Source organism: Scyliorhinus canicula, chromosome 12, assembly GCF_902713615.1.
Source record: "Scyliorhinus canicula chromosome 12, sScyCan1.1, whole genome shotgun sequence".
NCBI classification, from domain to species: Eukaryota; Metazoa; Chordata; class Chondrichthyes; order Carcharhiniformes; family Scyliorhinidae; genus Scyliorhinus; species Scyliorhinus canicula.
In genome coordinates, this window is record NC_052157.1 from 48,925,476 (window position 1) to 49,069,654 (window position 144,179).

Here is a 144,179-nt window from a genome sequence, read left to right on the forward strand (position 1 = left end):
ATGGGGTCCAGAGTTGATCTTGAGAACTCCCGCCTAACTGGAAATCACTTTGGTGCCACCTCAGAGGGACAGAACGTCCCCAGGACACTTTGTTGTCAGTGTCTGGGACATTATCTGTGAGGTATAAGAACATAAGAACATAAGAACTAGGAGCAGGAGTAGGCCATCTGGCCCCTCGAGCCTGCTCCGCCATTTAATTAGATCATGGCTGATCTTTTGTGGACTCAGCTCCACTTTCCGGCCCGAACACCATAACCCTTAATCCCTTTATTCTTCAAAAAACTATCTATCTTTACCTTAAAAACATGTAATGAAGGAGCCTCAACTGCTTCACTGGGCAAGGAATTCCATAGATTCACAACCCTTTGGGTGAAGAAGTTCCTCCTAAACTCAGTCCTAAATCTACTTCCCCTTATTTTGAGGCTATGTCCCCTAGTTCTGCTGTCACCCGCCAGTGGAAACAACCTGCCCGCATCTATCCTATCTATTCCCTTCATAATTTTAAATGTTTCTATAAGATCCCCCCTCATCCTTCTAAATTCCAACGAGTACAGTCCAGGTCTACTCAACCTCTCCTCGTAATCCAACCCCTTCAGCTCTGGGTATGACACCATGAGTATGATTATGTCTACTGATGCTTGGCTAGATTGTGAGACAGTAGTCCCAATTTTGGCACAAGACCTCAGATGTTAGTAAGGAGGACTCCAGGGTTGACAGGGCTGAGATTGCTTTTGTCATCGTTGTTTCCGCTGCCTGATAGTCCATCCGATTTCATTCCTTATTGACTTGTTTTTAGCTGTTTGATACAGCTGTGTGGCTTGCTCAGGCATTTAAGAGTGTCCCACATTGCTGCGAGTTTGGAGTCACATGTAGGCCAGGTAAGGAGGGAAGATTTTCTTCTCTGAAGGGCATTAGTGACTAGATTTTAATTCCAGATATATGAATTGAATTTTAAATTCCACCCACAGCTGTGATGGGATTTCAATAATGCAGAGCATTATCCTGGGCCTCTGGATTACTAGTCCAGTGACATTATCACAAAGCCACTCAGCGGGATTCTCTGTTGCTGAGACTAAGGGCGGAATTCTCTGCTCCCGCGCGGCATCGGAAAGGCCGCTGTGAACTCGGCCGAGTTTCACGACGGCCTCGGAGGACGCTCCTCGCACCTTATTCACTCCTCCCCCCCCCCCCCCCCCCCCAGGGGGGCTAGGAGCAGGGCTCCGTAAATCTCGGCCGCCGGGCCTTGACTCTTGCGTCAAGGCGGCGGCCGTGAATGACGCGACGGCGGCGCCTAAGTGACGTCAGCTGCGCATGCGCAGGTTTGACGGCTCAAACACGCGCATGCGCGGTTGCGGTCTTCCCCTCCGCTGCCCCACAAGACGTGGCGGCTTGATCTTGTGGGGTGGCGGAGGGGAAAGAGTGCGTCTCTTGGAGACGCCGGCCCGACGATCTGTGGGCACCGATCGCGGGCCAGTCCCCTCCCGAGCACTGCCGTGGTGCTCACTCCGCTCTCTGCCCCCCCACAAGCCACAAACGAGCCTTTGGCGCCATGTTCACGATGGCAGCGACCAGGTGTGGTTGCCACCGGCGTGAACAGGTCGGGAACTGCAGGCCGCTCGGCCCATCTGGGCCGGAGAATCGCCGGTCGCCGTGAAAAACGGCGAGCGGCGAATCTCCGAGCGGGGGGTGGGAGAATCGCGGGGTTTGCCAGGGCGGCGTGTCGTGAGTCGCCCACCCCTCCCGTGATTCTCCCACCCGGCGTGGGGAGCGGAGAATTCCGCCCTAAATGTTGTCGCCGGGGCAGGATTTGTGGACTTCCACGACAGTAAAACTGACGCCAAATCTGGACTGATTCAGTGGCTGTGGAGGGGTTAGCCCCAGTGCCACGTGGAACGCAATTGATTCCTATGAGAAACGGTGTGGGATTCGCCAAGTCCATGATTGACACTTGGGAGGCTGGCAAGCTGAAACCGCATATACACATTACAATCCACACCAACATTCATCCCAGCCAACAAGATGGCATTGGTAGCTCTGCAGCACACCAACCCCATTGATGGGTTGGCTAGGGCCAGAGTGCACTTAGGGGGGAGCCCTGGGGGGTGAGCTGCATGGTAGCACAGTGGTTATCACTGTAGCTTCACAGCTCTAGGGTTCTAGGTTCGATTCCCTGCCATGATTGAATGGTGGAGCAGACTCGATGGGCTCCTATGTCGTATGCTCTTAACACAGGCTGGTGGATTGGGCAGACCTGTGACAGATGAAATGTGAAGTGATTCATTTTTGTAGGGAGAAAGAGCATGGGCTTTATAAAAAAGATCTTATGTCAAAGAGGCCTGGAAGCTAGAGAGCAATCCAGACAGGGGCTGTGAGAAGATTTACAGCTGTAAACACTTACCTTGCAGCTCCATTTGTTCATTCTTGGAAGAAGAGCAGCTATGATCTACATCTGGTTCCACAGATCCATTAGCTGCAAGCCACTCATAGCTTTCTAGTGGCCTTCTGAGATTGACAGTGAAATCACACTTGAGTGATTGGAATGCACTTAGTGCTTGGAATGCACTTACAGCTCTTTGTTGTGGTCAATGTATACAAACGTTGAGGTTTCACCATTTAGGCCACTGAACCATGAAGGGAGCCGAATGAATCAAAGCTATAGATGGTTTGCAGAGGCTCTCTCGCCTCCAGACCGGGTCTCTTTTCTGTGAGGGGTTTATGGGGGTCCTGTGGGGGTCTCCTTTTTACATGGGTCCCTGTGGGGCGGGTCCCCCTATTACAGGGGTCCCTGTGGGGTCTCCCTATTACAGGGGCCCGGGGTTCTCCCTATTACAAGGGTCTCTAGGGGGTTCCCCCAATTACAGGGGTCTCTGGGGGATCTCCCTATTACAGGTGTCACTGTGGGGGTTCTCCCTAATACAGCGGGCCCTGGAGTGGGTCTCCATTTTACAGGGGTCCCGGGGTAGGGGGCGGGGGGGTGGGTCTCCACCCTAATTTCGGAGTCTCTGGGGTGGGGAGATGGGTCAGGGCACCCAGCCAATCCGGGGTGGGAGGCTGATCTTTGATGCGGGGGGGTGGGGGTGGTGATTTGAAGTGCGGGTGGGGTTGTCTACTGCAGGACTTTGCTCATATTCCTTGCCATGCATAAATTTGCATGGCAAGAGATACGGAATTGCATCCTGCTTTACAACCCCAAGGGGAAGTAGTGTGTGTGTGTGTGTGTGTGTGTGGTGGGGGGGGGGGGGGGGGTTCGTGGGGGTGGAAGGGGTGGGGCGAGGTTTAGGGCTATTATTATTTTGTTAAAAAACAACAAATAGTTTGTATTGGGATGTTTTGTGTGCGATAATCTAAAAATTTTTAGAATGAGAAATATTTATTTAAAAAAAAGGCTTTCAACATGGAACTGGATAATTAACTGAAGCTAAGTGGCTACGAGATCAAGGCAAGGGAGTGGGATTAAATGGGTTATTCTTCCAGTGAGCTGGTATATGATGGGACAAATGGCCTCCTCTTGTGCTATGATCCCATGAAGGTGGCCCCTCTGACAGTGCAGCACTCTCCTTAGTAACAGTGCTGAATAAGCCTCTAAATTTGTACTGGGGTAGGACCTGAACTCCCAACCTCCTAACTTGGAGGTGAGTATATTTCCACTGAGCAATGCCTGACAATTAGAACAACGCTGACACCGTTTCATATACAGCATTAATAAGTAATGCTTTGTCACAGCTGAAAATGAACTAACATCTTATAATGGTCTCAAGTGATTACTCATGAAGATTTGATATTTATTGAGACAGAGTCTGTGGTAGGCTCTCTGAGTAAAATGATTATTTTTCATTATATCATTACACTCTGCAGTTGGGATTTGAAGCAAGAAGATCTGTAAAAGGTTGCACCTACTGAATAGCTTCAACATTTTTGATTCTATTTTTACGCCATCAGTAATTTATCAAAATTAAGACTTAACTAAACCAAGACACCAAAGGAAAGATAATAATATATGATCGAGTAGTAATGTGAAGCATCATCAGAAATAGCTGCTGAACAGGATTGGACAGTTTTATACCTTGATATAATTTGGCTTTAACCAAGACAAGATTAGGAACTAAATATTCCCAACTGTAACATTTTCAGAGGATGGACTAGGAAAGGGGAAGAGGGCTTGCTTTATTAATGAAGGATTAAATTAGAAATCATAGGTTGGGATTTTCCACTCCCGTTCACGTCGGGTGGACTCAGCGATGGGAGTGACAAAATATCACGAGAAGGCCAATGTCGCGTTTTACGCCAGCAGGAAAACCTTCCACAATCGTCCCCCTTCCCCCATCCCAGTGACGGGCTGATTTTCCCACCATTCAGCATTGGGAACATCATTATAAAACATTTGCATCTCATTATTGGGCCCATATGCTGGAGTCAAACACACCGTTGTCAAGTAATCCATCCACGGAGAGGATACTTGAGTACGGGAACAGCTGCATTTTCATGTGCTCTGGCTCTGTTCATCATTGAATCCATCTTTTCATCTTAGTGTACATTTATTTTTCTCTTTTCTCTGTTTATATGACCTGTGCTATGACCCCTCAGAAGTGTTTGGCTGGTGTCTTTGCATGAAAGAGCCGAGATAGAATGTTTAAATCCTCGACTGTTAATGGTGGCTGAACAGGACTGGGCTGGGGCACTTCTTTCAGTGGCACAGTTGCCATTGTGCAGACTCCTGCCCTGATGGCACTGGGTGCATCGAAGGATCTTGGCAGCCAACGAAGATGCTGTTCCAGCTGAGGCCTTGGCTGTGCGGTACAGGACATCAAGACTCCTTTCTAAACTGGGTAAAGGCAAATTATGATAACGTTAGACAGGAATTGAAGAATTTCCATTGGGTAGGGCTCTTGGATGGTAAATCACCATCGGACATGTGGGAGTCTTTCAAGCGACAGTTAATTAGGATTCAGGTAAGTCATGTTCCTGAGAGAACGAAGGATATGTATGGGAAGTTTAAGGAGCCTTGGATAACGAAAAGAACAGCTTCTTCCCTGCTGTTCCCAGACTCCGAAAAGACCATCTTATGGACTGACGTCATTAACACTACACCCTGTATGCTTCGTCCGATGCCGGCGCTTATGTAGTTACATTGTGTACCTTGTGTTGCCCTATTATGTATTTTCTTTTATTCCTTTTGCTTCCCATGTACTTAATGATCTGTTGAGCTGCTTGCAGAAAAATACTTTTCACTGTACCTCGGTACACGTGACAATAAACAAATCCAATCCAATCCAATATTGTGAACCTCGTCAAAAAGAAAAAGGAGGCTTTTGTCTGGTCTAGAAGGATGGAGACAGTCGAAACTCTTGAGGAGTATAAAGAAAGTAGGAAGGTACTTAAGCAGGAAATTAGGAGGGCTAGGAGGGGTCATGAAAAGTCCTTGGCAAGTAAGATTAAGATGAATCCCAAATTTTTTTATTCATATGTAAAAAGCAATAGGGTGGCCAGGGAAAGGATTGGACCACTTAAGGACAGTCTATATGTTGAGCCAGAGGAAATGGGCAAGGTACCAAATGAGTACTTTGCATCAGTGTTCACCAAAGAAAGGGTCGTTGTGGAAGATGATTCTTGGGTAGGGTGTGTGGACAGTCTGGATGAAGTTAACATCGGAAAGGAGGAGGTATCGGGTCTTTTAAAATATATTAAGGTAAATAAGTCTCCTAGGCCGGATGGGATTTACCCCAGAATACTGAGGGAAGGAAGCAAGGGAGGAAATTGCTGGGGCCTTGATTGACATCTTTGCATCCTCTTTGGCTACAGGTGAGATCCCAGAGGACTGGAGAATAGCTAAAGTGGTACCGCTGTTTAAGAAAGGTAACAGGGATAATCCTGGAAACTATAGGCCGGTGAGCCTCACATCGCTAGTAGATAAATTATTGGAGTGAATTCTCAGGGACAGGATTAACACCCATTTGGAAAAAAATGGACTCATAAGCGATAGTCAAAAACTGCACTAATCAAAAACAACTACCTAACTATTCTAATCCCATTTTCCAGTACTTGGCCCATAACCATATATACCTTTGGATCACAAGTGCATATCTTAATACTTCTTCAATGTTACTCTGCCTCCACCACCCTTTCTGGCAGTGAGTTCCAGATACCCACCACCCTCTGTGTGAAAGTACTTTTCCTCACTTCCCCTCTATACCTCCTGCTGCTTATTTTAAATCTATACCCCCCTGGTCATTGATTCCCTCCACAAATGGGAAAGGTTTCTTCCTGTCTACTCTAGACTCCTCAATATTTTATACATCTCAATCACGTCCCCCCTCAGTCTCCTCTGCTCCAAAGAAAACAACCCCAGTGTATCCAATCTCCCTTCATAGCAAATAATTTCCACCTCGGCAACATCCTGGTAAATTTCCTCTGCACCCTTTTCAGTGCTATCACATCCCTCCTAAAATGTGGATTCCAGAATTGCTTACAATACTCTAGCTGTGGCCTAACCAACGTTTTATACAGTTCTAGCATAACCTCCCTGCTCTTAAACTCTATATCAGCTAATAAAGGCAAGTATACCATATGCCTTCTTAACTCCTGTATCCACCTGCTCTGCTACCTTAAGGCATCAGTGAACATACACATCAAGGTCCCTCTGATCTTCGGTGCTTCCCAGGGTCCTTCCATTTATCATGTATTCTCTTGCCTTGTTTGCCTTTCCATGAGCATCACCTCACACTAATCCAGATTGAATTCCATTTGACACTGATCAGCCCACCTGATCAGCTCGTCTATATATTCCTGTAATCTAAGGCTATCCTCACTATTTACCAACCCACCAATTTTCGCATCATCCACAAACTTACTGATCAACCCTCCTACAATCATGTCTAAATCATTTATATGAACCATTAGGGGCCTCACGGTAGCATGGTGGTTAGCATCAATGCTTCACAGCTCCAGGGTCCCAGGTTCGATTCCCGGCTGGGTCACTGTCTGTGTGGAGTCTGCACGTCCTCCCTGTGTGTGCGTGGGTTTCCTCCGGGTGCTCCGGTTTCCTCCCACAGTCCAAAGATGTGCGGGTTAGGTGGATTGGCCATGCTAAATTGCCCGTAGTGTAAGGTTAATGGGGGGATTGTAGGGTTACGGGTATACGGGTTACGTGGGTTTAAGTAGGGTGATCATTGCTCGGCACAACATCGAGGGCCGAAGAGCATGGGCTCCAACACTGATCTCTGCGCGACCCCACTGGACACATGCTCCAGTCAGAAAATATCCCTCGACCATTACCTTCTGCTTTCTGCCACTCAGCCAATTCTGGATCCAATTTGCCAAATTGCCTTGGATCCTATGGGCTCTTACCTTCACTATCAGTCTCCCATGTGGGACCTTATCAAAGTCTTGCTGAAGTCCAAGTAGACCATGTCAAATGCACACCTGGTCACCTCTTTGAAAAATTCTATCAAGTTGGTCAGACATCCTCAGAGCCCCCAACGGGGAAGGCTGGGATGAACTGGTTTCTTGACGGACTGGACATACCAGTTGTGGGAGAGGGCAGAAAACGGGATCTGGAAGCACCACTAGCACTGGGAGAGATCATGGACAGCATTAGCTCCATGCAGGCGGGGAAGGCGCCGGGACCGGACGGATTCCCGGCGGACTTCTACAAAAAATTTGCGACAGCGCTGGCCCCGCACCTGCGGGAGATGTTCACAGACTCGCTAGCTAGGGGCACGTTGCCACCCACGTTAGCACAGGCCTCAATCTCGCTGATACCTAAGAAAGACAAAGACCCAACGGAATGTGGGTCATACAGACCCATATCTCTGCTGAATGCAGACGGCAAAATACTGGCCAAAATCCTAGCCAAGAGGCTAGAAGACTGTGTACCTGAGGTGGTCACAGAGGACCAGACGGGCTTTGTCAAAGGTAGACAGCTTACCGCGAACATCAGGCGCCTGCTGAACGTGATAATGACCCCCTCCGGGGAGAGAACACAAGAGGTGATCGTCTCCCTGGACGCAGAAAAGGCCTTCGACAGAGTCGAGTGGAAACTGGAGCGGTTCGGGCTTGGAACAGGGTTCACCGCTTGGGTAAAGCTCCTGTACAACGCTCCCATGGCGAGTGTACAGACCAACAATACCAACTCCCAATACTTCCAGCTGCACAGGGGCACCAGACAAGGATGCCCACTGTCCCCGCTGCTGTTCGCACTAGCAATTGAACCGCTAGCAATCGCGCTCAGGGCAGCAAAAAATTGGAGGGGGATCCGAAGGGGAGGTAGAGAGCACAGAGTCTCACTCTATGCGGATGATCTGCTCCTCTATATCTCGGACCCACAAAGCAGCATGGACGGAATCATTGCGCTCCTGAAAGAGTTTGGAGCCTTCTCGGGCTACAAACTCAACATGAGCAAAAGTGAGATCTTCCCAGTACACCCGCAAGGGGGGGGGGAGGGGGGGGCAGCACTAAAGGGGCTGCCGTTCAATCAAGCCCGACATAAATTCCGCTACCTGGGGATCCAAATAGCCCATGACTGGAAAGGGATCCACAAATGGAACCTCACCAGCCTGACGGAGGAAGTTAAAAAGGACCTGCAAAGATGGAACACACTCCCGCTCTCCCTCGCGGGGAGAGTTCAGACGATCAAAATGAACGTACTGCCCAGGTTCCTCTTCCTGTTTAGATCCATTCCGATCTACATCCCCAAGGCCTTTTTCAAAGCGCTGGACAAACTCATCATGGCGTTCGTATGGGGGGGGTAAAAATGCTAGGATCCCAAAGAAGGTCTTACAAAAAACAAAAACCAGGGGAGGGCTAGCCCTCCCAAATCTACAATTCTACCACTGGGCAGCAACAGCCGAGCGAGTAAGGGGATGGATCCAGGAGCCAGAAGCTGAGTGGGTGCGTGCGGAGGAGGCCTCCTGCATGGGAACCTCCCTCCGGGCCCTCGCCACGGCAGCACTCCCATCCCCACCCAAAAAACACTCCAGCAGCCCAGTGGTGACAGCCACCCTTCAATCCTGGAACCAACTGCGGCAGCAACTTGGCCTGACCAAAATGTCGAACAGGGCTCCCATCTGCAACAACCATAGGTTCACACCAGCACTGACTGACGCCACCTTCAAAAGGTGGAGGCAGGACGGGGGGACACTGACAGTCAGGGACCTATACACGGACGACAGGATCGCAACACTGGACGAACTGACAGAGAAATTTCAGCTAGCTAGGGGGAACGAGCTACGGTACCTGCAGCTCAAAAACTTCCTACGAAAGGAGACAAGGACGTACCCACAACCGCCACGACAGACACTACTGGAAGACCTACTGGACGCAAGTATCCTAGAGAAAGGGAACTGTAGTGACATGTATGACCGACTGGTAGATAGGGACGACACCGTACTGGACGCAACAAGAAGGAAATGGGAGGACGACCTGGGGATGGAGATAGGGTGGGGACTCTGGAGCGAAGCACTACATAGGGTCAACTCCACCTCCACGTGCGCAAGGCTCAGCCTGACGCAACTAAAAGTGGTACATAGAGCCCACTTAACAAGAACCCGTATGAGTAGGTTCTTCCCGGAGGTGGAAGACAGATGTGAACGGTGCCAAAGAGGCCCGGCCAACCACGCCCACATGTTCTGGTCTTGCCCCAGACTCGTGGAGTACTGGACAGCCTTCTTCGAGGTTGTGTCCAAAGTGGTGGGAGTGAGGGTGGAGCCATGCCCGATAGTGGCGGTCTTCGGGGTTTCAGAACAGCCAGATCTATTCCTGGGGAGGAGGGCGGACGCCCTTGCCTTTGCCTCCCTGATCGCCCGCCGTAGAATCCTGTTTGGCTGGCGGTCAGCAGCACCGCCCAGAGCTGCGGACTGGCTGTCCGACCTCTCGGAATCTCTCCAAATGGAGAAAATCAAATTTGCCATCCGAGGGTCGGACGACGGCTTCCACAGAACGTGGGAGCCATTCATGCAACTGTTCCGGGACCTATTTGTGGCCAATGTACAAGAGGAAGAATAGTCGGGGGAAGGTAGCGGGAGGGGGGGGGGCTACAGGTTCGGTACGGGGGTTCGATGGCTAGCTAAGGCCCAAAACCAAACTAAATAAACATGTTGAGGGGGGGGGGGGGGGGGGGGGGGGGGGGGGGGGGGGGGGGGGGCGGGCGCAGTTACTACTACGAAGATGCTTACCTGTAAATATGTATGTTAATTTTTGCGTGTTTGTTTGTTTTTTTTGTTTTTTTTTTCTCTCCTAACAATTTGTAATTTGTTCAATATAAAATATGAAACCTGAATAAAAACATTTATAAAAAAAAAAGTTGGTCAGACATGATCTCCCCTTAAAACCATGCTGATTGTTCTTGATTAATCCCTGCATCTTCAAATACATGTCTGTCAGAATAGCTTCCAATATTTTCCTCACCACTGAGGTTAGGCTGACTGGCCTGTAGTTTTGTGGTATATCCCTTCCTCCCTTCTTGAATAATGATACCATATTGAAATATCCTCCAGTACCTCTCCTGTGGCCAGAGAGGAATTGAAAATTATTGCCAGTGCAATTTCCTCCCTTGCCTCACTCAACAGTCTGGGATACATATCATCTGTCCCTGGAGATTTGTCTACTTTTAAGCCTGACAGATCATCCCAGAACCCCCTCTCTGTCTATGTTAATCTCTTTAATTTATCATAGTCCTTCTCCGATTTCTATACCCATACTGTCACAAATGAACACTGACACAAAGTATTAATTTAGAATCCTACCTACGTCCTCTGGCTCCAAACACAAATTACCACTTGGTGCTTAATGGGCCCTACTCTTTCCCTATTTATCCTTTAATCCTTGGTATATTTGTAAAATCTTAGGATTTGCCTTGATTTTATCTGCCAGTATTCTTTCATATGCATTTTTTGCTCTCTTAATTTCCTTTTAAGTTCCCTCTTGCACATTCTATACACCTCTAGGGCTTCTGCTGTGTTGAGCCCTTGGAATTTGCCATAAGCCTCTCTTTTACTCCTGATATCATGCTGTATACCCCTCAATACCTAAGGTTCACTGGATTTATTGGTCCCACCCAGTTTCTTGATTGGAACATGTTGGACCTGTATTCCCCTACTTCCTTCTTGAACGAGGCCCATTGTTTTGTCACAGATTTACCTAAATCTGTCTGCTCCAGGTCCAGTCTGGCCAAATCAAATCTGACCTTATTAATGAAATTAAATGAAAATTGCTTATTGTCACAAGTAGGCTTCAAATGAAGTTACTGTGAAAATCCCCTAGCCGCCACATACCGGCGCCTGTTCGGGGAGACTGGTACGGGAAATGAACCGTGCTGCTGGCCTGCCTTGGTCGGCTTTAAAAGCCAGCTATTTAGCCCTGTGCTAAACCAGCCCCTAAATCGGCCTTCCCCCAGTTTTGAACTTGGATTTCAGGCCCATCCTTGTCCTTTTTCACAACAATCAATAAAACATTTTCACTTTGTAGCTGTGGGACATCCAACACAGGTAGAGAAGGTAGTCAAGAAGGCATATGGCATTGAGTTAAAAATTGTTTGTCATGCTGCAGCTGTATAGAACCTGAAGAATATAATGTTAAATTCTGGTCATCATACTACCAGAAGTATGTGGAGGTTTTGGAGAGGATACAGAACAGGGTTTCGAGGATGTTGCCTGGTATGGAGGGCATTAGCTAAGAGGAACGCTTGGATAAATTACTATTTTAAATTTGATTTAAATAACTTTTTAAATTTCAATTAAATAACTTTTAAAATTTGTTGTCAGATCAAGAGGGATAAATACTCAGTTTAAAAAAAAAATCTAATTACATAGTCCATGTTCTATGTTCTATAGTACACTGGGATTGGATTTAATCTGGCACAAAATCATCTTTCTAAAGTTTAATTTTACAAGTTTAATTTAAAGGAATAATTCATGGCAGGACAGCTCCAAGGTGTGGTCTGCTCCTCTTGCTCCATGTGGCAGGCTGGGGACAGTTTCAGTCCCCAGGGCCAGCATGTGTGCAGGAAGTGTCTCCGGTTACAGCTCCTGGAAGCTCAAGTTTCAGAGCTGGAGCGGCGGCTGGAGACACTGTGGAGCATCCACGCATCGGAGAGTATCGTGGATAGCACGTATAGAGAGGTGGTCACAATGCAGGCTCAGACTCCGTAGGCAGGAAGGGAATGGGTGACCACCAGGCAGAGCAATGAGCGAGGCAGGTAGTGCAGGAATCTTCTGTGGCCATTCCCCTGCAGAACAGATAGACCGTTTTGGATACTGTTGAGGGGAATGGTCTCTCAGGGGAAAACAGCAGCAGCCAAACTCGTGGCACCATGGTTGGTTCTGCTGCAGAGGGGAGGGGTGATAAGGGTGACAGTGCAATAGTTATAGGGGATTCAATTGTAAGGGGATTAGACAGGCGTTTCTGTGGCCGCAAACAAGACTCCAGGATGGTATGTTGCCTCTCTGGTGCTAGGGTCAAGGATGACGGAGCGGGTACAGGACATTCTGGAGTGGGAGGGTGAACAGCCAGTGGTCGTGGTACACATCAGTACAAACGACATAGGTAAAAAAAGGGATGAGATCCTAAAAGCAGAATACAGAGAGTTAGGAAGAAAGTTACGAAATCGGACCTTGAAGGTAGTGATTTCAGGATTACTACTGGTGCCACGTGCTAGTCAGAGTAGAAATGACAGGATATATAGGATAAATACGTGGCTGAAGGGATGGTTTCAGGGGGAGGGTTTCAGATTCCTGGGGCATTGGGACCGGTTCTCGGGGAGGTGGGACCTGATAAAATGGACGGGTTACACCTGGGCAGGACTGGAACTCATGTCTTAGAGGTATTTGCTAGAGCGGTTGGGGAGTGTTTAAACTAATGTGGCAGGGGGATGGGAACCAATGCCGGAAGTCGAATGGTAGTAAAATAGGGACAGAAACAAAAGGCAGTAAGGGGGAAAGTGTAAGGCAGAGAGGCCATAGTCAAAAATCAAAAAGGGCGACAGTACAAGGTACAGTGACTGAGGGGAGCTCAGTGAACAGGCCCAATAATACTAAAAGGAATAAAACGGGAAGTAAAAACATAAATGGAAAGCGACACGGCAGGTTGTTACACGAAGATACGGGTTCAACGACTAGGAAAATTAGGAAAAATGTTAAGAGGAAAAATAACTTACAAGAGGTTACTGATCAAGGTGTTAAGATTCAAAACAGAGGTATAAAAGCTAACGTAAGTGTACTTTACATGAATGCTCGTAGTATTCGGAATAAGGTAAATGAGTTGATGGCGCAAATCATCGTGAATGACTATGATTTAGTGGCCATTACTGAAACATGGTTAAAGGATGGTCACGACTGGGAGTTAAATATCCAAGGGAGGGGCAACACGGTGGCCTAGTGGTTAGCACAACCGCCTCATGGCGCTGAGGTCCCAGGTTCGATCCCGGCTCTGGGTCACTGTCTGTGTGGAGTTTGCACATTCTCCCCGTGTCTGCGTGGGTTTCGCCCCCACAACCCAAAAACGTGCAAGCTAGGTGGATTGGCCATGCTAAATTGCCCCTTAATTGGAAAAATGATTGGGTACACTAAATTTATAAAAAAAAAAAATTATCCAAGGGTATCAAATTATACGGAAGGACAGAGTGGATGGTAAGGGAGGTGGTGTAGCTCTGTTATTTATGGATGACATCCGGGCAATAGTAAGCAATGACATCGGGGCTATGGAGGATAAGGTTGAATCAATTTGGGTGGAAATCAGGAATAGTAAGGCAAAAAAGTCACTGATAAGAGTAGTCTATAGGCCACCAAATAGTAACATTATGGTGGAGCAAGCAATAAACAAAGAAATAACGGATGCATGTAGAAATGGTACAGCAGTTATGGGGGATTTTAATCTACATGTTGATTTGTTTAACCAAGTCGGTCAAGGCAGTCTTGAGGAGGAGTTTATAGAATGTATCCGTGATAGTTTCCTCGAACAGTATGTAATGGAACCTACGAGGGAACAAGCGGTCTAGGTCTGGTCCTGTGTAATGAGACAGGATTGATTAATGATCTCATAGTTAGGGATCCTCTAGGAAGGAGTGATCACAATATGGTGGAATTTAAAATATAGATGGAGGGTGAGAAGGTAAAATCAAACACTAGTGTCTTGTGCTTAAACAAAAGAGATTACAATGGGATGAGAGAAGAGCTAGCGAAGGTAGACTGGGAGCAAAGACTTTATGGTGAAACAGTTGAGGAACAGTGGACAACCATCCAAGCAATTTTTCACAGTGCTGAGCAAAGGTTTATACCAACAAAAAGGAAGGATGGTAGAAAGAGGGAAAATTGACCGTGGATATCTAAGGAAATAAGGAAGAGTATCAAATTGAAGGATAAAGCATACAAAGTGGCAAAGATTAGTGGGAGACTAGAGGACTGGGAAATCTTTAGGGGGCAACAGAAAGCTACTAAAAATCTATAAAGAGTAAGATAGATTATGAGTGTAAACTTGCTCAGAATATAAAAACAGATAGTAAACGTTTCTACAAATATATAAAACAAAAAAGAGTGGCTAAGGTAAATATTGGTCCTTTAGAGGATGAGAAGGGAGATTTAATAATGGGAGATGAGGAAATGGCTGAGGAACTGAACAGGTTTTTTGGGTCGGTCTTCACAGTGGAAGACACAAATAACATGCCAGTGACTGATGGAAATGAGGCTGACAGGTGAGGACCTTGAGAGGATTGTTATCACTAAGGAGGTAGTGATGGGCAAGCTAATGGGGCTAAAGGTTGACAAGTCTCCTGGCCCTGATGGAATGCATCACACAGTACTAAAAGAGATGGCTAGGGAAATTGCAAATGCACTAGTGATAATTTACCAAAATTCACTAGATCTGGGGTGGCCCCAGCGGATTGGAAATGAGCAAATGTGACACCACTGTTTAAAAAAGGAGGTAGGCAGAGAGCGGGTAATTATAGGCCAGTGAGCTTAACTTCGGGAGTAGGGAAAATGCTGGAATCTATCATCAAGGAAGAAATAGCGAGGCATCTGGATAGAAATTGTCCCATTGGGCAGACGCAGCATGGGTTCATAAAGGGCAGGTCGTGCCTAACTAATTTAGTGGAATTGTTTGAGGACATTACCAGTGCGGTAGATAACGGGGAGCCAATGGATGTGGTATATCTGGATTTCCAGAAAGCCTTTGACAAGGTGCCACACAAAAGGTTGCTGCATAAGATAGAGATGCATAGCATTAAGGGTAAAGTAGTAGCATGGATAGAGGATTGGTTACTTAATAGAAAGCAAAGAGTGGGGATTAATGGATGTCTCTCTGGTTGGCAATCAGTAGTTAGTGGTGTTCCTCAGGGATCAGTGTTGGGCCCACAATTGTTCACAATTTACATAGATAATTTGGAGTTGGGGACCAAGTACAATGTGTCCAAGTTTGCAGATGACACTAAGATAAGTGGTAAAGCAAATAGTGCAGAGGGTACCGGAAGTCTGCAGAGGGATTTGGATAGGTTAAGTGAATGGGCTAGGGTCTGGCAGATGGAATACAATGTTGACAAATGTGAGATTATCCATTTTGGAAGGAATAACAGCAAAAGAGATTATTATTTAAATGATAAAATATTAAAACATGCTTCTGTGCAGAGAGACCTGGGCATGCAAGTGCATGAGTCGCAAGAAGTTGGTTTACAGGTGCAACAGGTGATTAAAACGGCAAATGGAATTTTGTCCTTCATTGCTAGAGGGATGGAGTTTAAGACTAGGGAGGTTATGCTGCAATTATATAAGGTGTTAGTGAGGCCACACCTGGAATATTGTGTTCCGTTTTGGTCTCCTTATTTGAGAAAGGATGTACTGGCGCTGGAGGGTGTGCAGAGGAGATTCACTAGGTTAATCCCAGAGCTGAGGGAGTTGGATTACGAGGAGAGGTTGAGCAGACTGGAACTGTACTCGTTGGAATTTAGAAGGATGCGGGGGGATCTTATAGAAACATATAAAATTATGAAGGGAATAGATAGGATAGATGTGGGCAGGTTGTTTCCACTGGCGGTTGAAAGCAGAACTAGGGGGCAGCATCAAAATAAGGGGAAGTAGATTTAGGACTGAGCTTTGGAGGAACTTCTTCACCCAAAGGGTTGTGAATCTATGGAATTCCTTGCCCAGTGAAGCAGTTAGGCTCCTTCATTAAATGTTTTTAAGATAAAGATGGATAGATTTTTGAAGAATAAAGGGATTAAGGGTCATGGTGTTCAGGCCGGAAAGTGGAGCTGAGTCCACAAAGGATCAGCCATGATCTCATTGAATGGCGGAGCAGGCTCGAGGGGCCAGATGGCCTACTCCTGCTCCTAGTTCTTAAACTTGGTTTGTTCTCACTGGAACGATGGAGGTTGAGGGGTGAGCTGATAGAAGTCTACAAAATTATGAGGGGCATGGACAGAGTGGATAGTCAAAGCTTTTTCCCAGGGTGGAAGAGTCAATTACTAGGGCACATAGGTTTAAGGTTAAAGGGCAGCACGGTAGCACAAGTGGATAGCACTGTGGCTTCACAGTGCCAGGGTCCCAGGTTCGATTCCCCGCTGTCTCACTGTCTGTGCGGAGTCTGCGCGTTCTCCCCGTGTCTGCGTGGGTTTCCTACAGGTGCTCTGGTTTCCTCCCACAGTCCAACGATGTGCAGGTTAGGTGGATTGGCCATGATAAATTGCCCTTAGTGACCAAAAAGGTTAGGGAAGGTTATTAGGTTACGGGGATAGGGTGGAAGTGAGAGTTTAAGTGGGTCGGTGCAGACTCGTCACAATGGATGTCTCGGCACTCTACACCAGCATCCCCCATGACGACGGCATTGCTGCAACAGCCTCAGTCCTCAACACCGACAACTGCCAATCTCCAGACGCAATTCTGCAACTCATCCGTTTCATTCTAGACCACAACGTCTTCACCTTCGACAACAAATTCTTCATCCAGACGCACGGAACAGCCATGGGGACCAAATTTGCACCTCAATATGCCAACATCTTCATGCACAAGTTTGAACAGGACTTCCTCACCACACAGGACTTTCAACCGATGCTATACACCAGATACATCGATGACATTTTTTTCCTTTGGACCCACGGCGAGACATCACTGAAACGACTACACGATGACATCAATAAGTTCCATCCCACCATCAAACTCACCATGGACTATTCTCCAAATTCAGTTCCATTCTTGGACACACTCGTCTCCATCAAGGACGGTCACCTCAGCACCTCGCTTTAACCGCAAGCCCACAGATAATCTCACGATGCTCCACTTCTCCAGCTTTCACCCGAAACACATTAAAGAAGCCATCCCCTATGGACAAGCCCTCCGTATACACAGGATCTGCTCAGACAAGGAGGAGCGCAACAGACACCTACAGATGCTGAAAGATGCCCTCGTACGAACGGGATATGGCGCTCGACTCATTGATCGACAGTTCCACCGCGCCACAGCAAAAAACCGCACCGACCTCCTCAGAAGACAAACACGGGACACCACTGACAGAGTACCCTTCGTCGTCCAGTACTTTCCTGGGGCGGAGAAACTACGACATCTTCTTCGCAGCCTCCAACACATCATCAGCGAGGATGGACATCTTGCCAAGGTCATCCCCACACCCCCACTACTGACCTTCAAACAACCGCGCAACCTCAAACAAACCATTGTTTGCAGCAAATTACCCAGCCTTCAGAACAGCAACCACAACACCACAAAACCCTGCCAGGGTAATCTCTGCAAGACATGCCAGATCATCGACATGGACACCACCATTACACGTGGAAACACCACCCACCAGGTACGCGGCGCATACTCGTGCGACTCGACCAATGTAGTCTACCTCATACGCTGCAGGAAAGGATGTCCCGAAGCGTGGTACATTGGCGAGACCATGCAGACACTGCGACAACGAATAAACGGGCACCGTGCGACTATCAACAGGCAGGACTGTTCCCTTCCAGTTGGGGAACACTTCAGCAGTCAAGGACATTCAGCCTCTGATATCCGGGTCAGCATTCTACAAGGAGGCCTTCAGGAGACGCGACAACGCAAAATTGCTGAGCAAAAACTTATAGCTAAGTTCCGCACGCATGAATGCGGACTCAACCGGGATCTGGGATTCATGTCGCATTACATTCGGCCCCCACCAACAAGCCTGGACTTGCAGAGGCCTACCGACTGAACTGGCTTGGGACAATTCACACCTCTTTAACCTGGAGTTACCTCTCTCTCTGCATCTTTGATGATTTGATTGCCTGCAGGTGCTCGCATTCCGGGGCATCTCTGACTGTGTCTATATAAACATTTCTGGAACAAGCCTTTCCATTCACCTGAAGAGGGAGCCGTGCTCCGAAAGCTCGTGTTTGAAACAAACCTGTTGGACTTTAACCTGGTGTTGTAAGACTTCTTACTGTGCTCACCCCAGTCCAACGCCGGCATCTCCACATTATGTAAAAGGTGCGAGGGGAAAAGTTTAGAGGTATGTTTTTTTACACAGGGGGTTGTGAGTGCCTGGAACTCGCTGGCGGAGGAGGTGGTGAAAGCAGGCACGATAGTGACGCTAAAGGGGTGTCTTGACAAATACATCAATAGGTTAGGAATAGAGGGGGACGGAGTTTGGAAATGTAGAAGGCTTCATGTTCGACAGGCAGCATGGCCAGTGCAGGCTTGGAAGCCCGATGGGCCTGAAGCTGTGCTGTACTTTGATCAGTGCATTAATTCGGGGTGAGTGTCAGCTTCTGGTGAATAATATGTTGCAGAAGGGTCATGGGAGCGGGGTCTAAGGGGTGCGGACAGGACAAAATGGGGCGGGGTCACGGACGGGGTCCAGGACAAAGGGGCGGGTCCAGGACAAAGGGGCGGGGTTACGGACGGGACCCAGAGAAGGGGCGGTGCCAGAACTATAGGGGCGGGGCGCGGGGGTCAAGGTGCGCTGGGGACATTCGGCGTGTTCCCACTGTTGATGGAAGCTGGGGCTGCGCCGCTCACACCCAGTCCGGAGAACATGGCCGCGCTGAGATCCGCCAAGAAAGTGCTTCGCCTGGAAATGAAGCGGCGGGTGGCAGCTCTGAGTGACGCCGAGAAACGGAGACAGACAGAGATTGTGAGCCGGCGGGTGAGTGACAGCAGAGCGTGGCCGATCGCCAGGATTTCCAGCACCTTCCACCAAAGCGGCCTTGTCAACGCAAGCCATCCAAAAAGCTTCGGCCGAGGGACACCGTCTCTCTTCGGCCCCGCCCCTGACTATTCCAGCCCCTCCTCTTACAGACCCCGACCCCTCACTAACAAGCTCTCTCATAGCCCCGCCCCCTCACAAGGCCCTCCCCTCACAGGCCCCACCCCCTCACTCCCCCCTCGCAGACACGTCCTTCTCCTGCCCAACCCCTCAGGACCCGCCCCTAGCTCTTCTCGCCCCCTCCCAGAGCCCTCCTCCTCACGGGGCCCTCACCTCTCAATCATGTCCCTCACAGGCCCCACCCCTAAGGCCCCTCCCCTCAGACCCATTCAGAGGTGACATCTTAAAGGGCAATCTCATGCTTGTCCCCAGATCTGGCTCCTTCCAGGGACCACGATGCAATTGCCAGGAATGGTTTACTCCTCCATCAGTTGATGAGCACTATATCAAACAGCATCACTGTTTGCATTTCCCAGTTTACTCCCATGTAACCCATGTCTGCCAATAGAAACAAAAGGAAACCCTGCATTTATACAGCGCCTCCTAATACCTCAGGCCATCTCAAATTGTTTTATGGCCAATGTGATACTTTTGAAGTCAGAGTGGTTCGGTAGGTAATGTGTCAGTCAATTTGGAAATAGCAAGCTCCCAAAAACAATATTGAGTTAAATAATCTGACGATCTATTTTAGTAATGTTGGTTAAGGGAAAAACATTGGCCAGGGAGATTAGAGTGAACTCTCCTGCAGTATCTAGAAAGACCCATTGGGTCTTTTATGTCCACCTGACAGTGTAGATTGGACCTTATTTTATTTATTGGTAATGGTGATATTGTTGATGAAAATAAGGAAACGGCTGACATTGAATAATTAATTTGATTCAGTATTTATCATTACTGAAGAAGTTAGCATGCTGGACATCCCAAGGAAGCAAATATTGAATTGGGGAAAGGAGCTCACCAAAACTAATGGAGCAGAACAACAGTAATGAAGAAAACATTGTTTTAAATCCATAGAATCAGATAGTTTCCATCCCAGGGTTTTAATATTGTGGCACGGTGAGGTGAGGATGGCATGGTGGTACAGTGGTTAGCGCAGGTCCAGAGATCTGGGTTCAATTCCGGCTTTGGTTGACGGGTGACTGTGCGGAATTTGCACGTTCTTCCCGTGTCTGTGTGGGTTTCCTCTGGGTGTTCCGGTTTCCTCCGCGCAATCCAAAAGGATGTGCAGGTTAGATGGGGTTATGGAGATAGGGCAGGGGAATGGGCCTGTGTAGGGTGCTCTTTCGGAGGTTAGGTACAGACACGGTGGGCCGAATGCAGATATGCTAAAAAGTGATCCTGCCCACAATGGGCGGGATTTATATTGCAATGTCTCGCAAGATCACGTTCGATCTTGCAAGGCACTGCGAGCTGGGTAGATCCCGGGAGCGAGGTCTCCCGGCTTTTATCAGCCATGCTGCGCTGCGATGAGCTGTTTTTCGGGCGCAGCGTGGCCGTTGGATCACGTCCTTAGCCTCACTCTAATGTGCAGATTTCCGAGGTACCTGATGCTTTGGGATTCATCCCCTTCACCTCAGAGACCTTGTGCGAGCACCGTTCAGTACTGGTCTTCATGAACGAGGACCAGACCGGAACGGCACTTGTGGGGGTCTCCCAGGGGATTGGAGGCCCCCAGGTGCATGTCCTTTGGGCAGGATGGCACTGCCACCTGGGTGCCAGTCTGGCACTTCCAAGGTGCCCAAGGAGCCCAGGATGGCACTGCCAGCTGGCAGGGGGACTTCCAGGGTGGCAGGTTGACACTGCTAAGGTGCTAAGCTGGCATTTTGTGTGTGCTGGCGATTGAGCATTGGTTGCCCAGCGTGGATGTTGGGGGGTGGGAGGGCAGGGATCATCCCGTAGTGCGTTGGGGCTTGGGGTGTCAGGGGTCCTGTCGGGGGCTTCGGAATTCGGGATGCCATTTAAAAATGGCGTTCTGATTTCTTGCTACACTGAGGAGTTCCAGTGAGCGGAGCTCCTCAGTATAGAAAATGGGGCTATGTGTCGCTTTGTACTTAGATCATGATATCATGAACAGGTAATGAAAATAATCAGAAAGGCAAATGGGATTCTGGGCTTTATACCCAAAGAATTAGAATATAAGAGGAGTAGAAGTCATCGTCAGCTGTACAAAGCCCCGGTTAGAACACACCTGTAGCGTTGTGTAGAGTTTTAGGCAGCACATCAAAGGAAGCATATATTAATCTTGGAGGAAGTATCACATAGATTTACCTGGATTTCAAGGTTATGAAGAGAGAATGGGAAAACCTGGATTATATTCTCTGGAATTTAGGAGGCTCGGAAGTGATTTCATTTGGTGTTTTTAAAATACTAAGGGGAACAGATAGGGCAGATGAAGAGAAACAATTCCTGCTTGATGCAGAGTTATAACCCGGGGCATGATCTAAACATTAGACCCAGTTTAAGAAACTTCTACACACAGAAGGGAGTTAAAAGTTTGCAATTCTCATTCTTCAATTGATAGATTTTAAAAATTAATCAAACCTATTCAGGGATTCAGGGATATGGGGGAATGGTGGGTACATGGAGTTAGATCATCGACCAGTTCTGATCTCATTACGTGGCAGAGCAGGCTCAAGGGTCACCTTCATAACTTCTTAATGACTGGGCTACTGACGCATCTGTAATTCTCTTTCAGCTAATAGCTCACCCCAAGTACCAGAATTGCCAAAGAATTGCTGTCTTTTTGAGCATGGCTGATGAAATTCAGACAGAAGACATCATTAAAGATGTATTCCAGCGTGGAAAAGAATGCTTCATTCCCCGTTACAGAACTCGAAGCAATCACATGGACATGATCAAACTCAGCTCAGCTGACGCAATCCAGCAACTTCCACTAACATCTTGGAACATTCGCCAGCCTGCTGAAGATGGTTCACTGGAAGAGGCTTTAACAACAGGTTGGTCGTGAATATTGAATTTATAGGGTTAGGATTTTGAAATGTTCAGTCTTGGGCCTCTTATTTGAGCTGGAGATAAGTTTTCAACACCATATCCCCCACCTTTGTAACATTTCCCTGTCTACCCTTTATTAGCTCACCTCTCCCTGTCACTCATCCCTGTCTGCATTACTGACAAATTTGACTATTTCAGAGCTTTGCTCTAAACTCGCACCGATCCAAAATTCTTCTGCCTGCTTCCTAGGTCATATTGAATCTAGTTCACTCCTCATCCATGTGCTTTGCTAATTTACACGGGCTCATTTCTTATCCTTGTGTTTAAATTGCTCTGTGATCTCCTCCAACCAGGTTGGAAACACTGTGGGCACAATCTAACCAAATGGGAACATAGTCCCATAATGAGTGTGTTTAGCTGGGTGTTTCCCGGCACTCGCAGTGCTGAGAAACACCATGCTATCTACCAGGACTCTGGTTATATTCGGGGCTCAGCGGGAAATCTCGACGAGTCCACACTTAGTCCCGTTTCCTGCACCGAGGAACTCTGCCTGCCAGAACTCCTCCTTGCAGGGGAAGATCAGGCTGCCATTTTTAAACAGTGGCCTGATCTCTCAACACCCCCTCCCCCGGTGCAACCCATGAACCCCCAAAGCCCCAACACACCTATCAGAGGGTCCCTGGGCTCAATCACACCCTTACAGGGCAATCCTTGGCCCAATCGCCGGCGCAGGAAGAATGCCAGCCTGGTACGTTGGTACTGCCAGCCTGGCACCATGACAATGAAATGAAATGAAAAATGAAAATCGCTTATTGTCACGAGTAGGCTTCAATAAAGTTACTGTGAAAAGCCCCTAGTAGCCACATTCCGGCGCCTGTCCGGGGAGGCTAGTATGGGAATCGAACCATGCTGCTGGCCTGCTTGGTCTGCTTTAAAAGCCAGCGATTTAGCCCAGTGAGCTAAACCAGCCCCTTGAGCTAAACCAGCCCCTTGCCAATGCCCTTGCCAACTGACAATGCCACCTGGGCACCTTGGCAGGGTCAGACACCAGCAGTGCCAGGGTGCATCCAGAGGGCAAGCACTGGGGGCCTGCAATCCCTTGGGAGACCCCCACAAGTACCGTTCTGTCTGGTCCCCGTTTGTGGAGACCAACACTGAACGGCCCTCACCCGAAGTCTCCAAGGGGAAGGGGTTAGATCCCACCCATCGGACAGATCACGGGAGAGCATATTAGAGCAAGACAGAGATTTGCAAAATAGTGATACCACCCACAGTGGACGGGATTCAGATTGCAACGTCTCGCAAGACTGCATTAGATCTCGGGAGTTGTGCCGAGCTGGGTAGATCCCAGAAGAGGGATCTCTCGGCTGTGGCACCTTTTAGGCACAAAGCGGCCGGTAGATTGCGCCCTTCCAACTCAGACCATAGCAATGAGTTCTGCTGTTAAAACACAGACTAAAAGTGTGTGACTTCCTCGTAGGACAGGCACATTTACCTCATCAGCTGTGGGAAAATGTCATTTATAAAATTACCATGTAAAGAAATTGAAAGAAAGCAATTAATTTATGGATTTTAACTTTAGTCCCTTTTGAAAGTGTACCTGCTGGAAATCTACAGTGTGTTTCGAGGCAGTAGTTGAACATTTCCTCAGTTATATTTTCACCAAGCTTAAAGTGGGTTTGGCTGTTTGTTGGCTTGCCAAATTGGTGACTGAAAACTTGTGTTCAGCGTTAACACTATCTCATGATCCTAATAAATGTAAATATTAATATGTTAAAGTGTATGAGTTCTAACTGTATGTACAATAGCCGGTTATCTTGCATTCTGATTCCGCTGGGAGGGAAGGGCAGATGGGATTACAAGCTAGGGTTGTTCATGTTTATTTGTGTTTAAATTAGAGGGAAGAGCTTTTATAGTGCATTTTTCCCTTCCCACGTGAGTGCTCCGACTCTATGATATTTACTTTAGTGACCTGAACTTAGGGATTTAGGGGTCCTCAAGCCGAGATCACAAAAAGCTGGCCTGCAAGTTCAGCAGGCAATAGGAAAGGCAAACGGGGGCAGCATGGTGGCGCAATGGGTTAGCCCTGCTGCCTCACGGCGCCGAGGTCCCAGGTTCGATCCCGGCCCTGGGTCACTGTCTGTGTGGAGTTTGCACGTTCTTCTCGTGTCTGCGTGGGTTTCGCCCCACAACCCAAAAAATGTGCAGGGTAGGTGGATTGGCCATGCTAAATTTCCCCTTAATTGGAAAAAATGAAGTGGGTACTCTAAATTTAAAAAAAAGGAAAGGCAAACGGAATGTTGGTCTTTATTTCAAAGCGAATGGAGTATAAAAATAGCAAAGTCTTGCCTAAACTATATAAGGCACTCGTTGGACCACACTTGGAATACTGTGAACAGTTTGGCCCCTTACCGAAGGAAAGATATACTGACATTGGAGACATTCTAGAGAAGGATCACAAGGTTGATCCTAGGTACGGAGGGATCTTACGAGGAGAGGTTGAGTAGGATGAGCCTGTGCTCATTGGAGTTTGGAAAAATGAGGAATGACCTTATTGAGACAGATGGGAATCTCTGGGAACTTGGCAGGGTAGGTGCTGAGATGTTGTTTCCCCTTGTGGGAGAGTTTAGGACCAGAGGGTATAATCTCAGAGTAAGGGGTCGCTCATTTAAGACAGAGGTGAGGAGGAATTTTTTTCTCTCAGAGGGCATTGAATCTGTGGAATTCTTTATCGCAGAGAACCGTAGAGGTTGGGTCATTATGTATATTCAAGGCTGAAATAGACAGATCAGGCAGGAAAGAGGAGTTGAGGATTATCACATCACATCAGATCAGTCATGATCTCATTGAATGGCAGAGCAACTCGATGGGCCGAATAGCCTACTTCTACTCCTATGTCTTATGGTTTCAGTGTCTGCATTCTTCATCCTTAAAAGTACAGGCTGAAAAGAAGTAACTGCAGTTCAAAATTTTAAGTATAAAGCAAGGTGAAATTTACAATTCTGTGGGTCGGGGAGCCACATGTTAGTCTTCAATGTGTCAGCTAAAATAGGAAATGTATGGAATATTAGACTGAGCCTAAATGGTGCCAATGTATTGGTTCATTTCTGGGTCTAGCTTGACAATCACTGCAACTGCCAAAGACAGGGAACCTCAGTGACTGCAACAACTGGAGGGGCATATCACTGCTGTCAACACCTGGCAAGCTCTTCAGCTTTGTGTTACTCAACAGATTGAAAGCAGAAGCAGACAAGAACCTTCATGAAGAACCAACAAGTTTTTGGGGTGGCAGATCATGCTGCGAGCAGGTCATTACACTCAGAAACCTGAGTATCAGAAGCCACTTGTTATAGAAGTCTGAAAACACGCACTAACAGATTCAAAAACAGATTCTTTCCCACGGTTACCAGACTCCTGAATGACCCTTTAATGGACTGAACTGATCGCTCCACGCATCTTCTCTACTGAGTAACACTACACTCCGTATACTTCACCTGATGTCTATGTCTTTACTTTGAGTATTTATCGTATGTCCTATGTTTTTCATGTATGGAATGATCTGTTTGGGTTATACGCAGAACAATACTTTTCACTGTACCTCGGTGCACCCGACAATAAACAAATCCATTGATCTCAGGAAGGCTTGAAATAGCAGCCATCGACAGTCAATCTAGTATCGCAAGACAATAGTGCATCCCGTCACAGTCTGTTAACATCTTCAAACCCTGATACCATGACTCCAGCTGCTGCATCAAAACCAGGACAAGCACCATGGATTCCTTCCAACATCTTCACAGAGGTATTGCAATTCTGTTTACTTTCCCATTCCAATTCCTCTTGGTTATTGATTTCATCAAGAGGAAGGCGATGGTGGGTGCAAACTTTGGCGTCCTGTGACAAAGCCACAAATTAATGGATCTGGATTTTGCAAACCACATCATCTTGTTGCCTGAGGATCTGTATGCACTCCAAGACTTGACCACTGGTTTTCAGGATAGTGGCACCGAGGTTGGTCTACGCATTAAATGCGAGAAGACCAAGGCAATGATGATTGGAAGGCAACAAGGCCCTCCCATCGCTATCAGACAACAGAACATCGAGGTCGCTGACCACCTGCCCTAACTTGGAAGCAACATTTCCAGGTAGGGCCATGTGCAGATTGATGTCGACACAAGATTTGGAAAAGTCACATCAGTTTTCCAATGGCTGCCCAAGGTCTGGAATCCACCACCAACAACACGGTCATGAAGCTGTGACTCTATATGCCCATAGTAATACCAACTGCAAACTGTGACAGTAAGACATGGAAGAGAACAGCAAAGGCGTCTCTTAAATTGGACATAGAACATAACATAGAACAGTACAGCACAGAACAGGCCCTTCGGCCCTCAATGTTGTGCCGAGCAATGATCACCCTACTCAAACCCACATATCTACCTTATACCCGTAACCCAACAACCCCTCCCCCCCCCCCCCCCCCCCCCCCCCCCAACCTTACTTTTTAGGACACTACGGGCAATTTAGCATGGCCAATCCACCTAACCCGCACATCTTTGGACTGTGGGAGGAAACCCTTTTACCAATGTTGCCTACGTAAGATACTGGCAATCATATGGAGAAGCGACATCACCAATGAAAAAGTGTTACAGAGAACTGGTCAGAAACGTCTCGGGACATCGTGACGGAGAGAGATGACTGAGATTGACCGGATACTTATTTTGTATCCTGAATATGCACCCTGCAGTGCTTCAGTAGAATGGACACCGCCAAATGGAAAAAGAGTGGGGCCGAGCAAAGAAGACTTGGTGTAGTACAATTTGAGGAGGACCTTCGAGAGTAGGACACTACCTTGGTTGGATTGAAAGAAGTTGTGATAGACTGGGGCTGGTAACAGAGTCTTGCCGTCCATTGTTCCACACAGAACCAGAGGAACTACATCTAAGTAAATAAGTCAGGGTCTAGTGCCTGATATAACAATGAAAATTTCCAGAGATTGTTCCGTGTTGAAGGAAATTGATTTCTTAAACATATACTGCTGGTAACAGTTTACTTTCAGTTTTATTCACTTTTCATGAGCAGCTGTGATGGGGACAGGCCAGCAGACGACATGGTGTGAACCCGCTGCACAGGATGCAAGATTTTGCAGGCCTGAGCACTGAGCAAGGAAGCTATGTTGGATCCTACAATTTCAAAGCGCAGGGTTGCTTTTGAAGAACGATGGGATACTGCAAGCTGGCATGAGCCACTGGCAGCAATGGCATTGCCATTGTAGTCGGGAAGCTGGCAGGCCGGTGGAAGAACGCTCGGCTTGACGCGGATGGTATCAAGATCAGACTTTGAAATGAGGTTCGCTGAAGTGCCGGTGTCCAGCCTGAAGCGTATGCGAGCCTTGTTGACCGTAAGGGTGGCACACCACTCGTCGTCTGTATCAATGCTCATCACTGGGAATTGTTTCATCTTTTTGGCGGAAAGCATCGTATGCTTGATGATGATGCCCACCCGGAATGGGGATGTGAGGCCCTCGGTGTCGGGATCTGGAACCATGTTGGAGTCGGAGTCTACAACGGGTTGCTGTACTGAACGGACGTTCCTGTGCTGCGGCTGGGATTGCTGTGTGTTGGGCAGTTGAGCAGATCTTCACAGGGCTGCGTAGTGGCCAAGCTTGCCACACTGGAGACAGCGTCGAGATTTTGCAGGACATTGCCGCTTTAAATGGGCGGAGCTACAGTTGTTGCACGTCATGGCGCCGATGTCAGGACGCTCCGTGCACCACCGCACATGCACGGTGTGGTTGAACGATGTGCGCCCCTGCGCAATTCGGTCGTCGGCCTCGCCGTCCCCTTGGTCATTATGCGCATGCGCAGGAGCCCCGGAAAAGTGCGCGAAATGGCCGCCTTCATCCAGACTCAGGCCCTGGAGCTGTTTTACGGCCTGCGCCTGCTCCGCATCGTGGGGGCCTTGCCGTGCCGTCTCTGCCGCCTTGATATGGGAGTACCGGTTATTAGTGTGCTCATGTAAGACGCAGGACTCAATGGTAAGAGTGAGCTGCTTAACTTTAAGGAGCTGCTGGGGAAGGGGATCGGAGTGAAATCCGAAAATGATCTGGTCACGGATCATGGAGTCAGAAGTGGAGCCGTAGTTGCAGGACTGCGCGAGGATACGGAGATGGGTTAAGAAGGACTGAAAATGTTCATCCTTCCCCTGAAGCCGCTGCTGGAACACATAGCGTTCAAAGCTCTCGTTGACTTTGATGTCACAGTGGCTGTCGAACTTCAGCAGGACTGTTTTAAACATTGTCTTGTCCTCGCCTTCAGCAAAGGTGAGGGAGTTAAAGATGTGGATAGCGTGGTCCCCGGCTGTAGAGAGGAAGAGAGCAATTTTCCTGGCATCCGATGCGGCTTTGAGGTCGGTGGCTTCAAGATACAGCTGGAACTTCTGCTTGAAAATCTTCCAGTTTGCCGGCGATGCGGAGTGGCAGGGGAGGGCGGACGCTGTCCATGTTACCGATGGCCGATCGCTGGTCAAAGGCAGACTATCTCAAGGTAGGTCCATCAAACTCGAGCATGACTCACTGGTACCATGATGTGTTGGGTAAGCTGGGTCTGCGAGGACTGTGTTTACTGCAGTAGTGAGAGAGACAGGCTTCCAACACTTGAAGAAATGCAACTCGATTTTATTGAACTCTTAACTATCATACATACTTTAACTGTGGATTGACACTATGCTGAGTTGACTGGAGACCTCAGGCTAACCTGGCCAGACTATCTTATTACCACATGGTTTATGTTCTAGTTGTTGCTCTGACTGTCTCAGAGGCTGGATCCCAAGAGAGTGGGAAAACTAGTGCCCTCTGGCTTTATAGTGGTCGTGTCCTGTCTGGTGATTGGCTGCTATGTTCTGTGTGTTCATTGGTCATCCTGTGTATCAGTCAATGCCTGTCTGTGCACCATCATATACTTGTGTGTATATTATGACAGGAGGCAGGGTCTGAACCACATAGGAGGGAAATGTAAACATAGCAGCATCATTTATATTTAGTGCTGAGGACAAAAATATCTTACTTTGGCTGTTGCAAGAGCCTTAACCCACAGTAAAGGAGTTGCAAATTGATGGAGTGAATGTACATGATCCTGAAGGTCTGTTCAAGTGTCATGATCTGAAGATTTTATATCCCCATTCCTTTTAAAAAAATATATTTTTATTAAGGTATTTGAATTTTTTTATAATAATAACAATGACCTAAACGTGTTATAATAAACATTACCACCCCCATCCCAATCTTCATAAACCCCAACCATAAAACAACAATCCCCCCGCCCCCCCCCCCCCCCACTGACATTTTAATTTTCCCCAGGAAACTACGACGGCTGCCACCTCCGGGTGAACCCAACCATTGACCCTCTTAAGGCAAACTTTATCTTCTCGAGACTGAGAAACCCAGCTATGTCACTAACCCAGGTCTCTACACTCGGAGGTTCGAGTCCCTCTACATTAACAAGATCCATCTCCGGGCTACCGGGGAGGCAAAGGCCAAGACGTCAGCCTCTTTCGCCCCCTGAACTCCCGGCTCTTCCGACACTCCAAAGATCGCTACCTCCGTACTTGGCACCACCCATGTTTTTAGTACCATGTGGACATTGCCTTAGCAAAACCCTGCCAACACCCTCCAAGCTTCGGGCATGCACAAAACATGTCATGATTTGCTGGGCTTCCCGCGCACCTCGTACACCTATCCTCTCCCCCGAATAACTTGCTCTTCCTAGCCACTGTCATGTGTGCCCGGTGGACTACCTTAAATTGTATCAGGCTAAGCCTGGCACATGATGAAGAGGTATTAACCCTGCTTAGAGCATCTGCCCATAGCCCCGCCTCTATCTTTCCTCCTAGCTCGTCCTCCCACTTGCCCTTAAGCTTCTCCACCGGAGTTTCCTCCGCCTCCGAAAGCTTCTGGTAAATATCTGAAACCTTCCCCTCTCCCACCTAGGTACTGGAGACTACTCTATCCTGTACTCCCAGTGGCGGCAGCAGCAGAAAGGCCAGAACCTGCTTTCTCAGGAAGTTTTGCATCTGCAAATACCTAAACCGTTCCCTGCTGGCAATTCAAATTTATCCTCCCAAGGCTTTCAATCTGGGAAAGCTCCCATTTATAAATAGATTCCCCATCCTTCTAATTCCTGCCCTTTGCCATTTTTCGGAACCCACCATCCAGCCTACCCGGTACAAATCGATGATTATTATAAATCGGGGTCCAAACCGATGCTCCCTCCACTCTCTTATATCTCCTCCATTGCCCCCAGGTTCTCACATTCGCCACCACCACCGGACTTGTGGAGTATCGGGCCGGCAAGAATGGAAGAGGTGCAGTTATCAGTGCTCCCAAACTGGTGTGTGCATGACGCCACCTCCATCCGCTCCCACACCGACCCCTCCCCCACTACCCACTTCCTAATCATGGCTACGTTAGCCGCCCCGTAGTAATTGCAGAAGTTCGGCAGCGCCAACCCACCCTCTCCCCGACTGCGCTCCAGCAACACTTTCTTCACTTGTGGGGGTTTTACCCGCCCACACAAAGCCCAAAATAATCTTATTCATCTGCTTGAAAAATTCCTTTGGGATGAAGATGGGGAGACACTGAAAGACAAACAGAAACCTGGGGAGGACCGTCATTTTCACGGTCTGTACACTCCCCGCCAGTGATAGCAGGAGCATGTCCCATCTCTTAAAGTCCCCTTCCATTTGTTCTACCAGCCAGGGTAGGTTTAACTTGTGCAGTGCCTCCCATTCTCGGGCCACCTGGATTCCCAGATACCGAAAACTCTTTCCTACCATTTTAAGCGGCAGCTCTCCCAGTCTCTTCTCCTGTCCTCTTGTCTGGATCGCGAACATCTCGCTTTTCCCCATATTCAATTTATACTCCGAAAAATTGCCAAATTCCTCCAGGATTCGCATTACTTCCCCCATTCCCGCCAACGGGTCTGAAATATACAAGAGCAGGTCATCTGCGTAAAGGGAAACCCGGTGCTCCACCTCCCCTGAACCAGCCCTTTCCTGTTCCTAGAGGCTCTTAATGCCATGGCCAATGGCTCTATGGCCAGAGAAAACAGTAATAGGGAGAGGGGGCACCCTTGCCTCGTCCCTCGTTGTAGTTTAAAATACCCCGACCTCAGCCGGTTCGCACGCACACTCGCTATTGGTGCCTGATAGACCAACCACACCCAGTCAATAAAGCCCTCACCAAACCCAAACCTTCCCAGCGCCTCCCACATGTAATTCCATTCCACCCGATCAAAAGACTTCTCCGCATCCATCGCTACCACCACCTCCACCTCCTCTCCTTCTGAAGGCATCATAATAACATTCAAAAGCCTTTGAACATTGGCCTTGAGTTGTCTGCCTTTTACAAATCCCGTCTGGTATTCCCCTATCACCCCCGGAACACAATCCTCTATCCTTGTGACCAGTATCTTAGCCAGCAATTTGGCATCCACATTCAGTAGAGAAATTGGCTTGTATGACCCGCATTGCTCCGGATCTTTCTCCTGTTTCAAGATCAATGAAATCGAGGCCTGCAACATTGTTGGGGGGAGGCCTCCCTTATCTCTTGCTTTGTTAAATGTCCTCTCCAGCAGCGGGCTCAATATCTCTGAAAACTTCTTCTAGAATTCCACCGGGTAGCTGTCAGGCTCCGGGGCCTTGCCCGACTGCATGCCCTCCAGCCCCTCAATTATTTCCTCAATCTTAATTGGGGCTCCCAGCCCTTCCACACAATCCTCATCTATCCTTGGAAACCTCAACTGATCCAAAAATTGCCTCATCCCCTCCACTCCAGCCTGGGGTTCCGACTCATATAATTTACTATAAAAGTCCTTAAACACCCCATTCACCCCCACTGGGTCCAGGACAGTATTCCTGCCTCTACTCTTTACCTATCTCCCTGGCTGCCTCCCTTTTCCTGAACTGGTGCGCTAACATTCTGCTTGCCTTTTCCCTGTACTCATAAATCGTCCCCCTTGCCTTCCTCAACTGTTCCACCACTTTTCCTGTGGTCAACAGCCCAAACTCCGCCTGTAACCTCCACCGTTCTCTCAGTTGCCCCGCGTCCGGGGCCTCCGAGTATCTCCTGTCCACCTGGAGTATCTCCTCCACTAACCTATCCCTCTCAGCCCGTTCCGCCTTTTCTCTGTGGGCCCGTGTCGAGATTAATTCTCCTCTGACCACTGCCTTCAAAGCTTCCCAAACCGTCACTGCAGAGACCTCCCCCGTATCATTTGTTTCCAGGTAGTTCTGGATGGATTTGTTAACCCGCCCACAGATCGCTTCATTCGCTAGCAACCCCACATCCAGTCTCTACGCTTAACCCGTAGATCCACCCAATGTGGGGTATGATCCGACACTGCGATTGCCGAGTACTCTGTATCCACCACCTCCGTTATTAGCGCCCTGCTCAGATCAAAAAAGTTGATGCAAGAGTATACCTTGTGGACATGTGAGAAAAAAGAAAACTCCTTCGCCCTTGGCCATGCAAACCTCCGTGGGTCTACTCCCCGCATCTGTTCCATAAACCTCTTCAATTTCTTTGCCGCAGCCGGCCTCCTCACTGTCCTGGATTTTGACTGGTCCAATTCCGGATCAGTGACTGTGTTAAAATCTCCTCCCATGATCACATAATGTGACTCTAAGTCTCGGATCTTACCCAACACCCGCATCATAAATTCCACACCGTCCCAATTCGGAGCATATATGTTCATGAGTCCCACCCGCACCCCCTCCAGCTTCCCACTCACCATTATGTACCTACCCCCTTGTCTGACACGATTCTCCCTGCCTCAAATGCCACCTGTTTGTTGATCAAGATCGCTACTCCCCTGGTCTTTGAGTCCAGCCCTGAGTGGAATACTTGGCTAACCCACCCCTTTCTCAATCTAGTCTGGTCTGTAACCTTTAGGTGTGTCTCTTATAGCATTGCCAAGTCCGCCTTCAGCCCCCTCAAATGAGCAAACACGCGAGCCCTCTTGACCGGCCCAGTCAACCCTCTGACGTTCCATGTAATCAGCCTGGTTGGGGGCTTCCTGTTCCCCCCCCCCCTCCCCAACCTGGTTGGGGGGTTTCCTGGTCCCCCCACACCCTGCCGACTAGCCATCGCCCTTTTTCGGCCAGCCTCTAGCTCGCGCCCTCCGCTTCCTCAAGCCCCCCCTCGGGCATTCGCCGTTCCCACCTCCCATTTGTCCCCGAGTAACAGTTCCTCCCCTGTCAGCAAAGCAGCTCCCCCCCCCTTTACCCTCCACCCAGCAACAACACTAGAAACCCAACCCCCCCAAGTCAAATATCCCCATTCCTTAAACATTTTTTTTTTCTTAAAACAAAAATTTAGAGTGTGCAATTCATTTTTTCCAATTAAGGGGCAATTTAACGTGGCCAATCCACCTACCCTGCACATCTTTGGGTTGTGGGGGATAAACCCACGCAAACACAGGGAGAATGTGCAAACTCCACACAGACAGTGACCCAGAGCCGGAATCGAACCTGGGGCCTAAGCGCCGTGAGGCAGCACTGCTAACCACTGCACCACTGTGCTGTCCTCCCATTCCTTAAACATGAGAAAAAATAGACTTTAACTGTTAAAGTTAAACTTAAAAAAGCCTCTGCTCAGCTGCTTTGATTGACAGGGTGTAGGTCGAAAATGATTCCTCTCTGGTCGTGACATTTTGCAAGGGCTCTTCTTACATTGTTATGAATGCTTGTTACGTTTCAAAAGCTACAATTATTTCAGCCGTGAGTTTGGAGTTTGATTGACCTTGTAAGGCGGCTATTCGAGAATTAGCTATCTTTTTGAAGTCTGAATAGACCTTTATTTGCTTTTATAGATTAACCATTTGAGGAGATTTAAAAGCTTTGGTTGGATTTCTTGAATTGGAGTTTTTTCAGTAACAATTGTGCATAAGTGATAGCTGTATTAGATGGTTAGATGTTTATTTTTCTTATCAGCTCCACATAGCTCCGAGGTCAATCCAGGTTGGATACTAGGTGGGTGATTCTGAGATAGCATGCCAGGTATAAGGAGGCATGTGGGTGATGGGCATCAGTTGGCATGGACGTGACATTGGAAGAGTCTGAGTGGCTATGGGAAGGATGGGGATTGAGGAGCTGTTGGGAGGGTGAGGACTAGCGGGCTTGACAGTGTCTAATCAGCCCACCTTGGCACCTGCTTGTTCACACGGCCAGCTAGGATCTACTTCCGGGGTCAGCAGGCCTGACCTCAACCCACCATGTTCCTCTGCACTGGAAATTGGATCTAATGGGTCCTTGTAGTCCGTGGCACATTTGACAAGTTGGGAAATTTCCTGACTTGAGCTTCCCCACTTTTTATCTCTCCATGTTGCTCCCTCTAATTAATTCTCTCTCTCTCGCTCTCTCTCTCTTTCCCTCTCTCTCTCCATTTGTCCACTTTTTTCAGTTTTGTAAGAATTAGAGAATGTTCCAGCGCAAAATGAGGCCATTTGATCTGTTCTATTAATGCAGACATTTTAATGCATGTAAGCCACCCAATGTGATTCAGCTCTCCTGCTCATTCCCCTTGAAGTTTGATCTCCTACCTAATTTGAAACCACTGTCCTGCTCATTCTCCACACTCTTTAATATGTTTTTATTTTGCAATTTCCCTTTAAGAAAGGAAATAGGTCTTCATTTCAACTCTGTGTCATGTGAATGGAATTTGAAAGAGCCTTTGGACTCTGCTTCAGTAGATACTTCTAAGTCCTTTTGGATCTAAACCAACCATTCCAACTAACCAGTCCAAAGATGTGCAGGTTAGGTGGATTGACCATTTAAAATTGCCTTTTAGTGTCTAAAGGTTAGGTGGAGTTACGGGGATAGGGTTGGACCGTGGGCTCAGGTAGGGTGCTCTTCCAGGAGCTGCAGCTGGAGACACTTCCTGCACACATGCTGGTCCTGAGAACTGGAAGCGTTCTTTGTCTCCCACATGGAGCAAGAAGAGCAGACGGCTTGGAGTTCTGCTGCCATGTCTTAGCCCTTTTAAGTTAAATTAATCCTTTTAATATCAATCAATATCAACTAGGGCCCTTCTTCTCTGCTTTTTGTTATTATAGAATATATTTCTTACAAACAATGAATCACAGAATGATATCTTAACAATTATAACCAGTAGTAGTCGTAAGTACCTACCCAACTGTACAGACCAAACAGCTGTTTAGATTTCTTTAGATGTAAACTTGCACTCTGCTCTCTGTCTTTTAACCACCGGATTCTGCCCTTAGATTCACTTTTTCTTTACTGCTTTGCCTTCCCAGCTTCGTTCACTAATTGTTATCTTATTTAGTTATTCAAGTTTTGGGGGCAGCACAGTAGCGCAGTGGTTAGCACTACTGCCTCAAGGCGCCGAGGAACCCTGTTCGAACCTGGCCCCAGGTCACTGTCCCTGTGGAGTTTGCACATTCTCCCCGTGTCTGCATGGGTATCATGCCCAGAACCCAAAAAGATGTGCAGGGTAGGTGGACTGGCCATGCTAAATTGCCCCTAAATTGGATAAAAAAGAATTGGGTACTTAAAATTTATGAAAATAAAAGTTATTTATGTCTCAGCTATTTAAAGATGGTCCCTAGTATCAGTTACTCAGCAACAATCTGCTTATGGCTTTCCTGTGATATCACTCTTGGACTTTTCAAACTCAGCGTACCAACTAAACAGTGGGTGCAGGTCCGGTGCTCTCTGCTGTCTGAAGGTGAGTGAGGGCCCTAAGTCTTGAGCACCCTTTATCTATCTGCTTCTCCCAGAAGAGTGTCCCTCGCAGGTCCCTCACAGGTCCGGTGCTCTCCACTGCCCGAAGATGAGTGTTTACCTATTGTCTACCTTCTGATAAATTTTACAGGGTGCGCGCGGAGCTCCTTGAAATGTGTTATTGTGTTGAAGGTGCTATTGTTATGAACAGGACAGATGCCAGACTCGTCCTTTCTTTCCCACTCCTCGAATGATCATAACATGGTTTTTAAATTTATATGGATGATGGTATCAATTCGGTGTCAGTACTTAACCATTTATGTGCTGATTGCAATTAAGTTCAACAGGATTTCTTGAGTTTAAACTCAAAAGGGTCAGGTTTTATTGACCTAACAGCCTAACTAGGTAAAGAAGTAAAAAATATTTAAACAGGTAAACACAGGTCCCAGGTTTCACACACACATAACTTTTGCACGCAAAATTACAGTTGCACAGTAGAGAAAGTTAACTTTAAGCCAAGATAAGATTCAGTGATAAATGGCAAAATACAGAGTTCACAGCTTATGATTGCTTTGATGATCTTTGGCCGCGATCCACTGGCGACGTTGCGCTGTTGGTCGAGCGCGGTGCGGCCGGTGAGTCCCGGGAGAGGCCTCTCGCGGGCTTCCTGGCAGCCTTCTTGCCTCGGGGGAAACACCCAAGTCACGTGAGGTGTCGAAGTCAGGATCTCGCCCAAACTGACTTTGGCGAGCTTACCCGATATCCACCGGCCTCCCGGGATCTATCAGCCTCCCCAACGAATCCGCAGCCGGGTGCTGTTCAGCACTGATCCATACAAATGTGAACCAGACAGAATAGCACCCGGTGGCTTTCGCGGGCCATAAGAGACCGCTGGGTGGTCAGGCACAGTGCAGGGTGGCTCCCTGGCCTTTCTCCTGGAATGTGGGCACCTTGGCACTGCCCAGCTAGCACCTTGACACTGCTACCCTGGCACTGACAAGGTATCTGGGTGGCGCTGCCTATCTGGCAGGAGCACTGCCCGGGTGCCAGGATGGCAGGGCAAGGGTGCCTGGGTGCCGGGTGGCACTGCCAATGTTCAGGTGCCGAGGGGGGCCATGTCCATGAAAGGGGGGTGGAGGAGGATATGAAGGGTGCGGGGGTGCAAGACTGTTAAGTAGGGGCCTCTAGAGGTTTGGGAGGGGGGTGACGCATGGGAGTCCTGGAGGGCGATGGGCCTGTAATGGGGCGTGGGGGCGTCTGAACAGGGGGGACCCCCAGGGACCCCAGAGCGGGGTGTCCTCACTTGGGGGGGGTGTGGGTAATGCCCATGTGTGTGGGGGGTGACACTATCCAATGGGTTGGAGTGTGGGGGACCCACAAGCTCACTTAAACATCAGGGCACCCTTTCAAAATGGTGCCCCGATCACTGAATTGAGATCGCCAGTGCTAAAAAGAATTCTCGGGGCGCGGTGCCCTGCAAAAAGTTTGAAGTATTGCAGCGAGCGGAAATTGCCGGGGACATCCCGCCACTCGGCCCACCGAGGCTGACAACGCTATTCAATGATAATCGGTCCATTTAATGAGGCTTCACGGGCGCCTCGCCGCAAATGAAGGCTCGACAGCTGATTCGTTGGCATGGCCCTCGCCAGCCGTCCCCCCTGTTAACAGGGTGGAGCAGCACTTAAACTGCACTTGCTCAGCCAACCCCAGCCAACCTGTAACAATGGCGCAGAGGAGACCTGCCCCAAGATATGGGGAAGCTGCGAGACACTGTGGAGGTCTGGAGGGATTTCCTGTTCTCCCGAGTGTCCAGGAGTATCAGCCATAGGGCAGTCAGTGCTGCCTGGGATGAGGTGGCGGTGGCAGTGAACTCGGGGTGTGAGACCAGGAGGACTGGCCTCCAGTACAGAAAGAAGGCCAATGACCTACACCGGGCAGCACAAGTGAGTAGACATCAAACCCACTCCCCCGTCGGGATCTTTCCATCCCGACGGGAGCGCCCTCCCCCCCGCTTCAACCACCCCCTCCCACCACAGTGAACCATGCGTATGGCTAACGATGCCCCCTCTGTGTCTCCTCTGGAACAGCACTCCCACAATCGCCAGCAGAGGGCCCAGACTGGCAGTAGTGTGGCACACATCAGGATTCTCACCACCTTCGAGGAGCATGTCCTGATGGGGTTAGTGTTACTCTGGTAAATGGGTCCTACAGTGTACATCAGGACATTTCAAGAGAAAGCAATTGGCAATGAGAGACGTTGATGTACATAAGGTACTGCACTCTCATTTATCAGTCCCTCAACGGACATCTTGTTGCAGTCCAAATGCAATGAGTAAAATTCAGGATTCTGGAGCTAATTGGAATAATTAGTGTTATGGGTATGAAACCTGTCACAGCCCAGGGAAACACAGAATCCACTTGAAAATCACGTAGTATTTTCTCATATGGATGAATCCCAAGTTCCACTCGGTGGCCAGGAATTTCCTCGGAGCTGCTAGCAGTCTGTGACTGTAATTCTGCCAGGGCTTCACTCACATTTCCAGTGAGAGTAGTGATGGTGCACGATGATGCACTATCAATTGACCACAGAAGCGAAGTTGTAGTCCGAAACTGAAGGCTTTAATAGACAAGATGTTTCCCCAGCAGCTCAGGTACAGAAAGGAAGCTGTGGGGAACACACGGGTTCTTATACCCCGCCTTACAGGGTAGAGCTACCTCACAGCTCTAACCAATGGGTGACTGGTGTTACATACCATTGGGCCAATGAGCAGCGAGCCTTCTCCACCAATAGTGTCTTGGCATTGCTAGTTACCGTAATACCTCTAGTCATACGACCACATTCACCCCCTGTTGAAAAAGAATCCGGCAGGGGGGTGGTGGCGGCTTGGTCGCCCGACTATATCTGGTGGTCCGCCCGGGTTGAATAGCATACTGGTAGTATGACTAGTGTTGAGGTACTGCGCTGCTTTCATACTGCGTCTGCCCACTGGCCCAAAACTATTTACAAAGACATAATACAGTTTCGCAAATTAAACAATTGGCCATGTACATGTCACATTAAAAGGTCTACATACAGTTCATAGCGACACAATCAGACGGTCGGGGGCCTTGGTTGTCCTTTGCGATCGACGGAGCTTCAGCGGAGACGTCGGTGGAGATGCAGCCGTCTGTGACTCCGGGAGCGTGGATCCAGTCCCCGTAGTGGCTTCAACACCACTAGATGGCGCTGGTGAGGGTGGCCGACCCGGGGAGGGGGGGTCCAGACCTCTAGATGGCGCTGGTGGGGAGGTTGAATGGCCAGTGAAGGGAGCATATGTAGCGTGCTGCGGTTGGCGGGGGGGGGGGTCCAGGCAGGGATGGCGGGAAAAACGGTTCTCCAGGGCGGGGCGACAGTGAGGTGCGTTGGTGGGTGGGGCTGGTGGCGAGGGCTAGGCAGGGGATCCGGCGGGCGCCAGGTCCCGTAGGGAGACCGTATCTTGTCGGCCGTCGGGGTACTCCACGTACGCGAACTGGGGATTAGCGTGGAATAAATGGACCCACTCGACCAATGGGTCTGACTTGTGCGCCCGCATGTGTTTCCGGAGCAGGATGGGCCCGGGGGCTGCCAGCCAGGTCGGGAGCGCGGTTCCTGAGGAGGACTTCCAAGGGAAGACAAGGAGACGTTCGTGAGGCATTTGGTTAGTTGCAGTGCAGAGCAGAGACCGGATGGAGTGGAGGGAGGGCGTCTGGGAGGACCTCCTGCCAGCGGGGGACTGGCAGATTCCTGGATCGTAGGGCCAGCGGGATGGTCTTCCAGACCGTTCCGTTCTCCCTCTTGACCTGTCCGTTATCCCGGGGGTTGTAACTGGTCGTCCTGCTCGAGGCAATGCCCTTGCTAAGCAGGAATTGACGCAGTTCGTCACTCATAAAAGAGGACCCCCCTATCACTGCGTATGTAGGCGGGAAATCCGAACAGGGAAAAAATGCTGTGGAGGGCTTTGATGATGGTGGTTGTGGTCATGTCGGGGCAGGGGATGGCGAACGGGAAGCGGGAGTACTCGTCAATCACGTTGAGGGAGTACGTGTTGCGGTTGGTAGAGGGGAGGGGACCTTTGAAGTCAATGCTGAGGCGTCCAAAGGGACGGGAAGCCTTTATCAGATGCGCTTTCTTCGGACGTTAGAAGTGCGGCTTGCACTCCGCGCAGATGTGGCAGTTCCTAGTGACTGTCCTGACCTCCTCGATGGAGTAGGGCAGGTTGCGGGTCTTTACGAAATGGAAGAAACGAGTGACCCCCGGGTGGCAGAGGTCCTTGCGAAGGGCTCGGAGGCGGTCCACTTGTGCGTTGGCACATGTGCAGCGGGACAGGGCATCAGGGGGCTCGTTTGGCTTCCCGGGACGATACAGGATCTCGTAGTTATAGGTCGATAACTCGATCCTCCACCGCAAGATCTTATCGTTCTTTATCTTACCCCGCTGTGCATTGTCGAACATGAAAGCTACCGACCATTGGCCTTTGAGGAGAGTAAACCTCCTGCCGGCCAGGTAATGCCTCCAATGTCGCACAGCTTCTCTATAGCCTGTGCTTCCTTCTCGACCGAGGAGTGGCAGATTTCGGAAGCATGGAGGGTACGCGGGAAGAAGGCCATGGGTCTGCCCGCTTGGTTGAGGGTGGCCGCCAGAGCTACGTCAGACGCGTCGCTCTCGACTTGGAAGGGGAGGGACTCGTTGATGGCGCGCATCGTGGCCGTTGCAATGTTTGCTTTGATGCGGCTGAAGGCCTGGCGGGCCTCCGTCGACAGGGGGAAAGTAGTTGTTTGGATGAGAGGACGGGCTTTGTCGGCGTAGTTGGGGACCCACTGGGCGTAATAAGAGAAGAACCCAAGGCAGAGTTTCAGGGCCTTGGAGCACTGAGGGAGGGGGATCTCCATAAGGGGGTGCATGCGTTCCGGGTCAGGGTCTATCACTCCATTTTGCGTAACGTAGCCGAGGATGGCTAGGCAGTCGGTGCTAAACACGCATTTATCCTTGTTATACGTTAGGTTCAGGAGTTTTGCAGTCTGGAGGAAATTGTGGAGATTGGTGCCGTGGTCCTGCTGATCGTGGCCGCAGATGGTGATATTATCGAGATACGGGAATGTTGCCCGTAAACCGTATCGGTCGACCATTCGGTCCATCTCTCGCTGGAAGACCGAGATCCTGTTTGTGACACCGAAGGGAACCCTTATGAAGTGGTAGAGTCGTCCATCCGCCTCGAACGCAGTGTACTTGCGATCACTCGTGCGGGCGGGGAGCTGGTGGTAGGTGGACTTTAGTTCTACCGTGGAGAAGACCTTGTACTGCGCAATCCTGTTGACCAGGTCGGATATACGGGGTAGGGGGTACGCCTCCAGTTGCGTAAACCTGTTGATGGTCTGGCTGTAGTCGATGACCATCCTGTTCTTGTCCCCGGTCTTTACCACCACAACGTGGGCTCTCCAGGGGCTGTTGCTAGCCTCGATGACCCCTTCTCTCAGAATCTGCTGGACCTCGGACCTGATGAACGTCTGATCCCGGGCACTGTACCGTCTGCTCCTAGTGGCGACGGGTTTGCAATCCGGGGTGAGGTTTGCAAACAGGGAGGCGGGGGGTGGGGGGTGGGGGGGGGGGGGGGGGGGTCGACCTTGAGGGTCGCGAGGCTGCAGACAGTGATGGGGGGTATAGGGCCGCCGAATTTAAACGTTAGACTCTGAAGATTGCACTGAAAATCCAACCCTAGGAGTGTGGCTGCGCAGAGGTGGGGGAGGATGTAGAGCCTGTAATTCTTGAACTCCCTTCCCTGGACCGTGAGGTTTGCTACACAATACCCTTTTATTGCAACTGAATGGGAGCCAGAGGCCAGGGCGATTTTTTGATTGACGGAGTGGACAGGAAGAGAACAGCGCCTTACCGTTTCAGGGTGTATAAAGCTCTCCGTGCTCCCAGAGTCGAGCAGACAGGACGTCTCGTGCCCGTTGATCAATACCGTCGTTGTCGCTGTGGAAAGGGTGCGGGGTCGAGACTGGTCCAAGGTCACTAATGCCAATCGTGGCAGGAGTTCAGAATCGTCCTCGGGCGGTGTGTGGTCACCCGTGCTGGGGTCCTTGGAGCCGGTCCAAGATGGCGGCGCCCACTGGTCGCACATGGCTGGGGGTGGACAAAATGGCGGCGCCCATCACCCGCACGTGGCGTCGGCAGAGCAAGATAGTGGCGTCCGGAGGCCTGACGTGGCGCTGGGGGAGGAAGCTGCCGATGTTCGTGGGCTGCTCGGGGCCCGTGGCGAGGGTTGGAGCGGCGATCCGCACTCGCCGCCCGGGACTGCAGCGACCGCCTGGGCCTGGCAGACCGCCATGAAATGGCCCTTTTTTGCCGCACCCTTTACACGTTGCTGAACGGGCTGGGCAATGGTGTCGGGGGTGTTTCGCCTGCCTGCAGAAATAGCAACAGGGCCCAGCGGGGTTGCCGGGGCGTCTCGCAACGCAGGCCTGAGGCGATTCAGAGTCCGCTGAGGGGGAATTCCACGCTTCCCAGGGTGCCACTGCGCGGTCGGGGGCGTAGGCGCGGGTATTTCGGGAGGCCACGTCCAGTAAGTCGGTGAGGGCCCGTGCCTCCTTGACGCCCAGAGTTTTTTTCTCAAGCAGTCTCTGGCCGATTTGTGGGGACTGCATACCCGCAACAAAAGCGTCCCGGATCAATAGTTCAGTATGTTCGTTCGCCGAAACTTGTGGGCAGCTGCAGTTTCTCCCCAGCACGAGGAGCGCACAATAGAACTCGTCACCAGGGCTCTGCCGTCTCGTTGCCAGTAGGTGCCGGGCGTAGACTTGGTTTACTGGGCGGATATAATGTCCTTTGAGTAGTTCCATTGCAAATCGTAGTCCGTAGCGTCCTTGATAAGCGTGTAGATGTCCGGGCCCACTCTTGAGTGCAAGATCTGTAGTTTCTGCTCCCTTGTAGGTGTGCTTTCTGCCGTGCTGAGGTAGCAGTTGAAACATGCTAACCAGTGCTTAAAGGTTGCTGCTGCGTTAGCCGTGTGGGGGCTGAGTTGTAGACTCTCTGGCTTGATGTGGAGCTCCATCCTTTAAAATCTTGTCTATTAAATTGTTGCATTATTAATTGACCACAGAAGCGAAGTTGTAGGGACTTCCAGTGGCAGCGATGTCCGAGTGAGCCGCACATTCGGCGGGCTCTCACTCCGGCGGGCATTTAGGGGCTGATTCCCCGCGATAGCGGGACCACGGGCCTGAAGGAAGGCGGCAGCGAAGGTGCTGAGGAGCGGGCTGCGGCACATGGAACAGCGGGAGTCCAGGAGGCAGAAGAAAAGAGAGAAAAAGGGACAGAGACAAGGACCTGAAGAAACTTACCTGGAACCTAAGATGGCGGACACACGGACCCCGGACTCAGCAATCCAGCTGGCGCTGGATAACATGCTCCAGGTAATGAAGTCCAATTTTGAAGTGCTGAAGCGGGACAGCTTAGACCCAATCCAGAGAACGATGGATCAGCTGAACCAGAGGCTGGATGCGCAAGATGTTAAAGTTAAGGACCTGGGAGAGGCGGTAGAGGAGCAGGCGGATGCGCAGACGGTTGCGGCGCTAGAGGTTGATGGGCTGAAGGAGCGGCAGAGAAGACCACTAGACAGAGTGGAGGAGCTGGAGAATAGAGCCTGCAGGAACAACCTGAGGATGGTCGGCCTCCCGGAGGGGGCTGTGGGAGCTGATTTCGCAGCGTTTGTAGCAGACCTATTGATGCAGCTGATGGGGGCTGAAGCCTTTCCGCGACCGCCGGAGCTGGAGGGGGCATACAGAGTGCAGGCGAGGCAGGGGCTGCCGGGCGGACCCCCCCCGCCCGATGGTGATTACGTTCCACAGGTTCGTGGACAAGGAGCGGGTGCTGCGGTGGGCAAAGAGCGCCAGGAGCAGCGCGTGGAATAACAGTGTCCTCCGCATTTACCAGGACCTAAGCCAGGAGGTGGCTCGGCGGCGAGCAGCCTTTAGGAATGTCAAGGAGGTGCTGTTCAAGAAGCACGTGAAGTTTGGTCTGCTGTTCCCGGCTCGTCTATGGGTCACGCACCAGGGTCAGCACCACTACTTCTCCGAGCCTGAAGAAGCGATGGACTTTACGAGGGATCAGGGGCTGGTCCCGAAAAGAGGCCCCATGGACGCGAATTAGGGCCCGAGGATTACCGTGGGAAGGTACGCCGAATGGGCCTGGACTGCTGGTCAACGGTTTACTGGATCAAAGGTGCCAAGCGGAACATTTGGGACTCTTTCCTTTGTTCGTGGACATTGGTTTGGGTTTTTTTTTGGTTTGTTTTTTCTCTTATGTTTTTGTTTTTTCCTCTTTTTTTCTGTTTTTCCCTTTTTGGGTGGATTTGTATTTTTTGTGCCGCTCGCGAAGGACACTGGAGCCGGCACGGTAACGAAGGGGGGCCGGTCAGGAAGGGAGGCCAAGGACGTGGGTTGGGGTTTTTTTGTTTTTTTTGTTTTCTTGATGTCCATGCCTTCCTGTGCCAGTGAGTTTGCTCCAGTAGGTTGGAGTGGGGGGGGGGAGGACGGGGAAACAATGGGAATGAGACAGGAAGGTGCCGGAGTGTTGAGTCACCGGGCTAGCAGATTGGCTCGTCAAGGGAGTCGGGGGGGGGGGGGGGGGGGGGGGGAGAGATCACAGCCAGTGGATGTGCCCCCTGACCAGGCTGATCACCTGGAATGTCAGGGGACTGAATGGGCCGGTTAAGAGGGCACGGGTGTTTGCGCACTTGCGGGCTCTGAGGGCGGATGTAATTATGTTGCAGGAGACACATCTGAAAGTGTCTGACTAGACCAGGCTAAGGAAGGGCTGGATTAGCCAGGTCTTCCACTCGGACTTGGACTCGAAGTCCAGTGGGGTGGCAATCATGATCAACAAGTGGGTTCAATTTGAGGCGGAGGGCATAGCCGCAGACAGGGGGGGCAGATACCTGATGGTATGGGGCAGACTGGAGGGGAGAAGAGTGGTGCTGGTGAATATATATGCCCCGAACTGGAATGACATGGACTTCATTAAAAGAGTGCTGGGGAAGATCCCGGACCTGGACTCTCGCAGGCTAATAATGGGGGGCGGGACTTTAACATGGTCCTTGACCCGGCTTTGGATCCGTCATGTCCCAGAACGGGTAGACTCCCATCAATGGCAAGGGAGCTGAAAGGGTTTATGGAGCAAATGGGGGCAGTGAACCCCTGGAGAGCCAGACAGCCAACAGGAAGGGGCTACTCGTTTTACTCGCACGTCCATAAAGTATATTCTAGGATAGATTTCTTCGTACTAAGCAGGGATTGTATAGGGGAGGTAAAGAACACGGAATATTCAGCAATTACTATCTCAGATCATGCCCCGCACTGGGTAGACCTGCAGATCGGGGGGGGGCGAGCTACCAACGCCTGCAATGGAGGCTAGACGTGGGACTGCTGTCGGAGGAGGGGATCTGTGAGAGGCTTCGGAGGTGTATGCAAAATTACCTGCAGGTGAATGACACGGGGGAGATCTCAGCGGCGACCCTGTGGGAGGCGCTAAAGGCAGTAGTGCGGGGGGAGCTGATTTCAATTGGGGCCCACAGAGCCAAGGCAGACAGGGCAGAGATGGATAGATTGGTCAGGGAAATGGGTCGGATAGATGAAGAGCACGCGGAGTCTCTAGGGGAGGTTTTACTCAGGGAGAGGCAGAGACTACAGGCAGAACTGGGGGCACTATCCATGAGTAGGGCCTTGGAACAGCTTAGGAAGGCGAGGGGCGTGGTGTACGAGCATGGGGAAAAGGCTAGTAGACTGTTAAGAGTAGCAACGTAGGAAGAGGGAGGCGGCCAGGGAAATAAGTAGAGTGATGGATGGGGAGAGGCGCAAAGTGGAGGTCCCAGCAGGATTGAATAAGGTATTCCGGGACTTCTATCGCAAGTTGTATACTTCGGAGCCGCTGGAAGAACCGGAGGAGATGAAAAGGTTTCTGGACGGGTTAACATTCCCAACCGTAGGTGGGGGGCGAGTGGATGAGCTGGGGGCCCCGATTAGAGTGGAGGAGGTATTGGGGGGCCAAAAGGCCATGCAGTCGGGGAAAGCCCCGGGGCCGGATGGATACCCAGTAGAGTTCTATAGGAAGTTTTCTGAGCTGGTGGGCCCGGTCTTGGCGAGGGTTTTCAACGAGGCAAGGGACAGAGAGACCCTGCCGCCGACAATGTCGCAAGCCACTATATCACTGATATTGAAGCAGGGTAAAGACCCGGAGGCGTGCGGGTCCTACAGGCCAATCTCCCTGATTAATGTTGACGCCAAGCTCCTGGCAGAGGTACTGGCGGTTAGAATGGAGGACTGCGTACCGGAGGTGATAGGGGAAGACCAAACTGGGTTCGTGAAAGGTAGGCAGCTGACTGCCAACCTGAGAAGATTACTTAATGTGATAATGATGCCCCCGGCGGGCAGGAAGGTGGAGGTAGTGGTGGCGATGGACGCCGAGAAGGCCTTTGACCGGGTGGAGTGGGACTATCTATGGGAGGTGCTCGGACGGTTTGGGTTCGGGGAGGGACTGGTGGATTGGATCAAGTTATTATATCAGGCCCCGAAGGCCAGCGTCAGGACTAACAGAGAAGTGTCGGAGTACTTTAGGCTGTACTGAGGGACCAGACAGGGCTGCCCGCTCTCCCCACTGCTGTTTGCGCTGGCCATAGAGCCGCTGGCGATTGCGCTGAGAGCCGCAGAGGGATGGAAGGGGATGGTGAGGGGCGGGGTAGAACATAGGGTCTGTCTTTACGCAGACGACCTGCTCCTGTACGTGTTGGACCCAGTGGCCGGGATGGGAAGTATACTGGGAATGTTGAGGAAGTTCGGCCAGTTTTCAGGATACAAATTAAATACGGCCAAGAGTGAAATGTTTGTGGTACAGGCAAGGGGCCAGGAGAACAGATTGAGAGGGCTACCGTTTAGGCTGGTTGAGGAAAATTTCCGGTATTTGGGAATCCAGGTGGCACGAGACTGGGGTAGGCTGCACAAGTTAAATTTGGCCAGGGTGGTGGAGCAAATGAAGGGAGAGTTTCGGAGATGGGGTGCACTCCCGCTGTCGCTGGCAGGGAGGGTGCAGACTGTAAAGATGACAATCCTCCCTAGATTTCTGTTTGTTTTTCAGTGCATCCCGATCTTTGTTCCACAGTCCTTCTTCAAAAGAGTTAACAGGATGATCATGAGCTTTGTCTGGGCGGGAAGATCCCCGCGGGTGAAGAAGGCCATGCTGGAGAGGAACCGCAGCGAGGGAGGGCTGGCTTTGCCGAGTCTGATTAATTATTACTAGGTGGCCAACATCGCTATGATTTTTTTTTTTTGAAATGTTTTTTATTGAGTTTTCATATTTTATATCCAACAAATTACAAATTATTAGAGAAAAAAAACACGCAAAAATTAACATGTATATTTACAGGTAAGCATCTTCATAATAACAACTGTGGCCGCCGCCTTTAGCCGGCATACATATTTTACATTCCCCAATATGGCCGAGGCGCATGTTTATAGGCAATTATTTACAGTTTGGTTTTGGACCTTAGCTAACCCCCATAACGAACCCGTAGCCCTCCCCCGATTCCCATCTATTTTCCCCTGATTCTTGGCCACCCGACTATTCTTCCTCTTGTTCGTTGGCCACAAACAGATCCCAGAACAATTGCATGAATGGCTCCCACGTTCTGTGGAAGCCGTCGTCTGACCCTCGGAAGGCGAATATGATTTTCTCCATTTGGAGAGATTCCGAGAGGTCGGACAGCCAGTCTGCAGCTCTGGGCGGTGCTGTTGACCACCAGCCAAACAGGATTCTACGGCGGGCGATCAGGGAGGCAAAGGCAAGGGCGTCCGCCCTCCTCCCCAGGAATAGATCTGGCTGGTCTGAAACCCCGAAGACCGCCACTATTGGGCATGGCTCCACCCTCACCCCCACCACTTTGGACATAGCCTCGAAGAAGGCTGTCCAGTACTCCACAAGTCTGGGGCAAGACCAGAACATGTGGGCGTGGTTGGCCGGGCCTCTTTGGCACCGTTCACATCTGTCCTCCACCTCCGGGAAGAACCTACTCATACGGTTTCTTGTTAAGTGGGCTCTATGTACCACTTTTAGTTGCGTCAGGCTGAGCCTTGCGCACGTGGAGGTGGGGTTGACCCTATGCAGTGCTTCGCTCCAGAGTCCCCACCCTATCTCAATCCCCAGGTCGTCCTCCCATTTCATTCTTGTTGCGTCCAGTACGGTGTCATCCCTTTCTACCAGTCGGTCATACATGTCGCTACAGTTTCCTTTCTATAGGATACTTGCGTCCAGTAGGTCTTCCAGTAGTGTCTGTTGTGGCGGTTGTGGGTACGTCCTTGTCTCCTTTCGTAAGAAGTTTTTGAGCTGCAGGTACCGTAGCTCGTTCCCCCCGGCTAGCCGAAATTTCTCTGTCAGTTCGTCCAGTGTTGCGATCCTGTCGTCCGTGTATAGGTCCTTGACTGTCAGTGTCCCCCCGTCCTGCCTCCACCTTTTGAAGGTGGCGTCAGTCAGTGCTGGTGTGAACCTATGGTTGTTGCAGATGGGAGCCTTGTCCGACATTTTGGTCAGGCCAAATTGCTGCCGCAGTTGGTTCCAGGATTGGAGGGTGGCTGTCACCACTGGGCTGCTGGAGTGTTTTTTGGGTGGGGATGGGAGTGCTGCCGTGGCGAGGGCCCGGAGGGAGGTCCCCATGCAGGAGGCCTCCTCCGCACGCACCCACTCGGCTTCTGGCTCCTGGATCTATCGCCTTACTCGCTCGGCTGTTGCCGCCCAGTGGTAGAATTGTAGATTCGGGAGGGCTAGCCCCCCCCATGATTTTGTTTTTTGTAGGACCTTCTTTCGGATCCTAGCATTTTTACCCCCCCATACGAACGCCATGATAAGTTTGTCCAGCACTTTGAAAATGGGCGAGGTACTAAATGAGTACTTTGCATCAGTGTTCACCAAAGAAAGGGTCGTTGTGGAAGATGATTCTTGGGTAGGGTGTGTGGACAGTCTGGATGAAGTTAACATTGGAAAGGAGGAGGTATCGGGTCTTTTAAAAGATATTAAGGTAAATAAGTCTCCTGGGCCGGATGGGATTTACCCCAGAATACTGAGGGAGGGAAGCAAGGGAGGAAATTGCTGGGGCCTTGATTGACATCTTTGCATCCTCTTTGGCTACAGGTGAGATCCCAGAGGACTGGAGAAAGGCTGTTTAAGAAAGGTAGCAGGGATAATCCTGGAAACTATAGGCCGGTGAGCCTCACATCGCTAGTAGATAAATTATTGGAGAGAATTCTCAGGGACAGGATTAACACCCATTTGGAAAAAAATGCAGTTTGTCCAGCACTTTGAAAAAGGCCTTGGGGATGTAGATCGGAATGGATCTAAACAGGAAGAGGAACCTGGGCAGTACGTTCATTTTGATCGTCTGGACTCTCCCCGCGAGGGAGAGTGGGAACAACATCGCTATGATAAGGAAGTAGATGGTGGGTACGGGGTCTATCTGGGAGCGGGTGGAGGCGGCTTCGTGCAGGGGCTCCAGCTTGGCAGCCCTGGTCACGGCTCCTCTACCGCTGCCGCCGGCCAGGTACTCCACCAGCCCGGTAGTGGTGGCGACCCTGCGGATATGGGGCCAGTGGAGGAGGCATGTAGGGGAGACTGGGACGTTGGTTTGGGCGCCAATCTGCGACAACCATCGGTTTGCCCCCGGGAGTATGGATGGGGGGTTTCGAGCATGGCGCCGGGCGGGGGTGGGAAGGGTGGGCGATATGTTCCTGGAAGAGAGCTTTGCGAGTTTGAGGAGCTTGGAGGAGAAATTTGGGCTGTTAAGGGGAAATGATTTTAGGTACCTACAGTTCGTAGACAGGTCCCATCTTTCCCACGCCTCCCGCCAATGGGGATCCAAGACAGAATAGTCTCTAGGGGGGAAGAAGGGGAGGGTAGAGTCTCTGATATTTATAAGGTGCTCATGAGGGAGGAAGGGTCCCAGACGGAGGAACTGAAACTTAAATGGGAGGAGGAGCTAGGCGGGGGAATGGAGGACGGGCTGTGGGCAGAGGCCCTGAGTAGGGTAAATTCGACCGCGACATGTGCCAGGCTCGGGCTGATTCAATTTAAGGTCGTTCACCGGGCCCACATGACGGTGGCTCGGATGAGCAAATTCTTTGGGATAGAGGACAAATGCGCTAGATGCGCGGGAGGACCAGCGAACCACGTTCACATGTTTTGGGCATGCCCTAAGCTTAGGGGGTACTGGGAGGGATTTGCGGGCGTCATGTCCCGGGTGCTAAAAACAAGGGTGGCGATGGGTCCAGGGGTGGGAATTTTTAGAGTTTCGGAAGACCCGGGAGTCCAGGGGGAGAAAGAGGCCGATGTTTTGGCCTTTGCTTCCCTGATAGTTCGGCGACGAATACTATTGGCGTGGAGGGACTCAAAGCCCCTGAAGACTGAGTTGTGGCTTGCGGACATGTTGAGTTTCCTGGGTATGGAAAAAATTAAGTTTGCCTTGAGGGGATCTGTACAGGGGTTTGCCCGGAGGTGGCAACCATTTATTGACTTCTTTGCGGGAGAGTGGTGAGCGTCAGCGGGGGGGGGGGGGGGGGGGGGGGGGGGGGGGAGGGAGGAGAGTGTAGTGTAGAGTAGAGTAGGAGGGATAAAATGGCGGGTAGTACCGGTGGGAGAGGAGCGGGCTTGTGCAGTATGTTACGATTGAAGTATTGAATGTACATTTTTGCCTTTTTTGCTTTCTTTCTGTTGATGTCTGTAACTGTTTACAAAGCCAAAAACTACCTCAATAAAATAGTTTATTAAAAAAAAAAGAAGTGAAGTTGTAGTCCGAAACTGAAGGCTTTAATAGACAAGATGTTTCCCCAGCAGCTCAGGTACAGAAAGGAAGCTGTGGGGAACACGCGGGCTCCTATACCCCGCCTTACAGGGCGGAGCTACCTTAGAGCTCTAACCAATGGGTGACTAATGTTACATACCATTGGGCCAATGAGCAGCGTGCCTTCTCCACCAATGGTGTCTTGGCATTGCTAGTTACCGTAATACCTCTAGTCATACTACCACACAGGAGCAGCACTGAAAAAAATACTCGTCCAACTTGCAATTAACTGTGATTGTCACACAACACTGCTTCAGAGCACTTCACAAAGTTGGGGACATGCAGTGGAGGACATAGTAAGAACAACTTGCATTTATAAAGCACTGATCATGGCTTCAGGGCATTCCAAAACACTTTACAGCCAATTAAGCACTTGTAAAGTATAGTCACTGTTATATATGTAGAAATATAGAACCCAATCTGCGCACAGTTAGCTCCCACATACACTATAGGGCAGCACAGTGGAACAGTAGTTAGCTCTGCTGCCTCACATCTCCAGGGACCCAGGTTCAATTCTGGCCTCGGGTGACTATGTGGAGTTTGCACTTTCTCCCCATGTCTGCGTGGGTTTCCTTCGGGTGCTCCGGTTTCCTCCCACAATCTGAAGATGTGCAGGTTAGATGGATTGGCCATACCAAAATAGCCCTTTAGTGGTCAAAGATGCATGGGTTAGTTGGGGTTACGGGGTTAGGGTGGGGGTGTGGGCCTAAGTAGGGTGCCCTTTCAGAGTGTTAGTGCAGACCCGATGGGCCGAATAGCCTCCTTCTGCACTGTAGGAATTCTATGTGATAATGATCAGAGAATCTGTTTTAGTGATGTTGACTGAGGGATAAATATTGGCCTGGACAGCCAGCAGACTCTACAGTCCTAAATAATGCCATGTGACACATCACATCCAGCACTCCCCTGGTTTAACATCTCAACTGAAAGATGGCACCCCCCAACAATGCAGCACTACCTAAGCACTGTCGGGAAGTATTAGCCCAGAATATGTGCTCAAGCCTTTGGAGTGGGAATTGAACAAATACAAAGAGGACTACCACTGAGCCTTGACTGACAGTGGGAGTAATTGGATTCTCTTTCAGAGAGCGTGCACAGCTATGAAAGTTCTGAATGGCCTCCTTCTGTTCTGCACGATTCTATAAGCAGTATTTCATATGGCCTGTAAAAATGGGAAACGTGGGGGGTGGGTGATGTTAATTGGTTAGCATCCAATATTTTGCTTTCCAGACAGCGGGCTGAGATGCAGAGGGCAATGGGACTTCATGGGAGTGCGGTGGTGTAGTGGTATTGTCACTGCAATAGTAATCCAGAGATCCAGCAAAATAATCTTGAGGACCCGGTTCAAATCCCATCACGGCAGATGGTAAAATTTGAATTCAATAAACAAATAGAAACAATGAGCCATAGATACAATAATTTATAAGTTATTGAAATGGAATACCTTTGCCAGCAGTTTAGTTTGGTCCAAGTGTATTTAGTGCCCCTGAGGGGGAATGATATTTATTTCAGGTCCAGGTGGGGAATTATTCAGATGAAGGCCTTCTGTGGAGACAGTGGCATATTGGTGATGTCACTGGATTGGCAATCCTGAGGCCCAGTCTAATACTCTGGGGACATTGGTTCAAATCCCACCACGGCTGGTGGTGGAATTTAAGTTAAATTAATAAATCTGGAATATAAAACTAGTCCCAGTAATCGTGACCATGAAGCTGTGATTAAAAACCCATCTGATTCATTAATGTCCTTGAGGGGAGGAAATCTGCCGCCCTTACCTGGTCTGGCCCACATGTGGCTGCAGCCCCAAAGCAATGTGGTTGACTCTGAAATGACCGAGCGAGCCACTCACTTAGAGATGGGCAGCAAATTCTGGCTTTGTCAACAATGCCCACATCCTGGGAGATAATATTTTGGACCATTTAACTATCTGAATGATTAACTTGGCCTATATCTATAAAATATAAAGTCCCAATCAAATGTCTGTACAGTTCCTTTTTCGACAGAGCCTTGCTGCTTTTTCTGGGAATCTATAGCACATCCAGTGCTTCGGGAAAAAATTATTCTACTCTTTATTCTCATTTAAAATCGATCAGGGATCCATGCTGTTTGAGGGGGATCGCCGGAATCTCCCCCCCCCCCCCCCCCCCCCCCCCCCCCCCCCCCCGGCGCGCCAGGTTACGCAGTCTTTTGGTTGACCTCATCTGTCTTGGTGGTGTTTTAAAAATTCTTATTAGGTTACTCCTCGTTTCTGGCCTTGAACAGATTTTGGAAAAGACCGACAAACTGCCCCCAAGTATCCAGGAAGCCTTCCTCTGACCCCCGGGTGGCGTACTTAATCTTCTCCAGGTGGAGAAATTCCAAAAGGTCAGTGAGCCAGTCTGCAGCTGGGTGGTACTGCCGATCGCCAGCCGAGCAGGATTCTCCGGCGTGCGATTAGGGAATCGAAAACAAGGGCGTTGGCCCCCTTCTTCATGTGTAGCTCTGGCTGCTCCGATATCCCGAAGATTGCCACTATTGGTATGGCTTCACCCTCACCCCAATAACCTTGGAAATTGCCTCGGAGAAGGCTGTCCAGAAACCAGCAAGTGTGGGGCAAACCCAGAACATGTGGGTGTGGTTGGCCGGGCTCCCCTGGCAACACCACGACCATCTATAAGGACAAGGGCAGCAATTACCTGGGAACCCCACCATCTGGAGGTTCCCCTCGACACCCTGACTTGGAAATATATCGGCGACCCTTCACTGTCGCTGGGGCAAAATCCTGGAACTCCCTCCTGCACAGTGGGTGTACCTACACCCCAGGAACTGCAGTGATTGAAGAAGGGAACTCACCACCACCTTCTAAACTGAATCTAGGGATTGGCAACGAATGCTGATCTAACCAGCAATTTCCACATCCTGTAAATGAATTTGGAAAAAGTTTGCATTTGTTCTTGATTCCCTGTGTACCAAAGCACTGGAGATGAATTGGTGCGATAGACAGATTTATGGTGATAATTGGTGCAGGTTTTGGATTGTGCGTCGTGCAGCAGAGTGACTGGATTGTTAGCAGTATCTACAATCCTGACTAATTTCTTTACTCCCTCATTAATCCAGTGACATTGAGTTCAGTTATAGCCCCCCTGTACAGCATTCAAGGTGAACTGAGCTAATTCAGCACAAGTTAGCGATAGAACCTGGGCCTTTTCTGCTTGTTGTGGGTCAACACGACACCATTTACCTACTGACCCACTTGAGGCCATTTATTTGTTTTTCTTTATTTAAAGAATTCAACTTTATTCTGATCGCTGTCTGTATAATTTTAATCAATGATGGTCTATTCCAACACTGAAATAATGAAATGCTTGGAGACACAAAGGAGCAGTAAGCTGAAAGCTTTATTGAAAACTCTCATGCATGTAGGTGCTTGCGCTAACTATAAGTTGTTTGTTATGTGCAGCCCCCACCCCATCCCCCAGAACCTAGACTGACAGGCACAAGAATCATCAGACAAACACCAAAGTTCAGGCCTGGCCCTATAAATGGTGGAACTGCGTGTAATTCTGTACGTTTAAATACCAGTAGCTTGTTCTTGTGTCTATCTTGTTCACAGAGGTTAGATTTTCTGAGTTTACCCTTCATATTTTGTACTTCCAAAGTGTCATGTTCTCTCTTAAGAACTTAATTGACATATTTTTTGCATTCAGGAACTGTGTCAAGACTCATGTTTTTTCTGAACTCACTTTAACTGGCTTAGCTCAAATGTTAAGATTCTCTTCCTTTCTGCCACTGCTGGGACTTTACACGTGTTATTTGGGGGGAGGTGTGTGCAATGTGACGTGGTTACCTGGCCTGTGTGCGGAGGAGGGGAAGGTGTCTCCCCTCATAGAGCACACTGTGCCCCACCGAGGGCCCACGGTGGTACGAGCCGTCCTTGGGGAAGACCTCTACATGTCCCCAGCCCCCCACTGCCTCCCCAGGGTTCGCTCGCTCCTGACTTTCCAGCCAGTGAGCCTGGCCACTACCATCATGCTAAACTTCTGCCACATCTCTCTGTCTTGTGGTTTCACCCCGCCCCCACCCCTGTCTCCCTTCATGTCACTTGCGCAAGAATTATCTATCAACTCGATGAGTTGCTGGAGCACATACTAACAAAGCGCAGATATTAAGCAGTTTTTAAATTATCTTGAAACCAGCTGTGATTTCCAGAGGCAAACAGGATAGAGTTTTCTCTTTAGTGGTGTGACACAAGTTCTGAGTATAAATTGGGCACAGTTGCTCTTTTCATTGGTCAGGAAATATTGAGGGCGCGATTCTCCGGAGTCACGACGCGTCGGAGAGTAGCGGGCGGCGTAAATTTTTACGGCCACGCTGGTCCGACGCCCTCCCGCTATTCTCCCCCCCCCCCCCACGGCCGCCCGCCAACACGAATCGCTGCTCGCTGTTTTTTTACGGCGAGCAGCGATTCTCCACTGGCCGATGGGCCGATTTTCAAGGCCTTTACGGCCGTTTGTACGAACTAAAAACACACCTGCTCTCACCGTTTGTAAAAACGGCCGTAAAGTCCCGTTCTGGGGAACCATGGCACCGATTGGCACGGCCGCACCACAGCCATGCCAAGGGTGCCATGGGCCCACGATCGGTGGGCACCCTTGGCATGCGGGTACTTACCCCGTGCACTCTTTCTCCCTCCGCCGCCCCGATAGATCCATCCGCAGGGCTTCTGAGGGGCATAACGGCCCGCGCATGCGCGGGTTTCACGCATATGCGTGATGTCATCCGCGCATGCGCGGGTTGGAGTCGTCCAATCCGCGCATGCGCGGCTGACGTCATCATACGCGTCAGCCGTCGCTAACTTTGGCTCGCGGGCTTAGCGAAATTCGTTAAGCCCGCGATGCCGGAGTTCACGGCCACGCGATGCTAGCCCTGACCGGGGAGCAGAATCGGTTCCCGGTCGGGGGCGCGGAGGCTGCCGTCAAACACGGCCGGTTTCACGGCAGCCTTCACGACTCTCCGTATTTGCAGAGAATCGCGCCCTGAGTGTTCTGCGAGAAAGGATTCTGGTTCGTTACCACAGAAGAGAAAATTCTACCCTGATCTTTCCAACTCATTAATTAGCTTTGCCATTCAGCTGAAATCCCTGGAAGTAGAGTGATCCAGCCCGGCTCCAGAGATTCCCTGAAGCCAGCTTGACCCACACTTTGTCTCCCTTGTGGAGATCCAGGATCACACTCTTGGCCGATAGCTGGGAACTGTTCGCTGGCAGCACGCTATGGATCACACTTTCTTCCTTTTCATCCTTTACCAGGATCACATCTGTCTGCAGCCCTCTGCCTGGTAGAGAGGAGAAACTGAAAAAATACAAGCCACACTTGGGGCATGTAAACTTTCCAGTCTTGTTGTCGTATGCCTGTCCAAGATTCACATTGACCACGTCGTAAACAATGGGATTCACAGGATTCAGCACATGATTCATTGTGGAGCGTTGCACGTCAAACACCACATCTGAGCCTGACAAAATAGAAAACATAGACTTAATACAATAACTATACAAACATAGAAACATAGAAAAAAATAGGAGGAGGAGGCCATTTGTCCCTTCAAGCTTGCTACGCCATTCACTTTGATCATGGCTGATCATCCCACTCAATCGCCTAATCCTGCATTCCCCCATAACTTTTGATACCCTTGGCCCTAAGTGCTATACTGAACTGCTTCTTGACATTTACAATATTTTGGAATCAACTAGTTCTTTTTAAAAAAAAAAATTATTTTTATTGAAATTTTTTGAAAAATATATAGCAACAGAACAATAATGATAATAACAATAATAAACACTTCCCCGCACCCGCAACAACACATATAACCCCCCCCGGGTTGCTGCTGCTGCTGACCTAGTTCCTTATCGTTGAGCCAGAAAGTCGAGGAAAGGCTGCCACCGCCTAAAGAACCGCTGTACCAACCCCCTCAGGGCGAATTTGACCCTCTCCAGATTGTCATTGTCATTGATCCAGGTCTCCATGCTTGGGGTCTCGCATATTTCCATTGCAACAAGATCCTCCGCCAGGCTACTAGGGACGCAAAGGCCAAAACACCGGCCTATTTCGCCTCCTGCACTCCCGGCTCCACCCCAACTCCAAATATCGTGAGTCCCCAGTCTGGTTTGACCCTGAATCCTACCACCCTCGACACCGTCCTTGCTACCCCCTTCCAGAATTCCTTCAGTGCCGGGCATGCCCAAAACATATGGGCATGGTTCGCTGGGCTCCCCGAACACCTGATGCACCTGTCCTCACCCCCAAAAAACCTGCTCATCCTCGTCCCGGACATATGAGCCCTGTGCAGTACCTTGAACTGGATGAGGCTAAGCCTCGCACATGAAGAGGAGGAGTTCACCCTCTCCATGGCGTCCGCCCATGTCCCCTCCTCAATCTGCTCCCCCAGCTCCACTTCCCACTTAGCCTTCAGCTCCTCTACCGACGCCTCCTCCACTTCCTGCATCACCTGGTAGATGTCAGACACCTTCCCATCCCCGACCCACACCCCCGAAAGCACCCTATCTCTTACCCCCCGCGGGGGCAGCAAAGGGAACCCCTCCACCTGCCGCCTAGCAAACGCCTTAACCTGAAGGTACCTGAACATATTCCCCGGGGGGAGCTCAAACTTCTCCTCCAGCTCACCCAGGCTCGCAAATCTCCCATCAATGAACAGGTCTCCCAACTTCCGTATGCCCGCCTGTGCCACCCCAGGAACCCGCCATCAATGTTCCCTGGGACAAACCGGTGGTTCCCCCGCAACGGGGCCTCCACCGAGCCCCCCACTTCCCCCCGTGTCGCCTCCAGTGCCTCCAAATCTTGAGGGTAGCCGCCACCACCGGGCTCACAGTGTACCTCGTTGGAGGAAGCGGCAACGGCGCCGTTACCAGTGCCTTCAGGCTCGTGCCTCCACAGGACGCCATCTCCATCCGTTTCCATGCTGCCCCCTCCCCATCCATTACCCACTTACGTACCATCGAGACGTTAGCCGCCCAATAGTACCCAGAGAGGTTTGGCCAGCGCCAGCCCCCCACTATCCCTGCCCCGCTCCAAAAAGACCCTCCTCACCCTCGGAGTCCCGTGCGCCCAAACAAATCCCAAAATGCTGCTGTTCACCCTCCTAAAAAAGGCCCTCGGAATGAAAATGGGGAGGCACTGAAACAAAAACAAAAACCTCAGGAGCACCGTCATTTTCACGGACTGTACTCTACCCGCCAACGACAGCGGCAGCATGTCCCACCTCTTAAAATCCTCCTCCATCTGCTCCACCAACCTAGTAAAATTAAGCTTATGCAAGGTCCCCCAACTCCTAGCCACCTGAACCCCCAGGTACCTAAAACCCCTCACTGCCCTTTTTAGCGGGAGCCTACCAATCCCCTCCTCCTGATCTCCCGGGCGTACAACAAACAACTCGCTCTTGCCCAGGTTCAACTTCTAGCCCGAGAAACTCCCAAACTCAGCAAGAATCTCCATCACCTCCGGCATTCCCTCCACCGGGTCTGCTACATACAGCAGCAAGTCATCTGCATACAGCGACACTCGGTGCTCCTCCCCACCCCACACCAGACCCCTCCACCTCCCCGACACCCTGAGTGCCATGGCCAGAGGCTCAATTGCCAACGCAAAAAGCAAGGGGGACAGGGGGCACCCCTGCCTCGTCCCACGGTAGAGCCTGAAGTATTCGGACCTCCTCCTGTTTGTCACTACACTCGCCATTGGGGCCTTGTACAGCAACCTCACCCACTTAATAAACCCCTCCCCAAACCCGAACCTCTCTAACACCTCCCACAAGTACCCCCACTCCACCCTGTCAAAGGCCTTCTCCGTATCCAATGCCATCACAATCTCCGCCTCTCCTTCTGCCGCCGGCATCATTATCACATTTAGCAGCCTTCGCACATTAGTGTTCAGCTGCCTCCCCTTCACAAAACCCGTCTGATCTTCATGTATTACCCCGGGGACACAGTCCTCTATTCTAGTAGCCAAGATCTTCGCCAGCAACTTGACGTCTACATTCAGCAGTGAAATTGACCGATATGATACACACTGCAAGGGGTCCTTATCCCGCTTCAAATTCAGGGAAATCAGCGCCCGTGACATCGTCGGGGGCTAAACACCCCCCTCCCATGCCTCGTTAAAGGTCCGAACCAACAGGGGGCCCAACAGGTCCGCGTATTTCTTATAAAATTCAACCGGGAACCCATCCGGTCCCGGCGCCTTCCCCGACTGCATGCGGCCAATCCCTCCGACCAGCTCCTCCAACTCGATCGGCGCCCCCAGTCCCTCCAGCTGCTCCTCCTGCACCCTTCGAAATCGCAGCCTGTCCAAAAAGCTCCCCATCCCCCCCCCCCCCCCCCCCCCCCCCCCCCCCCCCCCCCCCCGCCGTACCACATTCCCTCCCCTATCCTTCACTCCACCAATGTCCCTAGCCGCATCCCGCTTGCGAAAGCTGATGTGCCAGCATCCTGCTCGCCTTCTCTCCATACTCGTAGACCGCTCCCTGCGCCTTCCTCCACTGTGTCTCTGCCTTTCTGGTGGTCAATAAATCAAACTTGGCCTGCAGGCTACGCCGCTCCCCCAGCAAAACCTCCTCCGGGGCCTCCGCATACCTCCTATCTACACTCAACAGCCCCCCACCAGTCTCTCCCTCTCCCTCCTCTCCCTATGGGCTCGGATGGAGATCAGCTCCCCCCTAATCACTGCCTTCAGCGCCTCCCACACCATCCCCACCCGGACCTCCCCAGTATCATTGACCTCGAGGTACCTCTCGATACATCCCCGGACCCTCCTACACACCTCATCAGCCAACAGCCCCACGTCCAGACGCCAAAGCGGGCGCTGGTCCCGCACCTCCCCCATCTCCAGATCCACCCAATGCGGAACATGGTCCGAAATCGCTATAGCCGAATATTCGGCATCCTCCACCCTCGGGACCAGCCCCCTACTCAGGACAAAGAAATCAATACGGGAATAAACCCTGTGCACGTGGGAGAAAAAAAGAGTACTCCCGAGCCCTCGGCCTCCCAAACCTCCAGGGATCCACCCCTCCCATCTGGTCCATAAACCCCCTCAACACCTTGGCCGCCGCCGGCCTCCTGCCTGTCCTTGAACTAGAACGATCCAGTAGGGGATCCAGCACCGTATTGAAGTCCCCCGCCATGATCAGGCCCCCCACCTCCAGGTCAGGAATGCGGCCCAGCATACGCCTCATGAAACCAGCATCATCCCAATTTGGGGCGCACACATTCACCAACACCACCCTCTCCCCCTGCAGCTTACCGCTCACCATCACATATCTGCCACCACTATCAGCCACCACCTCAGACGCCTGAAATGCCACCCTCTTCCCCACCAGGATCGCCACCCCCCCGGTTCTTCGCGTCGAGCCCTGAATGGAAAACCTGCCCCACCCACCCCTTCCTCAGACGAACCTGGTCTGCCACCTTCAGGTGAGTCTCCTGGAGGATGGCCACATCTGCCTTCAGCCCCTTCAGATGCAAAAACACCCAGAGGCTAGGACCCCTCCTAGCCGCTACGCTCCCTCCATAGTACTCCCGAGAGCCAGCTGACTTCTGCTGACCCCGGCAGCTCCCGCCCTAACTCCGACCCCTCCCGATATAGGGTCACCACCACCACCCCCCCCCCCCCCCCCCCCCCCCCCCCCCCCCCCCCCCCGGCGCGGGAAAACGGATCTGATATCCATGCCCCTTGCCTCCAGCTCCACCCCCCCTCGTCCCGCAGCACGGGAAACCAGAGGAAAGCCCGCGCATTCCCACTGCCCCACCCCACCCCCTCAATGCAGCTCCCAAATAGCAGTCCCAACCCATCCACCAGCCCCGTATAAACAAAACAGATCAACCGCAGACCCCAACACCCCCCTTAAAACACAAAACCCTAACCAACATCATCTGAAAGCGGAAAAAATAAAATAAAATAACCAGAATAACTAACCGGAAACAGCATATACAGTGATACAAAAAACCCCCACAGCCCCCAATCCCTAGTTCGAGTCCAACTTTTCAGCCTGCACAAAGGCCCACGCCTCCTCCGGGGACTCAAAATAGTAATGCCGGTCCTTGTAGGTGACCCACAGGCGCGCAGGCGGCAGCGTGCCGAATTTCACCTGCTTGCCGTGGAGCACCGACTTCGTCTGGTTGAACCCGGCCTTCCGCTTAGCCACCTCCGCACTCCAGTCCTGGTAGATGCGCACTTCCGAATTCTCCCACTTGCTGCTCCTCACCTTCTTGGCCCATCGCAGCACACACTCCCGGTCACTGAACCGATGGAACCGCACCAGCACCGCCCGCGGGGCTTCATTCGCCTTAGGCCGCCTGGCCAGTACTCTGTGGGCCCCCTCCAGCTCCAGGGGCAGATGGAAAGATCCTGCCCCCACCAGCGAGTTCAGCATCACGGCCACATAGGCCGACAGGTCCGACCCCTCCAGCCCCTCCGCCAGGCCCAGGATCCGCAAGTTCTTCCTCCTTGTTCGAAACTCCATCTCCTCGAAATGATCTTGCCACTTTTTGTGGAGCGCCTCGTGCATCTCCACCTTCCCCACGAGGGCCGAGACCTCATCCTCGCGCTCAGAGGCCTGCTGCTGCAACTCAAGTATTGCTGCACCCTGTGTTGTCTGGGTCTCCAGCAGATTACTTGTCGTAACCGTCAGGGATTCCAGCAACTCCCCTTTCAGCTCCGTAAAATAGCGCAGAAGGGCCGCCTGCTGCTCCTCAGCCCACTGCCTCCACTCCTCAGGGACTCCACCAGCCGCCATTTTGTCCACCTTCCCCTGCTTTTCCAGGGGAGCTGCTGCCGTGTTTCTCCTCGCCCCACTCCGGGTCCGCACCATAAATCCCAGGGGGTTTTGCTCCAGACCCCTTTATCCACCGGGAATCGTCGAACCAGCGCCCTTTGGGGCCTTTAAAAGAGCCCACAAGTCCTATTAAAGCGGGAGCTGCCAAACGTGCGGCTTAGCTCCGCATAGCCGCAACCGGAAGTCGGAATCAACTAGTTCTTGTGGTAAATAATTCCACAAGCTCACCACTGTCTGGGTGATGACATTTCTCCTTATCTCAGTCCTAAATGGTCTACCCCGTATCCTCAGACTGTGACCCCTGGTTCTGGACACACCCACCATCGAGAACATCCTTCCTGCATCAACCCTCCAGTCCTGTTAGAATTTTATAGGTTTCAATGAGTTTCCCCCTCATTCTTCTGAACTCCAGCGAATACAATCCTAACTGATTCAATCTCTCCTCGTACATCAGTCCTACCATCCCAGGAATCAGTCTGCTAAACCTTCGCTGCAGTCCCTCTATAGCTAGAACATCCTTCCTCAGATAAAGAGACCAAAACTGCTCACTATATTCCAGGTGTGGCCGCAGCAAGGCCCTGTATAATTGCAACAAGACAGCCCGGCTCCTGTACTCGAATTCTCTCGCAATGAAGGCCAGCATACCATTTGCCTTCTTTGCTACCTGCTGTCCCTGCATGCTTACCTTCAGTGACTGGTGTACGAGGACAGCCAGGTCTCGTTGCACATCCCCTTCTCTTAATTTGTAGCCATTCAGATAATAGTCTGCCTTCTTGTTTTTGCTACCAAAGTGGATAACCTTGCATTTATCCAAATCATACTGCATCTGTCATTCATTTGCCCACTCATTTAACCTGTCCAAATCACACTGAAGGATCTGCATCCTCCTCACAGCTCACCCTCCCAGCCAACCTGGTGCCATCTGCAAATTTGGAGATATGGCATTTTGTTGTCCTCATCCAAATCATTAATATATATTGTGAATAGCTGGGGTCCGAGCACCAAATCCCTGACGAACACCTGAGAAATGACATCACACGACTCTGCCATGGCAATCTCTGCAAGACGTGCCAGATCATTGACATGGGTACCACCATTACACATGAGAACACCATCCACCAGGTACATGGTACATACTCGTGCGACTCGGCCAATGTTGTCTACCTCATATGCTGCAGGAAAGGATGTTCCAAAGCGTGGTACATTGGCGAGACCATGCAGACGCTGCGAAAACGGATGAACGGACATCGCGTGCCAATCGCCGGGCAGGAATGTTCCCTTTCAATCGGGGAACACTTCAGCAGTCAAGGGCATTCAGCCTCTGATCTTCGTGTAAGCGTTCTCCAAGGCGGCCTTCAGGATGCGCGACAACGTAGAATCGCCGAACAGAAACATATAGCCAAGTTCCGCACACATGAGTACAACCTCAAACGGAACCTTGTATTCATGTTGCATTACATTCACCCCCCACCATCTGGCCTGGATTTGTGAAATCCTACCAATTGTCCTGGCTCGAGACAATTCACACCTCTTTAACCTGTGATTATCCTTCTCTCCAGTTGCTCCGTTTGGACCTGGAAAGACTTAATTACCTGCAAAGACTCGCATTCAAAGTACCGTATTGCATCTTTGACTTTGTCTATATAAATGTTTCTGGAACCTACCTCTTTATTCACCTGAGGAAGGAGCAGTGCTCCAAAAGCTAGCAATTCAAAACAAACCTGTTGGACTTTAACCTGGTGTTGTAAGACTTCTTGCTGTGCTCACCCCAGTCCAACACCAGCATCTCCACATCATATGCAATCCTGGAAGATGAATACCAATGCATCCACTATTTCTAGAGCCACCTCCTTCAGTACCCTTGGATGTACTCTATTTTCCCCTTCCTAATTAATCCCTTTGCCTTTCTTTGCTCAATTCTAAACAACTCCAAATCCTCAGATCTGTTGTTTTTCTTTTTCCTTCCAAATTGAGAACGTCCATTATTAAAATGTAAAGATGTACAATGGATATGCAGCACAGTGTTGAGCTGTTGTGGTGTCCACATTAGTGTCCTAGTAAGCCAGTTTCAAACCATGTTTCTTCATTTTAAGGGTTTGAGTCATTCTGAAACTTTCACGATTCCTCTTCTTCAATTCTAATTCTCTGATTAGCTGTAATGTTCGCATTTTTCCTCTCACCTTTCCCTCATTCTCCTGAAGGTTCAGTCCTTTAATGGGATACAGATGTATGGGCATCACTACTTTATCCCCACCCAAATCACTGAGCTTTACTGAGGTACTCGGATTGGGGAATGAAATCATACCTTTTTCAGGCACCCAGAATCAGCAAAAAGCAATTCCAGTTCAGGGACAACACAACTTGATGCAGAGTTAATCTTCCTATCACCCTGCCCCCTCCACGGTCAGCCTCCAACAAAAGGGCTCTTCCCCCTCCAATCTCTCAGTATTATCCCCTTGATTTTAGTGTTATTTCCTACCAAACACCCATAGCTCTGTCTGACATTACTTGTTTTGTGCTTTAGGCTCAGACTGCATAGAACTGATGGAAACTATTCCACCGCCAGCAGACACAGGAGACTTTAATCCTATTTGGCTGGCTAGATCTAAACTTCGAGGTTAAAGCCCAATGTCTTACCCATTTCACCATCTGGTTCCCTATTAAGGTGGATGTGATACTCAATGAGAAGTGGTCAGAGATGGGTTGTGCATGTAGCCACTGAGCCCTCAGAATTCACGACAAGGGGCAATTTACTAATGCCTCCACACAACCATAATTTCTCTATCTCATACTTTTATTTGAAACAGTTAATGTTCTATCTAGTCAAAATCCTATTTTTGGAAGTGTTGGTTTGACTCACCATGGCTCCCATCATAAGCAGCTCCCAGCCTGGATTTTGCGTCTGCGATCAATTTCAGTGGATTACTTGGTCTCATTCCTTCATTGTCTGCTCCCTAAAACCGATGGAAAACTTGGAGTAAATGCTCACATTTGTTTATTTCGGCAAGGTCTCTGATATGACACAGCAAAGGGTCAGGGTTTGCAGGATGTTCCATCGGGAGACATTACGCAAAGGAATAGGATTGAGTATGTGGGAAAGAAAGGACCTACAGCCTTTCCACACACCAAGAAGGAATTTCATCTCTCCGAGGATAAGTGATCCGTGAAATTCTTTACCGCAGAGAGCTGTAGAGGCTGAGTCGTTATCTATGTTTAAGGCTGATATAGACAGATTTTTAATCAATGAGGCAATCAAGGGTTATGGGGATAAGGCGGGAAAGTGGAGTTGAGGATTATATCGGATCAGCCATCATCCCATCGAAAGGCGGAGCAGACTTGATGGGCCGAATGGCTTACTTCTGCACGTGTGCCTCATGATAAGTACAATCTATCAACCAGGTAAATCTTTCACAAACTTGTGTTATGGTTTCTTCCCCCCCCCCACTTGTTAGCTTCCATGCAACATTAACCATCTATATATAATGGACAAAACTTTTCCAGCCCAAATAGCCAAATAATTATTTTTTATATTTCATTAAATGAAAGCTTCACATTAATATGATCGGTGCTCTTGAGAAAAATCTTCTCCTCCTTGCACTCTCTTACTACACTCTTCCATTCTGATTCTCACCACATGTTATCATCTCCTAATTGAAGTTTTTTTTATCTCCCTCATTCTTTCATTTCTCTTGCAATTTACTGATTTTTAAAATCTAAGCCTCATCTCAAGCCATCAATTCTCATTTTCTTTCTCTTTCCAACATTTGATGGTGTCTGAACTGAGATTGAAGCTTCTCACCTGGATTTCTCAGTACACTAAAGCATCAACTTTACTTAAGGTTGTCTTGGAGACTGCCTAACCCATTTCATATCCCGAGGGAATATTCTGTAAATTATTTTCTGTCCACCGCACGATAAATCCACTAAAACCCCCAAGTGATTTTATCTCAATAATTGACTATATTATATATATAGTTACCAGCTGCAGGCTTCATGTTACTCCCTGGTAGCATCAATTCAAAAGCCATTGGGGATTTATATCCATTAACTTAAATGGGAAACAAAATGGGATTGGACCTATACTCAGTGAAATTCAGACGGATGAGGGGGTGAATGGGGCTTGACAGGTGTCATGAAATAGCACAAACTATGAAAACAATTGTATTGTTTTTTTGCACAGGTAAAATCAAACAGCTATGTATTTTGTAAATCATGTCTGGGCAGGAACTCAGAGAAAGGAAGGAAAGGGAAAGAATAGGGAACAGGATGTTCTTTGCAATTGATACATTTAGTAGTCAGAGGCTGTGAGCCAGGAAACAGGTTAGTCACAGAAGAGGTGTTGAAGACGTAACAGGAAGAGAGATTGAGGGGCAGAAAACAGCTCAGCTGGAGATGAAGTGCTGAAGGCAAAAGCCAAGTTGTGCAAAAGATTTGCTAAACCATGGCCATTTCTAAGTACTGGTCACTTAAGCTGTACAGTGTGGTAGTCACTGGCTAGATTTGACCAATAGGTTTCTGGTTGCTGTTTGGGAAACGGAGGGGTCTCAGTAGAGTTTAGGATTATGGGGGAAACAAATTTCCAGTCTTTGAGGGACTAGGTGCTTACTGTTAATGTGCCGAGGTATAAATAAGATTGTTCTTTCTCGTCTTTCATTATCTTTATTCTACTTTAATAATACTTTTATTGTTGTTTAATTAAAGAGAGTTTTGAATTCTCACTGCTTCCACAAACGTTTCTCACTAATTTCCATAAATCAATACACGCAAAACCAGTTTTTCAGTTTGGATTGCTCTCGCACACATCAGTGGTGTATCGTAATATATAAATTGGGGGCTCTTGGACTGGAATTTTTTAACAGCATAATTCATGAAGTGTAGAGAATTTGACTTTTTGAATATTAAAGGAGAAATTCTGACATAGAATTCAAGAAAAGGTGGGCCCACACATTTGTGAGGCAAAATATGTTCAAGAGTTTTGGAGAGGAAAGAAAGATTGGAGATGGGGGTGAGAAATTATAAAGACGGTGGGATCAAGGCATTTGTTTTTGAGTGGGGAGTAATGGAGGAGTATAGAACCCAAAGAGGGGGTGTCATTAATAATGTCACCAACACAGGAGCTGGAAGGGAAATTGAGAATAGGGTTGAGGGAATGACTCGTAGCGAGGTTGTGCTTGGAATGGGGCTAAGGGGAGGATAGGAGAGTAAATGGAAGAAAATGCGAGTTCAGGGCTAGAGCAGGATGGAACATTAGAGGAATTTTGATCCAGTGGGAAAGGGGAAGGGAGCAAAGTGGTCGAGAGGCAGCTGACTGATGATCTCAATCTTACTGACAAAGATGCTGATGAGTTCCTTGCACATGTTGGAGGTGAGAATGGAGGAGACAGGACGGAACGGTTTAAGACAAAGGTTTGCAGTAGAGAAACTGAGCTGGCCGTGTTATCTTTGCTTACCGGGCCAATCTGGAATAATGATTATCAATGGCAGATGGGGGCAGAAACCAATAATACTTTATGTGGCCCAACAAGATCTAGCAATGAAGCATTTCCCCCCCCCCCCCCCCCCCTCTCTTGCACTGAAGAAGAGTCATACAGACTTGAAAGGCTAACTCGATTTCTCTCTCCTCAGATTATCAACATTTTCTATTTTTATTTAAGCTCTAGTGGTGAAAGGCTAAGCAAGTATAGGTTAGTATCTGCATTGCCTTGTGGACTAAGGGTCAAGTGTAAAAAAACCCAGGAGAATGTGACAGGCAAAGAGAAACAGTAAGTGAGAGAAAATATAGAGAAATAAACACCGTTTGCAAGGTAAAGGGAGAACTGACAAAATCTCAGAAAGACGCAGGGTGGGATTTAGCGATCAACCCGCCGTGTGTTTTTCAGCAGTGGAGGCGACCCGCCAGCAGGATCTACCGACCCCGCCGTGGTCAACGGGATTTCCCGGGAAACCCGTGGTCTGGCATGGGAACGGAATTTCCTGCAAGCTTGAGCATCCCGTAGGCATGCAATTAATTTTCTATCCTTACCTGCAAATCTTGCAGTTCATTCTCCAAGGCACTCGATGAATGGACACAGTGAAGAAGGATGAAGCACAACAAATTTCCCTGAAATAAAAGAAATCAAACTGAACTAAATTAGACAGAAGGAACCGTGTGCGTAAACGATTGACACGTTCATTGCTATTTTCACCTACCAATCCAAAGGAATCCATTCCTAGTGCCTTCAGGATGACAATGCCTTCTCTTCAACTTATTTCTGAACTGGAGTTAGTCGACCCTCTGCTAGATCTCCAGCTTTTATAGCTCTGTCTTTCTGGCTCTCACTGTTTTAACAGTGGTGTCAGAAAGGGTGTGCACTCATTCTACAAGTTCTTGCCCCTTGCTTCAATTTTTAAAAAAAGAACAGTTACCCGAGCAGCAAACCACTGACCAATGTTAAACGAACCTTGACACACACAGGCGTGAAAGCCAAAACATGTTATGCCTGCCCTACAAAAGCTAACACCTCAAGGTGCTGTCTCCAGTAGCAACCAAGTGCCATTCAATCATTCAGGAAGGAGAGATATTCACCGCATTCACGTTCTGAACGTCATTGTATCATAATCACTATTATTTTTGTTTTGCATTAATTTTTTCCACTTCTGTTTTCAAGAAACTTCCACTTCCACTTCCACATCTCTCTCCGTTGTTCCTCCAAACAAATACCTCGGCCCTAATACTGTTCACCCCACTCCATCCTCCCTGTGCTTAAATTTAGGCTCATGGCTCCATCTACCACTCTAACTCATTCATCCACAGAGTGGCCATATAAAAAGTCCAGTACGCATAGAATCAAAAGTCTGGGATTTGGGCGAGTGTGAATTCAGTGCCAAGTGGGGTATACTGATTTTTTTTTTGTTTCAATACTTGCACTGGTTTGTGTAAACTTGAGACAATAATTATTTAAAATCTTTGTCCAGTATTTAGCGCTTAGTTAACGGTACTCAGGATCTCCGAAACTTGGGTCTGCGGATCAGAGAGTCGCTGGGAGCCTTGCAGGAGATCCATGGCAAGACAAGCACCTTTGAAAAGTGCTTTAGAGCTGCTTGTTCCAATCCATAGCGACCCCCCCCAAGAGGGCATCACGATTACATTCAGGAGCCTTCTAATATTGGCCGTTAGCTGCCTGTCTTTAACAAACCCCGCCTGGTCTTTCCCTATCACCACCGGAACACAATCCTCCGTCCTCAAGGCCAGAATTATGGCCAGCAAATTGGCATCGACATTCAGTAGGGAGATTGGTCTGTATGACCCACATTGCTCTGGGTCCTTCTCCCGCTTCAGGATCAATGACATCAAAGTCTGTAACATTGTTGGGGGAAGAACACCCTGCTGCCTTGCCTCATTAAATGCCCTCACCAGCAGCTGGCCCATCATCCCAGAAAACTTCTTGTAAAATTCTACTGGATAGCTGTTCGGTCCCGGGGCGCATCCATACTTCACATTCAGACTGGGCCCAGCGTGCACAGCTATGAAAGTCTGAATGGCCTCCTTCTGTTCTGCACGATTCTATAAGCAGTATTTCATATGGCTGGTAAAAATGGGAAACGTGGAGGGGTGGGTGATGTTAATTAGGCAGAGGCCAATATTTTGCTTTCCAGACAGCGGGCTGAGATGCAGAGGGCAATGGGACTTTATGGCAGTGTGGTGGTGTAGTGGTACAATCACTGCAATAGTAATCCAGCGATCCGGCAAAATAATCTGAGGAGCCGGTTCAAATCCCATCACGGCAGATGGTGAAATTTGAATTCAATAAACAAATAGAAACAATGAGCCATAGATACAATAATTTATAAGTTATTGAAATGGAATACCTCTGCCAGCAGTTTAGTTTGGTCCAAGTGTATTTAGTGCCCCTGAGGGGGAATGATATTTATTTCAGGTCCAGGTGGGGAATTATTCAGATGAAGGCCTTCTGTGGAGACAGTGGCATATTGGTGATGTCACTGGACTGGCAATCCTGAGGCCCAGTCTAATACTCTGGGGACATTGGTTCAAATCCCACCACGGCTGGTGGTGGAATTTAAGTTAAATTAATAAATCTGGAATATAAAGCTAGTCCCAGTAATCGTGACCATGAAGCTGTGATTAAAAACCCATCTGATTCATTAATGTCCTTGAGGGGAGGAAATCTGCCGCCCTTACCTGGTCTGGCCCACATGTGGCTGCAGCCCCAAAGCAATGTGGTTGACTCTGAAATGACCGAGCGAGCCACTCACTTAGAGATGGGCAGCAAATTCTGGCTTTGTCAACAATGCCCACATCCTGGGAGATAATATTTTGGACCATTTAACTATCTGAATGATTAACTTGGCCTATATCTATAAAATATAAAGTCCCAATCAAATGTCTGTACAGTTCCTTTTTCGACAGAGCCTTGCTGCTTTTTCTGGGAATCTATAGCACATCCAGTGCTTCGGGAAAAAATTATTCTACTCTTTATTCTCATTTAAAATCGATCAGGGATCCATGCTGTTTGAGGGGGATCGCTGGAATCTCTCTCCCCCCCCCCCCCCCCCGGCGCGCCAGGTTGCACAGTCTTTTAGTTGACCTCATCTGTCTTGGTGGTGTTTTAAAAATTCTTATTAGGTTACTCCTCGTTTCTGGCCTTGAACAGATTTTGGAAAAGACCGACAAACTGCCCCCAAGTATCCAGGAAGCCTTCCTCTGACCCCCGGGTGGCGTAATTAATCTTCTCCAGGTGGAGAAATTCCAAAAGGTCAGTGAGCCAGTCTGCAGCTGGGTGGTACTGCCGATCGCCAGCCGAGCAGGATTCTCCGGCGTGCGATTAGGGAATCGAAAACAAGGGCGTTGGCCCCCTTCTTCATGTGTAGCTCTGGCTGCTCCGATATCCCGAAGATTGCCACTATTGGTATGGCTTCACCCTCACCCCCATAACCTCGGACATTGCCTCGGAGAAGGCTGTCCAGAACCCAGCAAGCGTGGGGCAAACCCAGAACATGTGGGTGTGGTTGGCCGGGCTCCCCTGGCAACACCACGACCATCTATAAGGGCAAGGGCAGCAATTACCTGGGAACCCCACCATCTGGAGGTTCCCCTCGACACCCTGACTTGGAAATATATCGGCGACCCTTCACTGTCGCTGGGGCAAAATCCTGGAACTCCCTCCATAACTTGGAATATTTTGTTGGTAAGATATTGTAGCTTTTTCACTCCTGCGACAAATCGAAAAAATGTGTCCTGTGAGCCTTTTCTGGAATTTAATCCACATTTCTGCTGTTGGAATTTGGGATGAAGGTGCCAATTAACTCTTTATCTCATTTTTCCAAATTGTGAAACGATTCAAAGTTATATGAGTAATGGTTATATTTTATTCAACCTAAGTAACGTTGATGCGTACCCATTTCTGAACCATTGTAGCAAAGTGCACCAACATAACCTTTTCACTGTGATCTCGACATAGTAGCTTCCTGGTCCTGCCAGTCAATGTGCCAATGTACAGATGTGGTCCTTCCAGTAGCCCATTCTGTTGTGGGAATCCATCTGTGGGGTGGTCACAAACATCCTCTGACCAAATGTGTCTCTCTCCCTCCTCAGGGGGTTCTTTTAATATTTTTCTTTCAGAGCACATTGTAACACAATGGTTATCGCTATATCTCACCAAGATCAATTTCTTGCCCTCTACCCCTATTAGCCCCTATTTGTTTCCTGTCTGCTGCCAAAAGTGTAATGCACACGATTATCAGCTCGCATAGTCATTTCTCTAATTTTCGACTTCCTTGTCTCCCCATTGCTACTATTTTGAAACGACAAATGATACACCCATGTTGGACCAATGGTTGCACTGATACCAAAATATGCACCCTCTCTTTCCTAATATTATTATACTCCCTCTTCCATATCTGACGCTCCCATTCCTCCTCTGTTGACTTGAAATTTGTATCGGAGTACTCCACTTGCCTGGACGGGTGCAGCTCCAACAAAACTCAAAAAGCTCGACACCATCCAGAACAAAGCAGCCTGCTTAATTGTTCCCCCTTCCACAAACATTCAAACCCTTCACCACCGACGAACAGTGTACCATCTATTTTAAAAATAATTTTTATTGAAATTTTTACAAAATATAAACATCACGACAATATTAACAAAACAACCGCGGTAAAAACCCAAGAACAACACCCACCCTACTTCAAAAGCAACTACAAACAAAAGAAAAAACAAAAGAACACCCAAACAACAAAAGGGAAAGAGATAACACCCGCCACATCCCACAAACACATGTACACAGTTCTCCCTCCCCCCGAACCAAACCCCCCCCCCCCCCGGTTTGCTGCTGCTGCCGGCCTATTTCCCTACCGTTCCGCCAGGAAGTCCAGGAAAGGCTGCCACCGCCTAAAGAACCCTTGTACTGATCCCCTCAGGGCAAATTTTACCTTCTCCAATTTAATGAACCCCGCCATATCATTGATCCAGGCCTCCACGCTTGGGGGCCTCGCATCCTTCCATTGGAGCAAGATGCTCTGCCGGGCTACTAGGGACGCAAAGGCCAGAACACCGGCCTCTTTCGCCTCCCGCACTCCCGGCTCCACTGCAACCCCAAAAAATTGCGAGTCCCCAGCCTGGCTTGACCCTGGATCCCACCACCCTCAACAACGTCCTTGCTACCCCCTTCCAAAACTCCCCCAGCGCTGGGCACGCCCAAAACATATGGGCGTGGTTCGCTGGGCCCCCCGAGCACCTAGCACACCTGTCTTCGCCCCCGAAAAACCTACTCATCCTTGTCCCAGTCATGTGGGCCCTATGCAGCACCTTGAACTGTATGAGGCTAAGCCTTGCACAGGAAGAGGAGGAATTCACTCTCTCCAGGGCATCCGCCCACGTCCCCTCCTCAATCTCCTCACCCAGCTCCTCTTCCCATTTACCCTTCAGTTCCTCCACCGAGGCCTCGTCTACCTCCTGCATCACCCGGTATATGTCCGAAACCCTCCCTCCTCCAACCCACACCCCCGAGAACACCCTGTCCCGCACCCCACATGGGGGCAGCAAGGGGAACCCCTCCACCTGCCGCCTGGCAAACGCCCTGACCTGCATGTACCTAAACATGTTCCCCGGGGGAGCCCAAACTTCCCCTCTAACTCCCCCAAGCTCGCGAACCTCCCCTCCACAAACAGGTCCCTCAACCTCCTCACCCCTACCCTGTGCCAGCCCAGAAATCCGCCATCAATGCTCCCTGGGACAAACCGATGGTTCCCCCGTATCGGGGCCTCCATCGAGCCCCCCACTTCTCCCCTATGCCGTCTCCATTGCCCCAAAATTTTGAGGGTAGCCGCCACCACCGGGCTCGTGGTATACCTCGTTGAAGGGAGCGGCAACGGCGCCGTTACCAGCGCCTCCAGGCTCGTGCCCACACATGAAGCCACCTCCATCCTCTTCCATGCTGCCCCTTCCTCGTCCATTACCCACTTACTCACCATCGCTGCGTTGGCAACCCAATAGTACCCACAGAGGTTGGGCAGCGCCAGCCCCCCCCCTATCCCTGCCCTGTTCCAGGAACACTCTTCTCACCCTCGGAGTCCCATGCGCCCACACAAATCCCGTAATACTCCTAGTGTACCATCTATAAGATGCGCTGCAGCAACTCACCAAGCTTCCTTAGACAGCACCTTCCAAACCCATGACCACCGCCATCTAGATGGACAAGAGCAGCAGATACCTGGGAACCCCACCACCTGTCGGTTCCCCTCACCACCTTGACTTGAAAGTATATCGGCGTCCATTCACTGTTGCTGGGGCAAAATCGTGGAACTGCCTCACGAACAGCACAGTGGGTGTATCTACACCTCAGGAACTGCAGTGATTGAAGAAGGGAACTCACCACCACCTTCTAAACTGAATCTAGGGATGGGCAACGAATGCTGATCTAACCAGCAATTCCCACATCCTGTAAATGAATTTGGAAAAAGTTTGCATTTGTTCTTGATTCCCTGTGTACCAAAGCACTGGAGATGAATTGGTGCGATAGACAGATTTATGGTGATAATTGGTGTAGGTTTTGGATTGTGCGTCGTGCAGCAGAGTGACTGGATTGTTAGCAGTATCTGCAACCCTGACTAATTTCTTTACTCCCTCATTAATCCAATGACATTGAGTTCAGTTATAGCCCCCCTGTACAGCATTCAAGCTGAACTGAGCTAATTCAGCACAAGTTAGCGATAGAACCTGGGCCTTTCCTGCTTGTTGTGGGTCAACACGACACCATTTACCTACTGACCCACTTGAGGCCATTTATTTGCTTTTCTTTATTTAAAGAATTCAACTTTATTCTGATCGCTGTCTGTATAATTTTAATCAATGACGGTCTATTCCAACACTGAAATAATGAAATGCTTGGAGACAGAAAGGAGCAGTAAGCTGAAAGCTTTATTGAACAATCTCATGCATGTAGGTGCTTGCGCTAACTATAAGTTGTTCTCTGTTTGTTATGTGCACCCCCACCCCATCCCCCAGAACCTAGACTGACAGGCACGAGAATCATCAGACAAACACCATAGTTCAGGCCTGGCCCTTTAAATGGTGGAACTGCGTGTAATTCTGTACGTTTAAATACCAGTAGCTTGTTCTTGTGTCTATCTTGTTCACAGAGGTTAGATTTTCTGAGTTTACACTTCATATTTTGTACTTCCAAAGTGTCATGTTCTCTCTTAAGAACTTGATTGACATATTTTTTGCATTCAGGAACTGTGTCAAGACTCATGTTTTTTCTGAACTCACTTTAACTGGCTTAGCTCATATGTTAAGATTCTCTTCCTTTCAGCCACTGCTGGGACTTTACACGTGTTATTTGGGGGGAGGTGTGTGCAATGTGACGTGGTTACCTGGCCTGTGTGCGGAGGAGGGGAAGGTATCTCCCCTCATAGAGCACACTGTGCCCCACTGAGGGCCCACGGTGGTACGAGCCGTCCTTGGGGAAGACCTCTACATGTCCCCAGCCCCCCCACTGCCTCCCCAGGGTTCGCTCGCTCCTGACTTTCCAGCCAGTGAGCCTGGCCACTACCATCATGCTAAACTTCTGCCACATCTCTCTGTCTTGTGGTTTCACCACCCCCCCCCCCCCCCCCCACCCTCACCCGTCTCCCTCTCTTAGTCTTTGACACTATCTCACCCTCTCTCTCAGTCCCTGTGCCTTAATTTCCCCCTCCTTCTTTCCATGTCACTTGCGCAAGAATTATCTATCAACTCGATGAGTTGCTGGAGCACATACTAACAAAGCGCAGATATTAAGCAGTTTTTAAATTATCTTGAAACCAGCTGTGATTTCCAGAGGCAAACAGGATAGAGTTTTCTCTTTAGTGGTGTGACACAAGTTCTGAGTATAAATTGGGCACAGTTGCTCTTTTCATTGGTCAGGAAATATTGAGTGTTCTGCGAGAAAAGGTTCTGGTTCGTTACCACAGAAGAGAAAATTCTACCCTGATCTTTCCAACTCATTATTTAGCTTTGCCAGTCAGCTGAAATCCCTGGAAGTAGAGTGATCCAGCCCGGCTCCAGATATTCCCTGAAGCCAGCTTGACCCACACTTGGTCTCCCTTGTGGAGATCCAGGATCACATTCTTGGCCGATAGCTGGGAACTGTTCGCTGGCAGCACGCTATGGATCACACTTTCTTCCTTTTCATTCTTTATCAGGATCACATCTGTCTGCAGCCCTCTGCCTGGTAGAGAGGCGAAACTGAAAAAATACAAGCCACACTTGGGGCATGTAAACTTTCCAGTCTTGTTGTCGTATGCCTGTCCAAGATTCACATTGACCACGTCGTAAACAATGGGATTCACAGGATTCAGCACATGATTCATTGTGGAGCGTTGCACGTCAAACACCACATCTGAGCCTGACAAAATAGAAAACATAGACTTAATATGATAACTATATTAACATAGAAACATAGAAAAAATAGGAGCAGGAAGAGGCCATTTGTCCCTTCAAGCCTGCTCCGCCATTCATTATGATCATGGCTGATCATCCAACTTAATAGCCTAACTCTGCTTTCCCCCATATCTTTTGATACCCTTGGCCCTAAGTGCTAAACCAAACTGCTTCTTGAAACTATACAATGTTTTGGATTCAACTAGTTCTTGTGGTAATGAATTCCACAAGCTCACCACTTCTGAAAGCCAAATACACCACATCCACTTCATCAATTCTACAAGTTACATCCTCGAAGAATTCCAGTAGATTTTTGAAGCATGATTTCCCCTTCATAAATCCATGCTGACTCTATCCGATCCTGCCGCTGTTTTCCAAGTGCTCTGCTACAAAATCTTTGATAATGGATTCTAGAATTTTCCCGAATACTGACGTCAGGCTTACTCGTCTAGAATTTCCTGCTTTCTCTCTACCTCCCTTTTAAAATAGTGGAGTTACATTAGCCACCCTCCAATCTGCAGGAACTGTTCTATATAATCCGAGAAGATGACCACCAATGCATCCACTATTTCTAGAGCCACCTCCTTCAGTACCCTGTGGTGTCAATTATCAGGCCCTGGGGATTTATCAGCCTTCAATCCTATCAATTTCCCCAACACCATTTCTCTCCTGATATTGATCATCTTTAGTTCCTCCTTCCCACTAAACCCTGTGTTCCCAAACATATCTGGTATCTTATTTGTGTCCTCATTTGTGAAGACAGAACCAAAGTATTTATTGAGTTGCTCAGTCATTTCTTTGTCCCCTATAATACATTCCTCTGTTTCTGACTGTAACATTTATCTTCACCAATCTTTTTCTCTTCACGTACCGAGAGAAACATTGAGTCAGTTTTCATGTTCCCTGCAAGCTTACTTTCGTACTTTTATTTTCCCCTTCCTAATCAATACCTTGGTCTCTCTTTGCTGAATTCTGAACAACTCCCAATCCTCAGACCTATTGTTTTTCTTTTTTTTTCAAATTGAGAACATGCATTATTAAAATGTAAAGATGTACAGTGGAGATGCAGCACAGTGTTGAACTGTTGTGGTGTCCACATTAGTGTCCTGGTAAGCCAGTTTGAAACAATTTTTCTTCACCTTGAGGGTTTGAGTCGTTCTGAAACGTTCACAATTCCACTCCTTCAATCCTAATTCTCTGATTAGCTGCATGTTCGGATTTTTCCTCTCACCTTTCCCTCATTTCTCCTGAAGGTGATGTCCTTTAATGGGATACAGATGTATCGGTATCACTACTTTATCCCCACCCAAATCACTAAGCTTTACTGAGGTACTCAGATTGGGGAATGTAATCGTACCTCTTTCAGGCAACCAGGATCAGCAAAAAGCAATTCCAGGTCAGGCACAACACAACTTGATGCAGAGTTAATCTTCCTATCACCTTGCCCCCCTCCACCCTCACACTCCAACAAAAGGGCTCTTCCCCCTCCACTCTCTCGGTGTTATCCCCTTGATTTTAATGTTAAATTTCCTTTCCTACCAAACACCCATAGCTCTGTCTGACATTACTTGTGCTATTGGCTCAGACTGTATCGAACTGACGGAAACTATTCAATCTCATTTCACCATCAGCAGACACAGGAAACTTTAATCCCATTTGGTTAGCTGGATCTAAACTCCAAGGTTAAAGTCCAATGTCTTACCCATTTCACCATCTGGTTCCCTATTCAGATGGATGTGGAACTCAATTATAGGTGATCAGAGATGGGTTGTCCATGTAGCCACTGAGTCCTAAGAATTCATGACAAGGGGCAATTTACAAATGCCTCCACACAACCATCATTTCTCTATCTCATACTTTGATTTGAAACAGTTGTCCAGTTCTATCTGGTAAAAACCTTGTTTTTGGAAGTGTTGGTTTGACTCACCATGGCTCCCATCATAAGCAGCTCCCAGCCTGGATTTTGCGTCTGCGATCAATTTCAGTGGATTACTTGGTCTCATTCCTTCATTGTCTGCTCCCTAAAACCGATGGAAAACTTGGAGTAAATGCTCACATTTGTTTATTTTGGCAAGGTCTCTGATATGACACAGCAAAGGGTCAGGGTTTGCAGGATGTTACACCGGGAGGCATTACGCAAAGGAATAGGATTGAGTATGTGGGAAAGAAAGGACCTACAGCCTTTCCACACACCAAGAAGGAATTTCATCTCACCGAGGATAAGTGATCCGTGAAATTCTTTACCGCAGAGAGCTGTGGAGGCTGAGTCGTTATCTATGTTTAAGGCTGATATAGACAGATTTTTAATCAATGAGGCAATCAAGGGTTATGGCGATAAGGCGGGAAAGTGGAGTTGAGGATTATATCAGATCAGCCATCATCCCATCGAAAGGCGGAGCAGACTTGATGGGCCGAATGGCCTACTTCTGCACGTGTGCCTCATGGTAAGTACAATCTATCAACCAGGTAAATCTTTCACAAACTTGTGTAATGGTTTCTGTCTCTCCCCCGCCCCCCCAACTTGTTAGATTCCATATAATATCAACGATCTATGTATAATGGACCAAACATCTCCAGCCCAAAGAGCCAAATAATCCTTTTCTATCATTCATTTAAAAAAAAGCACCATATTAATATGATTGGTGCTCCTGAGAAAAGTCTTCTTCTCCTTGCACTCTCTTGCTACACTCTTCCATCCTCACCACATTGTTATCATCTCCTAATTGAAGTATTTTTTTATTAGAATATCAACCTTGTTCCTCATTACCTCTCTCATTCTTTCATTCCCCTTCCAATTTACAGATTTTAAAAATCTAAACCTCATCTCAAGCCATCAATTCTCATTTTCTTTCTCTTTCCAACATTTGATGGTGTCTGAACTGAGATTGAAGCTTCTCGCCTGGATTTCTTAGTACACTAAAGCATCAACTTTACTTATGGTTGTCTTGGAGGCTGCCTAAACCATTTCATATCCCGAGGGAATGTTCTGTCCACCTCATGATAAATCCACTAAAACCCCCAAGTGATTTTATCTCGATAATTGACGGTGTTATATATATATATTCACCAGCTGCAGGCTTCATGTTATTCCCTGGTAGCATCAATTCAAAAGCCATTGAGGGTTTATATTCATTAACTTAAATTGGCAGCAAAATGGGATTGGGCCTATACTCAGTGAAATTCAGATGAATGAGGGGGGAATGGGGTTGACAGGTGTCATGAAATAGCACAAACTATGAAAACAAATGTTTTTTTTTTGCACAGGTACAATCAAACAGCCATGTATTTTGTAAATCATGTCTGGGAAGGAACTCAGAGAAAGGAAGGAAAGGGAAAGACCAATAGGTTTCTGGTTGCTGTTTGGGAAACAGAGGGGTCTCAGTATGTGGATTCCTGGTTAATTTGCTGTCAGTCTAGATTCAATAAAATCTGAGATGGATTTGCAGGTATCATATCATTTAATAATAACCAACTTGCAAGGCTGACTTAATCCATAGGACCTCAGGACACACACACTGTCTTCTGAGAGCCCAGAATAAAGAGAGACAGAATACAAAGAAGCTTCTGCTGATATATTCAAAATCACAGTAAGATTCACATATAAGCTTCCCATTGGTCATTCTATACACCTCCTGACCTGGCCCTATATCCTAATTGGTCACTTTGCATTGTAACCCCAGCATCTTTGATTCCTTCTGACCACGAGGTTACCATCCCCCGCGAGCCATGAAACTTCTGCTTTCCTTTGTTCTGTCTGTTACCACAGTGCCCTCAGGGTCCTAGTGCCTAATTTTATCACATTCATTTATTCATTTCCTCATTCCCTCCTTTTATCATTTCATGATAAACTATCGGTCCAAGCCGCAGTCACGGCCCCTCATCTAGGAAAACTTGTTGCTGCATTTCTAAATCCTACTGCAGCACCTCATCGGCCGCTGCATGCTCGTGGATCCTAACAGTCAAGACTCTGGCGGCGGCTATTTGTTCCACGGCATCCTGCATTTTACCCATCACGCATTTAAGGATGATCGTGCCCACAAAGTAGCAGGCAAGATAGTCAAGAGCATAACGGTTCTGCATGGCAAACAACCTGAGTTGAGATAATTCCCTGGTTAGTGCCCCAAGGGCCGCTAAGGTCTCGTTTCCCAGGATGGTAAGGCCGCAAATAAAATACTTCCTATCGTTGACCGCCAAGGAACCCCCCATACCCCCCCAGTGTCTAGGCGCTCAGAATTCCCCATCCGGCTGAGTGGCCCCGGTTGGGTGCTGGAACCTGAGGTTTCTTCCAACCTTCGAAAAATTCGTCTGAGACTGACCGACGCGCCAATTTATGGTGCAGTATCCACTCAGTGGGGCAGGGGACTGTGGTGGGGACTAGAGTCCCGATAGCAATTTGGCGGGGAAATGGGGGTGACAAAACATTGGCCGCTGTACCATTAAAGAAAAAGTAGTATCCTTGCTCCGTGTACCGGCTGGCATCACAATCAGTATATTGATTGAGCAGGGAACCCCCAGTAGCCCATTTCATCCAGCTTTGGAATGCCCATTCGGGCCTCATAGCAATGCGGAATGCCCTAGACCCAACAGTGATATGAGAGACATTCGCCCAGGCACATTGACCTGATGTCAGGGTTATGCAACACTTTGGATCAGTACAAGTGGAGGACAGACATGTTATATTCATTTTCATCTCTACCAGCAAACAGCCGTACCTCTCACTGCTGAAACAATTCTCATATGACCGGGAATCTCTATTGGGAGTGAAGGGGCTAGATATATATGCCCTCCACCTTTGAAGCTTATCCTAGTGAGAGTGGGAATTATCCCCAGGAAGGGGAAGGCGAATAGCCGGTGGGCCGAACCTGGATCGTAAGGAAGAGTAACTTGCGCGGGCGGTGGCTCGGAACTCTGACAATGAACCACAGTTGGGGGAGTGCCCCAAAGCGGTGAAACAGAACATAACCTAGACACCGATGTGGGGTTTGGGTAGCAGACAACCCTCCCCTGGCCATACAAGCGGTGGTAAATCTAGAAGAGATTCATACCGTCCAGGTTTCCCTCATTCCGGATCCTAAATAAATTAAGTACATCTCCTGATAATCTACGTCTGGTTGTACCTCCCCTCTTACACAGCCCTTCCTCTGTCTAGTCCCTCTTTCTCTCTCACAACCTCTTCCTACCCCCTCCTCATAGTCTGATTTTACCTGTAAGGCATCAAGGTTAACACATCCAAAATCAAATTTACATATGCTCCAAAAACAAGGCAATGTCCATGCAGTCTTCCCTTCCCATCGTTGGGACCGGTGCAATTGCGTCATAAGTCCTGAATGGTCCGTTAACCGGATGACCTTCCATGAGTCGATACCACGTCCTCGTATATGGGGGCAGCGAAGAACGTCATCTTTGCAGAGGTGGAATGTCCGGGTACTTCGGTTGGGGTTACAGATGTAGATGATATTCCCCTGTTCCATTACCGCCGCCGATGTCACTCTAAGCGAGGCGTTGCCGAAGATCACACAGGCGGCGTGTAGCCACCCCATCATGCTTCACACCTGTAAAATAGCGCTGGGGAAGGGAGGCAGGTTAGTGACCGACCTTTTACAGTGGTGGAGGTGGGCCCAAACACTCCACCCCTCCACTTTAACTGCAGTGGGGGTGGTAAGGAGAACTTGGAAAGGCCCCTCCCATCGTGGCTCTGACCCTTTCCGAGTCCAATTCTTGACCATGACATAACGACCAGGCTGCACTGAGAGCGAGCTATGTAATAGGGACGGTGACGAGTGAGCTGCACGGTACTGGCCATGGAGGGCTAGAACAGAGTTAGTCCTTTCTTTAGTCAGATGGTGAAACTGGACCAATCTGGGAACAGGCAGGTTCCCGGGAGTTCTAATGGGCCTGCCGGAAAAGACTCGGCAGGAGAGAGCCAGGCCGATCCTGCAGGTGTGACCTACAGCTGAATGAGGACACCGGAGAGCAACTTAAGCCATGTCGGCCCCGTGTCCGCTCTTAATTTAGCCAATTTAGTTTTGAGGGTCTGATTATGTCTCTCAACCAACCCGGCTGACTGCGGTCTGTCCACACAGTCTAACTGCTAACATATCCCCAACTGGGAGCAGAACTCCTTGTTAATCTGTCCAATCAAATGAGGCCCCGTTAACAGAACTTAACTGAGCCAGTATTCCGTACATAAACACCTCAGCACATTTTTACAGCCTTTGGCTCTCCGTCCTCTTCCGTCTGGTGTCATGGTCACCAGTGACGAGATGTCATCTTTGGTGAATAATGATGGGCCAAGCCTATCGGCAGCATCCGAGCCCTAGCCAGCGCACAACACATATTAAAGCATCCAATGATTGTGCAGTCTACAATTATAATAACAAGTATTATCAATCCATGCAGCAGGTAAATCCCCATGACCAAGCTATGAGAGATAACCCCGAACTGAATCTAACTAGATAGATAGCCATCCTCAATACTACTGTGTTTCCCTTAGGATTTATATCCTTCTTATAGTTATACTGACTAGCAACTATCCCTCAGCCTTGTCATTCGTGTTTACATGTCAGGATTTGTAAACTGTGCAGGAAAATCAATGGTAAATGCATCCATCTCGCAGACCAGTGTCAATAGACCCTTTGTGAGGTGCTTTCCTCAAGTCCAATCACCGTGAACCATAGCTGGCGCCACTCAGGAAGGTAACACAATAGCCATTCCGGTTGTTCCACTACCTCCAAGGCATCTGATTACCTCGGGGCAGTAGCACCATAAAAGCGTCCTCATGTCCCTTAGAAGCAGCCCACAACTCAGTCCATCAGTGACCACAAAGTCCTTATCCCTCACTGGGATTTTTTGTAGGAAGTGCTTTCCGTTTCCCATAGGAATGGTAATTGCTGATATTTTGTATCATGCACTGATTATCTTGCTTTATTAATTGCAGGAGCGTCAACCAATCCTGTTTCTATTTCTGACGTCCTGACTCTGACGTCGAACATTGTACTGAATCATGTAGCCTGCCCGCCCTGGCTTACTTGAGACAATAGCTCCGTTTTCTTCAACCCCCTGTTGTCTGTTATCATTTTCCTTACCGCATGGAGTGTATACTTGCCATTATTTGTTTTTTCTTAAACACCACTCACGCACTTAGTACAGGTAACTTCTTGTGGTTACAACCCAATTGAATTTATACATAACATTCCCAAACAACTTACAGGACATTTAGTCTGTAACAACTGTTATACTCTCCAATGCTATATTGGTTACAAATTTCCCCTCGCGGCAGCAAGCTGCTAATATTCTAGACCAGTGCCTCTCAAAGTGTGGTACGTGTACGTACCGGTACGTGGAGTGTTTCCAGAAAAGAAAGAGACAGTAATCCTGGATTGGCTTGTTTCGCTCACCGGTCCCTGGCACATTGGGGAAAAAACTGCCGGTACGCCACATCAGATAGTTTGAGATGCACTGTTCCAGACTACTGTCATTTAAAATATGGGGGTTCCTCGTCAGTCACTGCTGTCTGCCGAGACCCTTAATAACTCCTCCGCGTAATACGTCCCTCCTGGAGACCACAGATCACCCATCAGCTAACGTCCCGTTAGAGATGTCTGACCGGAGGTTTCAGTATTCAGTAATAATTTGATATTTTGATTTGTTGCTAACCCGTAAGGTTTTTCTTCCGGGCTCTATCATTCAATTCCCTCAAACATGTAGCCAATTGTATCATTAGTTTTTTCCCATACTGTCTGAAACATTCTTCTGCAGAGTGTTGTTCAGGTTCTTCATCGGTATGATCGTTGCTTCATCTGAAACTAAAACGAACAGGTCAAAGGCGGAGAGGGTCCTATTTCTTAATTTGTATCTTCCTATCCGTGCTTGGATATCCCAGAAGTACCATCTAGCATAGCCCATGTACTGCTTCACAAATCGATACCATAAGTCTGTCACTTGTCTACAAGATTGCACAGCCTTTTAAAGTCACATTGTTGTCGGCCAAATTATCCTTGCAGTAATTGCACGTTGTCATTAATCTATCCCACTTACACTGACACTTATGTAGCATGGTGGTTAGCACAAATGCTTCACAGCTCCAGGATCCCAGGCTCGACTCCCGGCTGGGTCACTGTCTGTGCGGAGTCCGTACGTCCCCCCCCCCCCCCGGTGTGCATGGGTTTCCTCCCACAGTCCAAAGATGTGCGGGGTTACGTGGATTGGCCATGCTAAATTGCCCGTAGTGTCCCAACAGCAAGGCCAAGGGGGAGGGGAAGCCGTTGGGCCACGGGTATAGGGTGGATACGTGGGTCCGAGCGGGGCGATCATTGCTCGGCACAACATCGAGGGCCGAAGGGCCTGCCCTGTGCTGCACTGCTCCATGCTCTTGGATTCAAAATCCCCTCTGTGGTCACAAACCTCAATCATTAAAGTTGCCTGATATTCCACAAAACAATCAGGACAAACCTGAATGCCCCAAATCTCCCTGGGGGCTGCAGCATCCCATCGCTGTCTTTGCAAATGCATTATCCATTCTCCTGAATACTCAGTATCTGACCGTCTCCTGGGTTTCATATGATTACTACCAGTCCAAACAATCGGGCTACAGAATGCCCCACAATCCAGAGTTGTGGTTTCCTGATACTCACTGTGAACCATTTTAAACTGAGGGCCATTAATCACCGCCCTTGTGGCCTGTTAAGCCTCCTCCTTCTGTTATTGCCCCCCTGAGTGAGATGCGAAGAATCTCAAACTCCTCCCCTTTTGCTCACCCAGTGATCCAATCTGGTCAAAACCTTCCCTTGATACATTCCTGTTAGTGCTACTGCATTTACTTTAATTACTTTATTTTGATGACGACCGGATTTGTATGAAAGTAAGATCGGATTTGTATGAAAGTAAGATCCAAACATGACATTTGAACTTTATCAGCTGTCCAATCAATGCTGCTAACAGGTTTTAATTCACTGTCTCCTCCCCCATTGGGTCATTTGTTTTAAATGTGATACAATTTCATTTGCTCCAGACACCATGCTGCCCTAATTCAACTGTATGTGTACTCAGAATCTGAACTAATCTTGTCTTCACATCTTACAGCTTCACGGATGATGTTCCCTGAAGTCTTAGTTGGTAGCTTCACCCAAACTTCCTCTAAATTAGCAATTGGTTTTAATATCTTAATTGTTCTGCATCAATTTTTTCATTTCCCTGCAATCAGATTCTCATTTCCTGATACTGCAATTAATTCTCTTAATCTAACTTCTGGTCCAATATCTTTATTCTCCAAATCTCCTTCTTCAATGTCTATAACATGCTAAACATCATTATTTCTGCAAGTGACTTTTCGTGCTCGTCGGGCACTAGGACCCTGCGGAGCCATGCAGTACAGCTTACACAAAGCTGACTGCTTGAAATCTTTGTCCCAAGCACATTGCTGTGCCGGCCATTTATTTTACTTCTAATTGATTTGAAACTTTTGTATTTATCTCCCTCATTTTATTTATTTATTTTTTTCCAGCCAAGACTATGCCGAGTTGCAACTAATCATTTACGAATCCCAATTTATACAGTTTGATTTCAATTTTTGTTTTCTTCCTGAGAATTATGTTTAATTAACATCATTATTACTAAGGTTCTGAAGAACTTTCAAATACTTACTCCGTTTTAACTCTCACTTTAATACCTCCTAAAACACAACATTTCACAAAACTAGGAACAGAGGTTATCACATTCTTATCAAACAGACTCATTCATTCATTGGAGATCTCCATTCAGACAAAGGAATTCACATCCGTACACATGCATTCATCAACACACAAGTCATTTATAACCCAATTCTGTTTCATTCAAACAACCCATATCTTCGCGAAGCTATAGTTGAACGGCATTGAACTGTCCGCAAACATTCCATCAGCGATCCTTCCTTCACTGAACTGTTTCGCGACATCACATCAACCCGGTACGGACCTTAACCAATTTTTTCATCAAATTTAAAATTGAACGGAATTGAAGTGTGCGCCAACATCCCATCAGCGGTCTTTTACTGAACTGTTGCGCGATATCACATCAATCCGTTAAAGACCTTAACCGAATTAAAGTATAATTTAATAGAGCCAATTTTTAATTTGCTACTCACATGCAACCGAGTAACCAGGCAACATCTCATCAGACTCCAACTGAACTGTTCGCCTCATACAACTGAGGAACCAGGCAACATCCCATCAGACACCAACTGAACTGTTCGCCTCATGCAACTGAGGAACCAGGCAACATCCCATCAGACACCAACTGAACTGTTCGCCTCATTCCAAAACTTAACCATACCTGCAGTGACTGAAATAAAATCTTTGAATCCATCAGACTGACCTTTGATTTCGTCGAGGCAATCGAACCTGAGCAAATGCGAGTGATTAGACTGTTAGCAGAATACGAGACAGAGGAAAATCGATATAAAAATACCGTGGGGCCCATTTCCTTTCTCACCGTCTGCGAGCATTCCAATTCTGATTTCGCAGATGAAAGGCAAAATTGTCGAGAAATCCGGATTTCGGCACCAAATGTGGATTCCTGGTTAATTTGCTGTCAGTCTAGATTCAATAAAATCTGAGATGGATTTGCAGGTATCATATCATTTAATAATAACCAACTTGCAAGGCTGACTTAATCCATAGGACCTCAGGACACACACACTGTCTTCTGAGAGCCCAGAATAAAGAGAGACAGAATACAAAGAAGCTTCTGCTGATATATTCAAAATCACAGTAAGATTCACATATAAGCTTCCCATTGGTCATTCTATACACCTCCTGACCTGGCCCTATATCCTAATTGGTCACTTTGCATTGTAACCCCAGCATCTTTGATTCCTTCTGACCACGAGGTTACCATCCCCCGCGAGCCATGAAACTTCTGCTTTCCTTTGTTCTGTCTGTTACCACAGTGCCCTCAGGGTCCTAGTGCCTAATTTTATCACATTCATTTATTCATTTCCTCAAGTACGTGGAGGCGTCGGTGAGGGAGCAAGTGGAGGTGGCATATTGTAAGGGCATGAGTTTGAAGGCTTTGTTAACGACACTTCACGTTTTCGCCGGCTCAGTACTCCACAAGCCCAGTGGTAGTGGCAGCCTTGAGAGTGTGGATGCAATCTGAGACTGGAAGGGGCGTTGGTGTGGTCACCGATCTGTGACAAGGGGGGAGCTGGAAGGGGGCTTCTGGAGGTGGCAGGGGGCAGGGATAGAGAGATTTGGAGATCTCTTCATTGAGGAAGGTTTCCCAAGCCTGGAGGAGCTGGAGGAGGAGTTTAAGTTGCCGGGTGGAAACAGGTTCCGGTACCTGCAGGTACGGGATTTTGTTCGGAGGCAGGTCCCGAGCTTCCCTCGCCTCCCACTAAGGGGACTACAGGATAAGGTGATGTCTAAAACGGATGGGGGAGGGGAGGGCCTTGGAAATATACAAGGAGCTGATGGAGTGGGAAGGGGTCTCAATTGGGGAGGTGAAGAGGAAGTGGGAGGAAGAGCTGGGAGGAGAGTTGGAAGTCGGGTTATGAGAGAAGGCCCTGAGGAGAGTCAATGCATCCTTGTCGTGTGCCAGGCGTAGCCTGATACAGTTCAAGGTGGTCCACAGGACTCATGTGACTGTTGCCCGGATGAGCAGGTTTTTTGAGGAGGTGGAGGCCAGGTGTGTGCGCTGTGGGGGAGGTCTTGCAAGTCATGTATATATGTTTTGGGCATGTCCGAGGCTGAGGGGATTATGGCAGGGATTTTAGATGTCATGTCAGAGGTCCTGGAAGGGAGGGTGACTCCGAGTCCAGAGGTGGCAATATTTGGAGTGTTGGAAGATCCGGGAGCCCAGGCGGGGAGAGAGGTCGATGTTTTGGCCTTTGCCTCCCTGCTAGCCCGGAGACGGATTTTGCTCGGATGGAGGGACTTGGAGCCTCCAAAGTCGGCGGTTTTTGTCAGTGACATGGCAGGGTTTCTTAAGCTAGAGAAAATTAAGTTTGCCTTAAAGGGTTCATTACAGGGGTTTGCTCGGAGGTGGCAGGCGTTCATCGACTTCTTCAAGGAGAATTGACCATCAGCAGGGAGGGGGGTGGGTGGGAGAAGGGGGGAGGCATGGAAGTTATGAATGAGGGCGGGGAATCTACCGTATGGGTAGTTAGGGTTTAGGGCTGGGGGAGTTGGGTGTGTTATTGTGGGGTTTTTGCGTGTGTTGGATCTCTCTGTTTTAAATGTTAAATGTCTCAAAAAAATGATAAATGTCTCAATAAAATAGTTACTAAAAAACAAAAGTTCTATGAAGGGACAATTTAGTGTGGCCAATCCACCTATCTTGCATATCTTTGGGTTGTGGAGGTGAGACACACGCAGACACAGAGAGAATGTGCAAATTCCACACAGACAGTGACCAGGGCCGGGATTCAACACGGGTCCTCGGTGGCGTGAGGCAGCAGTGCTAACTACTGTGCCACCGTGCCGCCTGAACCACCAATAACCTGTTTACCAATGTTCAATTTGGATTCTGGCAGAACACCAGCTCTGAAGCTCATTGCAGCTTTGGTCCAAACATGGATAGTAAGGTTGAATTCCAGATGTCAGGTGAGGGTGGCTGCCCTTGACATCATGGCAACATTTGACCAGGTGTGGCATCAAGGAGATCTAGTAAAATTGAAATTAATGGGAATCTGGGGAAAACTCTCCATTGGTTGGAGCCATACTTACGAACATACAAATTAGGAGCAGGCGTCGCCCACTCGGCCCTTCGAGCATGCCCTGCCATTCAATAAGATCATGGCTGACTTGATTGCGACCTCAGCCCCTCATTCCTGCCGACCCCCTAAATTCTTTCACCGCCTTGTTTAGAAAACATCTGTTTAGCGCTGCCTTAAGAACATTCAAAGATTTTGCTTGCACTTCCTTTTGGGGAGGAGAGTGCCAAAGACTCTCAACCCTCTGAGAGAAACAAATTCTCCTCATCTCTGTCTTAAATGGTTGACCCCTTATTTTTAAACAGTGACCTCTATTTCTAGATTCTTCAGCAAGAGGAACCATCCTTTGGGCGGCATGGTGGCACAGTAGTTAGCACTGCTGCCTCACAGCGCCGAGGACCTGGGTTTAATTGCAGCTTTGGGTGACTGTGTGGAATTTGCACAACCTCCCCGTGTCTGCTTGGGTTTCCTCCGGGTACTCTTGATTTTCTCTCACAGTCCAAAGATGTGCAGTTTATGTGGATTGGTCATTCTAAGTTGCCCCTTAATGTTCAAAGTTTAGGTGGGGTTATGGGCATAGACTGCAGACTTGATGAACCGCATGACCTACTTCTGCACTGTAGGGATTCTGTGATTCCACCCTTTCCACATCCACCCTGTCCATACTCCTCAGGATCTTAAAAGGTTGAATTAAGTTACCTCTTACTCTCTAAACTCCGGTGAATACAAGCCTAACCTGTCTAAACCTTTCTAAAAGACAAATTGACCATTCAGGTGTTAGTCTGGTAAACCTTTTCTGAACTACTCCTGACACATGTTCTTAAATAAAGAGACTAATACTGGACACAATACTCCAGAAGTGATCTCACTAGTGCTCTGTACAACTGAATAATAAGCTCCATACTTTTGTAATCAATTCCCCTCACAATCAATGCTAATATTTTATTAGCTTTCCTAATTACTTGCTGTACCTGCCTTGCCCATTAACGTTTTCAAGCCTCTGGGCACGCTTTCAAACCTAAAAGTTTTGAACTGCATTGTTTACATTCAACTTCATGGTCCATTGCCTTTTACAAGTCTCTTGATTCGAAGGAAGGATTACGGTTATATAACTTTATCGGGGTCCATTAAGTGCTTCCTCTTTTGAGCAGGTGTTCTTTTTAACTGAAGTTTGTATAAAGAGGCTATCTCTTTGTTCTGTAAAGTTTCCTAGAAAGACCAGGTGCAAGGCAGCACTCAGACAGAGCACCTGGTCTTTTTCCAGCCCAACCCAAGCTCCCCCTTCCACCACCATCTACCTCTCCTGAAGGACCCCCCCGCTGCTACCCTGGAAGCAAGTCTCGGGAGGTACTTGGCACCTTGCCCCTCTTCAGAGTGCCACGATGCGGGGCCTGAAGGGCACACTAAGAGGGGGCCTGAAGGAGAGGGACTGTGGTGGTCGGGGCGCTAAAATGGGGTACTGAGGGGGGAGCCTAAAGGGGGTGACTGTGTAGGGGTCCCGGAGGATGAGCCACAAGGTAGCCATTGCTGCCTGGGATGAGGCATGGCAGCTATTAGCTGTGACCAGGAGGACTGGCCGTCAGTGTTGAAAAAAAGTCAACGACTGACACTGGTCAGCATGTGTCAGTGGACACCAATGCCCCCCAAGGGAGCATCCACCCTCCAAACCTCCAGGAGACCCCCAGCCCTCCCTCCCCTTTAACCCCTCAACCCCGCCTTCACACCCCCATTCCCACTATTGAACCATGCGTGTGGCTAATGATGCCCTCTCTCTGTCCCTTCAGGAAAAGCTCTCGCACAAACGTCGGGAGAGGGCCCAAACTGGTGGTGGGGTGCCGGACATCAGAATTCTCACCTCCTTCGAGGACTGGGCCCTGGAGGTGATTGGTGTGGCCGAGGGCAGGGCGGGTCACCAATGCGGAGGCTGGCGGATGCCACAGATGTGAGGAACCACTGGGCTCCACCCGGACGACCTGTCATACGTCAGAACTGATTACCTTACTGACTGACCCATCCCTCCCACTGACCGCATGTCCATTCTCCCGCAGGTCCCCCAGCCGACGGAGCCCAGCCATCCCAGGCGGCCCCCTCCCCTGTCCAAGGAGAGCTCCGAGGATGCAACTTTTATAGATGACAGCACAGCTGTCATCCTCACCCTCCACCAGCGCAGATACACACACTTTGGTGGAAAATACAAGTGGTCAGGGGTCTGGGGCACAATCTGGTGAGCACTGCACTGCTGATGATGCACATCTGGTGGAGGCAGGAACCCCCAGGCGAGGCAGCAGACCTGAGCTGCTGGACCCCAGGACGCAACAGGGTCCCAGCATGATGCTGAGCCTCTGGAAATGGGTTGCCCCCACTGATGGAGATGATAGGGAGCAGCCAGGATATTCAGAGGGAGATGCCAGCGTTGCTCCAGCAGATCCATAGCCGCTTGGAGGTGACCCAGAGGCTACGGGCGCAAGAGGTAGCACCGGCAATGAGTGGCACGGAAGCCAACACTACTAGGGTGGTGACCGCCGTAGAAAGCCTGGTGCATGACGTTGGCACCATGAGTAGAAGGTGTCAAGGCGTCCTGCAGTCGGTGACGGACAAGGCTGAGGGCCTCAGCAGAATGATCGCCTCGCTGCGGGATGTCACTCAGTACCAGGCCAGCATTAATGTCCCGCTCTCAAATGGGCATGGCCGAGGTGTTGTGGAGATTGTCCCAGTCTTAGGTGGCATGTACTGCCAATCATATCCCAGTCACTGAGTAGAATCACCGAGGGAGTAGACACGATGGTGCAGACATTGGGGAATCGCCAGGGCTGGCAGAGCCACATGATTCAGGGGCAGCCAGGGCTCAAATAGTTGCCACTCTGCCCCAAGGTGGACCCCAGGTACCGTATGGGCACTGACCGGGAGGAGGGGGCCTTGATTGCCAACCTGGACCTGCCCCATGTAGTGACGACGGTGGCCACCAGCTCCCCCAAGTTCCACCCCTCTGATGAGGCTGTGTCTTGAAGTCAGCATATGGGACAGGGCGGCACGGTTGTGCATGTGCTGTCGACAAGTGAGCCGGGGCCAAAGAGAAAATGCTGGAAAATCTCAGCAGGTCTGGCAGCATCGGCAGGGAAAGAAAAGAGCTAATGTTTCGAGTCCAGATGACCCTTTGTCAAAGCTAAAAGACAGAGAAAGTAGAAAATATTTATACTGTGGAGTGAGAATGAAAGATGAGTCATAGCCACAGAAACCCAGGGAAACGGGGTGCTAATAGCCACAGAAACCAAGGGGAAAGTGCTAAACAGTCCCCAGAGAGATCAAAAGGTGTGAAAGGCCAAACTGCAGAGAAACTAACATCAGAGGAGAAGCTCTGACAGATGTAGATGTGGGGGGGAGGGGAAGGGGGAAACAAAGTGGAGAAAGGATAAGGAAAGGTGAATAACATGGGAGGGAGGGGGTAAATATAAATAAAGAAATCCAAGAAAGAAAGAAATGATAAAAGACAGTTAAAATGAAATGGGATGAAAACAAATGGGTCGAGATGGGGTAGAGCTAATAGCCCCCTAGAGCAAAGATGGCTACTCACCTCCTCGGCTCCCCACAGAATCCCTGCCGCCAGGTTCACATTTTTCAAAAGGAGTACTAATCGGCCACATCTATCCTCTACCCCCTCAAAGAACCGACTCATCCTTGCCATCGTCATATGTGCCCTATGTACCACTTTCAAGTGGATGAGACTTAGCTTCGTGCATGACGAGGATGCATTTACCTTGCGCAAGGTCTCTCCATTATGAACATGGCTGATCAGCCAATCAATAGCCTAATTCCACTCTCCCCCCCCCCCCCCCCCATATCCTTTGATCCGCTTCGCCCCAAGTGCTATATTTAACTGTCCTGTGCTACCGGCAGGACAGGCCCAGCAAAGGTGGCGGTGCACAGTGGTACAGTCAGGAGTGAATTGCTTTGGGAGTCTAGAACATCGACTTTGGACCCATGAAGTCTCATGGCTTCAGGTCAAAAATGGGCAAGGAAACCTCATGCTGATTATCACGTACCTTCCCTCTTCAGCTGATGAATCAGTACTCCATCATGTTGAACAGCATTTGGAAGGAGCACTGAGCATGCCAAGGGCGCAGAATGTACTCTGGATGGGGCCTTAAATGTCCATCATCAAGAATGTCTTGGTGGCACCACCACAGACCGACGCTGGCCAGATTCTAAAGAACATAGCTGCTAAACTGAAACTGCGGCAGGTGTTGAGGGAACCCACAAGAGGAAGAAACATACTTTACCTCATCTTCACCAACCAGCCTGCCACATATGCATCTGTCCATGACAATATCAGTCAGTGTGACCACCACACAGTCCTTTTTTTTCTTAAAAAAAAACAAAACATTTAGAGTACCCAATTAATTTTTCCAATTAAGGGGCAATTTAGCGTGGCCAGTCCACCTACCCTGCACATCTTTGAGTTGTGGGGGCGAAACACACGCAAAGATGGGGAGAATGTAGAAACTCCACAGTGACCCAGAGCCGGGATGGAACCTGGGACCTCAGCTCTTGAGGCAGCAGTGCTAACCACTGTGCCACCATGTTGCCCTTGCCACACAGTCCTTGTGAAGACAAAGTCCCATCTTCACATTGAGGATTTCATCCATCATGTGTGGCACTGCCACCATGCTAAATGGGATATACTTTGAACAGAGCTAGCAGCTAAAATTGGGCATCTATAAGACACTGTGGACCATCTGCAGCAGGAGCAGAATTGTATTCAACCACAATCTGATCTCATGGCTTGGAATATCCCCCACTCTACCATTATCACCAAGTCAGAGGTTCAACCCTGGTTCAATGAGGGGGGGCAGGCGGGCATGCCAGGAGTAACACCAGGCATACCTAAAAATGAGGTGCCAACCTGGTGAAGCTACAACACAGGACTACTTGTATGCCAAAAAGCGAAAGCAACAATAATAGATCGAGCTAAGTGATCCCAGAACCAACCGATCAGTTCTAAGCTCTGCCACATCCAGTCATGAATGGTGGTGGACAATTAAACAACTTACTGGAGGAGGCGGCTCCACAAATATCCCCATCCTCAATGGTGGCGAGCCCAGTACATCAGTGCAAAAGATAAGGCAACAATCTTCAAGAAACGGCTGAAGGCACTGGATACTGCAAAGACTATGGGCCCTGACAATATTCCAGAAATAGTACTGACCGACTTGTACTTCAGAACTTGCCGCACCCCTATCCAAGCTGTTCCGGTACAGATACAACACTGGCATCTACCTGGCAATGTGGAAGATTGCCCAAGTGTATTCTGTACACAGCAGGACAAATGCCTCTGATGATATCACCACGTAATCATGTGACACTACACAGCGATGCATTGATTTACAATGCTGCTATAACTTCCATGAGGAAACAATCATTGAACTCCCCATGGGACTCATGGAGTATGAGCTTTCCAGAGTAGATTCTCGCTAAAACTCTTTTTCCTTGATCAAACCCTCTTGATTTTGATGTTTGTGCACGGCGAGTAACTTTTGTTGTCGCTTTACAATTGTCAGGTAGTAAGAGCAAATCAAATTTGTTTCCCAAGTTCCTTTTCAAAATAGTATTGCCGACGAGTTTTGTATTGTCGCGTGGGCAGTGTTCCTATAGGATATGAGGAAATTTTACACTCTTTTAGCTAACGATCCTTCATCCTTTGATGCTTTAATGGCATTTTTAAATTACTGCGCCAACCTCTCCGTCAATCCATTGCGGAAGGATAATAAAGCACAGTTTTTGTATGCTGTTTGCCATTGTTTCTAAGGTAGTCTATGAATTCCTTTGACGTGAACTGAGTCCCGTTATCGGTTTGCCAAATGGTGCAAATACTTTGTCCAGTCATTCGATTGTCATTTCAGTAGTTGTCGACTTCATCATTATTATTTAGGGCCATTTGGAATGTGCATCCACTGGGACAAAAACATGTATCCTTCAATTGGGCCTGTGAAATCAATATATACTGTTTACCACGGTTGTTTTGGTTAATCTCAAGGGTGAAGTTGTTGAAGAGGTGGAGTATTTCATATCCTAACACAAGACTAACATTAACCTACTCTTTCTTTAATCTGTGGGCCTATTACCGGGCACCAGAAATAACTCCTTGCTAGCTCTTTCATATGTACAATTGCTGGATGTCCTTCATAGAGTTTATCCAGTATACGACTCTGCGAGCGTGGAGGAATGATGACTCAGTTCTATACTGTTAATTTAAGTTCCCTTGTTTGGTCCGGCTTGAATTCCGGATTCCTCTTCTGTTTACCCAGTGGTATACTTTTCAAAATCAAGTCCATGACCTTCCCATTCATCTAATGTGTCTTTGCACTTGAGATGCAGTAACAGGTACACTATGAACCTGGGAAAGGTACACATAGTTTACATAGTTCTCCTGAGACTCAGCTTGGTCACGCATCAGTAGACATGATAGAGCATCGGCATTCACATGTTGCTCCGATCTATATATTTAATTTTGTAATTAAGCGCTGATAAGATGAGGGGCCATCTCTGCAAACAACTCTAAGCTAATGCTTTTGTATTCTTTTGTATGGACCAAAATCATTGTCAAAGGCAAAACATCTTCCAGACAAGTGGTGATGAAATCGTTTGACTCCAAACATTATGCTCAATGCTCCTTTTTCCAGCTGAGGAGAATTCTGTTCTGCGCTTGTCAATGTTCTCAAAGCAAAATCGCTTGGTCTTTGTCTCCATTTAGCATTATGTGAGAGACAACTGCACCCACCCAATAGGGCGAGGCATCACATGTGGGTTATATTTTTAACTTAGGGTCGAAATGAACTAAGACTTCCGATTTCTTCAACACATTTTTGACTTCATTATATGCCTGTATGCAGTCTTTTGTCCAAGTCCATTGTTGATTCACACATAATAATGTATGGAGTGGTTTTAAAATGGCAGTGAAATTTTGAATAAATTTTCCATAGTAATTGATGAGCCCAAAAAAGACCTCAGTTGCTATATACTCTGCCGTCCTGGTGCATCTAAAATTGCTGTCATTTTCTTAGGTTTCTTGTGGAGCCCATCCTTATCAATTACACGGCCTAGATAGCTCATAGATGACTGGAAAGACTTTTACTTCTCTCTCTTGCCGCAAAAGTTGTGACTTTCAAGACACTCCAATGTGTCTTCTAAATTCCTTTGGTGCTTCTGTTCAGTCCTACCTGCAATTAAAATGTTGTCCGAATAACATTGAGCACCATTGAGGCGGCAAAGTATTTGGTTCATAGACTTGTGGAATAGGGCTGGTGTATCTGTTATTCTGAACGGTAGGCGCTTGTACCTGAACAGTCCTTTGTGTGTTCCAATTGTTAGAAGAGGTTGAGACTCAGGTGCTACCTTCATCTGGAGGTACGTTTGGGACAAATCTAATTTACTGAACTATTGTCCACCGACAATCCAGCAAATAGGTCCTCTATTAATGGTGAAGGATACTGGTCAGCATACAACACTGGGTTCATCATCATTTTAAAATCAACACAGATTCCGACTGAACCATCTCGCTTGATGACTGGAGCTGACCCAGTACATTTCGGAGATCTTTTCTCATATGGTGGGTGGGGCTGATGTATGTCCTGTCTCCGGAATTGGACAGAGCTCACCGGCTGATTCAGCAGAAGCCAAGGCCGAATGAGCCGCCGCTGGCGGGATTATCCGCTTTCATAATTACTAACAGAAGGAGCCGGTATTGGAGAGGCCGAAGAGGATTCGGAATATCAGGACATTGGGATGGAGTTGGTGAAGAGGAATGCGGCCTTTAACAAAGCGAAGGCTGTTTTCTACAGTAAGGGCGTGCGGTTTGTACCCGCGAGGTTGCGGGTCACTGTGTCCAAGGTCTTTTCTTTGTTCCACCTTAGGGGAGAGGCTGGGGGCCATCTTAGGTGGACCTGGGATCTGTGGATTTGGGTAGGAACAATAAATCACGGTGCTTATGACTGAATTGAGGGGAAGGGGGTATTAGAGACCACCAACAAGGTTGATCACCTGGAACGTGTGGGGCTTGGGGTGGCCGTAGAAGAGAGCAAGGGTTTTTATCACTTTTGAAAGGTTTGCGGCTGGTCTGGTGTTCCTGCAGGAGAATCACCTGCAGGTGTGGGACCTGATCAGGTTTGCGAACGGCTTGGGTAAGCCAGGTTTTTTGTTCTGGGTTTGATAGAAGGTCAAGGAGGGGGTGGGGGGGGGGGGGGGGGGGGGGGGGGGGGGGGAGGGAGGGGGGCACTATGTGATGGTTATAGGTACACTGGAGGCAATGCAGTGGTGTTAGTGAATGTGTATGCCTCGATTTTGGGACGATGTTAAGTTAATGGAACGGCTGTTGGCTGCCATTCCAGAGTTGGATATGTACCAGATGATTTTCGGAGGAGGTTTTAACGGTTTTGGATTCAAGGTTAGATCGCTCCAGGCCAAGGTCGCTGTCCCTTTCGGAGATGACCACGGTTTTGGCTGCATTCATGGAGGAGTTGTGAGGGGTGGATCCATGGTGGTTTGTGAACCTGGGGGTGGGGGGAAGGAGTTTCCATTTTTTTTGCCGGTGCACGAGGGATACTCAAGATGAACTTCTTTGTTATGGGTAAGAATTTGCTCCCTGGGGTAAAAAGTGCGGTGTACTTGGCGGTGGTCATTTCGGGCCATGCGTCGCATTGGGTGGGGATTGATGTCTGCCCTGAAAAGGTCAATGGAGTGTTCGGGTCCTTATATGAGGGGCTTTATAAGTTGAAGCCGCTGGAGGACGAGCGGGGGCTGTTAAGGTTTTTAGAGGGGCTGGAGCTTCCTGAGGTGGAGGAGAATTTAAGGGAGGGATTGAAGGCACCGTCGGGATTATAAGATCTGCAAAGGAGTCCACACCGAGCCGAATGGGTTGAGCCAAATGGAAAAAGGTTTAATGCAACAGAACAAGAGCACAGAGCAGTTACTCTGCTACTGGAGTCAGCTCACAGTTCACAGCCCCCTGATTTTATAATAATAAGAAAAATAATAATTGCTTATTGTCACATGCAGGCTTACATTAACACTGCAATGAAGTTACTGTTCGGGGAGGCCGGTACGGGAATTGAACCCGCGCTGCTGGCCTTGTTCTGCATTACAAGCCAGCTGTTTAGCCCACTGTGCTAAACCAGCCCATACAGGATGTAGAAGGGGGCGCCCTGCTCCTCAATGGGGGAGTCCAAATTCCCCATAGTCCTTTGGGAATATCAATCCCCCAGTCTCGTAAGTGTTCCATGATCTGCTATAGGTTTCATTTGTGTCCCGTGACTTGCTTAAGCCCGGGTCATGACATTCCTCCCCCCCGAAGTACATGGCGGCGCCATCGCACACGCCACTGGGTCGAGACGGGGAGGGGAGGGAGGACTCCGGCGTCTTTTAAGAAACGGTTGGCCCTCAATGGCGACAGACGCAAGAGGGCCCGGTGATGAGTAGCGGAAGGGGTGGGCCTCTTCCGTCCAGACGACAGATAATTTTGTGCACCTGTGGCGGCAGCGGGGGAGCCACCAGTGGCCCCGGCACTGGGGGAGTCTATTCCATCTCCATATCAGAGGAGTCTGACGGGGAGTCGGGTGGAACGGCACACCCGCTGTGTGGCACGGGGGTGGCGGAGACGTCATAGGGTTTCGACAGGGCCCGCGGGGCTATCAGAGGACCCGCCCGTGGGCGCGCCACCAGCGGCGTGGCTCGAAGGTAGTTTACATGGCACTTCACTTGTTGGCCCCCCACTTGCAGGCAATAAGGTCGGCCTGGTCCACCCAGAACACTGCCCTGAAGCCAGCGGTCACACTGAGTGTAATTACAGTCATAAATCTCGTCTCCTGGGATGAAAACACAAACTGGATGCTTGGCATGCAGAACCGTGGTCTGAAAATTCTGTGCCTTGTGCACTTTCGTCTCATGTTGGGAAATAGCAACCCCAATCTAGTCCGTAGATGTCGACCCATCAGGAGCTCCACAGAGGCTGATCCGGTAAACAAACAGAAATCGGGCCAACCTGGTATGCAACGAGCCAGTGCCCTATTTCCTCAAATCCTGCTTCAGGGTTTGCATGACCCGCTTGTCCAACCCGTTCAACGCCGAATGGAGAGGGCCGTACTGACATGGCGGACCCCGTTGGAGTGCACGAAGACCAAGAAATCTTGTATCGTGAATGAAGGTCCATTCTCGCACACGAGGACCCGGCCCAGAATCTCGTGGGTGGAGAAGGAGATGCAGAATTTCTCGATCGTCGTTGCCATGGTGATAAGATGGCATTCGGTGGATCTCCATCCACTTGGAATGCGCACCGATTAGAAGAAGAAGCATTGAGCCCAGAAAAAGACTGAAAAATCAACATGTACCCAGACCCAAGGACGACCCGGACATTTCCAAGGGTGCAGGGGTGCAGCGGCGGTGAGGCGCTGGCGTTCCTGACAGACGTCACACTGGCGGGCCACCACTTTGATATTTGCGTCCATACCAGGCCACCAAATGTAGCTCCGAGTTAATATCTTGATCCATGAAGCCCCAGGGTGAGCACTATGGAAGTCACTTAAAACCAACGACTGACCCTTCTCTGGGATCACCACCCGGGCTCCCTAGAGTAAGACCCCAACTTCCGCATTTCACTCAATCAACTTGGTGGCGAAGGCCTTCAGCTCCCCAGATAACTGATCTGCAACGCCTCCAATGAGGGCGACGTTTCGCAACGTCGCCAAGGCAGGATCCTTTTGTGCCTATTCGCGGATACGTGAGGCCGTGACAGGAAGATTATCCATAAAAGTTAATGCGCCCGATAATCCGTTGACATAGTGGGGAGGCGCTGAGGGCAACAGCAGATGACTCAATGCATCGGCATGGGAAATCTGGGTCCCAGAGCGGTGGCCGAATGTGTATTCATAAGCCGCTAGTAGCAGCGACCAGCATTGGATTCTATCTGAGGCCATGGGCGGAATGGCCTTATCTCTTTAAAAAGGCCCAGCAGAGGTTTGTGGTCGGTGATCAATACGAAATGCCGTCCGTACACATATGATGGAATATCTTGACGGCGTAGATCACCGCCAAGCCTTCTTTCTCGATGTGGACATAACGGCGCTTGGCCGCTGTCAAGGTCCTGGAAGTTTTGTCCTCTTATTAAATTTGTAGCATCTGTCAGTCCTGCCATGGTCTGTTTGTCATTTCCCATATTAGTACCTTAATACCTTTCTCTCTTGCATCGTTTGTACTCTAGAACACAGAAAGATGGTTGTGGGAATACAACCATTTCAGCCCAAGGACATTACTGCAGGAATTCCTCAGGGTAGTGTCCCAGGCCCAACCACCTTCAATTTCACCATGACTATCCTTCCACCGTGTGTCAGAAGTGGGGATTTTTATAAATGATTGTACAGTGTTCTGTTCCATCCACAATGCCTTATTTACTGAAGCATTGTATGTCCACATACAGAAAGTAGCGAAGCCCCGCCCCTCCCCCCGGCTGCATTAGTGTGGTGTAAATGGAATGCAGCGAGGGAGGACTTGCCCACTTTTTATGGCATGTAAAAAGCAATTTCAATTGCTTTGTCAGATGGTTCCCACCACAATTGTCCAGGGGAAGTCAGCGCTTCTGGACAATTGTCAGATAAACCCTTTTGTGGGGATTTCCCAGCGCATCAGTGGGACTTCCCCCCCCAAATCTGATACTGGGGAGCAAGGAGATTATGGCCGATCAATGTAGATTGTAATGAAATGAAAATCGCTTATTGTCACGAGTAGGCTTCAATGAAGTTACTGTGAAAAGCCCCTAGTCGCCACATTCCGGCGCCAGTCCGGGGGGGCTGGTACGGGAATCGAACCGTGCTGCTGGCCTGCTTGGTCTGCTTTAAAAGCCATCGATTTAGCCGAGTGAGCTAAACCAGCCCCTAGCTGAGTAGCTGAGGCCCCAGAACCAACCCTTGTGCCACTCTAGAAGTTACAGCGTACCAGCTTGAAAATGTCCTATTTATCCCTGCTCTCTGCTTCCAGTCCGTTAATCAATCCTCCATCCATGCTAATTTATTATCCTTCCTCCATGTTACTTTTCAAATCCATGAGCCCTTATCTTGTATAATTGAACGAGGAGAGAGAAGTAAGAAATGTGTGAGTAAAACATTAGAGCTGAAGTACAGGTTAGGGTATTTTAAAATCTGAACTTTGGTTAGTGTATCTTACATATCGCCGCACAATATACACTACTTGTCAGATTATGAAACAGCTTCGTGTATGAAGTAAATTGCTTTTATTCAGTTTGAATTACATATCTCTTGATCAGTATTTTTACTTGCAAAACAGAGTCTCTTTAAAGTTCATTTTGTTCAAGCAAATACAGAGTACTGAGTTCAATTCAATACAAATAAGGGGCGACATTCTCCCCTACCCGGCGTGACAGAGGGTCCCGGAGTAGGGAGTGGCGCCACCACTCAGGGGGTCGCACCTCCCCAAAGGTGGGGAATTCCCCCCACCTTGGGGGCCAGCCCCGCGCCGGAGCGGTTGCCACCAGAAAGACCGGCGCAAAAAACTGGCGCAAAAAACACGGCGCCCCCGGCAGCGGGGCTGGCCGAAAGGTTTTCGCCGGTCCGCCGCATGCGCTGGCAGTGAAGTCAGCGGCAGCTGGCCGCTGATGTCACTGCCGGCGCATGCGCGATGTTGGGTTCTCTTCCGCTTCCGCCATGGCGGAGGCCGTGGCGGATGCGGAGGAAAATAGTGCAGCCAGGGCACTGGCCCGGAGTCTGAGCGGGGGGCCCCGATCGTGGGGCCAGGCCACCGTGGGGGCACCCCCGGGGTTTCGATCGGCCCCTCCACCCCCCCAGGACCCCGGGGGCCTGCTTGCGCCGCTGATCCCGCCGTTACAGAGGTGGTTCAAACCTCGGCGGCGGGAGAGGCCTCCCAGCGGCGGGACTTCGGCCCATCCGGGCCGGAGAATAATTAAACCTCAATAACAATGGCATCCCGCCGGCGCCAGCCGTTCTCCGAGGCGGGTGACGGGATTTGAAGAACGCCGTTTTATGGCGGGTGGGAGAATTTTGAACATGGCGGGAGCGGGATTATCGGCGCCCCCCCGGGCGATTCTCCGACCCTGCGTGGGGTTGGAGAATTTTGCCAAAGAGCTCTTGATATTTCTTCTTGTTGAATACACAATACAGAAAGTTGAAAATAAAAACAAATAGCTGGTTCACAAAGTGACAGAGCAGAAAAGTAGCTTTAAGAGATTAAAGTCAGTGATTCCAGAATGGCTTGTTCAAACCGGCATGTATTCTTTAAAGATTATAGCTGTAATAATGTCTCTCCCCTTTCTGGCTGTGATTGGGTTAAAAGTTCTTTCATAGTTAATTCAATTCGATATCTATGTCCATCAAATTTTAACATGATGTGATTTGCAATATGTCTGTCTTATGGACCTTATCGGTTGCTATGAAAACAGTTTCTGGGAATGTTGCCCAAAATCTTGACTTGGCCAAATGTGACCTTGGTTTGTCTAAGAAGTTCTTATCTTGATTATTCTCATGGGAAATAGCATATTCTCATTGTCTGGGTGTTTTAACAATATATTTCAAGAAGCCATTTTAAAATCTTGGGCCATTTATTCCTTTTAATTAGTTATATACTAAAAGGTAGATTTTTTTACTAAAAACGGTGGATTCTATCAGGTATGTACTTTCTGGTACAGCTAGCTCTGAAGAGGCTTCTCCTGTAACAGAAAGAAATCTGTAAAGGGGTAGTTGGGTATCTAATGATTCGAACGCATCAGCACTATTGCACGCCGCACCATTTGATGGTCAGGCATAAGTGATTGAACTCCACAGGCACAAGGAACCTTTGAACAATGATCTGAATCTTGAGATCATGAAACTTGTCAAGGTGCCAATGTGTGAACTCTATTCACCAAACACATTGCATAATTCCTAGCCTTCATTAAACCACCACTAGCCATCTCTTATCAACCAGTCAGATACTTTGGCTGTCTCACCAGAACCAGGCCTTCCTCTAATTCTGTCACTGCCTATACTCCTGGATGAGTCAGCTTGCAGCTGGGTCAGCACTTGCTCCTCATAAGGAATCAGGACTTCCAGATTGAGTGGACCCCTACCTGTGGGGGCTCTCTTGTGGGCGTTGTGGGTTCGCTTGCTGCTCTTAACTCAGAGATTTCCTCAGACATTTCGAACTCCTATGGTAGTTATCCAGCCTGTTATCAGATCAGTCTATGAAGCCTATGCTCCCATGTCATAAGGTGATCCTGCAAACCAGCTGCCATATAACTTGACTATTGCTTTTAAAAAAAAATATTTTTATTAAAGCTTTTTCCAACCAGGATTTTTACATAACAAAAAGAAAAACAATAAAAGCAAACTATTTAACAAAACGAGGTGGCTGCGATCATTATGCAAAACGAAAATACACGTTATATCAACAAGCCCCCCCCCCCCACCTGAGCCTCCCCCCCCCCCCCCCCCCCCCCCCCCCCCCTGATTGCTGCTACTGCTGACACTTAACTGCTCCCTGAGAAAGTCAAGGAAAGGATGCCACCGCTGGGAGAACCCCAGCAAGGACCCTCTCAAGGCAAACTTTATTCGCTCCAGGCTGAGAAACCCAGCCATATCGCTAACACCTCGGCCTTTTTCGCTTCCTGGACTCCCAGATCCTCCGACGCCCCAAATATCAATATTGTTGGACTCTACTTCACCCGCGTGTCCAAAATCCTGGACATAGCCCTCGCAAAGCCCTGCCAGAATTCTTTAAGAGGCGGGCATGCCCAGAACATATGGACATGGTTCGTTGGACTCCATGCACATCACGGGCATCTGTCCCTACCCCCAGAAAACGTGCTCATTCTTGCCGTCGTTATCTGAGCCCGGTGCACCACCTTAAATTGAATCAAACAGCCTGGTGCATGATGCGGACGAATTCACCCTGTCCAGGGCATCAGGCCACAGGCCCTCATCCAGCTCCTCGCCCAGCTCCTCCTCCCACTTGCCCTTCAGCTCCTCCACTGAGGCTTCCTCCGCCTCCTGCAGCTCCTGATATATGTCCGACACCTTCCCCTCTCCTACCCAGATGCCAGCCACCACCCTGTCCTGTATTCTTCGCGGGTGTAACAGCGGAATTGTCCCCACCTGTTTCTTGAGAAAGTCCCGAACCTGCAGATATCTGAAAGCATTTCCCGGGGGGAGGCCGAACTTCTCCAGTGCCTGGAAGCTGGGGAAAGTCCCATCTATAAACAGGTCCCCCATCCTTCTAATGCCTGCCCTATACCAGCCTTGGAACCCCCCATCTAACCTGCCCGGAGCAAATCTGTGGTTGTTCCGTATCGGGATCCAAACTGAGGCCCCCTCCTCCTTCCTGTGCCTCCTCCACTGACCCCAGACCCTCAGTGCCACCGACACCACCGGGCTTGTGGTGTACCGTGCCGGCGAAAACGGCAGCGGTGCCGTTACTAGTGACCCTAGGCCGGTGCCTTTGCATGACGCCGCCTCTAGCCACCCCCATGCCGACACCACCTCCATTACCCACTTCCTAATCATGGCCACATTTGCCACCCAATAGTAGCTGCAGAGGTTCGGCAGTGCCAAACCCCCCCCCCCCCCCCCCCCCCCCCCCCCCCCCCCCCCCCCCCCCCCCCCCCCCCGGCTACGCTCCAAGACTACCCTCTTGACTCGCAGGGTTTTATTGGCCCAGACGAATCCCGTGATAATCCTGTTTACCCGCTTGAAAAAGGATTTGGGGATGAAAATGGGGAAGCACTGAAAAACGAACAAGAATCTGGGAAGAATCGTCAGCTTCACGGTCTGCACTCTTCCCGCCAGGGAAAGCGGGGGCGTGTCCCACCTTTAGAAGTCTCCCTCCATCTGCTCTACCAGCCGAGACAAGTTGAGCCTGTGTAGGGCATCCCAGCTCCTAGCCACCTGTATACCTAAAAATCGAAAGCTCCTCTCCACTATCCTCCAATCTCTTCCCCTGGCCCCTAGCGTGGATTGCAAACAGCTCACTTTTCCCCACGTTCAGCTTGTACCCTGAGAAGCTCCCAAAGTCCCCCAGTATCCGCATGATCTCCCTACCCCTCTAGCGGGTCCGTAATATACAACAGCAGGTCGTCCGCGTAGAGGGAAACCTGGTGTTCCTCCCCCCCCGGACCAGCCCCCTCCTGTTCCTTGAAGTCCTAAGCGCTATGGCCACTCCTGCCTCGTCCCTCGGTGCAACCTGAAATACTCCAACCTCAGCCGGTTCGTGGACACGCTCGCTACGGTGGCCTGATACAGTAGCTTGACCCAACCTATGAATCCCTCCCCAAATCCAAACCTACCTAACACCTCCCACAAGTACTCCCACTCCACCCTGTCAAAGGCCTTCTCCGCATCCATTGCAGCCACTACTTTTATGCCCCCCCCCCCCCCCCCCCCCCCCCCCCCCCCCCCCCCACCCCTCCGAGGGCATCATAATAATATTCAGGAGCCTCCTCACATTCGTGTTCAGTTGCCTGCCCTTAATGAAACCCGGCTGGTCCTCCTCAATCACTCCCGGGACACAGTCCTCTCTTCTGGTGGCCAGAGTTTTTGCCAGCAATTTGGCATCTACTTTCAGGAGCGATATCTGCCTGTAGGATCCACATTGGAGCGGATCCTACTCCTTCTTCAAAATGAGTGAGATCAGTGCCTGCGACATCGTCGTGGGGAGGGCTCCTCTCTCCTTCGCCTCGTTAAAGGTTCTGAGCAGGAGTGGGCTCAGTAGCTCTGAGAACTTCTTATAAAATTCTACAGGGAAGTCATCCGGACCCGGGGCCTTGCCTGACTGCATACTTGGCAGCCCCTTAACTACCTCTTCCAACTCAATCGGGGCCCCCAGTCCCTCCACCCACTCCTCACCACCCATGGGAACCTCAGCCGATCCATAAATTGCTTCATCCCTTCCCCTCCCCTCGGGGGTTCTGACTCATATAGCTTCCCGTAGAACTCCTTGAAGACTTCTTTGATCATATCTGGGCTCAACACCGTGTTACCTTCCTTATCCCTCACTCCTCCGATCTCCTTGGCCGCTTCCCTCCTGCGCAGTTCGTGCTCTAGCATCCTACTTGCCTTCTCCCCATACTCGTAGACTGCTCCTTTCACTTTCCTCAACTGTGCCTCTGCCTTCACTATGGTCAACAAATCGGACTCTGTCTGTAATTTCCGGCGCTCCTTTAGCCTCCCCCACCCCCCCCCTCAGGGGCCTCTGCGTACCTCCTGTCCACCCTAAGTATCTCTCCCACCAACCTCTCCGCCCTCTCCCTCTTCTCTCTGTGGGACCTAATAGAGATTAACTCCCCCCTGATGACCGCCTTCATAGCCTCCCAAACCGCTGGCGCTGTTACCTCCCCCGTGTCATTCGTTATCACATAATTCTGAATGCTCCTCCTTATCCACCCACCCACCTCTTCATCCGCCTGCAGCCCCACATCCAGTCTCCAGAGAGGACGCTGCCCCCACTCCGCCCCCAGTCGCAGGTCCACCCAATGCGGGGCATGGTCCGAGACCGCAATGGCCGAATACTCAGACCCCACCACCCTCGGGATTAACGCCCTGCTCAGCACAAAGAAGTCAATCCTCGAGTAGACGTGGGAGAAAAAGGAGAACTCCGTTGCCCTAGGCCGCCCAAATCTCCACGGGTCCACTCCCCCCATCTGATCCATACACTCCCACAGGGCCCTGGCCATTGCCGGCCTCTTTTCCGACCTGGACTTAGACTGGTCCAAAACAGTATTAAAGTCCTCCCCCATAATCAAGTTACTTAACTCCAGGTCCGGGATCTTACCCAGCATGCGTCTCATGAACTCCGCATCATCCCAGTTCGGGGCATGCACGTTCACCAACACCACCCGGGCCCCCTGTAACCTGCCACTCACCATTATGTACCTACTCCCCTTGTCCGCCACGATGCTTCCTGCTTCAAACGCCACCCGTTTACTCACCAAAATTGACACCCCTCTGGTCCTTGAGTCTAGCCCCGAGTGGAACACCTGGCCCACCCATCCTCTCCTTAACCTCGTCTGGTCAGCGAGTTTTAAGTGCGCCTCCTGCAACATAGCCACGTCCGCCTTTAGATGCGAGAACACGCGGGACCTCTTGACCAGCCCGTTCAGGCCCCTCACATTCCACGTGATCAGCCTGGATTCCACGTGATCAGCCTGGACGGGGGGTTGACCACCCCCCGGCCCCCCCCACTCCCCCCCTCAACCGCAGGGTAAGAGGGCAAGTGCCATCCGGGTCCTTCCCGAGCGACGGACAACACAGCCCGGGCCTCACCCCGCCCGCTGAAACAAAAAACAATAACAGAGAAGAAAACAAACTTAAATTCTACAAATAGTCTGACACCAGGCCAACCCCCGATTACACATCCCCGCCAACGTGTTTCACACACGTGCACCCTTAGTTCAAGTCCAGCTTTTCATGTCTAATGAATGTCCACGCCTCATCCAGCGTATCACAATAGTGGTGTACGTTACCCAAAGTCTCGCCGGGTGCAGGAGCCCAAACTTCACCCCTTTGCTGTGGAGTACCGCCTTGGCCCGGTTGAAACCCGCACGCCTCCTCGCCAGCTCAGCTCCCAAGTCCTGGTAAATGCGAATCACGCTGTTCTCTCATTTGCTGCTCCGCTCCTTCTTTGCCCACCGCAGGACCCGTTCCCTGTCTGTAAAGTGGTAGAACCTTATCACCATCGCCCTTGGTGGGTCGTTCGCCCCCAGCTTCCTGGCGAGGACCCGATGCACCCCATCCAGCTCCAAGGGCCGCCCCATCAGCGTCCCTAGCATCGTGGTCACATACGTGCTCGCGCCCGCCCCTTCCACACCTTCAGGGAGGCCCAGGATCCGCAGATTGTGACTCCGAGACCTATATTCAAGGTCATCCAGCCTCTCCTGCCATCTCTTGTGTAAGGCCTTGTGCGCCTCCACCCTGACTGCCAGGCCCAGGATCTCGTCCTTATTCTCAGACACCTTCCTCTCCACCTCCTTGATCGCCTTCTCCTGTGCCTTCTGGACCTCCACCATCTTTTTCATGGAAGCCTTCATAGGGACCAGCATCTCCGATTTTAGCTCAGCAAAAGAGCTCCTCAAGAAGTCCTGCTGCTCTCTGGCCCACTGGGCCCATGCCTCCCGATCCGCGCCGGCCGCCATTTTGTCCTCCCGGACCCGTTCTGTCTTCCTCCCCGCAATTGCACGTTTTACGGCCCCGCTCCTGGTTCCCTCCATACAGCACCAGGGGGAACCTCTCCAGTGTCCGTTCCCACGCTGGTACCTGCCCTTCAAGTGCTGCCGCCACTCCGTTAAACAGCCCGAAATCCCGGTCCTGGCGGGTGCTGCCGTGTGTGCAACCTAGCTAGTCATGGCTGCTACCGGAAGTTGACTTGACTATTGTTTGATATGTACAGTGGCCCGGTATCGGACAGTTGTGTCCTTGTGGAATCATGCTACTTTTGATGATCAGCTAACCTCAACTACCTTCTGTCTTCGTTCGCAAGACTTGTATCACACTGGACAAAGATTGAAGCCATAATCACCCTAGCTGACCTCATGAGGTCATTGTCCCTTTGGTGGCACGAGGACCAAGTCCTTCTCACTGTGCCAACTATGTTGACCCGTTTGGCCTCAGCACAGGTCTGGCTGAGCTTCCTTCTCTTGCCAGTGTTTGCCATGAGCTGGCCACGTCAGTCATGAACTGCACGCTGGAGAGTGCCGAGGGTTGCCTCACTGAATTGGGGCGATACTTCAGAAGTACTATGGCTATAAAGGGCTTTGGGATAACTTGAAGTTGTTTTATAAATGCAAGCTTTTAGTTTCCAGTAGCCAAGTGCAGAAACTGTAACCCCTAGCATTTGTTCTTAGAATAGGCCAGGAATGTGCTCTGCGTGCCTCAATGCTGCATTTGGGGAGCATTAACTTTCTCCCAAATATATTCATATCTAGTGCCAAGCCTAATTGCATACTTTTTTTGCCTTCACTTTCAGCAGTTGACCACAATATTTTGGTTTTCACACCCAGGGTGTGCTTTCAGATTGTGTGAATGTGCACCATGGGTGGCTTGGGGCTGTGGGTGGAAAACTTTAATTTGCCTTCTCACAGTCAACAGCAGCAGCAAGCCACAGGCTCTGCTCGATAGTTTTAAGCGGGTTTTAAGTCACACCTAGACTCAGTGCTATCAACTGGTATCAGAAACCAGTAAATGATCAAAAATAGACAAACGTATTATCGGGTATTTCAGGCTGACTGTATCAGCATTATGATGGATTTTTATAAATATTCTGTGCCCAAGGTGAGTGGGAATGACAGAACAGGGGGATTTAGCCGCCCAAGTCGGCATAATACACTCCGGGAGGGCAGCACGGTGGTGCAGTGGTTAGCACTGCAGTCTCACGGCGCTGAGGTCCCAGGTTCGATCCCGGCTCTGGTTCACTGTCCGTTTGGAGTTTGCAGATTCTCCCGTGTTCGCGTGGGTTTCGCCCCCACAACCCAAAGATGTGCAAGGTAGGTGGATTGAACATGCTAAATTGCCCCTTAATTGGAAAAAATGAATTGGGTACTCTAAATTTATATATATATAAAAAAAATCATACACTCCTGGGTTAGGGACAGATACAAAGTAAAGCTGCCCATCAAACACCTCAGGTCAGATAGAACACAGTTAGATACAGAGTAGAGCTCCTTCAGTACTGTCCCATCAAACACTCAGGGCCAAATATGGAGTAAAACTGTTTGTCAGGCAAGTGGATTAGATATATTGTCAGCTGCGTTCTGCATAAGCTTAGGGAAACAACAAGAACAATTTGCATTTATATATAGCACGGGGTGGTGAGACCATGGAAGTATTTGTAACCAGGCATGAGATTTAAAATCAACTTTAACCTGGTGTTGTAAGACTTCTTACTGTGCTCACCCCAGTCCAACGCCGGCATCTCCACATCATTTAAAATCAAGGCATTGCTGGGTGTGTGTAAATGAGCACGTAGGTGACAGGTAAAGAGGACTTGTGCAAATGATGATATAGGCAGCAGAATTTGGCATGAACTCAGATTTACAAAGATGGAGGCCAGCTGTGAAATTATTGTAACAATCAAGTCTACAGTAGCAGAAGTATGAATGAGGGTTGCAGAAGCAGATGAACATTTGCTGATGTGTAAATAAGTGGATTTGGTGATGGAGAAGATTATTTCGTCAGATAAAACTGCTCCATTGAACCTGCACAGATTTGAAGTACATTTGTACAGTACATACAGGGGCAGAGTCTGAGATGCACATGGCTATACAGTAAAGGACAATCATTCCTTTTTATTTAGAATATACATTGTGTGTATACAGGGGCTGCAGGAGCAAGAAACGGCAAATCTCTCAACTCTAAATATAATACTGTTTCTCTGTACAAAATTGGACTTGTGTTAAGTTTTCTCACACTTTCTTGTGATCTTTTTCAATGATATATTCCTATGTTCACTTGTATAATGAAAACTGCCTATGCAAACATGTCATGCTCTAGTTACACTCTCCAAACTAACAGGATGTTACAGCACCTTAGTTTTGCAGCTTCTAGCTCCTCAGTCTAGGGTACAGAGAATTTCTGCTTCACACAACTTCTCTGTTTCCGAAATCACTCAAAGCTTTGCCATTTAGGGCAGCACGGTGGCCTAGTGGTGAGCACAACCGCCTCACGGCGCAGAGGTCCCAGGTTCGATCCCGGCTCTGGGTCACCATCCGTGTGGAGTTTGCACATTCTCCCTGTGTCTGCGTGGGTTTCGCCCCCACAACCCAAAAATGTGCAGAGTAGGTGGATTGGCCACGCTAAATTGCCCCTTGGAAAAAATAATTGGGTAATCTAAATTAAAAAAAAAAAGCTTTGCCATTTAGTGATACAAGTAATAATATGGCATCGCAGTACTACATATTTGTAGAAATTTTACTATCTGTTTTTATATTCTGAGCAAGTTTACTTTCATAATCTATCTTACTCTTCTTTACAGCTTTTTCGTAGCTTTCTTCCCCCCCCCCCCCTAAAGATTTCCCAGTCCTCTAGTCTCCCACTAATCTTTGCCACTTTGTATGCTTTTTCCTTCAATTTGATACACTCCCATATTTCCTTAGATATCCACGGTCGATTTTCCCTCTTTCTACCGTCCTTCCTTTTTGTTGGTATAAACCTTTGCTGAGCTCTGTAAAAAATCGTGGTGCACATAGGCACCAATGATATAGGTAAAAAACGGGACGAGTGCTACAAGCTGAATTCAGGGAGTTAGGAGTTAAACTAAAAAGTAGATTATGAGAGTAAACTTGCTCAGAATATAAAAACAGATAATAAAAGTTCTACAAATATATAAAACAAAAAAGAGTGGCTAAGGTAAATATTGGTCCTTTAGAGGATGAGAAGGGAGTTTTAATAATGGGGGATGAGGAAATGGCTGAGGAGCTGAACAGGTTTTTTGGGTCGGTCTTCACAGTGGAAGACACAAATAACATGCCAGTGACTGATAGAAATGAGGCTATGACAGGTGAGGACCTTGAGAGGATTGTTATCACTAAGGAGGTAGTGATGGGCAAGTTAATGGGGCTAAAGGTAGACAAGTCTCCTGGCCCTGATGGAATGCATCCCAGAGTGCTAAAAGAGATGGCTAGGGAAATTGCAGATGGACTAGTGATGATTTACCAAAATTCACTAGACTCTGGGGTGGTCCCGGTGGATTGGAAATTAGCAACCGTGACACCACTGTTTAAAAAAAGGAGGTAGGCAGAGAGCAGGAAATTATAGGGCAGTGAGCTTAACTTCGGTAGTAGGGAAGATGCTGGAATCTATCATCAAGGAAGAAATAGCGAGGCATCTGGATAGAAATTGTCCCATTGGGCAGACACAGCATGGGTTCATAAAGGGCAGGTCGAGCCTAACTAATTTAGTGGAATTTTGTGAGGACATTACCAGTGCGGTAGATAATGGGGAGCCAATGGATGTGGTATATCTGGATTTCCAGAAAGCCTTTGACAAGGTGCCACACAAAAGATTGCTGCATAAGATAAAGATGCATGGCATTAAGGGTAAAGTAGTAGCATGGATAGAAGATTGGTTAATTAATAGAAAGCATAGAGTGGGGATTAATGGGTGTTTCTGGTTGGCAATCAGTAGCTAGTGGTGTCTCTCAGGGATCAGTGTTGGGCCCACAATTGTTCACAATTTACATAGATGATTTGGAGTTGGGGACCAAGAGCAATGTGTCCAAGTTTGCAGACGACACTAAGATGAGTGGTAAAGTGAAAAGTGTAGAAGATACTGGAAGTCTGCAGAGGGATTTGGATAGGTTAAATGAATGGGCGAGGGCAGGGGTGGGCAAACTACGGCCCGCGGGCTGCATGCGGCCCGCCAAAGGTCTTTATGCGGCCCACCAAGTCATTAAAAAAAATTAAAAAAATTTTTTTTTCTTTCTTTTAAGGTTAATGGGGGGGGGGGGGGGGGGGGGGGGGCTGTTGGGTTACTTACTGGTATAGGGTGGATAAGTTGACTTGAGTAGGGTGATCATTGCTCGGCACAACATCGAGGGCCGAAGGGCCTGTTCTGTGCTGTACTGTTCTATGTTCTATATGAGGCGCACAGAATCATAACCGGGTGAAGTAATTATTTTACTTAATATACTATGCGGCCCTTTAAAATTGTGAATTTCTGAATGTGGCCCTTGCATGGAAAAGTTTGCCCACCCCTGGGCTAGGGTCTGGCAGATAGAATACAATTTGACAAATGTGACGTTATCCATTTTGGTAGGAATAACAGCAAACGGGATTATTATTTAAATGATAAAATATTAAAACATGCTGCTGTGCAGAGAGACCTGGGTGTGCTCGTGCATGAGTTGCAAAAAGTTGGTTTACAGGTGCAACAGGTAATTAAGAAGACAAATGGAATCTTGTCCTTCATTGCTAGAGGGGTGGAGTTTAAGACTAGGGAGGTTATGCTGCAATTGTATAAGGTGTTAGTGAGGCCACACCTGGAGTATTGTGTTCAGTTTTGGTCTCCTTACCTGAGAAAGGACGTACTGGCACTGGAGGGTGTGAGAGGAGATTCACTAGGTTAATCCCAGAGCTGAAGGGGTTGGATTACGAGGAGAGGTTGAGTAGACTGGGACTGTACTCGTTGGAATTTAGAAGGTTGAGGGGGGATCTTATAGAAACATATAAAATTATGAAGGGAATAGATAGGATAGATGCGGGCAGGTTGTTTCCACTGGCGGGTGAAAGCAGAACTAGGGGGCATAGCCTCAAAATAAGGGGAAGTAGATTTAGGACTGAGTTTAGGAGGATCTATGGAATTCCTTGCCCAGTGAAGCAGTAGAGGTTCCTTCATTAAATGTTTTTAAGATAAAGATAGTTTTTTGAAGAATAAAGGGATTAAGGGTTATGGTGTTCGGGCCGGAAAGTGGAGCTGAGTCCACAAAAGATCAGCCATGATCTCATTGAATGGCGGAGCAGACTCGAGGGGCCAGATGGCCTACTCCTGCTCCTAGTTCTTAAGTTTTTATGACTTGTCTGGTGGATACTGGACAGGTTTGGGGGTTAGACGTTACACACTGCAGGATTTCTAGTATCTGACCTGCTCTTGTAGCCACAGTATTTATATGGCTAGTCCAGTTCAGTATCTGGTAACTCCCAGGAAATAAAATGAACGGTGAACTTGAGACGCTATAACTGGCAAATTTGAAATTGACATTTTGACGATGGTATAGATTGGAAATGACTTTAAACATTAACTTTCTAATCCGAGAGATATCACTGAACAAATTTGCACATTTTTGTACGGTAGATGAAACTGATTGGCCTAAGGCTCTTTTAGTTCAATATTTAGTCCCATAATCTTAAAGAGGCAATAACATCTCCTTAGCAGCAGAATTATAGATCATGCAATAACCCATGCACATGTGGCCAGCACAGTACTTTGCTTTCCATATGTGTATGAGGCACAAAACTAAAATGCATGCAACTTGTATACTAATAGGTATTCTCTGCTGCCAATTTGTGAGGATTCACCTCAATGTAACAGCAAAATTGTAACAGTAAAAATGCGAGAGCAGATTTATCTGAATTGTAACCCATATATCTCAGTACCCCTGCAAGTTTACTTTCCAGAAGTTCCCATCCAATTTCCTTTAGATATAATTGATTGTCTGCTTCTACTACCCTCACGGACAGCGGGTTCCAGATTGTTACCACTCATGGCATAAAGGAATTGTTCTTCACATTGCCTCTGCATCTCTTGCCCAAAACCATAGATCTGTGTCCCCTGATCCTTGTACCCACATGTGATGGGAAAAGTTTTTCTTTGCCTCATCTAAACCTGCCATAAAGGTGTACATTTCGATTTAATCTCCCCTCAGTTTCCTTTGTTCCAATGAGAACAATCCTGGCTTCTCCAACCCTAACTTTGCAGATGAAATCCCTCATCCCTGGAACCATTCTGGTAAATCACCTCTGGAACCTCTCAAGGACCCTCATACTTTTCCTCGTGTGGCGATCAGAACTCGATGCAACACTCCAGTTGGGGCCTAACTAGAGCTTTAGAAAGGCTCAGTATAACCTTCCGATTTTTGTCCCGTACCTCTGTTTACGAAGCTCAAGGTGCCATATACTTTGATAACTACTCTTTCAATATGACCTGTCACATTTAAAGATCTATGCACATGAACCCCAGGTCCCTCTGACCTGAACATTCTTTTGAACTGTGCCATATAATCTCTATTTCTTCGCCCAACCTATTTTGCCAAAATGCAGAACCTCATACTTCTCTGTATTTAAGTTGCGTCTACCAATTCTGCTTGCTAATTGATGTCCTGTTGCAGATGATTATAATTTTCATCACAGTTTCCCACACTTCCAAGTTTGGTACCATCAGCAAATTTTGAAAATGTATTTGTATTACAGTATCCAAATCACTTATACATCCCAAGAAACAGTGCCCTTGCTAAACCTTAGAGAACCCATTGTCTCCATCATCCAATCTGAAAACATTAATTTATCACAACTCACTATTTTCCGGCTTTCGTCCAATTTTTGATCCAAGTTGACACTGACCTTTCTGTTCCATGAGCCTTGATTTTGTTAATCAAGCTTTTATGTGGTACTTTGTCAAACAATTTTTCAAAATCCTTGGAAACAACATCCGTTGCTCTCCCTTTATCAACCTTCTCCATTCATCAAAACATTCAATTTGATTACTCAGCCACGATCTGTATTTAACAAATTAGTGCTGTCTCTCCTTAATTAACTCAAAATCTCCTTAATTAACTCAAACCTCACCAAGTGCCAGTCGATTTTTCCCCCCGATTATTGTTTCTAAAATCTTACCCACCATTGGTGTTAAACTGTCTGGCCTGTACTTACCAGGGGTTTCCTCCACCTTTTCTGGAATTAGTGTGTCAAAGTTGCCACTGTCAAATCCTCTGGTTACTTCCATGTATCAATAGAAGATTGGAAAGCCCGCTGCCATCTCAATTCCCCCGTGGGCAGCACGATAGCACAGTGGGTGGGCAGCATGGTAGCACAGTGGTTAGCACAGTTACTTCACAGCTCCAGGGTCCCAGGTTCGATTCCCGGCTTGGGTTACTGTCTGTGTGGAGTCTGCACGTTCTCCCCGTGTGTGCGTGGGTTTCCTCTGGGTGCTCAGGTTTCCTCCCACAGCCCAGATATGCAGGTTAGGTGGGGTTACGGGGATAGGATGGAGGCGTGAGCTTAAGTATTGTGCACTTTCCAAGGGCCAGTGCAGACTCATGGGCCGAATGGCCTCCTTCTGCACTGTAAATTCTATGAAATCTGATTTCCTGCAAATTTGCTCCTCTCTCTTCCACTGTTCAGAAGTCCATGGAATACCCCCAGTAGCATCATCATTCCCCTTTTGCTTCTCAATTCTAATCAAATGAACTCTGACCGCTTTGAGGACATCCTTTCTTTCCAATGCTACAATGACTTCCCAAATCAGTACTGCTGGTTTTGTACCGATCAGTGCCATGGAAGCTCAACTTGTACCTTATAAATTATAAAATATGCATTTATTTATTTTTATAAATGTTTTTAATTGGGTTTTTGAACAAAGTATATTTACCGTTATGTACACAGAATAAAATATATATATATATAGAAGAGAAGAAAACTAAAGAAAAAAAAAACTGGTCAGATATTGTGCACTAGCTCAACAACAACTCTGTACAGTTAGCAATGTTATTTTTAACACATAAGTAGGCACCTGTTTGTGGGGGGTGGTGGGGGGAGGATACTGGGGAGGTACAAATACATTTGGGTGCCGGAGAAATAATTACATTGGTTATGTCCAATACAGAGAGGGCAATACGAGAATGGATCTAGTGTTGGTGTTGATACTTGCTTCTCCCGGACGGTTTTCGCTGCCGTTGTCGCCGTGCGTTCACCGCCGCTTCGGCCATTCGTCCCATCTTTCGCCCGTGTTTTCCTTGCTCTCTGTGCTTGTGTTTGCCAAGTTTGTGGTTGTTTCCTGTCCTCTCCTTCTGGCTATCATTCCCTTGACTCCCTCCTCCTCTATTGTTCCCTGTCTCCTCCCTCTTCCCACTTCTCCCCTCCCTCCTCCCCTTCTCCTGCGGTTCGCCTTTCTTTTCTCTTAGGTTTAGCTGCTATTCCCCCCCCCCCCAGCCTCGGCTAATTTCCCCTGATTCTTGGCTACCTGGCCATTCTTTGTTGTCGTTGCCGACAAACAGGTCCCGGAACAATTGCGTGAATGGCTCCCACGTTCTGTGGAAGCCATCGTCTGACCCTCGGATGGCGAATTTGATTTTCTCCATTTGGAGAGATTCTGAAAGATCGGAAAGCCGGTCTGCAGCTTTGGTGCTGCTGACCGCCAGCCAAACAGGATTCTACGGCGGGAGATCAGGGAGGCAAAGGCAAGGGCGTCTTCCCGCCTCTGCAGGAATAGATATGGCTGGTCTGATACCCCGAAGACCGCCACTTTCGGGCATGGCTCCACCCTCATCCCCACCACTTTGGACGTTGCCTCGAAGAAGGCTGTCCAGTATTTCGCAAGTCTGGGGCAAGCCCAGAACATGCGGCCGTGGTTAGTCGGGCCTCTTTGGCACCGTTCACATCTATCCTCCACCTCTGGGAAGAACCTATTCATTCAAGTTCTTGTTAAGTGGGCTCGATGTATCACTTTTAGTTGCGTCAGGCTGAGCCTTGCGCACGTTGAGGTGGAGTTGACCCTATGCAGTGCTTCGCTCCAGAGTCCCCACCCAATTTCAATCCCCAGGTCTTCCATTTCTTTCTTGTTGTGTCCAGTATGGTGTGGGCCCTTTCTATCAGTCGTTCATACATGTCGCTACAGTTCCCTTTATTTAGGATGCTTACGTCCAGTAACTCTTCTAGTAATGTCTGTCGTGGCAGTTGTGGGTATGTTCTTGCCTTCTTTCGTAGGAAGTTTTTGAGTTGCAGGTACCTTAGCTCGTTCCCCCTGGCTAGCTGGAATTTCTCCATCAGTTTGTCCAGTGTTGCGATCCTGCCGTCCGTATATAGGTCCCTAACTGTCTGTGTCCCTCAGTCGTGTCCCCACTTTTTAAAGGTTGCATCAGTCAGCGCTGGTGTGAACCTATGGTTGTTGCAGATGGGAGCTTTGCCCGACATTTTGGCCAGGCCAAATTGCTGCTATTGTTTGGTTGATGATAATTTGCCTGTGGAATTCCGAGGTGCAAGGTGTTGTTGGATAGGACTCCTTACCTACCCAATGTGAATAAAGAATAGCATATTGTGGAACAGTGTAGCTACATTATGCTGTACACACTGAAGGGGGATGCTCGTGGTCGTGTTAGATGTATCTTTGTTGTACGGACTATTTTAAGTGAAATTGACATTTTTATTTCAAATATCATTTGTCTGTTCATTTGTGTTCAATTTGTGTTGATTCTGCTTTGGGTTCATGTAAAATCTATGCAAAGTGGAATCTTGTTCTCAATTTCTTCATTTGGGAATCATTTGGTAAGTTTAGTTTATGGCTCTCCCATGGGGATCGAAGCAAAATCTATCTTGCTGTCTTAAAGCTCTGTAATAACTTTATTATTTTATCTTAAGAATAAGTTATGCAAAAATAATGCAAACAATGAGTTGACAACTGCCTAAAGCACATGAAGGAGAAAGCTAGAATATGTTTGGTTATAATATGTTGCTGCAAAGTTTTTGTTTATTCACGATTTGCAGTTTATTTTAGTATACAATGATGAACCTAATATTGTTTCTCTTTCAAACAGGGGGTCTTGATCTCATCCTGATGCCTGGCTTGGGATTTGACAAACATGGTAACAGACTCGGCAGAGGGAAGGGTTACTATGATACTTACCTGGAGCGTTGCATGCAGCACTCAAAGGGCAAACCCTACGCCATTGCCCTGGCCTTCAAGGAGCAGATCTGTGACCAGGTCCCAGTGACTGAAACTGATGAGAAAATCAATGAGGTATTGTATGAGGCCCCGTAGATGGATTCATCTGAAGCACAGAGAGCAGAGCTGACACTCATTCCAGATCAAGGACAACAATTGTCCGTAAGAAATGAAGAGAATAATGCGCCAACTCCTTTTGAAGGGGAAAATAGTTTATTTTTAACAGGAAGGAATCTATTTTTTCTGATAATTATCTGCTGTACCAATGGCAAGTAAAATAAATGAACAGATGTTGTATCTTAGATTGCTGCAGAAAGCAGTCAGAAACATCTATTCATAATTTCTACATATTTATGCAATTAAAGTATTGTAATCTATCTTGAATTCCTTTCATAATTTAATAAAAAGACTGCTTATTGGGTGGTCATCTGTCACACAGTGCAGGAACTTGTCTAATTATTTTTGGCTCTGTGGAAATCGCATTCTTGAAGAGTGACCAAGTCAACAACTCAGCAACCCAAGCACTTACTTGTCACGAGGTAGGAATAATAATAATAATCTTATATTGCCACAAGTATGAAGTTAATGTGAAAAGCCCCTAGTCGCCACATTCCGGCGCCTGTTTGGGTAAGCTGGTTCGGGAATTGAACCTGCGCGCTGGCCTTGTTCTGCATTACAAACCAGCTGTCTAGCCCACTGAGCTAAACCAGCTATTTAGTAGCTAAAACAGAGCTGGGACTAGTTTTTCACATCTTGGATATCTCTAGAATAGTCTTCAGACTCTTCCAAAATGGCAGGTACAGCGGATTGATCGGTGCCACTCCAGGGCATTTAACGAATTCTGGACCCATTTCAATGGACTTATCAGAGATGTTAAACATCTCCCACAATGCTTGTGAGGAAGAGAACAGTGGAGGGCAAGAACACAGTGAGGCCAGCAGAGGCCCGAGAGCAGGCTGTGGATAAAAGGTGTGATGGGGACCTGAACCCATAGTGAGAATACCGAAGGCCCAAGAGCACACGGGGATAAAAGGTGTGCCAAAGACCCGAGAGAACAGCAAGGATAAAATTTGGAAAGCCAGCAATGAATCAACAAATAACCAACAAGGACGGCAGATACACGAATGATTGTTAAATGTCACAGTGTTTGTTCATAGAATAGTTACAGTGCAGAAGGAGGCCATTTGGCCCACTGAGTCTGCACCGACCCTCTGAAAGAGGACTCCACCCAAGCCCACTCCCTCGCCCTATCCCAATAAATTCTTAAACTAACCTACACAACTTTGGACACTAAAGGACAATTTTGCTTGGCCAATCCACCTAATCTGCACATCTTTGGACTGTGGGAGGAAACCGGAGCACCTAGAGGTACCCTGCGCAGAAACGGGAGAATGTCCAAACTCCACACGGTCACCCAAGGCCGGAATTGAACCCGGGTCCCTGGCGCTGTGAGGCAGCAATGCTAACCACTGTACCACCCACTGTGCCATATACCCACTGTACCACCTTATTGCCCACACGGTGTTGCCCAAATACGGAAATTGGGTTAACCTGAAGGGTTAATTGCGAATCTATAACTTGCTATTGCTTTACAAAATGAATAAATTAATTATTCAATAATATTTTGTTGAATCAATAATTTTCAGTCATTAAATTATTGCATAGAGGAACAACGGAGCCCTAATTCTATGGTTAAGTATTGAGCTTAGGATCTGAGATAAGGTTTAAAACCCCATTTAATCATTTGAGTACATTAATTATTTTATTTACAATACATTTATTCGGTACTCCAATAAATATAGGCATGGCACCTCCAATGGAATGCATATCCTGTTTCATGTGGGAATTCCAGAATGCTTCTCATGCCCTGGACAACCTCATGTGCTGGAGGTTTCATCAACAGGAGGAGCTTGAGCTCTTGGTTTTAGAGCTTGAGCGTAGCTAGAGTCAATGCCTTACATCTGTGAGACTCTGGGATTTTGTGAACAACATGTTTCTAGATGTGGTCAGCTTAAGTGTGTACAGTCAGATAGGGCACCAGACAATCTAGAAGGAACTGGTAGTGCAAGAGTCCTATGAGTACATCTCACTCTCCAACCAGTATTCACCTTTGAACACTGGTGAAGGTGATGATTCCTCTGGGAATGCAGCCAGACCTCGGACAATGGGTAGGTTAACAGTCAGGCAGGAAGAAGATTGAGAAAGCAATATTGATAGGGGAGTCTATACTTCTGGGAACAGACAGGTGTTTCTGAAACCCAGGGAATAAAAGAGACAGTGGCATCATGGATGTCAAATTGGCTGAGTGACAGGGAGTAGAGTGGTAGAGGATAGACGTTTTTGGACTGGAAGGTGATGGGGTTCCCCAGGACACAGTATCAGCACAGTGTTTTTCTTGATACATCTCAATTTCCTATGCTTGGTTCTACAGTACAGAATTTTCATTTGACACAAAACTTGGAAGTATTGTGTATTGTGAGGAGGGTGGTGATGGACTTAAAAAGGAGAAGGATAGGCTGATGGAATGAACGGACAAGGGGTAAGGGCAGAAAGAGCATTTGGGGATTACAGACTTCACAAATAAAGCAGAGGTTATGTGGAAGCTTTATAACACGGGTTAAGCCTTAACTTGGACGTTGTGTTTGGGTCTCAGCACTAAACTTTACAATGGATGTGAAGTCATTAGACAAGGAAAAGATATTTACAAGAATAGTTTCATGAATGATGGCTTCAGCACATGGTCATACTGGAGAAGCTGTGGGTGTTCTGCTTGTTTAAGAGAAGGTTCAGAGGAGATTTGAGAAATGTGAGGGATCTAGATGGAGTAGACAAGGAGTAGGGTTGAGAAGCAGAGGACAGCGTGGATAGTGATTTAAGATGATTGGCAAATGAACAAACAGCAACATAATGAAAGCTTTCTTTACGCAGCGGTTGATTAGAAACTGGACTGCACCAATTGAGAGTGCCGTGGCAGGTACATTCAACCACTGCTTTCAAAAGAGCATTGGAAATTACCGGAAGAGAAAAAAGTTCAGGGCAGAGGGAAGGGATGTGGGAGTAGCTGAGTGGTTCTTGCAGAGAACCAGCATGGGTGCAATGGGCCAAATGGCCTTCTTTTCCACTTAACCATTCTGTAATTAGTTTTTCAATATTTGAGTCTGTCAGTCTCTGTGGGGTCGTCTATTTATGTATGTATTTCAACACATAGCACCAAAATAAGCAAACGTTAAAATATAACAGACCCCGGATAACCATCTAACCTCAACATGAACAACAGCAGCAAACCTGGGTCCTGGCACCTACACCTCTCACCCACCAGCAACCATATAATCTAGTCGAAAAGAGTAAAACCTGATCTACGATTAGCCCCATCGATGTAGCAGCCACCATATATCCGAAACATTGGAAAAAGGAGGAGGAGTAGGCGGCCGCACAGCCCTTCAAGCCTGCTCAGCAATTCAACATGATCATGGCTGATTCGCTATCTCAACACCATGCTCCAGCGCTCTCTTCTACCCCCTTGGCACACTTAAAAAATATATATTGAAGTTTGCATTTTTACAAGAAATGGATGAAATGATGATAATTTACATGTTGTACCTTTTTGGCACCCCCCCCCCCTTTGCCCCGTTCTCTCCCTGCCTCCCCCCCCCCCCCCCCAACTTTGCTTCCTCCAGGTTCTATCCTAGACCCTTTCACCGTAGATGGTTTGGTATTTGTTCTTATGGCTGTGAGATGGTCATTGTGTCTCTCCTCAGGCTCCCTTTTGGCATTTCCTTGGGTCTCTCTCTCCCCGGTTGATTCCGCCTCGTTCCTCTCTGTGGCCCTAGTGGCTCCTGTGCATCGCCCCCCCCTCCCCCCCAAGGTCTTGGAACAGGCTGAAGAATGGTCCCCATGCTTTGTGGAAGCCATCTTCCGGCCCTCAGATGGTTTACTTGATCTTCTCCAGACGGAGCTATTCCGATAGGCCTGCCAGCCAGTCTGCAACTGTGGGTGGTCCTGCTGATCGCCAGCCGAGCAGGATTCTCCGGTGGGCGATTAGGGAAGCAAAGGCAAATGTTGGATTTGTTTATTGTCACATGTACCGAGGTACAGTGAAAAGTATGTTTCTGCGTGCAGCTCAACAGATAATTTAGTATGTGAAAAGAAATTAAAATAAAAAGAAAATACATAATAGGGCAACACAAGGTAAACAATGTAAATACATAGACACCGGCATCGGATGAAGCACACGGGGTGTAGTATTAATCAGGTCAGTCCATAAGAGGGTCGTTTAGGTGTCTGGTAACAGCGGGGAAGAAGCTGTTTTTGAGTCTGTTCGTGCATATTCTCAGACTTTTGTATCTCCTGCCCGATGGAAGAAGTTGGAAGAGTGAGTAAGCCAGGTGGGAGGGGTCTTTGATTATGCTGATGTAGCTGTCATGCTTGCTCCCTGGGAAGCGTGCACACACGTGCATGATTCAGATGTGGTGGTCATACACAATCTGAACATTCAGGGAGTGGAACCCATTCCTATTAATATAGGGCACTCCCTAATAATCAGAACAAAAGAACTAAGAGCAGGAGTAGGCCATCAGGCCCCTCAAGCCTGCTCTACCATTCAATAACATAGAACAGTACAGCACAGAACAGGCCCTTCGGCCCTCGATGTTGTGCCGAGCAACAATCACCCTACCCAAACCCACGCAACCCGTATACCCGTAACCCAACAATCCCCCCATTAACCTCACACTACGGGCAATTTAGCATGGCCAATCCACCTAACCCGCACATCTTTGGACTGTGGGAGGAAACCGGAGCACCCGGAGGAAACCCACGCACACACAGGGAGGACGTGCAGACTCCACACAGACAGTGACCCAGCCGGGAATCGAACCTGGGACCCTGGAGCTGTGAAGCATTGATGCTAACCACCATGCTACCGTGAGGCCCCTTTAAGATCATGGCTGATCTTTTTGTGGACTCAGTTCCACATATCCGCCCACTCAACATAACCCTTAATTCCTTACTGTTCAAAAATCTATCTTTGCCTCAAAAACATTCAATGAGGTAGCTTCAACTGCTTCACTAGGCAGGGAATTCCACAGATTCACAACCCTTTGGGTGAAGAAGTTCCTCCTCAATTCAGTCCTAAATCTGCTCCCCCTTATTTTGAGGTTATGCCCCCGAGTTCTAGTTTCACCCGCCAATGGAACCAACCTCCCTGCTTCTACCTTATCTATTCCCTTCAGAATTTTATATGTTTCTATAAGATTCTCCCCTCATTCTTCTAAATTCCAATGAGTATAGTCCCAGTCTCCTCACAAGCCAATCCTCTCAACTCTGGAATCAATCTAGTGAATCTCCTCTGCACCCCTTCCAGTGCCAGTACATCCTTTCTCAAGTACAGAAATCAAAACAGTACACAGTATTCCACGTGTGGCCTCACCAGCACCCTATACAGCTGAAATTAACCTCTCTGTTTTTAAACTCCATCCCTCGAGCAATGAAGGACAAAATTCCATTTGCCTTCTTAATTACCTGCTGCACCTGCAAACCAACCTTTTGTGATTCATGCACAAGGACACTCAGATCCGTCTGCACAGCAGCATGCTGCAATCTTCTGCCATTTAAATAATAGTCCATTTTGCTGTTCCTACCAAAGTGAATGACCTCACATTTACTAACATTGTACTCTATCTGCCAGACTCTGATGCTCATAGGGTGACATATCTACCACTGATCACCACCAGGAACTGGGACATCCTGTTGATGGCAGCAAATCTCGCAGCCCAGGCTCTTGGTGGGTCTGGTCCAACTCAAAGGTGGTAATGTCTAATGCCTGGGCATACAGAGCATCCGTAACCTCCCGGATGCACCTGTGGACTGACAATCTGGATATGCCACACATGTCCCTGCTCAAGCTCTGGAATGACCCGGTGGTATAAATGTTGAGGACTGCAGTGAACTTCACGGCCACCAAGAGCAGGTGCCCTCCCCCTTCACGGGGTGCAATTCCTCTGAGCATGGTACAGAACAGGTGCCGCCCTGTCTTGCTGCTGAGATGCCCTCCTCTGCAGCACATGGTGTCCGTCAGCTCATTGACCAATGTTGCCTGTACATGTTGGCCCGATGCTGGCCTCCCCTTCTGGGTTCCTCCTCAGCCTGATCGGTGGCCACGTCTTCAGCATGGGCGGGAGCCCCTGCACATGGGGTGCTGCCTGGAACCTGTGTTGGCATTGCTGCTGTCTCTGGCATTTTCCCACCTTGGCTGCCACAAGCTCCCCCACAAGCGAGGGCAGCCAAGGTTGGATTGATTCCAGCAGACATCGTTATATCCAGAAAAAATTGGAGAAGGAGAGAGACTGACAATCAGTTAGGGCTTCTACCCAGGGTCCCTCAAATCTTCCAAGCCTCCCCTCCACCCTTACGTGACCCACCTTCTCTCAGATTGCCATCCTGCGAGCCTCTTGTGCGGACAAACCTTGCTCTGCACACTTAACGCCCAGCCACATAAGGAGCTCCTAGACCCCAGACCTCAGACTTCTGTCAGGAACAGTCGAGGGGCCAGATGGCCTACACCTGCTCCTAGTTCTTATGTTCTCCACTCATCTATGCATTTCCCCTTTGGTCACGAGAGGATCCCCAGTGCTGAAGCCCTGCTCTTTCGTGTTTCATTGTTCTAGCTGCCTCTATGGTACTGACGCTCCGAGAGCTCAGCCACCTTGTTCAGGCTTCAATGCACTAATCACCCTCTGAGACATGGCACGTGTGTCCTCCAGGAGGCACTTGAGAGTTGAGGAGTGTGAAGTGCTATCACAACTTACAAGGCTAATTCCTCATTTGAAATAGACTTAGGCTGTGAAGCTAAAGGCTGGTTACAGTCAACTGAATGAAATTGAATTTCAGGAGAGAAGCCACAGCAGGGCTTGTCCTGGAAGTGTTCAGTAGGGCAGACAGGCTGCAGCTGTAGTTGCCCTTGTTGTGGGTCTCCACAATATTTAAAGGTGGCTTGAAGGCCTCAGAGTTGCAAAGCCCCTCACTCCCTGGTCCAGGGGCGACCCCCAACCTGCAAAACCTCAGCCCCCTAAGCAAGCCCAATCCTCCAGAGGGGTTCCCCCTCTGCAGCCTCCCTGCCTCCTCTCCCCCCCCCCCCCCCCCCCCCCCCCCCCCCCGAGCATTCGGGCAACAACATTTTACTCCAGTCTCGTTAATGAGATTGGAGTGAATGCAAATTAGACTGAATTATCTTCACGCCGTTTTTGGGTGAGGTCTGGAGCTCGCCATCAGGAACAGGTCGGGTGAATTGCAAAATGGTTCGCGCCCGGCCTACAGAATCTTGATTTTGGCTTTTCCCACTATTCAGCCGGCATGCTTGGAATTGCGCCGAGCTCTCCATGGTGGTTGAATTGCGGCCAGGGCCGGCTCAAGGTACCGGCAACTCGGGCAGTCGCCCGGGGCACCATGTGCTAGGGGGCGCCATCAAGGAGTGTGTGACCGGCGTCAGAGACCCGGCGCCGCGTAAAAGACTTGGGTCCCGCGCATGCGCAGTTCGGCCGGTGCCAACCAGCGCATGCGCGGTGGCCGCCCTCCCCCAGGCCGCCCCGCACAAACATGGCGGATGGATCCAGGCTCGCCGGTGGAAGAAAGGAGGCCTGCCGACAGAGAGACCGGCCCGCCGATCAGTGGGTCCCGATCATGTACCAGGTCACTCCGCTCCCCCCCCCCGGTGAACGGAGGCCCCCCCCCCCCCCCCCCCCCCCCCCCCCCGCGAAGGGCGCCGAAGTTCAGCTTGCCCGGGGCGCCAGCAACCCTAGGGCCGGCGCTGATTGCGGCCATCTATTTCCTTCTGAAATATATTCGTCTTGAGCAGCGAACACTGGGCTGAACAAAGTCAAGTGAATCTGTGCCTCAGAAAGAGTGTTTGAGGCCTAGATAATGATGTGGGAGGAGATGGAAAGACAGAGGTTGTGTCACCTGCGCTCATAGGCTTATATTCCAGACGGAGGAGATAAGGGGCTGGACTCTGTTGCCCGATGCCGATATTGTAATCGGCGATTGGGCAGAGAATCGACTCCCGACCCCCAAATCGGGGCCGGAGCCGGTTTTGACACCGGTCAGCCATGCTCTGCCCCCTCGGGAATGGCATAATCGCGTTGTGTAGCACATGACGCTGCAATGGCATTGGCGCATCATCGGCAGGCTCTCCTGTGATGGGCCGAGTTCCAGACGGCGCGGGACATGCATGGTCTCTGCTGTCGGGAACCCGGCGTGGCGACTGCGGACTGTGTCCAGGTCAAAACTGAGATGAGGAGGAACTACTTGCACAGGGTGGTGAATTTGTGGAATTCGCTGCCCCATAGTGCAGTGGAGTTTGATTTTTAAAAATTCTTTCTGATTATTATTTGAATTTAGAGTACCCAATTCTTTTTTTCTAATTAAGGGGCAATTTAGCGTGACCAATCCACATACCCTGCGTATCTTTGAGTTGTGAGGGTGAAACCCACGCAGACACGGGGAGAATGTACGAACTCCAAATGGACAGTGACCCGGGGCCGGGATTGAACACGGGTACTTGGCGCCGTGAGGCAGCAGTGCTAACAACTGCGCCACCGTGCCGCCCAGGGGGTTGAATTATTAAATGCTTTCAAGAAGAAGATAGATATATTTCTTATAAATAATGGGTTAAAGGGACATGGGGAACAGGCAGGGAGGTGGATTTGAGACCAGGAAGAAATCAGCCATGATCTGATTAAATAGTTCGAAGGACTGCATTGCCTACCTCTACACCTAATTCCCATGTTCCTATCCTTGTAAATATGCCAGAAATAGTATTGGTCATACAGGCAAGTTGGCCAATTCTGCCCTTCAAATGCTAATGGGGTGCGAGAGTTAAAATGGTCGCCGCCAACACCAACAACTTCAACAAAACTGATCACCAAAATTGTGGTGAACGATACAGGGCAGGGGAGGGAAAAACAAAGGATTTCGCCTGACATACTTTTTAAAGAGCTTGTGGACCTGACCTGCATTTTCTGTTTTCACATTTCCAGCGTGTCTGATTTAAAGCTCTGCAGTTCATAACAAAGGTGCTTTAAGCAGCAGTTTAAATGAATCTGGCAGCGGACCAGGAAATGCAATGTCATACCAGCGTGAGACTGTAAGTGTGGCATGACTCACACTCAACTTCAGATTGATCGACAGAAACCCAATTTGAACGTTACTTTAGATTCATTGGTGTCCAGGTTCAAGCTGGAATAGAGGATTAACTAGATGAATAGATGGCACATTGCTTACAAAAGGGAATTACAATAGAACCTTCCACTCAGCTAGTATTGAAATAAATCTGCTGCCATTTTCGAGATACACAAGATACCTCCTCAGCGTGGTGCCACTATTACAGAAAGGCTTGTGTTTCTATAGTGCATTTCACAACCTCAGGATATCTCAAAGCCAACTAAATACTTTTGAATTAGACACTCTCGGTGTTGCACAGAATCAGCCTGAGTTAGGTGCTCAAATCCCCAGCATGGGGCTTGAACTCATAGCCTAGTGTCCCTGAATTCATAGTGCAACCACTGAACCAAGGCTAACAACTAAATTGTGACTTGCTTTCCTTGATTTTGAGCCAAGGGATAGAATCATAGAAAGATTGCAATGCAGAAGGAGGCCATTTGGCCCATTATGACCATGCCAGCCCGAGGACACCCAGGTGCCCTTTCTAATCCCACCTTCCTGCATCCGGTCCATAGCCCTGTAATTTAGAGCACTTAAGCGCATGACTCTCGTCCACTTGTTGCAGATGCCATTTCAGCCATGTTCTGGGTGAATGATGGAGCAAGCACAAGGGGTTGCATGGCCCATTCCAGCTCCTGTTCCTACATTTCAGCACTTAGGATTAACAAGGACTGGGTTCCGAGAGAACAAAACTCACATTTGCAACAGAAGGCAACCCTAGGAAGCTCATAGGCGATGTATAGGCAAGGATTTTGAAAGAATTTGTTGGACGAATCTTTATCACTGTATTGGTGGCTTTGTCACTTCCCTGTCAGGACATGACAAAGGACTCTGTTTTTAGGCCTGTTTGGAGGATAAAACAGTGAGCTGCAGCAAGCAGTGATCAGTCTTATGACTGTGAGGGTGACGGTGCATAAAGATCCCAGTATGCTTCAGATCCCATACCTTCTCCTTTTCCATGCCTAACCTAAAGCCTCGCATTTCTACAATCATTTCTTCTATAAATGATCCCCTGCTAATACTTGACCATTCCTGTAGTTGCAGGTACTCATTGTCCGGTGTCCTGTGTATAGGTGCCGTTAAACAAAGGAACAGGAGGTGGCCATCAAGCTCCTCAAGCCGATTTTGCCATTTAACAAGATCATGACTGACCCCTGTCTGAAATCCATATGCCCACCTTTGCCTCATATCCCTTAACTAACCTGGGGAACAGAAATCTATCAATATCTGACTTCAGGCTGATAATTGACCTATTATCAAGTGCCATGCGTGGAATAGACGCAAAATTCTATCATCCTCTGTGTATCAAAATGTTTTCTAATTTTACCCCAGAAAGGCCTGTTCTAATTTTTAGACTACGCCCCTTCGTCCTGGTCTCCACAACCAGCAGAAACAGCCTCTGTCAATCCATCATTTCCATTCCCCTTGAAATCTTGAAAACTCTTGAGAAAATCATGCCAGACCCTTCTAAATTCCAGGGAATACAGCCTTTGTTTATGGAACCATTTAGTCCTTGGAGACTGGGCATCATTCTGATAAATCTCCACTGGGTTATGGTCACACACTTTGTGGATGTCAGAGGATGATTCATCCAAGGACTTGGACTAATGGTCCAGGGATTGGAGTTCAAATCTCACTATGGCAGCTGGAGAATTTAAATTCAATGACTTAGCTAAACCTGGAATATAAAAGATGTGTCAGCAATGGTGACCGTGAAATGGTTGGATCACCGTAAAAACCCCTCTGATTCACTAATGTCATTTAAAGAAGGAAATGTGCTCTCCTTACCTAGTCTGGCCTGCTGGGCAGTACGGTAGCACAAGTGGATAGCATTGTGGCTTCACAGCGCCAGGGTCCCAGGTTTGATTCCCTGCTGGGTCACTGTCTGTGGGGAGTCTGCACCTTCTCCCCGTGTCTCTCCGGGTGCTCCGGTTTCTTCCCACAGTCCAAAGACGTGCAGGTTCGATGGATTGGCCATGATAAATTTCCCTTAGTGACCAAAAAGGTTAGGAGGGGTTATTGGGTTACGGGGATAGGGTGGAAGTGAGGGCTTAAGTGGGTCGGTGTAGACTCGATGGTCCGAATGGCCTCCTTCTGCACTGTACGTTCTATGTACATCTGTCTCCAGACCCACACTGATGTGGTTGCCTCTGAAATGGCCAAACAAGTCAGTCAGTGAAGGGCAATAAGGGATGAACAATAAATGTTCACCATTTCCATATTCCATGAATTTTTAAAAAGCCTTCAAAGCCAGTAAATCCTTCCTATTGCTTATAATACTCCAGTTCTGGCCTAACCGGGGATGTATGTAGCAGTAGCATAACTTCTACCCCCTTTTATTCTTGTTCAATGGATATAAACGTTTTACACATCGTTTCAGCCCCCGCCAGAGCCAGATATTACATGGACAGAAGGAGACAACATCTTAAGTGCACATCAATATTCCTGAAATGAAATTTACTGACAGGTTAAATGCTTCCACAACTCATCAGTTTGAACTGTTCTAATGGATAATTCAACATTGTATTCTTCCATCTCTTTTTTTATCACAGTTGTTCCCATTGTATTGGGGCAATTACCTCTCTCTTTTTCTCAATTTAACTTGGACGTCAGTCTTTCTAATCATTGTTAAAGCGACTTCATATGAGTGAAGCTACCCTACAATGGTGAAATAAACTGTTACAAGCGGAGTTATGTTACAAGCAACACAAAAGTCCAGTGAGCAAACAATCTGCCTTACATTTTCTTCCATACTCCCCACGGGCTTGGAAAGTTGTCAAACACAATTGGGGGTGAATTTGGCAGAAGATGCACAGAAATTGTGCAGAAATGTGTTTCTTACATTTTATAACCTCGGCATGCCACCAAGTTATTCACAGCCAACAAAAGTGAGGAGAGAATAACTGCCCTTGACATCAAGACAGCATTTGACTGAGCGTGGCATCAAAGAGCCTGACTAAAATGAGTCAATGGGAGTTAGAGGTAAAAGTTTCCATAGGTTGAAGTTGTACGTAGCACAAAGGAAGGTGGTTGTTGTTGTTCGAGGTCAACATCTCAGCCCTAGGACATCACTGCAGGAGTTCCTCAGGGTAGTGTCCTAGGCCCAAACATCATCAGCTGTTTCATCTTCCTTCCATTATAATGTCAGAAGTGGGAATGTTCACAATGGTCTGCATCATTCATAAGTCCTCAAATACTGAAGCAGTCCATGATGCAGCAAGACTTGGACAATATTCAGGAGTGACAGGTGCAAATAACATTCGAGCCACACAAGTGCCAGGCAATGACCATCTCCAACAAGAGAGAATCTAACCATCTCCCCATGACATTCAATGGCATTACCATTGCTCAATGTTCCACTATCAACATCCTGAGTGTTAACATTGACCATAAACTGAACTGGACCCAGCCATATAAATACTGTGGCTACAAGGGCAGCTTAGATTCCAAGAATGCTGCACTGGGTAACTCATCTGACTCCTGAAAGCCAGTCCACAATCTACAAGGCACAGGTCAGGAGTGTGATGGAATACTCTCCACTTGCCTGGATGAGTCCAGCTCCAATAAAACTCAATAAACATGAAACCACCCAGGAAAAAGCAGCCCACTTGATTTGCACGCCATCCACAAACACTCACTCCCCCACCACTGACGCACAGTGGCAGCCGTGTGTATCATCTACAAGGTGCACTGCAGTAACTCATCAAGTTGCTCTTTAGGCAGCATCTTCCAAACCCATCTCTACTATCCAGAAGGACAAAGGCAGCAGATACATGGGAACACCACCACCTGCAAGATGGGCAGAGCATGGTAGCACAGTTGTTAGCACTGTTACTTCACAGCGCCAGCGTCCCAAGTTCGATTCCCTCTTGGGTCACTCTCAATGCGGAGTCTGCATGTTCTCCCCTTGTCTGCGTGCGTTTCCTCTGGGTGCTCCGATTTCCTCCCACCAGCCCCCAAAAGCTTGCTTGTTAGGTGAATTGGACATTCTGAATTCTCCCTCTGTGTACCTGAACAGTCGCCGAAGTGTGGCGACTAGGGGATTTTCACAGTAACTTCATTGTCGTGTTAAGGTAAGCCTACTTGTGACATTAAAAATTATAATTATTATCAAGTTCCCGTCCAAGTTGCACACAATTCTGACTTGGAAATGTATCAGCCATCCCTTCACTGACCCTGGTTCAAAATCATGGACCACCCGGTTAACAGCATTGTGGGTGAGCCTAGACCTCATGGACTGTAGCAGTTCAAGAAAGCATCTCACTATCATCTTCTCAAAGGCAATTAGGGATGGACAATGGCATCGCTGGCTAGGTCAGCATGTGACAGCCGCTGTAGAGCTCTCTCAGAGTGACAGTCACTGTGGAGCTCTCTCAGAGTGACAGTCGCTGTGGAGCTCTCTCAGAGTGACAGTCGCTCTGGAGCTCTCTCAGAGTGACAGTCACTGTGGAGCTCTCTCAGAGTGACAGTCACTGTGGAGCTCTCTCAGAATGACAGTCGCTATGGAGCTCTCTCAGAGTGACAGTCACTGTGGAGCTCTCTCAGAGTGACAGTCGCTGTAGAGCTCTCTCAGAGTGACAGTCACTGTGGAGCTCTCTCAGCATGACAGTCGCTGTGGAGCTCTCTCAGAATGACAGTCACTGTGGAGCTCTCTCAGAGTGACTGTCAGCGTGGAGCTCTCTCAGAGTGACAATCACTATGGAGCTCTCTCAGAGTGACAATCGCTGTGGAGCTCTCTCAGAATGACAGTCGCTATGGAGCTCTCTCAGAGTGACAGTCACTGTGGAGCTCTCTCAGAGTGACAGTCGCTGTAGAGCTCTCTCAGAGTGACAGTCACTGTGGAGCTCTCTCAGCATGACAGTAGCTGTGGAGCTCTCTCAGAATGACAGTCACTGTGGAGCTCTCAGAGTGACAGTCAGCGTGGAGCTCTCTCAGAGTGACAATCGCTGTGGAGCTCTCTCAGAGTGACAGTCACTGTGGAGCTCTCTCAGAGTGACAATCGCTATGGAGCTCTCTCAGAGTGACAGTCGCTGTGGAGCACTCTCAGAGTGACAGTCACTGTGGAGCTCTCTCAGAGTGACAATCGCTATGGAGCTCTCTCAGAGTGACAGTCGCTGTGGAGCTCTCTCAGAGTGACAGTCACTGTGGAGCTCTCTCAGAATGACAGTCGCTGTGGAGCTCTCTCAGAGTGACAGTCACTGTGGAGCTCTCTCAGAGTGACAGTCACTGTGGAGCTCTCTCAGAGTGACAGTCGCTGTGGAGCTCTCTCAGAGTGACAGTCACTGTGGAGCTCTCTCAGAGTGACAGTCACTGTGGAGCTCTCTCAGAGTGACAGTCACTGTAAAGCTCTCAGAAATATAAACATACATAAATTTTTACTTTTGTAGAGTAGGGGCCCCGCCATCACTTTTCTAATTGGGCCCGCAATTCCTAGCACCGGCCCTGCCTGCTGACCTCCACTGTCCATACGCCTCTGAAAGTGAATGAATAACCACATCCTCAATCACTGTTCTAATCTGTGACAATGCCGCCCCCCCCCCCCCCCCCCCCCCCCCCCCCCCCCCGACTCACCCAGCCCCTTGCTATTCCAGCACTCCTGTCAGCCAGGGCTGCCACTTGGAATTTAATCTAACGGAAAGGTTTATATCTATCATCAAATGTTATGCTTTATAACTGATGCCGAGACAAAACTCCCAGCGCAGAAGTTATGGAATTCTGCAATATTAAAGGTAATGGCAAGAATGAGCTTGTCCCTCTTTACATGGTCGAAAATTATTCTCCCTTTAATTTAATTTTCAATTAAGGTTTGCTTGCAGTAATTCAGAGTATAGGGTTTATTCATTATAAATTAATTAAGTATAAATAATTAATTAGTTCACTAAAACCTAATCAAGAGGGTAGGGGAGGTGATGTGCTTTGACTGTGGAATGTAGGAACTCCTAGACACCAGTGTGATCCAGGATAAACATGTCTACAATAAGTGTTTATAGCTTGAAAAGTTTGAGTTCAGAGGCATTGGGGAAAGGCAGACCAGGTAATGGTCACACCCCTTTGATGAGGCAGAACTTTAGAGCTGGTCAATGGTCAGGGAGAGGAGGGTGTAACTACGAATCAGGCAAGTCAGGGGAAGCAGCAAGTAGTGATGGAGGAGCCTCAGCCCCTGACTTTGTCAGGGACCGGGCAGGGCTATGCCTTGGCCCTTCTCCTGGCACACCGGCAGTGCCAACCTGGCACTTTGAGAACGTCAGGTTTGCACTGTCAGGGTGTCAGGGGCAATGCCCAGGTGCCAAAGTGGCAGGTTGGCACTGCCAAGGCTCGGGGCCTGAGGTGGCCATGCCCATGAAAGGGGAGGTTGAAGGAGTGGAGTTATGAAGGGTGCAGGGGTGAAGATGAGGTATGAAGAGACATCATGAAAGAGGGAGGACTGAAAGGTGGGGGCCCTCAGTGACCCCATCGCGGGGTGTGTTCGCTTGGGGTTGTGGGGAGATGATTCCGTCCACCGGCTATAGACCTCTCTCATCCATCAAGCATGCGGTTCACAATGTCTTCTCTACGTCGCCACGGGAGAAGATACCCTATAATAAGAAGGAAAGGGTGAACATGGGGGGGTGGGGGGGGGGGGGGGGGGGGGGGTCGGTCTCCCAGAGATCCAAGTCTTCACCACCTATGAGGAACGGGCCCTGGAGATCGCAGCGTTGCCCGAGGAGAGAGCAGTGACCGACAGCGAATTTGGCCTGTACCAGAACAGTGAGGATCCACTGCCCCTTCATCCAGATGACCTGTCTCAAGTGAGGTGTTAATGTCTCACAAAATAATCCTTCCTTCTCACTGACCACATTGTCTTGCAGGATCACCACCTGATGAGGTCAGGCCATTTGGAGACATGCCCCTTCCTGCCACCGCGGGGGCCACCGAAGAGGAAAGCTCTGAGGAGCACACCAGCAATGCATCACAGCTATTACCTGGACCTTCCACCAGCACAGAGACACACACCTCAGTGGGCGACATAAGTGGACAGGCTTCGGGGTACCATCTGGTGGGCACCACACATCTGCAGGTGCGTATCACGTGGAGGCAGAAATATCCAAGGGAGACAGCAGTCGGAGATCTGCTGGATCGGAGGACTGCTGGATTGGGCCGCAACCAGATGTCAAGCCCCTGGAGAAGGTTCTCCCAGAGCTGATGCAGATGGTAGGGCACAGCCGTGAGATTCAGGAGGAAATGTCAATGACATTCCAGCGGCTTCAAGGCCGATTGGAGTTCCAACGCCTTCAGATGCAGGAGATGGTGCCAGCCATGCATGACACTGAGGCCAAAGCTGCTGGGGTGACGACCGCAGTGGCTTTGGCAGATAAAGTATGTTGCTGCCCTCTACTGGTGTCAACTGAGGAAACAGCCAAATCAGTCCTCACATTAAGCTTGATTTAATACAGCTTTATTTAACTCATGACTTTAGTTATATGCTTATTTAAACAGCTGCATAAGCTTCAAGGTTCACAACTTGTCTTCTCTTTGCCCATAATAAGAGGGAAAGAGTGAAGACAGTGTGGTGGGGGAAGGGGGGGGGGGGGGTGGATCGCAGAGATCCAAGCCTTCATGAGGAACGGGCCCTGGGGACCACAGGGTTGCCCGAGGATCTCATTGCAAGCCATGGCATGGCTCAGACTGTGATGACCCTGGCTGAGGGCCTTGACATCATGCCGAGGATGATGAGAGACATGTCCCCAGATGAAGGTGGACATTGCTGAGGGCATCAACTCCATGGTGCAAATAATGGGAGCCTCCAGGACTGGCAGAGGCAGATAACTCAGAGGCTGCTGGAGCTCACTCCAGCTGCCCCTCCATCCCATAAAGTCACCCAAGGCCCTTCAGGCACCACCAGGGAGGAGGAAGCGCTGGAGGCCTACACCGGACCTGCCACCAAGGAGACCACGGTAGTACCCAGTTCTTCTGATTCTCCCCATCCTGACACTGGCATATCTCAAGGGCAGCGGGCAGAACAGAGTGCCACAGCAATGCCTGTGACACCAGTAAGCTCACTGGGACACTCTGGTTCCAGATCCTCCAGAGGATGTCTGCCAAGGACATCAAAGGCCATAGGGCATGGAAAGCAGCAGGCTGCCACCGTCTCTGACGTGCATTGAGGGGACACACTTAGACCTAGCACTAGACAACGAAAGATCAAGAAGATTGAGAAGCACGAGTGGGGACTGGTGAGGTCACTATCTGTAACTCGGGGGAATGTAAATCTGTCACATTAAAATGTTCTCCATTAAAATATTTCAGACCTGATACATGTGAAGACTCTGTTGGGTTAATCTTCACAGCGAGCCAGCCCATACCCTCACCCCCGATTCCCCCATTACCGCCCCCCCTCATTATAACAGGTCTGCGCCTCGGTCTCAGGCCTCTGCACTGGCATCATCAGCCATGACCTCAGTGGGTATGCCTTGTCCCCAACAAGCCAACCCATCATCCTGGGGTGGTCCTCAAAGACACCAGGGATCTCCTAGTGCCCCAGGATGTAGCTGTCAAGCACGTTCCCAGGGTAGCGAGCACACATGTGCAGGATTTTGAGGCGGTGGCCGCACATATTAAGGGAGTGAAAGACCTTTATGCTAATATAGGGGGCTCCCTGATGGTTCAGTGCTCGCAGGGTGAGATGCGTGCCATCGAAAGCCCCCTGGACATGGGGCATCCCGGCAATGGTGGCAAATCTTTCAGCCTGGACGTCTTGGTACCTGAATACTAGATTATTGTGATTCATATAACCAGGTCCCTCTGTCATCTCTCCCCATTTAAATATGTTGCTTTTCTATTCTTCCTGCTTAAGTGAACATTTCCCACAAAATACTTGATGAGGACAATGGCTACCCTTGTGCCGTGAAGCATGATGGTGAAAACTGCAGCTCAGCAGAATGAATTTTGTGGGAACAGACAGAGTGACAATTTGCAACTGGACTTTTCACTGATAACACTTTGGTTTGAAACAGCAAAAGCAAGGTTCTCTCAAGGACGAATGCGGCCTATGTATTACAGGATTGTTTATATGAATGAACTATAAACTAAGAACTCAAACCTTATAAAAGCAGGGACTTCCGAGATTTCAGCAGCGATAACCCAGGGATCAACATTCACAAGCAAGACCCTGAGCTGGATTCTCCAAAAATGGGGCTATGTCCCCACGCCAACGTAAAAACGCTGGAGTTTTACTCTGGAGAGTAAAATATTAGCAGCTATTCACCTACCTGCAGGGGGATGGCAGGGCCCTGGAGTGCTTATCACAGCTTCAGCTGGGGATACGGGCCCCCGCACTTCCGGTTGCGAGTCCGCGCATATGCATGGCGGCGGCCTCAAGTGGCTTCGCCAAACGCGATGGCGGATTCAGCCGGCGGACCTGGACGAGGAAAGAAGGTCCAAACGATCGGCCCCGTGCCGCTACATCTCACACGCCCGATCACCGCCCCGACCGCCCATAAGGCGCCCCCCCCCGGTACTTGATCCCTCCTGTCCCCCACCAGGGCGGCCACGGACTGAGTCCGCAGCCGCCGTGCGAGAGTCCCGACCGGCCAGACGTGGTTAGAACCATGCCGTCGGGAATTCAACCAGTCAGGACCGGAGCATCGCTTGGAGGGCCTCTGGCAATGGCGCCCCAGCTGCACGGCCAATCGCGGGAACGGCGGCGGACCCGATCCTGTCGTAAAAGTGGATTCTCCGCCTCCGCGCCAAATGCGATTTCGGCACGGGGCTGCGAGAATCCAGCCCCCTGAGTTTGGAAACTCACAGCACACACTCTGCGGTTTAAGCCTGGCCAAGTTCTCTCTGTTGGCTACAATTTTTAGTTCAAGTTGTGAGTCTTGAAACTTATGCAGCTGTTTAAATAAGCACATTATTGGAGTCTTAGTGTGTTAAATAAAGCTGTATTAAATCAATCTTATTGTGAGGACTACCTTGTCTGTTTCATCAATTGACACCAGCAGAGGGCAGCAACATACTTCATCTGCCAAATTTTTACTCAGCTACTGAACCAACCTCAATCAATTTGTAGGCTCTTCAACTCCTCTTGGTAATTTACTTTCCTACCAATTCAATGTCATTGGCAAATTTAGCTACCGTACATTCTGCCCCTTTATCCAAGTCGTTCATATAGATCGAAATTAGTGAGGCCTTAGCAGCGATTCCTATTTGACAATCTGAAAAATGCGACACATAAACGGGCGGGGAATGGAGGGATACAGATCGTTTGGGCAATAACAATAGGTCTAATAAGGAATCTGGATTGGCATAGGCAGGGTGGGCCGAAGGGCCTGTTCCTGAGCTGTAATGTTCTTTGTTCTCAGCTACTGACGATGAGTCCATTGAGGGTGATGGAGTGTTGCTGAAAGAGACGACGGGCAACTAGAATGGTTGAGCGGATGGAGGGATTGGATGTTGAGAAGTGATTGGCTCCGTTGAGCACGTTCACATGGGGTAGAAGAAGATTGAGAATAGTAATTGCATATTAATCGTGTTTACCTATAGGCAGATGGATTAGATTGGATTTGTTTATTGCCACGTGTATTGTGTATAATGAAAAGTATTTTTCTGCGAGCAGCTCAAACAGATCATTTTGTACATGAAAATAAATAAAAGGGGGGAGCTTTGCCCCCGACGATGTCGCGGGCACTGATCTCTCTGATCCTGAAGCGGGATAAGGATCCCTTGCAGTGTGGATCATACAGGCCTATCTCGCTCCTCAATGTTGACGCTAAGTTGCTGGCGAAGATCCTGGCCACCAGGATAGAGGACTGTGTGCCAGGGGTGATACACGAGGATCAGACAGGATTTGTCAAGGGACGGCAGCTCAACACGAATGTGCGGAGACTGCTAAATGTTATTATGATGCCGGCAGTGGAGGGGGAGGCGGAGATAGTGGTGGCGCTGGATGCGGAGAAAGCGTTTGATAGAGTTGAGTGGGGGTACCTGTGGGAGGTGCTGGAGCGGTTTGGATTCGGGGAGGGATTCATCAAATGGGTGAGGCTGCTCTACGCGGCTCTGATGGCAAGTGTAGTTACCAATGGAAGGAGATCGGAGTACTTTAGGCTCTACCGTGGGACCAGGCAGGGGTGCCCCCTGTCCCCCTTGCTCTTTGCACTGGCGATTGAACTTTTGGCTATGGCGTTGAGGGAGTCAGGGAGATGGAGGGGTCTGGTGCGGGGTGGGGAGGAACATTGTGTATCGCTATATGCGGACGACCTGCTGTTGTATGTGGTGGATCCAGAAGGGGGAATGCCGGGGGTGATGGAGCTGTTAGCGGAATTTGGGGGCTTCTCGGGCTATAAGTTAAATTTAGGCAAGAGCGAGGTATTTGTAGTACACCCGGGTGATCAGGAGGAGGGAATTGGGAGACTCCCATTTAAGAGGGCAGTGAAGAGTTTCAGATACCTGGGGGTGCAGGTGGCCAGGAGTTGGGGGACTCTCCATAAGCTTAATTTTACCAGGCTGGTGGAGCAGATGGAGGAGGAATTTAAAAGGTGGGACATGGTGCTGCTATCGTTGGCGGGTAGTGTGCAGTCCGTCAAAATGACGGTTCTCCCGAGGTTCTTGTTCCTTTTTCAGTGTTTGCCCATCTTTATCCCTAGGGCCTTTTTTAGAAGGGTGACTAGCAGCATCATGAGCTTTGTTTGGGCGCATGGGACCCCAAGGGTGAAGAGGGTCTTCTTGGAGCGGGGTAGAGATGGGGGGGGGCTGGCGTTACCCAATCTCTGGGGGTATTATTGGGCGGCCAATGTGTCGATGGTGCGCAAGTGGGTAATGGAGGGGGAGGGGGCAGCATGGAAACGGATGGAGAGGGAGTCCTGTGGAGATACAAGCCTGGGGGCCCTGGTAACGGCGCCGTGGCCGCTCCCTCCTACGAGGTATACCACGAGTCCGGTGTTGGCGGCTACCCTCAAGATTTGGGGGCAGTGGAGGCAATATAGGGGAGAAATGGGGGGCTCGATGGAGGCTCCGTTAAGGGAGAACCATAGGTTCGTCCCGGGGAACATTGATGGGGGATTTCAGGGTTGGCACAGAGCAGGCATCAGACAGCTGAGGGACCTGTTTATTGATGGGAGGTTTGCAAGCCTGGGGGAGTTGGAGGAGAAATTTGGGCTCCCCCGGGAAACATGTTCAGGTATCTGCAGGTAAAGGCATTTGCTAGACGGCAGGTGGAGGGATTCCCTTCGCTTCCCGCGAGGGGGGTGAGTGACAGGGTGCTTTCGGGGGTCTGGGTCGGAGAGGGGAAGATATCTGATATCTACAAGGTTATGCAGGAGGCGGACGAGGCGTCAGTAGAGGAGCTGAAAGCTAAGTGGGAGGGGGAACTTGGGGAACAGATCAAAGACGGGACATGGGCTGATGCCCTGGAGAGGGTTAATTCTTCCTCCTCGTGTGCGCGGCTTAGCCTCATCCAATTCAAGGTGCTGCACCGGGCCCACATGACTGGGACGAGGATGAGTAGGTTCTTTGGGGGTGAAGATAGGTGTGTCAGGTGCTCGGGGAGTCCAGCGAACCATGCCCATATGTTCTGGGCATGCCCGGCACTGGAGGAGTACTGGAAGGGGATGGCGAGAATGGTGTCGAGGGTGGTGGGATCCAGGGTCAATCCAGGATGGGGACTCGCGATGTTTGGGGTTGGGGTGGAGCCGGGAGTGCAGGAGGCGAAAGAGGCCGGTGTGCTGGCCTTTGCGTCCCTAGTAGCCCGGCGAAGGATCTTGCTACAATGGAAGGATGCGAGGCCCCCAAGCGTGGAGACCTGGATCAATGACATGGCGGGTTTCGTTAAGCTAGAGAAGGTCAAATTCGCCCTGAGAGGGTCGGTACAAGGGTTCTTTAGGCGGTGGCAACCTTTCCTCAACTTTCTGGCTCAACGATAGGGTACGGGGACAGTAGCAGCAGCAACCCGGGGGTGAGGGGGGGGAAGGGGGAGGGAAAAGGTGGGGGGGGACGATGACTATGTTTGTTTATTTAATTTAAATTTATTTTTAAGTTCTTTTGTTGTTCATTGGGGTTGGGGGGGTGGGGGGATGTGATACATGCGTCGATACGGTCTGGGGGGTGTTACAGTTATTATGGGCTATTTTGTTGCATTTCATTTTTTGTCGTTATGTTTTATATTTTCTGTAAAAAATTCCAATAAAAATTATTTTAAAAAAAATAAATAAAAAGAAAATACATAATAGGGTAACGCAATGTAAATACATAGTCGCCGGCTGAACTGGGCAATCACTTGAGCCTCTATAACTACACAGACTACAACTATGATTTTCTGGGTTATCACATGTATGTTTGTATCGTGTACCTCTGCAAATCAATCTAAAACTGTCTACCGATTGGCTCCAGTCTTATCCTCTGATTGGCTTTCTGGGACGAAACATCGTGGCAGAGAAGGGCTGTTTAAAGATGAAGGTTGGAAGTTAAGAGAAACAAAAATCTTGTAGCCAGTGTACAAAACGGCAGAAAGCAAGTGTAAATTGTCAGGGTATAATTACCCCCTGACGTCATTCGTGTCTGAACCGTACGGCATGAAGAAGAATAAAGTGGATATGTGGACACAGATAAGGGCCCCACTGAAGAGGAAAAAAGGTCTGTCCTTGGTATTGTCATTTCTTAATGATCATTGGTAGAGGTTATAGAGTGTCTGGGGACATATATAGACCAAAGGCTAAGCTTCACACAGAATACCGACTGTATCTTTATAAAGGCTCGTCAGGGTCTGTTTTTAATTAGAAAACGGAAAAGGTTTGGAGTGAGTCAAGATATTTTAGAGAAGGTGTACAATGGTCTAGTGGAAAGTTTTTTTAACATTCAACATGACAGTCTGGTATGGCAACCTGAGGGTGAAATGCAAAAGGAAGCTGGCCAGAACTGTCACCACTGCTCGATAATTTATTTACCAATGGAGTTAAGCAGAAGGCTCAGGCCATTATCAGTAATCCCTCTCGCTCTTTATATCACCAGTCGGGTCGGCACTTCAGAATGCCTATGGCCAGGAAAAATCTGTTCAAGTGGTCTTTGGTTCCCAGTGCCATAAGCTGACTAACTAACATAATATGAAGTTAACCTGCTGTTTTTATTTATTTTAACTGCAGTATAATAATAATAATAAAAATTGAAGTAAAATCAGGAGTAAAATATTGTGTGAGTTGAATGCCCATCAGTCGGATAGTGATGAAGTTCTGCACTTTCTTTTAGAGTTCTCGGTTGTAACTGATAGAAAAGAAATGATCTGGAAAATACCTGTGAGGCATTGTCAGACTTTGAGAGCTTCTGAGAAACAGATGGTTATTCCATGGAGGAAAATATCATGGATTTCAACAGACTGTGCAAAATATTTATGAAACTCAATTTGCTGATCCCTGGATCAGTAATGGCATTTAAATCGCTGGTTTGTGCTGAGATGACTCATATGGACAGGTTCCTGGTTTTAGCTCAATGAAGGTTTGTTTCCCTGGAGCGTAGGAGGCTTAGAGGTAATCTTATAGAGGTCTATCTGGAGGTTAGTCAGCATGGTTTCAAAATGTTTTTGTTTCCAATTAAGGGACAATTTAGTGTGGCCAATCCACCGACCCTGCACATCGTTGGGTTCTGGGGGTGAGACCCACGCGGGATTCTCCGTTGCCAACGCCAGTATGGTAATCGGCGATCGGGTAGAGAATCATCTCCGACGCCCAAATCGGGGATGGCGGTTGGAAGGGGTTTTTGAGTCTCCGCCCCCTCAGAAATGGCATCATCGCGTCGCGCACCGTTGGGACGGTGTTGGCGCATCATCGGAAGGCTCCCCCCCGATGCTCTGCCCCCGATGGGCTGAGTTCCTGACCGCGCAGACCACAAGTCAATCGCACGGTCGGGAACACGGCATGGCAGCTGTGGACTGTGTTCAGCGCCACCCCAGTCAGCCGGGAGCTGGGGGGGGGGGTGGTTCCACGAGGGCTGTGGGGTATGGTGGGGGTTGGCCAGGGTGTGTCCTGTTGGGCCATATTTGGCAGGTCAGGTCCGCGCACGTCCGGCGCCATGTTGTACGGCTCAACCGCTGCAGGTTATCGTCGTGCGCATGCACGGACACGGACCTGGCCATTCTCCGCCGTTTTTGACCTGATAGCCGGGAGTTTTAACTGGCCCTGCTGCGAGCCTCTCACTGGTCCCGGAATCGGTGAGGATCTGGCACCTGTTTTGCCATCGTAAAATGCCACAGTTCCCACGCCAGTGCAGAAACGGAGAATCCAGCCCCACATCTTACAATGTTGCTTGAATTTTTTGAGGAGGTGAAGATGTGGATATGAGGATAATGCAGTTGATGTAGTCTACATGGACTTTAGCAAGGCTTTTCACAAGGTGCCACATGGGAGGCTGATAAAGAAGGTAAGAGATCCAGGGCAATTTGGCAAACTCGATCCAAAATCGTCTTAGTGGTAGGAGGCAGAGGGTGATGGTTGAAGATTGCTCTTGTGACTGGAAACCTGTGACCAGTGGTGTTCCGCAGGGATCGGTGCTGGATTCCTTGTTGTTTGTAATATACATCAAAGATCAGGATGTAAATGTAGGAGGTATGATAAGTAAGTTTGCAGATGACACAAAAATTGGTGGTGTTATAAATAGTGTGGAGCAAGGTCTTAGATTACAGGGTGATATTGACGGGGTGGTTAGATGGGCAAGAGTGGCAAATGGAATTTAACAATGAAAAGTGTGAGGTAATATATTTTGGGAGAGCTAACAAGGCAAGGAGATATGCCATAAGACCATAAGACATAGGAGCAGAATTAGGCCGTTTGGCCCATTGAGTTGACTCTGCCATTCAATCATTTTCTTTATTGTTTTATGAATTTAGAATACCCAATTCATTTTTTTCCAATTAAGGGGCAATTTTAGCATGGCCAATCCACCTATCCTGCACATCTTTTGGGTTGTGGGGGTGAAACCCACGCAAACACGGGAAGAATGTGCAAATTCCGCACGGACAGTGTCCCCGAGCCCGGATCGAACCTGGGACCTCGGCAACGTGAGGCAGCAGCACTGACCACCGCGCCACCGTGCTACCTTCCGCCATTCAATCATGGCTGACATGTATCTCATCTCGATTCACCTGCCTTCTCCCCATAACCCCTGATCCCCTTATTAATCAAGAACCTATCTCACTCCGTCTTAAAGACACTCAGTGACTTGACAACAGCCTTCTGCAGCAATGAGTTCCACAGTTTCATCACCCTCTGGCTGAAGAAATTCCAACTCATCTCAGTTTTAAAGGATTGTCCCTTTAGTCTGAGGCTGTGCCCTCGGGTTCTAGTTTTTCCTACAAGTGGAAACATCCTCTCCACGTTCACTCTATCTAGACCTCTCCCATCCTTCTAACCTTCAACGAGTACAGATCCAGTGTCCTCAGCCGCTCCTCATAAGACAAGCACTTTATTCCAGAGATCATTCTTGTGAAATTCCTCTGGACCCTTTCCAAGGCCAATGAATGGTCAGACCATAAGAAGTACCAAGGATCAAAGGGACTCTGGTGTGTATGTTCACTGATCTCTTAAGTCAGTAGGACAGGTGGTGAGGAAGGCCTATGGGATTCTTGCTTTTATTAATCAAGGCATTGAATATAAGAGCAGGGAAGTTATGCTGGAGCTGTATAAAACGCTGGTTAGGCACCAGCTGGACTACTGTGTGCAGTTCTGGTCACAACACTATAGAAAGGAAGCGATTGCACTGGTGAGGGTGCCGAGGAGATTCACCAGGATGTTGATCGTTTCAGCTGTCAAGGGAGACTGGATAGGCTGGGATTGTTCTCTCTGGAGCAGAGAAAACTGAGGGGGGACCTGATTGGTGTGTATAAAATTATGAAGGACACAGATAGGGTGGATAGGAAGGTACTTTTCCCATTACTGGAGGGGTCAATAACCAGGGGGCTTAGATTTAAGGTAATGGACAGGAGATGTAGAAGGGTTTTGAGGAAGAGGTTTTTCACCCAGTGGGTGGTTGGAATCTGGAACTCACTGCCTGAAAGTATGGCAGAGGCAGGAACCCTCACAACTTTTAAGAAGCATTTAGATGAGCATTTGAAATACCAGACAATGGACCAAGTGCTGGAAAATGGGATTAGAATTGTTAGGTGCTTGATCATGGGTGCGGATGTGATGGGCCAAATTGCCCTTTCCGTGCTGTAAACCTCTATGGGCGAGATTCTCCACTATCCGGTGGGGCGGGCCGTACCAGCGCCGAGGAGTGGCGTGAACTATTCCGGTGTCGGGCCGCGCGGAAGGTGTGGAATCCTCCGCACCTTCAGGGGCTAGGCCAGCGCCGAAGGGCCTCTGCCGGCCGGCGGGAGTTGGCACATGCGCAGGAGCGCCAGCTTGTACTGGCATCATCCCAGTGCATGCGCA

At 48.9% G+C, this 144,179-nt stretch overlaps 3 protein-coding genes across 4 annotated transcripts; 1 reads left to right on the forward strand and 2 right to left on the reverse strand.

Moving 5' to 3' along the window:
* Positions 1-18,875: 18,875 nt before the first annotated feature.
* Positions 18,876-118,032, forward strand: mthfs (5,10-methenyltetrahydrofolate synthetase (5-formyltetrahydrofolate cyclo-ligase)). Its single transcript, XM_038813387.1, has 3 exons — positions 18,876-19,101; positions 21,857-22,118; positions 117,446-118,032. The coding sequence occupies exons 1-3, from the start codon at positions 18,949-18,951 to the stop codon at positions 117,667-117,669; spliced, it is 639 nt and encodes a 212-aa protein (XP_038669315.1). The 5' UTR covers positions 18,876-18,948; the 3' UTR covers positions 117,670-118,032.
* LOC119974473 (complement C1q tumor necrosis factor-related protein 6-like) lies at positions 55,688-68,044 on the reverse strand. 2 transcript variants are annotated; one of them, XM_038813388.1, is made up of 4 exons: positions 67,752-68,044; positions 67,585-67,662; positions 64,423-64,516; positions 55,688-56,228 (listed from the first exon to the last, which is right to left on the reverse strand). In XM_038813388.1, the coding sequence occupies exons 1-4, from the start codon at positions 67,767-67,769 to the stop codon at positions 55,828-55,830; spliced, it is 591 nt and encodes a 196-aa protein (XP_038669316.1). In that variant the 5' UTR covers positions 67,770-68,044; the 3' UTR covers positions 55,688-55,827. The 2 variants fall into 2 exon arrangements, with proteins under 2 accessions (XP_038669316.1, XP_038669317.1); XM_038813389.1 differs by lacking the exons at positions 67,585-67,662; positions 67,752-68,044 and adding an exon at positions 65,542-65,589.
* LOC119974474 (complement C1q tumor necrosis factor-related protein 1-like) lies at positions 74,698-78,038 on the reverse strand. The gene is made up of 2 exons (XM_038813390.1): positions 77,408-78,038; positions 74,698-75,445 (listed from the first exon to the last, which is right to left on the reverse strand). The coding sequence occupies exons 1-2, from the start codon at positions 77,481-77,483 to the stop codon at positions 75,045-75,047; spliced, it is 477 nt and encodes a 158-aa protein (XP_038669318.1). The 5' UTR covers positions 77,484-78,038; the 3' UTR covers positions 74,698-75,044.
* Positions 118,033-144,179: the final 26,147 nt, after the last annotated feature.

Excerpts from the sequence above, each read along its gene's own strand:
- mthfs (XM_038813387.1), top strand. The coding sequence starts at position 18,949 with ATGGAAGCTGGGGCTGCGCCGCTCACACCCAGTCCGGAGAACATGGCC. Across the intron at positions 19,102-21,856 it reads CAGAGATTGTGAGCCGGCGG|CTAATAGCTCACCCCAAGTA; the intron begins GTGAGTGACAGC and ends ATTCTCTTTCAG. Across the intron at positions 22,119-117,445 it reads GGAAGAGGCTTTAACAACAG|GGGGTCTTGATCTCATCCTG; the intron begins GTTGGTCGTGAA and ends TCTTTCAAACAG.
- LOC119974474 (XM_038813390.1), bottom strand. The coding sequence starts at position 77,483 with ATGAGACCAAGTAATCCACTGAAATTGATCGCAGACGCAAAATCCAGG. Across the intron at positions 75,446-77,407 it reads TGCTTATGATGGGAGCCATG|GCTCAGATGTGGTGTTTGAC; the intron begins GTGAGTCAAACC and ends CTATTTTGTCAG.
- LOC119974473 (XM_038813388.1), bottom strand. Across the intron at positions 64,517-67,584 it reads ATGAACTGCAAGATTTGCAG|GGAGCAGACAATGAAGGAAT; the intron begins GTAAGGATAGAA and ends CATCGGTTTTAG. Across the intron at positions 56,229-64,422 it reads TGCTTATGATGGGAGCCATG|GCTCAGATGTGGTGTTTGAC; the intron begins GTGAGTCAAACC and ends CTATTTTGTCAG.